At 35.8% G+C, this 144,179-nt stretch overlaps 1 protein-coding gene across 3 annotated transcripts; it reads left to right on the top strand.

Moving 5' to 3' along the window:
• The first annotated feature begins 56,032 nt into the window (after positions 1 to 56,032).
• Positions 56,033 to 136,310, top strand: TRIQK (triple QxxK/R motif containing). 3 transcript variants are annotated; one of them, XM_006209693.4, is made up of 5 exons: positions 56,033 to 56,135; positions 69,785 to 69,942; positions 100,393 to 100,471; positions 127,674 to 127,759; positions 133,176 to 136,310. In XM_006209693.4, the coding sequence occupies exons 3-5, from the start codon at positions 100,411 to 100,413 to the stop codon at positions 133,287 to 133,289; spliced, it is 261 nt and encodes an 86-aa protein (XP_006209755.1). In that variant the 5' UTR covers positions 56,033 to 56,135; positions 69,785 to 69,942; positions 100,393 to 100,410; the 3' UTR covers positions 133,290 to 136,310. The 3 variants fall into 3 exon arrangements, with proteins under 3 accessions (XP_006209755.1, XP_031547011.1, XP_015099461.1); XM_031691151.2 differs by having other exon boundaries at positions 100,390 to 100,471; XM_015243975.3 differs by lacking the exon at positions 56,033 to 56,135 and adding an exon at positions 56,296 to 56,338 and having other exon boundaries at positions 100,390 to 100,471.
• Positions 136,311 to 144,179: the final 7,869 nt, after the last annotated feature.

The raw sequence follows: 144,179 nt of genomic DNA, 5'->3' as shown, positions 1-144,179 counted from the left end.
TATAGCTTTCTATGGCTGACTGGAATTCAAACTTGTGACCTGCCATCAGTTGCAGAAGAGATATATAAGACCCTCTGATAAACAATCTTCTTAATTTAAGAGAGCATCTCCAAGTCAGATAAAGTGCTACTTTAATCAGCAACTGTAGCCATGCTTTCACTGGCTGAATACCTTTTCCTCTTTACCGTTGATTTTGTTTCAAAGAACAGATAAAGACACAAACACTGGAAAGCAAAAAAAATAAAATAAAAATAAAATAAAAAATACAAAACCAGCTGGGAAACAAAGAAAAGAGGATAAAGCACCTGGAGGAGATTAATGGACGGAAGTACTTTCTGTTTCCATTTTTAATAAGACAAACGCATTATGTAAAATTTAAAATGTGAGAACTGTACATAGATGTATGAAACACAACCTACAAGAGGTTCTTGTGGTTTCTGATGCTGCTGTTGGCACTGTTTCTTCTAACTACAGACGGGCACTTTGGTTTCTATAATGGTTACTCTCAGTGCAAACCTCTACGGTAATCCAATATCCAGGAGCGACGATGATGGAGTAACTGCTTCTGCCTCGGGGACATAACATTTTAGTATTGCGATTAAAACAAACAGAAAACTCTACCTCTTTTCTCTTTAGAGAAGAATTCGGTGTAAGGGTGGTCTGTATTTAGAAGGAGTTAGTAATTGAAGTTCTAAAAAATCAACATCGGAATCACTATTTCTCAAAGCCTTTCATTCGTCACCATCTCTATTGTCGCTAATGGCAATAGCTTCCTAACAAAGTTTAGCAAATACAAATATGGGACACAGAGTGAAATGTGATGTTCAGAGAAGAGGTAATTTTTAGTATAATCATATCCCATCCAATATTTGGCATATACTTACACTAAAAATTATTTGTTGTTTTTCCAAAATCCAAATTTAATAGCGTGCTCTGTATCTTTACTTGGTAATCCTGTTGCCAACAGACTTCCTTCCCCTTTCACCCCGACCTCCCTCATGGCATGTCAGCAAAATGGAAAATCAAAATGTACTGGAGAAGAAGTGAAATATTTAAATTAACAGGAGCCATTGAAGAGGGCAACACTTTAGTGTCTTCTTTGAAACATTCGAAAGTGGTCAATTACAGTGTCATCTACTCATACACACACCATCAATACTTAAAGCGATAATTTCAATAAATACCAAAAAGTCATTTTGCAAAATTGAACACACTCATTCTTGGCAAATACACTGAAACAATCAATACAAATGAAAGGCCAATACTCAACATAATAAATAACCTAAGGGTGGAGTATAGCTCAGTGGTAAAATGTGTGCTTAGCATGCTCGAAGTCCTGGGTTGAACCCCCAGTACCTCCATTAAAAAATAAAACTTTCTCAAAAAAAAAAAAGAAAAAGAAAAAGAAAGAAAGAAACTAATATTTAATAACAAATGTTCTTGATCTCTTTCTATGTGTCAGTATAGTAAGGGTATTATTTTATTTAAACCTCACAACAATGAAAAACAAAACCTTATGAGACGAAAATAATAATTATTATTCCTATTATAGTTATGGAGGTCAGGAAACTGATGAATAGAAAAGTTAAGCCATTTGCCTCAATTACTAGCACACAGCTAGTAATATATGGAGCCAGACAGTTCAACGTTAGAGCCCATATTTAACCACTACGGTATACCGTGATTCTTCATAGCAACAGCAATAAATGTGCATTGCTTAGAAACAAGGCAAATAAAAGATAGGACTTCTGCTATTAAAAGCAGTTGAATGGCTAGATATCTGTCTCATGTTTTGAATGAAAGGAAATGTTTGCAAGTTCTCAGTTCTTCCCAAATTATTATACAGCCAGAAAGAAGTATCAGTCAAGCCTGAAATCATGTTTTTGAGGAAGCTGGACAGATTATTCTAAAATTAATCTGAAAGAGTGCTCTAGAAAAAAAAATGTGGGTAAAGGAGAATAAGTAAAGAGAGGTTTGGTCTACAAAACAGATACGATAGGCAGAGTAAATATTGTAAAGATACTGATTTTTCCCAAATTAATATTTAAATTTGATGCATTTCCAGTAAAATCCAAACAGGTTTGTGAGCGTCACAGAGCTTTATAAGCTTTTTAAAAAATTATATGAGTGACATTAATGAAATTTTTTTTATTTCATTCAACAATTTTGCATATTTAAAAGGTAAGAGTTGCTCTTTTTTTTAAACTAACCACCCTTACATTGTCATATCTAAAAAGAAGCATTTTTTACCTACTATTTAATTATCCAGAGTATATATATATATGTGAAAATCAGTCATGTTATTGTATTCAGTGATAGATCATTTGTTCTTATATATAAGCATTTCTTCATCTACTATTTAATTATCCGGAGTACAGTTTGAATAGAAAAGGCAGGATCAATGCTGATTACTTTAGCTAATATAAATTTGATAAATAGTAACAAGACGGAAAACTCATTCTCTTGGGTATGAAGACTCATTTTAAAGTTTAGTGATAAACGCAGTCTGGTATTAGTGTAGACATATAGCGATGAAGCAATGGAATGACATAAGAAGCTCACAACAAATATTTATTAAAGCTCTGCAATTTTTTATTAAATTAATCGGCAGCTGCATGAAGAATGAGAACATTACAGCAACCCAGAAACCTCTCTCTTGTCTCTTTTGATTGCTACTCTTTCCCAAAGGTAACCACTATCTTGATGTCTAAGAGCATACATTAGTTTTGACTGTATTACACTTCATATAAATGGAACGACATGGTAAGTGCTCTTCAGTATTTGGCTTCTTTTATTCAATATTTGTGAAAATCAGTCACGTTGTTGCATTCAGTGATAGATCATTTGTTCTTATATTCTGTATAATACACCATTTTGGTAAACATTGTTCTCAATACTGAGCATAGAGCAGATAGAAAAGTGGGTCCCTGCCTTACTGGAAAAGCTACATACATGCTAGATTTGGGCTACTGCATACATGGGGCTGGGATCATTTATTTCCATTGGGAAAACATATAAAAGTAGGACTCTGTTTCATGTCATACACACAAAAATAATCTAAGAATTAAAGCCAAAACTTTAAAAAGAAGAAATATTAATTTATTGCTTATAAATATTTACTAAGTATCTACCTACACCAAGCACTCTTTCAGGTATTAGGGAGTTAGGTATGATCAGTAAAAACAACATACAAAAATCCCTGCTCTTATGAAGCATGCATTTAATGTGGCGAGAGACAATAAAGACGTAAACAAATAAATTATATATTAGAAAATTGTAAGTACTCTGGAGTAAAGTGATGACAGTGGCAGTAGGGGGTGGGGGCGGGTCAAGAGTACCTGCAGAGAAGGGGGTAGGGTTGCAATTCTCAATAGGCTGGCAGAGAATATAGGAGAAAATTCCTGGTGACATTAGTGTAGGAAGGATTTCTGAAATAAGGTTTAAAAAACACAAATCGTAAAAAAATAAAAAGTGCTTGGTTAATCTGACTACCTTAGAGCAGACACTTTCATGCATCAAAAGCACAAACCAAGCAAAAGGAAAGTGACAAGATATTTGCAACCCATATAATCACCCAAGGATTAGCTTCCAGAATAGTACCGACAGAAATTCTACAAAGTAAGAAGAAAAATACAAACAACTAATAGAATATAAACAAAGGGTATGAATGTGCAGTTCGCAGGAGCTGGCACCCAAGTTAGGACTAAACTTACGGGGGAAAAAAAAGCTGGCTATCAAGAAAAATGTGAATTCAGTCCACAGTGATTTTTAATTTAGTATTCATTCATTCATTCAAATTAATTCAGATTCAAAAGAAAGATTCCATTCAGATGGGTTCTGGGATCAGATAGGTAACACCACTCTGAATTTGACTGACAGCTTTTCAACTTGCCTTCAGAATCATGACGTGTGCTTTTGGGGTACAGTGGAAATGAGTCACGTCTCCATGGAGCAACTGAATCTTGCTCTATCTTCCCCTTGAGGATACATAATAACCACGACTCCTCTAACTTCTATAGTAAATATAAACCTTTTCCTCCAAATTTTGAAGTCCTTGAAGATAAAAACAAAAGGGGGAAAATGGTATTCATGAATGAGGGAACTTGAAATGTCACCCAGCCAAATTGTTGTCTAATTATTTAAGGAAAAGAAATTTAATTTTTGCATGACCCCGGACCCTTGTTTCTTATTTTCTTCCCTGATGCTCAATTAATGTCCATTTCAATTCAGTGCTTACTGAAATCCCATCAGAAATGATCCAATTCAAATTCAAATTCAAAAACTGTTGCTCATTAAAACTGATGTGAAGATGAACTATCCCGCGCATCATGCCAAAGGGAGCTTTCTAAAAGGCAAATCTGATCACTGTACTCCCCCACACACTCTGAGTTCCAGTTTTAATAAGTGATTTGCTCTTCTGCAAACAGAAGATGCCTTTGTAACTAATACAATCTGACCCCTTCTACTCTTACCCAACAAATATTTATTGAGCACCTATGATGTGCCAGATGCTGTTATAGGCACTAGAGTCTTATCTATGAATAAAAAATAAACTTTCTTTTTTCATGGCACTTAAATTTAAGCGTAGAAAGCACACAAGTTGAAAAAATAAATATATAATATGTTAACACGTCTAATGTTCCAAAAACAATTTTTTTAAAAAAGGATATGGGGACAGGGTGATAGAGAAGTGCTATTTTAGGTATTCTGACTTAAAAAATAAAAAAGGCTTTCAGATCAGAAGAAATGTGAGTAAAGACTCGAGAAAGATAAGGAAGCAAGCCATGTGGTTGTCAAAAAATGAGTGCTGGGTATCTGTCAGCGACGGACTCAGAGTAGAAGAGGAATGTTACCTTAGTTTAACATCTGAAATATGGGGGGAAGTTTCTCACAAGTAAATGAAAATAATGTTTTAAATACACTATATCAAAGAACATGTTTCTCTGAGGTTAGAGAAAATGATGCAGCTTTTTAAAATTCTGCACCCGCTCCTGCTAGCTGCATAATCTGTTCTGTAAGCCTTGAACCACAGGAGCATTTAAGTTCTGAGATTCAATACAGAGACAATTTATTCTTATTCTTATCAAAATTTTTCTAGAGAAAATGAAAGCGTCTGATATTTGATTTAAGGCATACATCTGATTCACCCATTTCTACTTAAGGTAATTCTTAGCATCCTCAGTGTGTGCAGAAGTTGGCCAACATTATCTTTCCCCACAATTCCTTCCTCAAGTCAAGACACTGAGAAAGAGGATTACCGAGAAGCACGTGGACACTCTTGTGAAACTCTTTAAAGAGTTTTCCAACTATGAATTGAGTAAGAAAAATGTGATAAATGTCTCTGTACTTTCCTGGGGACATTTAAAATACAAGTGGTAATTTGAGGATTTGCTGTCACAATTTTCCAGGTGGCCAACCAGCCTTTCCAATAACTGTGCTTTCCCAGGGGCTCAGCACAGGCTGACCCACGCCGCAAGCGTGAGCGTCACTCCACACTGACAGCTCTCTCTGCCCCCGACCCAGCCTCCTAAACACTCAGTCCACTCTGGAACCGCCCTGAGTTTCCAAAATACAGTGGATGTACTAAACCCAGCATGACTCAGCCCATCAGGTGTTTCCTGGTGGGACATGTGGGCAATTGAAAAAGAACTGATATCAAAGCAATCACTTCTGGTATGAAAATATGATTAAAAAAAGGAATTTTTAAAAACAGCTTGATCAGAAATCAACATATAAAAGAGCCACAGAGTCCTGCGGAAATAAAATGGCAAACTTAACCATCTGGAGATCTATTCCTTTTTTAAAAAATTCATTCATTCACCTATTTATTATTCATTCTACAAACATTTCTTAAACATTTACTGGACATCGACTTTATGATAGCGTCTGGGATTAAACTATTGTTTCAAATTGCTATCACTGCCCTTGAAGAGCTAGTAGGTCATAGAAACACATAAACTGTTACAATATAATTTGATGAGTGCTCTGTTAAAGGTTTTTGCAGTCAGATTGTGGAGACAGACGCCTCAAATCCACTGAGTTGGGGAGAAGAAAGTGTCAAAGAAAGCTGCCCGGGAAACATTTTTTCTTTGAATTTGAATAATAATTCTAATAATTTAGTGCATCAAAGCCCAGAACATTCTCTCACCATAAACAGCGCATAGATTAACAATTCCCCATCATTTGCACGTTTATGTTCCTTTAACTATGTCATCAGTTACACCAAAACAATGGAGGTCACCACCTTTTCAGGCCATTCCCAGAAATACTCACCTCCTCCTCTCCTCTCTTGGCCAGTGGTTTTTCCCGGAATAAATGACGACATGGTCTCAACTACTTAAACATATATGAGACCGCGGGGCCATTCCGGGAAATACTGCATTCAGGGATTGACATGCGCTCAGAAGTCCAAACAAGCAAAGACTTCACTTGTTCTGCTTGAACCCCTGAAAACTATCTTTCAGAGCAGAGACGTTAGTCTCTGGAGAGACCGTGCCCATATTTCCACAGTGGAGAAGTATTTCAGCTAGTTTCTAGAGTACAGTTGATTTCTGCAGTGATTTCCTCCTAAAGAATAGATGAGCGTCAATAAAAGCTCATTCACGCTGAACGGTCAGTAATCGGCTCGTCAGGAACTTTAATGTAGTTTGTTTTTACATAATGCAGGCTCATAAAATGCATCATTTTTCTTACTCAATTCATAGCTGGAAGATTCATCATTAAGAGGTTTTATTGAAGGCCAGACCCTTCAAAAAAAAAAAAAATCTGAACGTTTTTTTCTCATTCTAGCAAAATCCTCCCGTTAAAGAACTGAAGTGTTTCAAACATCCTCGTAATGGTACAGTAAATTACATTTTCTCATTTGGAACATTGTAATAGATTTCTCTACAGAGTGATTTATCATGCAACAATTAGGAACCCAAGGGAATTAGATGACCATTTTAAATTTTATCAGCTTGTTTCAATAAACTGTTAATGTGACCCTAATGTTTGGGAAGCACTTTAATATAATCAGATTTTGGTTGTTCAATCTACTGACATTAATGGCTACCTCATTAATCATAGCATTCTCGCTCAGACCTTGGAGGCTGAGCTAAGTTCAGTGGACCAATTCTTACAATAATAAAAACAGGCCATTTTTGACAGGGAAATATTCTCACTGTAACTACAAAATGCATTTTGTTATTTCTTTAGGAACATACAGGGGTAACTGGAAACTCTAAGAGCTTACAAAATAACAGTTAAAACCCTTCAGGCTTAATTCCTAAATTGGTCAATTAAATCAAGATCTCCTATAATCACTACCTGTAATGATTTTCTATTATTTTAAAAGTAACGGGCTGTGCAGCCAGACCTAAAAGAAGCCAGACGACAAATACATAATAAACGTCTGTCTCCCAAACCTGCGTAGCATCTGATGGTTCGCGCCAATCCAGCAGCGCTGAAACATTCCTTCAACTTTTAAAACCCTGTGGTTAACCCCGCAGTGGTCTTTCGGGGGGACAGGGAAAAAGGTACTACAGATGATTTATAAGATTTCAGGAAATTGTGTGTAAATGTAGAGGTCGGCATTAGTACTTTTTTTTTTTTATTGTGATAGTAGACACTCTCTCAGTCTCTTGAATATCTATACAACTGCAGGAAGCAAAAAAAAAAAAAAGTTTTAAACCACAACATCACTATAGTTTTCTGCTTGGATTATTATTATAGAACACCTTGTATTATATGTCATGACTGGAAAAAAGGGCACGGTACCATCTGTTTCTAAAGTTATGGCTTTGTTTTATTAATTTTTCTTGTTAAACTTAATAGAATATGACCTTATTGGAAACTGAGTTTATAAAGCCATATAGTTGGCTGGAAAGAGAAAACTCAGATGTGTTTAAGTCATCTTAAAATGCACTGTGCTTTAAAAAAATTGCATTTTTAGGTCTCAAGGAAATCTCATCATTAAGTGTGCGGTTTGTATTCTGGGTTTCATATTATCCTCTGTGATTAAACTACAGAAAACACAGGCTTAAAAAAGTCAAATAGAAAAATTCATAAAAATGAAACCAAACATATCTTCCTATAGCAGAAAATTTTTGGAAATGTAACGTAACTGAGTCACTATTCATAATTATTTTTAGCTCTCAAATTTTAAGTAGATAATACTTAAAACTACATTATTTTGAATAAAGATTCTTGGCTAGATAAGTTTAAGTTTATTATGCTGAAGAGAGGTACGCGCCCTCTAAAAATGTCATATGGTAACGCTTCTCAAGGTGACTGTGAATTTCACTGCAGTTTCAATCACTAAATACTTGCTGAGTACCTTATATTTTACAGGTGCTGTGTCTCCTCGACTCCAGATTCTGAAAATAGCTTGCTATGTTAAGTGCATATTCTGTGCATAATAATACTTCAAAGATTGGAAAGAAATGATATCTACCTTGCCTGGCATTCAGCAGGCACTTAATTACTTCATACTTGTTAAATGGATAAATATGTTGCTAGAATAATACATTTTAGAAACTGTGAACTATGTAATTCTCCATATAATCAGAATTCCTTCGTTGGAAGACTCCCCGTTTCAGGACAGATTACTTGAAGGGAAAGAGGATGCTGTGAAAACAAAGATAAAAGTGATTTGTTTTTCAGATCTATTCAACAGCCTTGGCAAATTTATCGTCTGCCAGGTTAAAATTTTTAGCAGTTCTTCAGAAATAGAGCTCCCTAGTCGGAAAATGTGGCGACCATGGAGACACACTGCTCAGATCACCCGCTGAGGGGGCAGAGTTGACTGACAGGCCCCCATCCCGCTGCTGCCCCTGGAGATCTATGACCAGTGCCGGTCCCAGGCCCCACTCCCCCAGGCTGCTCGCAGGGGGAGAAAGCACAGGCACTCACAGGAAGCAGGCAGCGCCCTCTGGAAGACGGCTTTGGCCCAGACTCCACTGGCCTGGCCAAACGTTCTCAGGGCTGTGCTGCAGGCTGAGCTTCCTTCTCCCCAAACCTCCTAGCTCCTCCCGTCTCCTTCCCCAGGGTTCGACTAAGCCTTCACACAAGTTTCCCTCAGTAAATCTCTTGTGCATCAAATCTCACCTTGTCCTCCACTTCTCAGAGGACCCAAGTACAGAAAATTTGTTTCCTAGTCCTTGCAAGCTGCTTTAACTTCTGTGGTGGGAACTTGGGGATGCATTTTGCCTAAAACTGCTATTGGGGGATTACAATCATAATTATTGCTCTCTCTTCCAACAGGTAGAATAGAAACATCTACCATTCAGCACACACTTTGGTACCCTATTTTTTATTGGTGTGAGACGGTTTTCACTAGAAGCTGTTAATGCTTTAGCCCAGCGTTGACAGCTGTCAGGTGAAAGAGGAATATGATTCTATGTCACGTTACAAGTCTGACGCTATTGCTCAGTATCAGGGTGTGGATGGGTGATACGCATGGGTGACAGGTTGCAAAACCAGGTACCCTTGCTCAGTCTAAGGCACACTACCTTGGACTAAATCACCTTGAAGAATACTGTGAACTGATAAAAATTGGTTCTCCATAAATATTCTCCTAACATTTCATACTATAGAATTGTACTTTTTTATTATTGAAATACAGTTGACATACACTATTATGTTAGTTTCAGGTATATGACAGTGATTTGACATTTGCATACATTATGAAATGATCAACACAGGAAGTCTCGTAGCCATCTGTCCCCATACAAAGTTATTTAAAAATTATAGACCATATTTCTTATGTTGTATATTACATCCCCATGGCTTATTTATTTTGTACCTGGAGGTCTGTACCTCTTAATTCTCTTCACACATTCTGTTCCCCCAACCCTCTTCCCTCTGGCAACCACCCACTAGTTCTCTGTATCTATGAATCTGTTTTGATTTTATTTTGTTTGTTTTGTTTTTAGATTTGCCCTACAAGTGGGATCTTACCCTATTTATCTTTCTCTGTCTGACTTATTTCACATGGCATGATACCCTCTGGTTCCATCCATTCTACTCATGTTGTCGCAGCTGGTAATATTTCATTTTTAAAATCATGACTGAGTAATACTTCTTTGTATTTACATCCGACTTCTTCTTCACCCATTCATCCATTGATGGACAGGTTGCTTCCATATCTTGGTTATTGTAAATAATGCTGCAGTGAACATTTGTGTGCATGTATCTTTTTGAATTAGTATTTTGGTTTCCTCAGGTAATATAATTGAAATTCCTGGATTGTATAACAGTTCTATTTTTAATTTTTTAAAGAAACTTCCAGGCTGTTTTCCACAGTGGCTGCACCACTTTGCATTCCCACCAACAGTACACAAGGGTTCCTTTTTCTCCACAGTCCTCACAATACTTGTTATTTGTTGTCTTTTTGGTAATAGCTATTCTGACAGCTGTGAGATGTACCTCACTGTGGCTTTGACCTGTGTTTCCCTGATGATTAGTGATGTTGAGCATCTTCTCATGGGATCTGTTGTCCATCTGTATGTCTTTGGAAAAATGTTTTCAAAATCCCTGCCCATTTTTAAATCGGGTTGTTTGCTTTTTTCATGCTGAGTTGTGTATTTTAAATATTAACCCCTTATGATATATATCATTTTCAAATATCTTCTCCCATTCAGTGGGCTGCCTTTTCATTTTGTTGATAGTTTCCTTTGCTGTGCAGAAGCATTTAGTCAGATGTAGTTCAAATCCTTTATTTATGCTTTTGTTTCCCTTACCCAAGGAGACAGATCCAAAAAAATATTGCCAAGACTAATGTTAAATAGCAAATTTCCTATCTTTTCTTGTAGGAGTTTTATGGTTTCAGGCCTTACATTTAATTCTTTAATTCATTTGAGTTGCTTTTTCTATTATGGTGTGAGAAAATAATGCAGTGTGATTCTTTTGCATGTAGCTGTCCAGTTTTCCCAACACTATTTATTGAAGAGGATTTCTTTTCTCCATTGTTTATTTTTTCATCCTTTGTCATATATAATTAACCATATGAGCATGGGTTTATTACTATGGTCTCTATTCTGTTCCATTGATCTACATGTATGTTTTAATGGAAGTTTGGTACTGTTTTGGTTACTGTAGCCTTGTAATACAGTTTGAAACCAGGGAGAGTGATAGGTATCGCCAGCTTTTTTTTTTCCCCTCAGTAGTGTTTTATCTATTTGGAGTCTTTATGTTTCCATACGCATTTTAGAATTATTTGTTTTAATACTGTGAAAAATGTCTTTGGTGTTTTGATAGAGATTTCACTGAATCTGTACATTGCTTTGAGTAGTACAATTATTTGAATATTTATTCTTCTTATTCATAAGCAGGGTATATCTTCTATTTTTTGTGTCATCCTCAATTTCTTTGATCAACATCTTATAGTTTTCAGAGTGCAAGTCCTTTACTTCTTCGGTTAGATTTATTTCTAAGTATTTTATTCCTTTTGATGCAACTATACATGGAATTATTTTCTTAATTTCTTCTTCAGATAGTCATTAGTGTATAGAAACACAACGAATTTCTGTATATTAATATTTCATCTGCAACTTTACTGGATTCATTTACTCGTTCTAATAGTTTTTGGTAGTGTTTTTAGGATTTGCTATTTATAGTGTCATGTCATCTACACACAGTCATAGTTTTACTTCTTCCTTTCCAATTTGAATTCCCTTCACTTCTTTTTCTTGTCTGATTGTTATGGCTAGGATAGTAAATATTGTGTTGAATAAAAGTGTTGAGAATAGGAGTTCTTGTCTTATTCCTGATCTTACAGAAAATGTTTTTAGCTTTTCACTGTTGCATATGATGTTAGCTGTGGGCTTATCCATTATAGCCTTTATTATATTGGGCTGTGTTCCCTCTATACCTCCTGTCTGTAGAGTTTTTATCATAAATGGATTTGAATTTTGTCAAAAGCTTTTTCTACATCTATTGAGATGATGATATTATTTTTATTCTTCAATTTGATAATGCAGTATAGCACACTGATTGATTTGTGGATAATAAGCCATCCTTGCTTGCATCCCTGGAATAGATCCCACTTTATCATGGTGTATAATCTTTTTAATGTATCATTGAATTTGGTTTGCTGATATTTTGTTGAGGACTTTTGTGTCTATATTTAGAAGAGATATTGGCCTGTAATTTTCTTTTTATGTTGGTAATTATATGTAAGTTGATAATTCTTAAAATTTGAATGCACTCTAATAACTCTACATTTTTACTCCCGAAAAGTTTAATGTTTTTGACTTCATTTTTTACATCTAATTTTTTGTGTGTATCCATTAACTACTCACTGAGGGTATTAATGATTTAACTACTTTTGTCTTTTAACCTTCCTATTAACTTTGTAAGTGGCTGATCTCCTTTTATGGTATGTTTGCCATTATCGGTTATATTTTCCCTTTCATTATTTTCATATTTCTAGTTGTAGGTTGTGTCCCCACTTAGTGAAGTCTCTTAAACTGTTCTTGTAAAGCCAGTTTAATGGTGCTGCACTTGTCTGTAAAGCTTTCTCTGCTTCACATATGAATGATAACCTTTCTGGGTAGTGTGTTCTTGGAATAGTGGGGGTTTTTTCCCCTACATCTTTAAATATATTGTCCCATTCCTTTCTGGCCCACAAAGTTGCTGCTGAAAAAACTGCTAAGTCTTATGTTAATTCCTGCGTACATAATGTAACTAGTTGCTTTTCTCTTGCAGCTTTTAAGATTGTCTCTTTACCTTTTTTGTTTTTTGCCATTTTAATTATAATGTGTCTTGTGTGGGCTTCTTTGGGTTCATCTTGTTTGGGACTCTCTATGCCCCTGGACTGGATGGATATGTGTTTCCCTCCATTATAAGGAATTTTTCACGTATTAATTTTTCAAATAATTTTTCTGACCCTTTTCCTCTCTCTTGTCTTTCTAGACCCTGTAATATAGCCGTTATTATGCTTGATGTCCCAGAAGTCTCTTAAATATCCTCACTTTTAAACATTTAAAAACTTTTTCCTGTTCAGCTGGGGTGATTTCCACTACTCTGTCTTCCAGATGCCTGACTGATCCTTCTGTATTTCCTTTTTCTTTTTAAATCCCAGTTGTTGTATTCTTCAGTTGTTCTACTTTCTAGCTCTTTGTTGAAACTCTCGCTGTGTTCATCCCTTCTTCTCCCGAGGCTGGAGAGCATCTTTATCATCATCACCTTAAACTCTGCATCAGGTTTATTTTTTAACTCCTCTTTGTTTTATTCTTTTCCTGAGGTTATTCCTTCTTCCTTCATTTGGAACACATTCCTCTATGTCCTCATTTTGCCCAGTTCTGTGTGTTTATTTCTGTATGTTAGGTAAGTCAGTTTCATTTTCTGACACTGGAGAAATGTCCTGATGTAGGAGATGTCCTGTGGGGCTCAGCAGTACGTGCACTTCTGGCCACCAGAGCTAAATGCCACAGGGTGCTTTCTATGTGGGTTGCGTATGCCCTTCTGCTGTAGTGGGGCCAGCTACTGTGGGTGCACTGGTAAGCTGGGCCGGCCTCCGGTCTGGTTGGTTGGGAGGCTGTGCCTAAGGTAGTGGCTGCCAGCCAGCTGGAGAGCCGGTGCGTCTTCCTGTGCAGTTGATTCCTCAGCTTGTGTAGGGGCTTGTGGCATCTTGCTGTAGAGCACACCTAGATCCTTATGCATATATTACAGAAGTCTTATTGGGCGATATTTTTTCTGATTATTCCTTCACGTTTCAAATCTGTTTTTTTTTTCTTTAAGCATAATTTTTTTCCAAACAAATATTTATCTATTAAGCCTATAAAGGCATTATATTTAAGGGCTCAGAGACTTCACATTCAGCCTCTCTTCTCTCAGAGACTCCTTAGAATTCTACCTTGCAGTTTGAAAACCACCCTTTAAGTTATTTCAATCTTTGGGATCACAAACTAAATTTATACCCCTACATGCTGTAGGAAGGTATTTACAGACCTTGTTCCATATGGTGTCTTTTTTCAACTGTGACAGAACTTTCTACGAATGACAGTGGAAATTACATATATGAAGTGGGTGAAAAATTAATCTCAGCTGACATCAAAATTTTTCTTGGGAGATAAATGTCTTTGTTGAGAAAAATACTTTGAAAAGTCTTCTAGAGTGGCATCTGAGACCTCAAGTCCTGGGCTTTGAAGACTGATTTTCAAATGATAGCAAAACTACTCTGTCAAACAAATGTTTAGGAAATAGAGGCCTGGAAATGAATGAAGAAGAAAGACTGGGCGAGAGAAGAGGCAGTGGAAGCCAGGCAAGACAGGGAGGGACAGAAGCTTGACTTGTATTGTAAGAGCCAAAGTGTGTACTGTACGCCATCAAAATTTCAATTACATATTGTGTTTCTATGGGGCTCCCACTTTAAGGAACGTCAGTTGTTGCTACAGGTGCTTAATAACTTTACCTTATTTATTTCTAATCCACATAAAAATCCCAAAATGTACACCTATATTCCCACTTGACTGATAAGGATAAGTAAGACCAAAGCTCTCCATTTACACTCTATTCTGTCAGGCAAACGCTTTTCGGCAGCTTACTAGTTGACACACACCATGTTAATACTGTGGGTGCAGCAGAGGACAAAGGGAGGGTGAAGTTCCTGGTCTCAGGGAGTTTACATGTGCCTGCTTTCCATGCTGGTGATGAAAGATGCAATTCTAAGTATGTAGTTTTTAAAGAAAACACAGTTCTAATAAGTCAAACTCTTTAAACAAGGCTCCTTCTTAAGAAGTTTGCAGCAATCTTGGCTTTCCTACTTTTTCACGTCTTATAATAGACCCAAGGTGGGTGGGTACCCGACTGCAAGTGCACACCTTACCATGTGTTATTGATTACTTCAGGCACCTTTCATAGCTACTCACAGGACTTGGAGCAGTGTTTTGAATTACAAATGTCTTCTTCTGTGCTTGATGTGCCTAATTATGTCAGCACCAGCTGGAAGGAGATATTGACAAGAGAGCACAACACGGCTATGTTCCCTACATAATTCAAATTCAGTGGCAGGCTTCCACCTCCGTCTCCCCTTCCACCTCCATCAGGAAAAAGGAGCACGAGCCTAGAGCCGCACGTTCAAATGCACAGAAGAAAGGGCGTGCAAAGACAGCTCTTGCTACGCTTTTAATACATCAGCATCAAAGGTCTCTAATATCAAAATTATCATTAATAGTTAAATCACTGAATAATCACAGGAAGTGCAAACTGTGTTACATTTCGAATGTTTAACATTTAGTAAATGTTTATTCATTTGTACTTCTGATGGTACATTTCCATCATTTTCCTGCCCCTTCCTGGGGTCAAGCAGTGACCTATCCCATCTGCTTTCATCATCCTTGGAACATATAGCTTTGTAAGTCGAACAGTAATTTCAGGAGTTACTGAATGTAAGTATTCAGTTTCTTCCATTTGCATTTAAGTGCTGCCGAGTCCAAACTTGTTCTGCTCACTGCACAACAGGCCAGTAAATAGGGAGATGAGGTACTGGGGCAAGAAATAGTGACTTTATTCGGAAAGCCGGCAGACCGAGAGGATGGCAGACTAATGTCTTGGAGAACCATACTCCCCTAGTCAGAATATAGGCTCCTTTTCTTAAAACAAAACAAAACAAAACAAAACAAAACAAAACAAAACAAAACAAGGGAGGGGGTGTGGTTGGTTGTTGCAAACTTCTTGCTGCAGGAATTCTTTGTTCTTGCCTCTGTCCCCGTGGGTCAGGCCATGGTGTCCTGTAAACCTCCAACAAAACAAAGGTTGCTCTCTATTTTGCAACTTGCCATCTCTAAATAAGTGCAGAAGTGCTGACATCCTTAAAGGTCAGAGCCCCCAGAACAAGCTCTCCTGTCTATTTCAGGCTAAAGGCAACATTGTTTCACAAAAGGTGCAGAGCTGGCAAGACTGAGCCTAGAAGACAGGGCACAGTGGTTAAAGCCACGGTAACAGATCCAATATGGAGTCAGATTTGTTCTCTATTACATAAGTAAATATATCTTTTACCATCCTTTAAAAGATGGCTTTATATGCTCTGTTTATTTTTCACTTGTGTAATTTTACAAATATTTATTGAATGCCTACTATGTTCCTGATGGTGTGGATATAAGATACAAAGAAACAGTTTTCTCTTCTAGAAGTTTATGAACTAGTGAGGGACATTGACAAGCAGGCAAATAAGTTAATTGACTAGATAGAAATTCACAGAATGCTTACAGTAAGTTTTTTGGCTATTCAAAAATAAAATGTTTACAAACACTTCATATAGGAAAACAAAAACATCAGCTATTCAAATAGACTGTTATCCAGAGAATAATTTTAAGTAAATGAAGAAAAACTCAAACTGCTACTGTCCAATAAAATTTGTCAAATATATATTTTATAATAGCTGAAAAAACTAATCACTTTTCTTCTATATAAGTTAAAGCACAATGGATTTTTTTTTTTTAGGAATTCTATATCCTTAAACTTCTATAATATGAACAATATAAATAAGAATATTATTTTAAAATTAGGCTATAATTATAATTGTAATATTGCTATAGGAAATTAGTATAAAATGCCTAATGCATTATATCCATACAAGTGCTTAAAATATGAACTTTTTATGGAAATATACTCAGACATCTCCCCCGACAGATTAGTCATGGAAAACAAACAAAAAATCTTGCTACAGAATGTAAAAGATTGTCCCCTATTAACATCCTATAAATGTAATTTTTTTTCATTATTGAACAGAGGTACACTAATAAACTGGATTAATATGGTGCATACTTGCAGTTCCAAAGTTACCCACTTTCTGTGTTATTTCATTTCTTATATGGGTTCTTTTGTTTGCAAAGAACAGAGATTCATTCAGGTCACTTCACACAGGGAATCTTATAAAAATACGGGAAGTAGGAATCTCAGCCAATCCTCAAGGAAAGCCAGCAGAAAAGCTGTTTTAAGCAAGAATAAGAAATGCTGAACAGCCAAGCTTTGTGACAACTGGAATGCAGCCTCTGCGCCAAAGCAAGTTATCTCATTGTTTTCTCAGCTGTCTGGGCCCCATCTCCCCCCAGCGCCCCCCGGCGCCCCCCCCCCCAGTCAGAATCCAGTTGCTACCTGTCTGGGCTTCCTTTGGTATGTTTTCACTTCCGTGTCCCCCACCAATGAACTTCCTCTCTACGTGTCTCCTGGCCCAATCCCACCCAGAGAGGTGGTCGGGTATCAGTGCCATGGTGAGCAAAGACTCTCCCATCATGCCATCTCAGAAGCCTCTGGACGCCCTGAGGTTGGGTGTCCACTCCAGTGAATCACTTTGGCCAAGACTGCGGGGTCGGGTGGTAGAGACCATGACCACCCATGACTTGGCTGCTGCCTGGAGTCCTCTCTGCAGGCCAGGTATTAAACTACTAACACGTCTAACACTTCCAGTGTGTGACATCGCTTCTCTGTGGTGTGCTGACACAAGCACTCTTTATGCAATAAAATAGTGGATTATTTTCCAGGGGCTTCCATTTTCTTAGGAAACGTGAACAGCCTGTAGACAAAATCGAAACCAGAAGCAAGTACATTATCTTTTGCATCAAACAACTAAAAAAAACAAAATTAGTAGTCAGTATCTGGCATTAAGTAAAATGGATGAAATCAAAATAGGATTTGAATCTCTAGGGATTTACCAGGTGACGTTTTATCAACACAAGATGAAATAATTAGTTGCCTCACTGAATTAACTAAAGGAGGGGGTCAAGAACCAAGCACTCAAGTGATTGTGTTAGGTATTCAGTGTTTTTCCACTGTTACCTGTGTGTTTTGGCATTGTAGCCCTGTCACTTAGACATGCGGCAAATGTGCAAAGTCATGTAAATTGTGATTAATAATTTAAAATGTCAATAACCCATTTGTCAACATGTATTGACTGCTTATTGTGTTATATACCCTGCTAAGTTATTTTGATATATTAACTTATTTACTATCCCAGCCTAGAGAGTTAGGAAATAGTAATCGGCCCTATTTACAGGTGAGGAAACTATGTTATAGAGAAGTTTAATTATTTGCCCAAGGTCTAGTCACAGCCAGAGGGTGTTGGGGCCAGGATTTTGTGACAGGCACCACTCTGGGTCCAGAAACCATTTTCTTCATCATCACTGCAGTAGCTCCTGAAAAGAAAGGTTTGAATGAATAGATTACCCTGACTTTGGAGGAAAGTTTTGCTTCCCTGTGCGACCCTGCTGAGAATACAGATTTTTTTCTTTCAACCTTTATATATCGAGGTGATCAAAAGTTCAAGAAGAAGAAGAAGATGAAGAAAACAAAGGAGGAAACACTTAAGGAAGTTGATGCTGAGGGTTAATTTTTAGAAAGAAGGGGTTGTTTTCTGCCAATATTAAGGCTCTCCTTAGTTTTCATATTCTGACTTCATCTATACATTATACTAACCAAAGTCCTTTCTCTCCACTTTTGTTACTACCCAAGGGTCCACTAATTTTAATTGCTAAAAACAATAATCATCTTTTGTCCATGTCAACGCCTCTGTCCTCTCTGATCTTCGTACAATGAGATTTTGTGTTCCCCAACTTGTGGAAGGGATGCTGACTGTGGTAAAACTCCTGCTAGGTCCATTTTGGGATGTCACAGTTGGAGAAAGCAGGAGTTGTATGTGTAATTGAGCTTTTGTGTGAGGAAAGGGGGATCTCTATGTAGTGTTGAGGCTCTAAAAACTGCCTGGTAAATATAATGCCAATGAGCCTTCACTCGAGCACCTTAAGCTTACTTGGAAGGCCAGGGGAAAGGACACTGTCAAAGCCATACATTTTATTCAACTCATTTTACCAGAAAACCCTGCGCTTATTTTTTCTTTCTTTGAGATAAAAGAACTATCTCTAATGGCCAAATTATTTCTCCTATCACTTCTGGAATTTTGGATATTAGAAGAAATTCTCCAGCAAACCTATATCACATACAAACTGAACTTTGGCCACATTAACAGTATTTTTGGTCCTATTACCCATCTAAAATCAGATGCTCTGAGGGGCAACATCTTTCTCCACTCATGGTTTCCATGACGAGAGATTTTCCACAAACAAATGCCAAGAATCAGAATTGGAAGGATACAAAAATAATATCATGGTTTATGCTAAATTTTTTCCTTCACCGGATTTCTTTTTTATCCTCCTCATTTCTGTCCCAAATGTTCTTTAACTCAGGTAATGGACTTCAGGCTCCTTAAGTTCAGAAGCTGTGGGGCTTCAGTAAAATTTTTGTCAGTTGTTCTTAGAGTTTAACCCATCTGTGAGGCATTCAAGTGTTTTTAAGATCTGTTCCCAGCCAAAAAAAAAAAAAAAAAAAATCTGTTCCCAGCCTAACTTTACTGCTAAGATTATGTCCAGCCTCATACTTTGTATATGGAAAAATTCCAAATTTAGGGGAGAATGAAGCAATGAGTGTGAGGGAGGGTATAGCTCAGTGGTAGAGTGTCTGCCTAGCATGCACAATGTCTTGGGTTCAATCCTCAGTACCTCCATTTAAATAAATAAATAAATAAATCTAATTAACCTCCCCCCAAAAAAATTAAAAAATAAATAAATGAGTGTTAACCTTCAGCGGTGTTTTCTTCAGGTATTTTTCTTTTTGCTTTTCTTTCTTTCTTCCTTTTTTTTTTTTTTAAAGAAAATAAGGGCTTCATTCAGTAAATATTTTTGAGCACTTACTGTGAGGCAGCAGTCCATCTTGGTTGAGGATATTTCAAGGCAAAACAGACCCCAGTAGCTGCTCATGGGAAGTTTGCATTCTTGGTAATTAACTTTTAAACCTTTTAGAGGAGAAAATCCTACCGCTCACCTGGTCTGTTTTCCTTCTATGTAGAGGTAATGTCATTAGTACAGCAACGCTGGCCTCTCCTAGGTCTTGCCTCTCTTCTGAGGAGGGGCCGTCTGTCTTGTTGGGGAGGCTCGGGGAAGAAACTGGTCTGGGCACTCATCTCCTCCTGCGCAGACAGTAAAACCACAGTATTGCTCTCCCACAACAAGATGGCAGTTTTACAGGGAGGCCCTAGAGGAATGATCGGAATCAGTCTAGAGCCGCTTTTGACAGTGTGGACAACTTTGTCTAAATCTACTTTCAGTGCTAAGAAGCCTACTGTTTGGCATTTCTACACCACATTCCTCAACTTAGACTTAATCGAAATAGAGGCAGTATTTTGCTCTCCTGCTGTAATTGAAAAGGACAAATCTGACTCGAGTTAGAACTGTTCCTTTCGTTTCAGCCCCGTGCTCTGTTTCCTGGGCATAGTCATGCTGGTTCTGCACCTTTTGTAAAAGAATGTTGCCTAGGGCCTGAAATATACAGGGTAGCCATTCTCAAGGCTCTGACCTTTAAGGGTGTAACACTGGTTCCATTCATATAAAGATAAAAAGTTGCAGAATAGAAAATAACATTTGTTTTGTTGAAGGTTCACAGGGACACCATGACCTGACCCATGGGGACAGCTGCAAGAACAAAGGATTCCAACAACCAACCACACCCTCTCCCCTTCTTAGTATAAAAGGAGCCTGAATTCTGACTTGGAGAAGATGGTTCTCTAGGATATTAGTCCCCCATGTTCTCAGTCTGCTGCCTCTTCAAATAAAGTTGTTATTTCTTGCCCCAACACCTTGTCTCCTGATTGATCAGCCTGTCCTGTGGCAAGCAGAATGTGCTTGGACTCGGTAGCACAGTTGTCAATTTTTTCGTTTATTTGTTAAGTAGTTCTGAGATTAGTAATTTAGGAGAGAGTCAATTATTGGGACCTCTCAAATGCCCCAAATTGTATTCCTCTTCCAATCTCCCTGGAGCAATAGCTTCCTACTATTTGTGCAAATTCCTCTGGTCTGTGTTTTGTTTGTTTGTTTTTTGTTTGTTTGTTTGTTTTTGGCTACACTTGAATATAACCATACAAAATTCAGTATTAGTTTATGTATTGTTATCAGTGTTCACATGATACATATTTTATAGTCTGTTTTTAATGAATTTTATTATTAAATTTGTTCATGTCAATCTGTGTCTGCTAGTTTGTCTATAATTATATTATATAATTACATCATTTGAACATTACATACTTTTTTCACCCATTCCCTCTGTGATGGAATCTTTGCTAGCCAGATGACTTTGTTCTAGCTGTACTTCAGGTCTCTGAAGGCACAGCATAGTCAGCCCTGGGCCTTTGCACCTGCTGCTGCTTCTGCCAGGACTACCTGCCTCTATTCAGCCCATGCCCTATCCCCACCTCCAATGCCCATGGCCTGACTAACTCCAGCATTTAGCACTCAGCTCAGACATCTCTTCTTTCATGAAGCCTTCCCTAATCTGCATCAGGCCTTGCTTTGCCCAGATTGTAGGGATCCACATTTCAAAAATAAAGCCTGAATTTGAAAGTGTTTTCTAAACTGGACTGAGTTCTATACATAAGTGAAATATTTGTGAGGTTCATTTCGTAAACTCTCTGCTTTAGATCTCAACAAAATTAAAATTAAAAGTACACTTTGTTGGGGGAGGGTATAGCTCAGTAGTAGAGTGTGTGCTTAGCATGCACGAGGTCCTTGGTTTAATACTCAGTACTTCTGTTGAAAAATGAATTAACAAATAAATTAAAAAACCTAATTACCTCCCCCACCCCTCCAAAAAAAGTACACTTTGCTCTGTTGTTGATAAGTCTGTTTCTACAATCCCAGCTTAGAAAAGCTGGTTGGTAATGAAGCCAAGTGTGCATCTTATATTCTCTTTTCTACACATCACACTGAATAATTCCTAATTACAATAGAAAAATGCCCCCTGATTTAAAATCTCTCAGTGAGATCAATGCCAGCGGTCACAGAGAAAAGCAAAAAATTAGTCTTTTGTGAATTAGCAAGTAGGCAACATTTTGTTTTAAATAAAGGGCATTGCTTTGCAAAATGTACTTTGTTCCTTTATTGTGATGGCTGTATTCTAGTTTAAATTATTTATAATGATACTTTATACTATATTTTATAGTCTGAGTAATGTGAGTCCTCGCTAAAGCTCTTTGCTATTAAATCATTGCTAAGAAGCATTCAAGATCACTAGTTTTCTGTGAGGATTTCCAGAATTAGTAAAAGAATTAGTACATTTTTAGAGTGTGCTACACATATTCAATTTAGTTCTGAGGAATATAAATCTGTACGCATAGCCCAGGGAAGTTTTGTTTTATTTTATTAATTTTTATTTGGGAAAAAAAGATGTTTTTGTTTCTGATGTACAAGGTGTTTTGTGGGTAACACTCATTAGGGATAATGGGAGTAAGATGCAAAAATCTCTCCTGCTTTGTGAGAAGTACAGGCCCCATAATGTTTCCAGGAGGAATACTCTGAAACCTTCATAAAACATTTATATCAGTTAGATAGGGAAAAAAAAAAAAAGAAAAATCTCCTTTAATAAAACATTTGCCCCCATTACACTATGCTGCCATTAGAATTTTATTTATTCAAGAATCATATGCAATAAATTTTCGTTACATGTACACTTTGCAAAGAATAAGAACGTACCAGCATCTTCATGTTAGAGACAGTCTTCTGCACAATGAAAGTGAAGATTTTGGTAAAAACTTGCATGGTCTCCACTGTCCTGGGTTTATATGTATGCCAGTCTTAGTTTGGGTTTCAAGATCTTTGTTCAAGCTTTAGGTCTCAAATTAGTATGAAAAAAGCACAGAAAGCTTAGCCTTATTTAACTTTCTGAGTGAGGGGTTAGTAAAACTATAAAACTAAAATTTATAAAGGGAAACAGTCAATTACAAAAAATATTTTTGCAGAATAACCACACACAATTTATTTTGTGGTATTATCTTTCTTTGACAATACATTAAATGTTATAATTTAGCTGGAATTTTAGAAATATGCTAGAATTTTTGAGAGAAATTGTAAAATAATATACCTTTTGAAAAGTCTCTAAATTTAAAAGATATATCAAAATATCACAAAAGAGAAAAAATCTCTATATATTACTACATGTACATATATATGCATAATTCCTTAAATTCTAACAAAATATTATTTCTGGTCAGTTCATGGTAGAGCAGTATACAGTTGGTGTTTATAAATCTTGAGTGAAATACCCATCCTTCTTGAGGAAATGTTAAAATGTCAAACATCTATGTTCTCCACAAGTAAATAACACATTATATGGCTACATTATGACCAGATTATATCTATTAGTTACTGCTGTGCACCATGTAAATCTCTGGAGTCCCCTGGGAAATGAGAAAATCATTTCAGACTTCAATAACTAACAATCAGTTATTGCTCTGGGCAATAATAAAGCTGAATGCAATTACCTAAAGTGAAGTTAGCAGTGTAACAAATGAAATACAGATTTTTCCCCCTCTCTTAAAATAAATGTAGCATCTCACACCACACTACTGAGTATTACAACAAATCTTCTAAACAGTGTATTCTCTGCATAGTCTATTTTGAGATTTGAAATATATGTGATTGTAAGTTATAAAGTTACCTTTTGTGGGATCACTTGGTTGTTGCTCAAATCAGCAACAGTAATTACAAACAACAAACAAACAAAAATCAAACAATAAGATCTACAAAATTGAAAAACATGAAACATTTATTTTATTTAAAAGATTTGCTAGTTTTGTGCCTTTAAAAGTACTGAATTTTTTCAATGACAATGTTAAGACTTTTTCCTACTATTTTATTCATTCAGCAAAATGACTAGAATGAAAAAAGATAATACAATTTTCAGAGTTAGCTATAGTGGGCTTACATATATATAATTTACTATTGAAATATATATTAAACAGAAAAAAGTGGTTCACAATAATAGCTAATTTACAATTTTTACTCTTAGAATTTCTTTTTTTCTGTAACATTATTTATTTATCCATAATTGATTTCTAATTCATTATTTGCATATATTTCCTATTTGTCACAACAGAGCGCAATTATACTGAAACAGATTTCCCAGTAGAAAGTTAATCCTGCTGTTCCACATTTTGTTTAACCATTTTTTATGTATAATTGTAGTCTGTGTTTTGGCATAGACCACTCCTGAAACAGTAGATTTTCTGGCAATTTGGCTGTTAGCATATATTTGATGGTGAATATAGCCTTTCATTAGCTCTGTATTCAAATAGCACTGCCAAAGTATTTTTCATGTTCTTTACTCATTTCTGTTTATAATAAATCCTTGGAAGCTTGAAGCTGACATCTGTTTTCGGAAGTAATCCTTTCTCTTTCCTCTGTATGGGCACATACTGACTTATTATTGTAGGGTTGTTTATTATAGTTGGGCTGCTAGCAATTATTATTATTTAAGAAAAATGGATTGTTTTGCGGGGGAAATCATACAGGAAAACTGCAAGAATAATGTTACAAAGGGATATGTAAAAATTGGCACCTACAAACACTGACAGCATCTGCTTAACCACATATTTATATTCTGTAGTTTTATTGTATGTTGAGTAATTTGAGGGATGCTTGTATTTCATGGACCACACACAGTTTTTGGAAAAAAAAGTAGATTTCATGCACCAGAGTAAAATCTTTATTGAACTTGTTAGTCTGAAAACCCTATTTTCACTCTTCTATCTCATTCAAGTTGGCTCCCCTTTCTCTCCCTCCCTCCGTGTCTCCTTTCTTACCGTTTTCATTCTTTCCAATGGCGCTTATTGACCACATACTGCTTTGTAGGCTCTGATGCTGACAATGCCAGTGCAAAAGTCAGTGAGCCGTGGTTCCTGAACAGAAGAAGCTCACCATCTAATAAGGAAGAGAGATACATAAATGGACAATGGCATTTTTTTTAAGTTGAGTGAGAGTCAAGCCAAACACTCAGAGTGCTACTAAATATATCCTTACTGAATAAGCATATATGCTTTTTCATTAGGGATTTTCTGCGTGTGGGGTATTGAGGACACTTCCTCTCTAACCATCATTAAGTGATCAGAAGTTTTTCTGTTAGTGTACCCTGGACAATTTTGAAGGGTTTCAGCAAAGCCTGTTTGGTTGATCCCTCTTGTGTATGATGTTACCTTTCTCAGATACTCCCTTCATATTCCACGAGCGCGCACACACACACACACACACGCACATCCACTGCAGCAGAGGTTTCCAAATCTAGCAGCAGCAGCAGAATCACCTCGAGGCCTTGGGAACATGCAGCCTTCTGAGCCCCAGCCTCCATTGCTTCTGGTTCAGTGGGTCCAGGGCCAAGCCTGGTTCTTAATAGCTCTCCGGTGATGTTCATGCTGCTGATCTGGGTGCCATACTTTCAGAGCTGCTGCACTATATCATTTAGGAAAATTTTCTATCCTCTGATTGAGAGGGTTTAGTAAAGAAACCAAACCCACCAGCAAAGTACTCCTGGAGTTCAAGATTGAAGCAAGTGCATCACCTTGTTAGCAGATGGCAGATTAATGCTGTTTTGCACTTGGCTCTGGTACCAATGTAGAAATAATGGCAAGCTTTGAAATGTCTCTGAATTTTGGGTTAACATTCAAGAATTAAAAACCAGAATTAGAGACCAGGAAATTTCTTTTCAATAATTTTTTTCCAGCTTTTCATTTTCCTTAACCATTTCTAAGGGTGAACAAATGGGGCATTGGATATTTACAACTGTAACCAAGTTTTCTCCCCTGAAACCAGTGTGTCTACCTGCAACTGCGACTTCTGCCTCCAGTTAACACATTTATGAAATTCTCACAGGTGCACAGAATCTAGGACACTCTGCGTTTCACCTTTCACCAACAAAGATTTTTGTAACTATGCCCTTGGCTGGATGTTTCTTGGTGCAAAGAAAAGCCGGAATGGTAATCATTTTAATGCAAAAGAAAAAGCTGAAAAAATGTTTGCCCTCTCAACAGAAATCTTGGCTCAAGACTTACAGAAGTGTGAGCCATCCAGTTTCAAGAGTCCAAAGTTAGCTCATATTTCCTCCCACCCATTTCTAATTCATGTCGCATTCCATTGACTTTTTTTCTTAATTTCTTCCCTTCACAGTCCTATACCAGACATTTGCTGTATAACCTCTCTAGATATTTCTCCAGTTTACAAATATTTTCTCTCTGTCCCATCAATTCTCCATCATCCATTTCTATTTTCTGCTCTCAGCATTTGCGTATATTTGCTTTTGATATATATGCAGTTTTGAATAGGATAGTGGGAAGAGAATGAGCGGTAGGTTTCGACTAATTTAGCCATACACACCACTCTTGAATGCTGGAGAGAAACGCCTACTGAGTGCTGTTAAGGCAATCATATTTATTTAGGCAACATTTCAGATGTCCTAGAAGAATGCAGTCTGGCTCATATCTGTCTCTCCTCTCTCTCTCTTTCACACACACACACACACACACACACACACACACAAAGTCTAAATTTTATTGTATTACCAAACTCTTTGTAATTCTATCTTGTAGCTCCCTAAGCTGGAGACTTGTCCTTCATTTTATATCCAGCACCTCGGATGCCTGGAACATAGTAGGCACTAAATAAATATTCTTTTTGTGCTTGGATGAACCATACTCATATCTTTATGATTTTGAATCTGATAGTCTTACAAGTCTACAGCCCTCTGCCAAAATTATATCCCCTTTCCCACCTGAGAGATGGATTTCCAATAGTCTCTAGAGACATTTTCATAAATCTTTTCCTAAACTCTGAAATGTTCTTTCTCCCTGCTCTCAGTGCTCCTTAGTCTTCACCTATGAAAGCATATTAGGCTCTCTGGGAAATGATGATTTGTTTGTCTGACTTTACCACTGAGGCATTAGTACCTTGAATTTGTCTTTTTGTTTTTGTAGCTTTATGCCTAAAATAGTAACAGAGTAGGGCCTCTGTAACTATCTTTTGAAATGAATAAAAACTAATAAAATTACTACTTTCTTGTCATTTCTTTTTATTTACCTGATTTATTTAAATGTTTAGAACATTAATACTATAACCAATTAATTTGTTGGGATTAATGAGTCTTATGACATTTCCAGACTTTAATTTATTTTTGTAAGTTTTGTCTTATTGTTGGAAATTTTTAAATACTCTTCCTTGGTCTGTTAGAGCTAGAAAGATGCTCAGAAGTCAAATTCAAATTCTCTACATTTATGGGTAAGAAGGCTGGTGCCTGCAGGGGTCAACAGGACTAAACCCAGTTCCTTGACTCCTCATTCATTCTTTCCTTTATTCATTCATTTTCTCACTTATTCATGTATTGATTGATTGATTGATTGATTGATTGATTCACTCATTCAACAAATATATATCAAAGTTCACAATGTGTAGATATTAAGGTGTCAGTGCCTTTTCTCCAGTGCCCTCATGTCTGCTTACATCATCAAGGAAATACTCAATATTTAACAATCTAAGAGTAAATCACAAACATCAATTTTCACTATTAGTGATTATAATTAATAAATTATGGCTTATTGATTAAGAATAGAAATTGAGCTGCATTTAAGATGACATAACAGTGTACACTTTAACCAATTTGTTACCGAGATACCTGGAGTCCGCTAGCCATCTGAGTTTGATAACATTGGAGCTGCCCTTCCCTTTAACAATCAAATAATGTCACTCAAAGCCCTGTCCTATGTACTGGGAAGTTCCAGCGAGATCCATGCTTTTGAGAATTTCCCAGAGAACTTATTTCTTTGTTTCCTTGCACAATCTGAATTCCTAGCACTGGTTAGTTTACTGTTCCTGGGTACTGTCTGTGGGCCTCCCCTCAGTTCCTCTAAGCTCAATCATTCTTTAATGCATTAGTACCAAAAAGGTAACTACTTGTAACATTTTACTGAAGGTTTGTAGGAAATGAAGGGAAATGATACCATAGCACTGAAAGAAAAACGATGTATAATTGATTATTGTTCTTCTTAAAATTATCAAATTACCTTCAACACAGGGAAGTTTCCAATGGACACCAATGTCCGTAGGCCCCATTCTGTATGCCTGATACCCTACCCCTACCTCTGTGGAGGTGACTCTCCCATTTCTCCATTTCTTCCACCAACACTCTTCCCATTGCTCACTAAAGATTTCTGTTAATTTATTTGGAAGATGAATTTAACTCTCAATATCCACTTCAGACTTAATTCTAGGTCTATCTGTGCAAATCCAAAAAGCCACCTTACTAAGCTTCAAAACAAAAAAATAAAGTCTATTCAAAGTCTGAATCCTTGTAAATTTAATAAGAGTAGAAATTTCCCATAATTTAGAAAAAGTCAGCATCCAACTTATTTCACTATTTAATATCTAACTACCATCTCAGGCTAATAAATAACCAGTATTGAGAGGATTCAGAATTAATCAATTTTTAAATTGAAGTATAGTTGATTTACAATGTTGTGACATTTTCAGGTGCACAGCAAAGTGATTTAGTTATATATATATATATATATATACATATATATATGTATAACTTTTCAGAATCTTTTCCATTAATGGTTATTACAAGATATTGAATATAGTTCCCTATACTGCACAGTAGGTCCTTGTTGTTTATCTATTTTATATATAGTAGTGTGTATATATTAATCCCTAGCTCCATAAATTTGTTTTCTGTATCTGCAAGTCCATTTCTGTTTTGTAAATAAGTTCACTTGTATCAATATTTTAGGGTCCACATATAAGTGGTATCATATATTTGTCTTCCTCTGTCTGACTGACTTCACTAAGTGTGACAATCTCTAGGTTTATCCATGTTGTTGCAGATGGCATTATTTCATTCTTTTTTATTGCTGAGTAATATTCTATTGTGTAAAATATATATACATATACCACAGTTTCTTTATCAATTCATCTGTTAATAGACATTTAGGTTGCTTCCATGTCTTGCCTATTATAAATAGTGCTGCTATGTACATTGGAGTGTATACGTCTTTTCAAATTAGAGCTTTTGCCTTCTCCATATATATGCCCAGGAGTGGGATTGCTGGATCATATGGCAACTTTATTTTTAGTTTTTTAAGGAATCACCATACCGTTTTCCACAGTGGCTGCACCAATTTACATTCCCATCAGTAGTGCAGAAGGGTTCCCTTTTCTCCACACCCTCTCTAGCATGTATCGTTTGTGGACTTTTGAATGATGGCCATTTTCACTGGTGTGAGGTGATACCTCATTGTAGTTTTGATTTGTATTTCTCTAATAATTGGCTATGTTGAGCATCTTTTCATTTGCCAGTTGGTCATTTCTTCTTTAGAGAAATATCTATTTTGGTCTTCTGCCCGTTTTTTGATTTTTTTTTTAATATTGAGCTGTATGCACTGTTTATATATTTTGAAAATTAATCCCCTGTCAGTTGCACTGTTTGCAAATATTTTATCCCATTCTGTAGGTTGTCTTTTCATTTTGTTTATGGTTTTTTTTTGCTGTGCAAAAGCTTTTAAGTTTAATTAGATTCCATTTGTTCATTTTTGCTTTTATTTCCATTACTCTAGGAGACAGAGCCAAAAAAATATTGCTGCAATTTATGTCAAAGAGTGTTCTGCCTGTGTTTTCCTCTAGGAGTTTTATAGTATCTGGTCTTAACATTTAGGTCTTATTCCATTTTGAGTTTATTTTTGTATATGGTATTAGAGAATGTTCTAATTTCATTCTAGTCACAGTTTTTGATGTCAAGGTGAAAACAGTCTGCAAGTTCATGTCACTTGCTTAGTGAACCACTTTCTTATAACCATTCATCCCATACACAAGTGGCTACTTGTACACGCCCAGCACTCTTCCTTTACATGTTTTTATTATAGCAGCTGTAGCACACAGCACAGGCCTGTCTTGATTTCTCATTCAAGGCAGTAGGCTCAACACATTAATTTACTTTCTCAAACTTATTGAAATAACAAAAAAAATATTAAAAATGCCATGAGAACATCAGAAAATAATAAAGTGTACAACCAATGGAGCAGAATTTAAAAGAAGTTGAGAATGGAAACCATAACAGGAGGACAAGGTCTAGTACGGTGCATGCTGAAGCTGGGAAGTAAACACCATGCAAGCCATGGAGACCGTAAGAGGCATTCAGATTTAGTTTCAAGTACAAGGGACAGTCATTGAAGAATTTTAATCAGGAAAGTGATGTGATCTGATTTACATCATTATGAACTCACTCAAGGAGGTTATGGGGAAATGGCATTCTGAACTCAAGCCCAGGATGCACACATTCCCAATTTCCTGTCTCTTCTGAAATGCATGAAACAGGGCAGGTAGTTTGACAGAGCTGGAACAGTGTGGACCTGTTCAAGGGCTCTGCCACAATATTTGGAGCAGAAAAAAAAAAAAGCAGAATATGTGGTGGGCTGGGGGAAAGGGCACTGAAATTCAGGATATTCCCAAACCCACAAGGACTGCAAGGGAAGCCATGCAGATGGCCTTGAATAATTTTTATGCCTGAGACCTGGGTATGCACTGAGAGGAAAAAAGATCAGAGAAGCCTCCTTTCAGTGCCTCAACAGAGACCTGAGTGTTAATAAGTTCCACATCACCTGCTCTCAGGAAGCCGATCTGAGTACCTTCTATTACTCAGATTTCTCGTCACATAAATAATCTCGGAAACTCAACCTAGGATTAAATAAAGACATGAGCAAGTGAATGAAAATATTGGTTCTCCAAAAGGAACCAAGAAGAACCTTTAGAATATATGACCCTTATGAAATAGAATTATAAGATACACACCAAACAATGTTCACCAACTTCAACCAAAAAAGAATAAGAAGTCCTTTTAAATAGAATAAATTGTAACTTAAAATGACTTCCTGCAACAAATGCAAATGATTTCCAAATTAAACAGATATTAGTAGATGAACTGAGGGGTGCAACAAAATAAAATAAATAGTAGAGATAACTTAACATGGAAAGAGTGAAAGTAACTATATTAGTTGTTTCTCTAAATATGAATGGGATGAATTCTTTCTCTTAAAGATAGCAGTTGTCAGCCTGGGAGAGAAACCTGTTTTGTGAGTAATTGTTATAAAACACAATTAAAACAAAGGGATTAATAGGGGGAGGGTATAGCTCAGGGGTAGAGTGTGTGCCTAGCATACACAAGATCCTGTGTTCAATCCCCTGTACCTCCATTAAAATAAATAAATAAGTAAGTAAATAAATAAATAAATAAATAAATATTTAATTACCTCCCCACAAAGTAAACAACAACAACAACAAAGGGATTAAAAAAAGATGAAAACAAAGGAGGGAGCAAATAGATACGAGGGATCTATACACAAAAGGAGCGCAGTCATGTCTGCAAGAGATTCACTTGAGATTCAAAGATACAAACAGGCTGAAAGTGAAAGAATTTTTAAAGCAATAAAGTTTTTTTTTGTATATGGTATTAGAGAAAAAAACTTTATTGCTTTAAAAATTCTTTAATATCAATTAAAAAAGATAAAGATAAAGAAACACAAGACTCGTCTTGGTAAATTAAAAGAAACTGGAAATGATATTGAGTATCAACCTTTAAAAAAAAGCATCACACTCAAATGAGCTTAGATATGCTACATCACCCCTCTTGCTTAGGCTTTCTCATGTGTAGAATGTGCATAATAACGTCTCCTTCATAGGGTTGCTGTGATGATTAACTAAGATCATACACATAAAGTGCTTAGAATTGTCTGTAATGTATCAAGCTTCTCATGAATGTTAGTTACTATTGTATTGGGGAAGATATAGTCCCAATGATATTTCAATAATTTGGGCCATAGAAAAAAGATGAAAAATTCTTCCTTGAAATAATTCCTAATTTTGATTATGATAAGCAAGATAGAAAACTATAGACAAAGCTGTAAAATTCTAAGTAGAATATTAGAAAATTGAATCTAGCGTATTAAAAATAGTCATTCATTATTTCAAAATATGGCTTATTTTAGGAAGGCCAGCATGAGCTTAAATCCATAACTGTAATTAATCTCATCAGTGAATTGATCTTTGTGAATATATCATCAATGCTAAGAGAATATGATCAATTTTTGCTGCCATTTTTAATTTTTAAAAACTGAAATTGAAAGAAACCGATTAAATATAAAAAGGGATGAGTTCACAACAACAAATAACATTTATTCTAAACAGTGAGAACCTACATTATAAAAGATAGTGATTCTTCCAGCTATCATTATTTTCGGCCTACCTGCAACATTGCCCATGCTCCTCCATGTTTTATTTTTATCATCAACACTTAAAACTGCATAACATACTGTCTATTTGTTTGGCTTATTTTTCTGATTTATTATGTGTCATATCAACCTTGAGAATACCCATGAGAACAGAGCTTTTTGTCTGTTCTGTTCTTTGCTGTATCCTCTGAGCCTTGAACAGTACCTAGCATAAGAATTAAGATAAAAGACAAGTTAAATAAATTAAGAATTAAGTAACTTATTCCATTTTGCTTTTGAGGTAGTAACTAATGCAATAAGATAAGGGAAATTGGGTGAAGAAAGACACAATTACTTCTTTGTTCTGATGATTACATACACAACGGAAACCTAAGGACACAAATTAAAAATTTTAAAACTACTAGAACCAATGAACTGTTTGATAGGAGCTGATTCTTTCTTCCAGGAATTTAAATTTGGACTGGAATGTAAATCTCTACAGTGACAGATACAACTGGAGTTCAGTCACTCTGCTAATAGTAACCTAAAAACAGTTCACGTGCCCTTTCTCCCGACATCTCTGGATCTCCTCGAATGCATGTTTCTCAATTCTATAACCCAGCAATAAACTTAATTTTTTTCCGGCTCAAGTTAATCAAAGCCAGTTTTTGTCACTTGATATTAATAATCCTACCTGGTTGCACCACTTGATACAAAAAGTAAAACCTACTGAAACATGCTGTACACCAGAAATTGACACACATTGTAAACTGACTCTACTTCAATTAAAAAAATTAAAAATTTATTTTTATGTTTTTCTTTCATTTAAGAACTAAAAATGTAAACATATTTCTGGCAAGTCTGATCAAAAAAAAAATACAGAGGAAGCACAAAGAGAAATCATAGAAAAAAAAAACAGGAAAACCATCACAGCAAAAATAGTTTCAATATTAGCACCAAACTGACTGGAATTCTTAGAGAAGTAGATGTTCTCGTTAGTTCTGCTTAGAGAAAATATGAAATGTATTTTCATTTTATTGTTTCATAAGCAATGTAAAGGGTATACTATATAATTTCTTTGGTGATTATAGTGTTATGTTTCAATCTTACCCCAAGCTGACCAATACTGAATGTTACTATATTAATATTTTAATCTGTTCTTACAACCTTAGTTATTGAGGTATTAATACTCTTAACAATATTTCAAGTTCTTTATTAAAGTCTCTAAAGCTGTGGCAATCTTCCCATTATTTACTGTTAACATTTTAATTCTGACTTTTTTAATAAACAGGAGGTTTCTTAAAAAAATACTTTTATGTAGTTGAATGTGTCTGTATATTCCCTGACGATTTGTTTACTTACCTTTATGCTTAAGCGGTTTTGATTATCTGAATACTATGCCATATTTTGTTCTATTCATAAGTGCTTCTATGTTTTAGTTTTAATTTTTGATAACCTGGTATTTATTTTTAGCTTTTGGATGAATTGTAGCTCTAAATGTATTATTTAAAAAATATAAACATATTTTACATACTAATCTTTTCTTTCCTGACATATAATATTACATTTATCACATATTAAATTAAATCCTCATGGCTAAAGTGTTTGTTTATGGATTGTCTGTTATTTTTTACTGATTTGTTTGTATATTTTTGCATCTATAATACATGAATTTTCTTACCTTTTTTTATTCATTACTTTTCCTAATAAAATTTAAGATAGCTTTTGCCTGTCCACTGCCAAAAGTGAATAAATCACTGCTATTAGAATGGAACTAAAATTACAAACTGGGAAAAGGGGGTAGATATTTTTATAATATTTACTTCAACTTGCATTCATCATATAATATTCCAAAGTATAAGAAGTTGAATAAAATATAATCTCTGATTTTGAGAAAATTATGGTCAATAAAATTTGCTACATGCTCAGAAAAGAGTCTTCTGGTGTAATGAGAACACAGAGAACTGATAAATGGACCAAGCAGGGGATCTTGGAAAGCTTTTGGGAACAGATGGTGTTTGAGATGACCAATTTATTAAGGGTAAATTTTACCCAAGTAAATGTTGGAGATTAAGTAGAACAATATCAAATAGAATAATTTTAGAGGAGTTAAAGTATTGAACAAATTATAGCACTTGAAAATAAAATGAACTTTATGTTTTCTGGTATGAAAGTAAAAATAAATGTACCCCATGAATCTAGTTTGTAATTTAAATGCTAGAAAAGGTGGCACGGAATTTAAACATCCATGTACTTAAACAAACACACATGCATTTATTTCTTTCTCCTTCCTTTTGTGACAATAAAGAGAATAAAGAAAGGAAAGAATATGAATTCACTTTGGGGGCTATAATAATTTGAGAAAACATACATAAGTGTGAGATAAAAATAAAAATCACCATAAGTGTATCATTCAAAGATAATACTGAGAACTGTGCAACATATATACATATCTGTCTGTGTATCTATCTAGCTACCTATCCATATCAATATTGAAATCATAGTAACTATACTGCTTATTAGCTTGATTTTTCACTTGAGAATTTATCTCCATATTTTAAAATATTCTTCAAAAATAATTTTAATAGGTACATAGCATCCTAGAATATTTAATTGCAAGGATCTTTGCATTAAAATTACTATTGATAATTTTCTAATCATTGTTTTCAGAAAATTGTGATTTTCATTTGTTTTGATAAATCATATATTTACCTGTTATAATTTGATTATTATTAGCCATGCCAAGCAATGACCTCTGGTAACAGCTCACAAATAAACTAAGCTTTTTCTTTAGAATACTAGTTTACCAGGACAGTAACGGTGCCCATTCAGTTTATGTTTATGCTAATTATGTAGGGCAAGTCCAAATGCTTATCATGTAAAACCAAATGACATATACACATATGTAAGCCAACATATTAAGTAATTCTTTGTAGTGTTCCCATTCTCTGGTAGATAACTAAATTCTTCTTTTCACTAGTTTTTAAGGAATTGAACAAATTCTTTGGAGAAGCTAAAAAGCTTCTGACATCTGTCTATAACTTTATATTTAACAGAGCTATCCCTTAAAAACACTGAGTCACTGTACTACAAAGTAGAGGTAGGAGTGAACTTTCTGGTAGAACATCATGGAAGTAAGCCAGTTGCCAATGCTTCGAGAGGCTTACATGATGGTATTATCTTCTTGATTTTGTAATATTTCATACTCTTGCAACTAAAAAGAAGAATTACTCTTTTTACAGTTCCAGATCTGATGAGACTCAGAAAGATTGATCTATATTATCTGAAACTGCAACAAATTGAAAATTCTGAAAGACAACTCACATTTCAAAATTACAATGAGAAACTCAACCTTTTAGCTGATCATTTCATTCTTGCTTGATGGACAGTTCTACTACTTGAGTAGCTTGTCATATGTCAAGTCCTGGCTTGTAATTAGAGCCATGAAACCATAGGAAACAAGATAATTATTCCAACTGATCCTTGGAAGAATAGTGTGGTGAATTTTCAGAACTTGCAAAAAAGGTTGCCCAGATAAGTTATACTATATAATGTGTAGTATCATTGAACATGTTGATTCTCTTTTCATGCTATTTTACATTCAAATCACTCAACTAGGGCTAGTTTCCTAGACTGCAGGCAACAAATGTCTTTTTTTGTAATTTGACTTCCCACATAACTCAGATATAAGGAGAAAATGTGCTAGTCAAATAGAAAAAAACCATCACTTACAATGACTTATTATAATTATTATTCTTTGCAAAGAATATTAGATTGTTACTAATTTTGGTAAACTGACAAATCAAGGTTCTTAGCCTGAAATATAGAGGGCTAAAACCTGGATTATGCTAATTGCCACCTTATACGGCCTCTGACTGGCCAGAGGAATGGAATGGAATATGTAATATAGTTTCTTAACAACAATAACAACAACCTCACTTTACAAACATTTTCCTCAGTTAACAAACATGGTTTTGGTTAAGTTTTTCTGACTTTTTGCGACAACTGGGTCCGGGGAAACCTTGGAGGGCTTTAAAGCATGTCAGTACATGCATGAGCTTAAATGTCAGCCCTTGACCTCCCACAGCAAATGGAAACTGAAAATAGAGTGAAGCCAGACCTCCTCTAATGCCTCTAAATTAAGCTATTCCCCCATTTTCTTGTACCAGGAATAGGTTCATTGACTTCACCTGCCACTTCTTCTATGAGGGGAGCTGTTGGGAAATCAAGAAGAAAAGTGGAAGAAGAAATAGGGGATGGAATCTACAAGCTATGGAGTGATCATGCGCAACATAGATTTCACAGTGCTTAGCAAAATTTAGAGTGAGCATTTACTATACAGACATTCCCTCTCTTTCTCTTTTGCACCCACAGAAACACACACACGTCAACTCACATTTAAGCAGAAAAAGCTATGTGTTTAAGAAATGGCCTCATACAAGTTTGGAAATCAATAATGGTCATTCAAAGTCAATCACAGTGTCAGTCAACTTAAAAAGAAAATTAAAGGGAAGAAATTAAAACAATGTGTTTATTACCCTTTAGACCCATGACAAGTTGAGAGAAATTTTTCATGATAATTGACAGAAGAAGTATTTTATTCTTACATGGAATTTAGTTCTGTTAGAGGTAACAAGTGCATTATACATAATAGTTGAATATCTTTTTCATGATCTCCAGATTTTATGGAATAAAAACATAAAATATACACAAAATCAAGAAAACTTCTGGGAAAGAAATGAAGAAAATATAGGAAAAATAGAGTAAAAGGCAAACTGGAAAGTAAGAAAGGAAAGAGAAAAGATATAATCACTTTTCAGTCTACAGAAAAATTATACTGTAGGCCTTCATAGAACTGGCACATCTTCTAATTTGCATGAAAAACTATTTGATCTTAAGTTTTGATTTAGATTATTAAGGACAGAGTTGTGAATGTTAAAGAAGCAATGATTTATTGCAAAGTAAATATGTTTTGAAAGGTAGACTAATGTCTATAACAGAATAACAGGGGGACTAAAGAATTAGGTTCCTCTTTTCAATTCTTTGATGAAGATTTAGCTTAAGATGAAAACTGAATTTTTGATCGTGAGCATGTTGCAGTGTATACAGAAGTAGAACTATAATGTTGTATGCATGAAACTTACATAATGTTATAAACCAATGCGACCTCAATAAAAAATAAACTAAAGCAAAATTAGGATAAAATTAGGAGGCTAAAAATTAGGAGGCTAAAAAAACAAGAGATAAACACACACATACACCCACACACACAAAACCACCCTTCTTAGGTTTCTTTAGTATTCCAATATCTAATATAATTTTAATGACCAACTGAATTCTCCACTTTTCAGACCTCTGGCCAACCTGACCTTTAAAAACTCCTTTCTTTCATTACTTCTGAATCTTTGTCTTCCAAGTCTTTGGCTCATATGTAACGATACCTCGTGTTCTCTGTGATGACTTCATTATTTTATATCATGGTTTACTCTTGTACTGACAGTATAAAAGAGTGAGAACTAAATATAGATTCTGCTATATAACACACGTGAAATTCAGATATACATCTGACATTTAAACAGCATGATTTGCTGCAAGGATGCTAATGGACTTGATGAAGACAGGGCAGAGTGGTAATGGAATGCTAAATCATCATTATAATTATTTTTCAGACATTTTTCATTAGTAAAAATAATGCTTCATGCTTCCTAATTGATAAACACATATTTTCATGTATCATCTCAATTTAACTTTTCATTCTGTGATTTAGGTAGACATTTTTCAGATATCTGAAGCTTGAAGAGGTCAAGTGACTTGAACTTTACAAAGAGCTAGGCGTAGGAATCCAGCAATGAAGACGATCTGCTGAGCTGAACTGAGTAGCAAAGCATAAACCATTCTTGTGTTTATTCTTCAGTTTAAGCAAAAACTGGATGTTTATTTTGAAGACTATTAAGAAAGGAGTATAAGAAAAAACTTAGGTGAGGAAATTAAAAAGAAAAATTCAATTCACTCCCTGCCCTTATTTTGGCATCTGACCAAATGACATCTCTGGCAGAAACAATTCTACATGTTTACCAAACTTCTCTTTCTTCCCTGGGACACAGATTTTATCTCTAAGCCTCCCCTCCCTAGTAGGTGGGACCATGAGACTTAAGTTCTGGCCAATACAATACGAAAAACTTGGAAATGATACATACTGCTTCTATGTGTGGTCCCTAAACATACACCCATGTGATTCTCTATTCTTATCTCTGTTACTTCTCCCACTTGCCAGACGCAGCAGGTTCACGTGTGATCTTCAAGACTCCAGGAACAGTAGAGTGTGTGGAGGGAGAAAGCATCATCCCCTGAATGACTTCATGGAGCAGAGGCCTCACTGCCTTCCTGTATCAACTGTAAGGTAGCAAGAAATAAACTATGTTAAACCACTGGAATTTGGCACTTGTTTCTTGTAACAGTAAATCCTTTTCTGTGCTTATAAAAAAAAATCACAAAACATTTTGTCTTGACTTGACCTGAAGTTAAGTTATTCCATTTCCTGTCTGCTTCTGCCTTGTGTCTGCCGGGGCACTACTTCCGAGGGAGCCGTCTGACGGGGCTAAGTAGTTGCCTGATGGGACAGACAGCAACCCTGCTCCTCTCCTTTGTCCAGCACGTCTATGGTACATAATAGTAATTTATTGCAAATTTAAATTTAGACAACCATATCATTCATACCATGGGCCTCATTGTACTGATAGCATTTAAAACATTATCTTATATAATTTTTAGAGCAGCACTGTGAACTGGATATTATTATACTAATTTTATGAATGAGAACTCTAGCACAGAGACATCAAATAACTTGCCCAACCTTGCCCACAAATAGATTGGACAAACCTAGCATTTAAATTCAATTCTGAAAGTTCCCAAAATGCTTCAAAATGAATTGCATCAAGGTCTATCCTTCTCTTAATACTCCCTTTAGCATAAAGGCACCACCACCCCTTACTTAGGAGGAGGAAGATCACATCACAACGTCGTCTTACTTCTGAGCTTCAGGAAGCATAACAGGAGACAGTTGGCTCTATGAAAAAGAACATTTAACAGCACTTATTCATATTTGGGGCATCTGAATTTACAGGAACACTTAAAAGGCCATCATAGCTTTAATCTACTCAACTGTTTAAGAAATAAAAATTATTTCCCTCTGATTTTTGCATCAATTCTGGCAGACATTACAGCATGAGAAAACTGCCTAGAAAGCAGTCAGTCATGGTCTATCCCTCACCTTGGACGTTCCCCACCAGTGAAAAATACATTGTTAACTCGGTGAATGTCAGATTGCTGAAGAATTTTTTCTGGTCCAGTATTCATGCATTTGGCTGACTCACACACACACAAAGTTATTAGATTTGAAGAGTACAGTTATATTTTAGTCTTTCATAACAGATATATCATCTATAAAGTCTTCATTTCCATTAACATTCAGGGAATATGCACCACTGAAATTAACAGTGGGCCAACTGTCTGTTTTCCTTCTTTAAGCTTAACTGAATCTCAAAATTATGTTTTATATTTTAAAAAATCCAGGTAAGGTAATATTGCAAACAACACAATTGCTAATTTAGCAGATTTCAAATAAAAAGAGGAGAAAGAGTGGCCAAATTTCCAAAACATAATAAGGTCTTTTTACGACGCATTGCTAATATTGAGTACTTCTATTTTGTCTCCATTTCTTTCTTTTTTTAAGATTCTTACAAAAATAGTAAACTATATTTACTTGTTTCAGGATATCTTGAAAATGAGGCTTTACTGTATGTTCTAAAATGTATAATGAATGTTATTGTTTTCATAAGGAAAAATAGGCTTAAGATGTCATGATAAGATGCAGAACTTAAAAATGCTATAATGCATCAAGGTCAAAATAGCACTCTGGGTAAATGGGGCATCTTCTTCCTCTATTTGTATTTATTGGAGTTATCAGTGAAAATATTTCAAAATATTTATGATTGCACTGGAAAACAAAAAGGATACCCAATTTTGGCCTAGAAACTACTGGGGAATTTAAGTTACTCAAAGCAGACTGAATCCAGTGGAAGTAGGAAACCTCACTTGAACAAAATGACATAGAAATATTGAAATAAAAACAGATAAGCCAGAAGATTGTTAAGAAAAAAAATGATGTCAATATTAATATTAGACCAAATAGAATTTAAGGTAAGCAGCATTAAAGGAAGTGAAAGGGGCATTTCATACTAATTAAATATAATGTAAGAAGTTTAGCAGTATAATATAGTAGTAATGATCCTTCATGTACTAATTAACACAGTTACAAGATATATAAAGTAAAACAGACAAATATACAAAAAAATTAATAAATCACAATAGTGCAAACTAGAAATGTTCAATGTGTTGAACTGAGAATATGAAAGTAAGTTAGAATATAAAATATTTGTATAACACAATTAACAAACTATGTAGTAGATACAGAATCTTATGTAAGTTTGAACTCAGCAGAGGATTTAAACACAAATGGCAAGCCAAAAGAAAAGAGAAGTCAATTGACCATTTACTAATCACAAAAGAAATCTCAAAAAAGCTATCCAAAAAATATTATCATAGAGGCTATATTCACTGAGAATGTTGTAAGAAAATACAAACTTAATTACCAAAAAATAGCTCTTCCTCAAGCTCCCTCCAAATATACAAACCTATCAATGAAAGAAAATGCTTCTAAATAACTCTTTATTAAGAGGAAAAAAGTTCTTAATTATGAACTTTTAAAAGATAAAAGGCACTATTTACCAAAATGTATACTCTGTGTCCATGAGGGAACACAGAGAAAGATTTATGGACCCAACTGCATTAGTAGAAAGTAATAGATGAAAAATAAATAAAAACATAGAACAAAAATAACAAATTCAGAAAAAAAACAGAAAGAAGTCAATACAATTAAAATATATATGAATAAGACTTAACAAAAACTCTAAACTTGATCACCATAAATCAAAGGCAAGATTTTTAAAGAGATTAATTTCAAAATCTGGAAAGCATTGTAATAGAGAACAAATCTGACTCCATATTGGATCTGGTCTATTAGATTTGACCACTGTGCCCTGTTTTCTAGGCTCAGTCTTGCCAGCTCTGCACCTTTTGTGAAACAGTGTTGCCTTTAGCCTGGAATATACAGGAGAGCCTATTCTTGGGGCTCTGACCTTTAAGGATGTTAGCACTTCTGCTCTTATGTAGAGATAGCAAGTTGCAAAATAGACAATAACCTTTGTTTTGTTGGAGGTTTACAGGGACACCATGGGCTGACCCACATGGATGGCTGCAAGAACAAAGAATTTCTACAGCAGGAAGTTTGCAACAACCAACCACAACCCCTCCTCTGTTTTTTTTTTTTTTTTTTTGTGTATAAAAGGAGCCTGCATTCTGACTAAAGCAGGATGGTTCTCCAAGACATTAGTCTGCCATCCTCTCGGTCTGCCGGCTTTCCGAATAAAGTCGCTGTTCCTTGCCCCAACACCTTGTCTACCGATTTACTGGCCTGTCGTTCGGTGAGCAGACGTGTTTGAACTCAGTAACACTCTGGTCATGAAAAAAGAAAACACATTAGGAACACAACAAAGTTATTGAGCAAAGCTTAAAATATTGTAAGAGAATGTACAATTTTAGGTTATAAATTTTTAAGCCTATATGAAACGTATATGCTTTTGGGAAGATGTGAATTTCAAGTGTGTTCAAGAGGAAGTAGAACAATTGAATTAAACCTAACCCTAGAATAAACTGAGGAAGTAGTAAGTCCAGATAATTTTTATTTAGATAGCAAGTTATGATAAGACTTTACAAAATAAACAATTTCCCATCTTCTGCAAAGATTCCCAGAAAAGAAAATAAGGTGAAGCACTAACACTCTTTCAATTAACCTGGTACACACAACAGTTACCAGAACTGGGCAATGATAGCAAAGACACAACAAACACACACACACACACACGCCCCACAATATGCCAATTACACTCACAAAATAGATACAAAAAACATAAAGTATTAACAAGTCAAATTAAGCAATGTATTTTTTAAGAAGGCATAACTAAGTAGTGTTTCTCTAGGAGAAAGTATAATACCACATTGGAATATTTCTTAATGTAATAACTATAAAATGCTGTTATTCATTTCAATGATTAACGATAAACATTTAAGAGAAGTTAATATTCATTCATAATAAAAAGAACTCAACAAAACTAATGCAGAATATACCATCCTTAACTTAGTAAAATACCGGAGATTTAAGTGAGCATCATATTACAATGGTGAAACATTAGAAATAGTTCAAATTAGAGTTGATACTATGACAAAGATTCTTTATTGTTGCTGTTCCTCAACAGCATATTGGAGGTCCTAGCTAATGGAATCATAAAAATAAAGTGGTGTATGCACTGAAAAGAGAGAAACAACTCTATCATTCATACATAATTCCAAATTCTAAGATGGTCTGTCATTATTTGTATGTGATTTTAAATTTCAAGACAATCAACAAACAAACTTCTGTTGCAGCTAAGAAATTAAACAAAGTTGAATATCTGTATATATGATCAGTTTGCAAAAATCAATAGCTTTCCCACAAACCAGGAGTAAGCAATTAGAAAACACAATGCATTTAGTAAATGCAGTTCATAAAACCACAAAACTACAATATTCCAGAAAACAAACCTAAAAATAAATGTGCATGACCTGAATGGAAAAAATTATGCAACTTCAGTTAATGAGATATAAAAAAGACATAATGCGCATGTTCAAGAATAAGAACACTCACCATTACAAAGGCATCTAAAAGTCCACGCAGGGATACCTTGTTTTATTGCACTGCATCGCACTTTGCGGATATCATGGTTTGCTTTATTTTGTTTTGTTTTTACAAATTTTAAGGTTTGTAGAAACCCTGCGCTGAGCAAGCCTATTAGCGCCTTTTTTCCAACAGCATTTGCTCATTTCGTGCCTCTGTGTCACATATTGGTAATCTTGCAACATTTCAAACTTTAATATTATTACTATTATTATTATATGTGTTATGGTGCTCTGTGATCAGTGATCTTTGATGTGACTATTGTAACTGCAGATGTGGTGGAAATAGCAAGAGAATTAGAATAAGAAGTGGGGCCTGAAGATTGACAGAATTACTGCAATTTCAGGATAAAACTTTAATAGGTGAGGAGTTGCTTTTTATGATGATGAGCAAGGAAAATGGTTTCTTGAGATGGAGTCTATTCTCAGTAAAGATATGAAGATTGCTGAAATAACAACAAAGGATTTAGAACATTACATAACCTTTAGTTGACAAGGCAGGGGCAGGATTTGAGAGGACTGATTTCCGTTTCAAAAGAAGCTCTACTCTGGATAAAATGCCATCAAATTGCATTGTACGCTGTAGAGAAATCATTCATGAAAGGAAAATTCAGTTGATGCAGCAAACTTCATTATTGTCTCATTAAAATAAAAAAAATTGCTAGAACCACCAAAGCCTTCATCAGCCACCGCCCTGATCAGTCAGCAGCTGCCAACATCAAGGCAAACCCTCCACCAGCAAAAGGATTATGACTTGCTGAAGGCTCAGATGATGGCTGGTATTTTTTTTATAATCAAGTATTTTTAAATTAAGGTAGGTACAATTTTTTTAGACATAATGGTATTATTATTGCACACGTAAGAGACCACAGTACACCATAAGCACAACTTTTTTATGCACTGAGAAACCAAAAAAATGTGTTTGACTCGCTTTATTGTGATACTTTATTGTGGTGGCCTGGAACCGAACCCACAATATCTCCAACACGTGCCTGTAATGAATATCAGTGAAATACCCAGTAAGATACCAATATTATTTTTGTGGAACTTGAAAAATTAATTCTCAAATACATATGAAGGTTGAGAATTTCATATCTATGTTCTATTGAAGATAAATATCCAGATTGATCTCTGGAATTCTTCATGCTGAAAACAAATAACAATGCTGAAAACATAGATACAGATGCAGATATAGACACAGATATTTCTCCAAAGGGCTAGCAGATAAAAGCATTTTTCAATCACAAGTATAAAAGAAGTTGTGGCAAACTGTATTTTCCAAAGATGGACACAATAATTTCTTCACTCATCTTCTGCAACCTGACCTTCCAGGCTATGAGAACTGCAAGTCCCCCTGAAAGACTGCGTACAGGTCCTCTTGTCAAAAGTCCAAGCTGAGTGCAATCCAGCTTTCAAGGCATCCTAAAGCAGGTGCCAGACATTTGTTTAGAGGAGCTTAAAAATCCATTTGAGTCATTCCCCAACTGTGCGGGCTTTCCAGCTGAGAGCCCAGACACTGTGGAACAGACAAGCACTTCCTGTTGATTCCTGTCCAAATTCCTGACCCGTAGGATTTTTGATCATAATAAAATTATTGTTGTTTTATACCACTAGAATTTGGGTAGTGTGTTCTGCAATAACAGTTAATCAGAGCAGCTGTATTTCAGCAAGAAGCAAGAATACTGAGCCTGCTTTTTGCCTTGCATAAGTGCGCCAAAGCTGGGAACTTCAGTGGTTTTCACAGTCTTCACGAGTCAGGGCTCACCCAAGGTAGGAAATCTAATAAGAAACTGTCAAACCCTTAGTTGGGAACCTCAATGTAAGGAGAAAGCAAAAATAAATATACCTATGCTTCTATCCTCAAAGGATCATGGTTGTCCTGACCTTGCACAGAGGAAAAAAAAAAAAAATCCCTGAGAAGTTGTACCCACAAGGTAGATTTTGCATATATTTGCAGTAAAAAAAAGTTGAGGCTCTTTTATGCTTCAATTAAGTTTTAAATGATTCTACATTCTTACTGCCCTGATGTGTTTGCAGTGGTAATACAGATCCTCTCTGGAAGATTACAGCTTCTTCCTCCACCCCCCAAAATTCTGATAATTAATTTTTAAATAAAAGTGAGGAGCTGAAAACTTGTATTCCTAGCTATGATTAAGTAATAAAGACCAAATCTAACTTTCATCTGAAACAATGGAAAAATCAGACATTTCAAATAATGGTCTTAAACATTGGACTTTAGGCAGCAGGACAGTAATCCCTGAGGGAGGAAAAAAAAAATTAAGTGAGGGCTTTGACTGCCCCTGCCTACACCCTGGGACAGAGTTTCCAGGCCAGCGTGAAGGGAGAGGAAACCTACGTGAAGCCTGGTGGTGTCCCCTGGTTGAGATGATAAAGTTGGAAACTGGTGAGGCCAAGGCTGCAACAGTTCACAGGGTCGAATACCAGATGGGAGAGTACCACACAGTGAGAGCCCTGCATAGATGCAGAGATAACTTCTTGAATTCCAACTGAATACTGATCAGTGAATGCATGGAAGGAAATAACCTGAATTTAAAAAAAAAAAAAAGTACGACCTGGAAGAAGCAGCGAGAACAATCCACAGGGCTGACCTGGGGTCAGGAAGAGTGCGTCTTTACCAGCTAAAGTGGAAATACATCATGATTCAAAGGGTTAGAATAAACAGAAGTGTACTGGATCAGTAGAGGTGAAAGATTAATAGACGAAAGGCTGCTCTGCTCCTGCCTACAAAGCTTAAAACAACCCTGACAAGGATTAAATTGTGTCTAGTAACAAATACATTCTACAACAAAGCTCAAGTGTGTTTTAGGAAAACAAAAATATCCAGCATCCAACAAGGTAAAGTTCGAAATGTCGTGTTCAATTAAAAAAATATTGCCAGGCATGCAAAGAGATCACTCACGTGATAAAGAAAAAACATTCAATCAACAGTAACAGACTCAGAAGTGACACAGATGATAGAATTAGTAGATAAGAACGATAAACTTGTTATTATAATTATTTTCCAAATGTTTAAGAAGGTAGAGAGAAGGATGAATATATTAAGAAAAGCCATGGATGACATAAAACAGTGTCAAATTCAACTTTTAGATATATAAAAAAGTCTGATATAAAATACATTGGATGGGATTAAGAGCAGAAAATATAAATGAACATGAAATATAAAGCAATAAATAATATCCAAAGTAAAAAAAAAAATCTATCCAAAATTATGCAGAGAGAGAGAAAAAATGTTAAAAAAACATGAAAAAGATCAAGCAGCCCAGTGTATGTCTCTGGAGTACTTGAAGGAGACGGAAGAGTTGGGGGCAGAAAAAAAATATTTGGAGCAACAGTGACTGACAATTTTACAAATCTGATGAAAATTATAAAACCATGGATCCAAGAAGCTCAACACACTCCAAACAGAAGAAACATGAAGAAGTCTCCATCATGACGTACAATCAAATTTCTTTAAGTAACTCAAAAAGGGAAATTTGTAAAAGCAGCCAAAGAAAAAAAGAAGAATCATTACTTTCAGAAGAACAAATATAAGATGATTGCAGATAGAAGACTTCTTGTTGGAATTAATGCAAGAGAGAAGAAAGTGAGGTAACCAGGTTAAAATACTGAAATGAAAACTGCCAACTTAGAATTCTATACCCAGAAGCAATCTTTTTCAAAAATGAAGGCAAAATAGAGACTTATTCAGCCATACAACAGGTCAGATAACTCACCACTAGCACAAGTGACTCACCGCGCACACCAGCAGCTCGCACCATAAGGCAGGAAGGAAAGTCCTTCATGCAGGAAGGAAATAATACCAGATAGAAACAAGCAACTACACGGAGGAATAAAGGTCATTGCAAATGATAAATACGAGGGTGAATATAAAAAAGTTTTCTGTATTTTAAAACTCTTCCTGAAGGAGAACTGAATTGTTAAAAGAAAAATAATAATGCGTGTGTAGAGGTCATACAAATGAAGAGACAGTACGTGATAACAACATCACAAAGGCTGAGGAAACGGAAGTATACTGTTTTAAGTTTCTTTTACTGTATGTGGAATGATACAATGTCACCTATTTCTTACCAGCGGAAATCGAGGAGCCGATGAGGGCAGGCCCGCCGGGCAGTACACCTTACACGCCAGGCGTCCTCCTTTGAGGGGGTTCCTTTCATGCTCACTGGTGCTGACGGTGGGGGGCAATGTATGGGTGGGGGGCATGCATGGAGGGTGGCTGTGTGTAGGAGCCACGCTTACCGGAAGTAGCCCAGTAATAGCTGAACCAAAGGAGGACAGAACTCCAAAACCAAAGTTTTCTTTCAGTTTCCCTCTCAGATTCCACAGGGAGACGAAACGCCTTCTGTCTGACTTCCCTCCCCTCTTTTTTTCCAAATTGATTTTCTGTCCCTGGAGACAAGGCAGTGAAGAAGGCACAAGGTTTAAACTGCTAAGGTGCCCACAGGCATCCTCACACCCCCATCTCTGTTTACACTGCCTTCTAGGGAAGACTGAGATAATGGCTAACTTCAGCTTCATTACAATGTGTCAGGTGGGTGAATGCACCAGGGGCCCTGGCCAGCATCAAAGGAGGGCCCATGAGGGACTGGGAGCCAAGCTGAAATCACTGCGACTGCTGGATCAGGAACTCCTTGAAGTTTTCTGTCTTATGATGCAAAATTTGAGATATGTATCTGGATATTCTCTGTCAACCAAGAACCTCTCCTGCAACGATCAAGCTGGAGTGACTTATGATCCTATCTGACCAAATGTTTTAAAACTTTTTTGATACTTTTTGACAACCTTCCCAAATTAAATTCAAATAGTTTCTTTCACCTCTACCTAACTTTGTGTGTGTGTGTGTGTATATATATATATACACACACACACACACAAACATACACATACACACACAATATACAGTAATAAACTTCTCCTAGGATTCAGTCAAAATACCTCTCCTTAAAGTTGAAGGTCGCAGTGAGTGTGGGAGAGGAGACAAAAATGGTGGAACCCTCCTCCCACAGATACATCAAAAATACATCAACATGTGAAACAATTCTCACAGAACACCTACTGAATGCTGGCAGATCTCATACAACCAAAGTTGCAAGAAAGAGCACCATGTAACTGTTAGAGCAGGCAGGCAGCTAGATATGAGCAGAGAAAGGGGGACAGAGACCACATGGCAGGAATTGGGCAGAAAGGAGGGGCACAAGCCAAATGCAGGAAACCACACATCATGTGAGCACCAGGGGTCCATGGCAGAGAAAGAAAAGCAGGAACCTCTGGGCTGGTAAGTGGTCACACCTTTTGGGGGGATGAGTGGCCTGAAGACCAACAAAGAAAGGTGAGAAAAGGCAAGAATTTCCTGTGTCCTGATATAACCTTTTGCTCATTATGCCCTCATTTCAATAAAATTAGCCTTGCAGATCAGAAGTACCCATCATGCACCGACGCCATGACACTTCTGATCCAGATTAAATATGGACAGAAATCCCTCCTCCCTTTGGGAAGGTGGAGTTAGGATGATAACCAGGGAATAAAACCCCAAACCCTTCCCTCCCCAGTGAATATTCCGCCCATTCATTTTTACACCCTGTGTAACTAACTTGCCAAAGAAACACAGGGCAGCCACTCGCCTGAGCCTGCCCGCTCTCCCCTTGAGTGTACTATCCATCCTTTAATAAATTCTCACTTTACTTTTTTTAACCACTACGTCTTGTCTCTGAATTCTTTCTGGGACGGGATGAGAACCTGGAACACCGGTTGCATCCACTGGCAATATAACCAGAAAGGATGAAAGGGGAAAAAAAGGGAATCAGGACAAGAGATTTGTGCCCCTGGGAGGGAGCTGTGAAAAAGGAAAGATTCCCGCACCCTGGGAATACCCTTCACCAGCTAAGAGGTCAGCCAGGACAGAAAGGTAGCTTCAGAGGCTCACAGGAGAGTGTGGCAACCAGCTTGTAGCAGGCAGAAGAGAGAGAGACCAGCACAGACAGTCCTGGTCCCCTCACTGCACTCCCCAGCCTGAGATGTGCATCTGCTGGTGTGAAACTAGGGCTTCAGTGGACAGACTCGGGGATAGGACTGGGGTTGGCTGCACAGAGGTGGCTGAAAGGGGCTGGAATGTGATCTGGGCCACAGCTAGAGGTGTACGGAGGATGTAACCCTGTCCACTGCTGCAGTTCCATTGCTAGCACGTACACAGAGAGGAAGGGCCCTGCCATAGCAGTCTCCTTCTCCCTGTGCTCACAGCAGGTGGGGCTCTGCCTCTGTGAGATCTGGGAGCACGCAGGCACCTGCAGGTCACTCACAAGTGGACGTGGGGTTGAAATCTGAGCCATGTCCCAGGGGCTGTGCATCCACCTGCTGATTTACACACTCCGGTCGGCTTTGTAAATTCAGTGCCTGGGGAACATCTGAGGTGATTACTTGGTTGGGGCGGGTCCAGCATTAACAGTTTTGCCAGTATGCACAGGTGGAGTCAGGGCCAGGGTCTGGGCTAATTCCATAGCTCCCACGGTGGTTCCAGGTGTGAACCTATGGCGGTCCTGGTGCCTGACTTCAACACATCTGTGTCAAAGGATCTGTGATGGTGGCTTTGGGAGCATAACACCTGAGGCCTAAGGGACACCCAGGCTGATTGCCTGCATTCCCATGGTTGAGGTGGAGCCAATGGCATTGCCAAGAACAGTGTAATTCTATGAGCCCACACAACAGGTAACAGGCAAAGCCCAGAGTGCACTTTCCAGTGGATGGCTCCTGCGGAGGGATACTGAGCAGCTCTTCTCCCAGTGGGAGCACTCCAGTACCACCTACCTCACACTGCAGCTCAGAAATGGATCTGGGGGCTTCTATTCCAATAAGTAGACCCTTATTGGGAAGGGCTGTGATGATAACAGAGCAAAGAGGAGATCCCATTCAACATCCAGTGCAGGCTCTGGTCACCAATTACACCCCCTATCGACAGAATAATAGCCAACACACATGGAGGAAAGATGCGGCAGGCATCCATACTAAAAACCACCCTGTAACAAAAGTATTAGATGCATGCAGGCTACACAGGAAAACTCCTACATAAAAACAGGGCTTCAAGACCACAGTAGATAACTGTTTTTCCTAAATTCATATAGTCAGCGAAATACAAGTAAAATGAAGAAGCAGAGGAACCACTCCCAACTAAAGATCAAGAGAATAACCCTGAAAGAAAAAACAATAAAATAGTCCTCGCCAGTCTGCTAGATCCCAAGTTCAAACAGGAGGTAATAAAAATACTAAAGGAATCGAGAAAGACTATGGATAGAGACGCAGAGCATTGTAAAAACAAAAAACAACAACTAGAAACTGTAAAGAAGAGCCAATTAAAATTAGAATACTCATTTGCTGAGATAAAAGCAGAGCTAAAAGTAATAAATAGAAAACTAAGTAATGCAGAAGAATGAATAAGTGATCTGGAAGACAGAATAATGGAAATCACCCAATCAGAACAGCAGGTAGAAAGAGAAGTGAAAAAAAAAAAAAAAAGCAAGTGACATACAAGACCTGTGGGATAATACAAAGCATGCCAATCTACGCATAATAGGGGTCCCAGAAGGAGAAGAAAGAGAAAAGGGGATTGAAAATGTATCTGAATAAATTATAGCTGAAAACTTCCCAAATTTAAAAAAGGAAACAAGTATCTAGGTACAGGAAGCACAGAGGGCCCCAAACAGACTGAACTGAAATGCAAGAGGGGAGACTACAACCAACACCACAGATATTCAAAAAACCATACAGAATATTATGAACAATTATATGCCAACAAATTGGACAACCTAGAAGAAATGGACAAGTTTCTAGAAACATACAGCCCACCAAAACTGAATTAAGAAACAGTAGATCATTTGAACAGACTGATCACTAAAAGTGAAATAGAATCAGCAATAAAAAAAAAACCTTCCCTGCAACCAAAGTCCAGGACTAGATGGCTTCACTGAGGAATTCTTCCAAATATACAGAGAAGAATTCATACCAATCCTTCTCAAACTCTTCCAAAAGATGGAAGAGAAGGAAATACTCCCAAACTCATTCTACAAAGCCACCATCACCCTCATACCAAAGCCAGACAAAGACCAAAAAAGAAAATTACAGGCCAATATCTTTGATGAATATAGATGCAGAAATTCTCGGTGAAATATTAGCAAACAGAATCCATAACACATAAAAAAAAATATACCACTATCAAATTAAATTCATCCCAGGGGCACAAGGATGGTTTAACGTATGCAAATCAATCAATGTGATACATCACACTAACAAAAGAAAAGACAAAAACCACATGTTCATCTCAATAGATGCAGAAAAAAGCGTTTGATAAAATTCAACAGCCATTATATGATAAAACTTATCAAATTGGGTATAGAGGGAACATTTCTCAACATAATAAGAGCTATCTATGACAAACCCACAGCCAACACGATACTCAACAGTGAAAAGTTGAAAGCCTTCCCACTAAAATCTGAAACAAGACCAGGATGACTACTGTCACCACTTCTATTCAACATAGATAGTATTGGAAGTCCTAGACACAGCAATCAGACAATTAAAAAAAAAGTATCTAAGTTGGAAGAGAAGAGGTAAAATTATCACTATATGCAGATGACATGGTACTATATATAGAAATACCCTAAAGATTCCACACAAAATGTCCTAGAGCTGATAAACAAATTCAGCAAGGTAGCAGGAAACAAGATTAACATACAGAAATCTGTTACATTTCTTTTCACTATCAATGAAATAACAGAAAAGGAAAAGCAAAAAAAAAAAAAAAAAACCAAAAAAACAAAAAGCTCTTTTAAAAATCACATCAATAAAAGAAGATACTTAGGAATAAACCTGATCAAGGAGGTGAAAGACATATGCAGAGAACTATAAAATCTTGATTAAGAAAATTAAAGATGATTTAAAGAAATGGAAAGCTATCCCATGCTTTTAGATTGAAAGAATTAATATTGTTAAATGGCTACTACCCAAAGCAATCTACAGATTTAATGCAATCCCTCTCAAATTATCCAGGACATTTTTCACAGAACTAGAATAAATAATCCTAAAATTTATATGAAATCACAAAAGACCCAGGATTGCTGAAGCAATGCTGAAGAAAAAGAAATGAAGCTGGAGGAATAACCCTTCAAGACTTCAGATAATATTACAAAGCTACAGTAATCAAAACAGGGTGGTACTGGCACAAAAACAGACATAGGGATCAATGGATCAGAATAGAGAGCCCAGAAATAAACCCATACACCTAAGGTCAATTAATCTTTGACAAAGGAGGCAAGAATACACAGTGCAGAAAATAAAGTCTCTTGGACAAGTGCTGCTGGGAAAGCTGGACAGCCATATGTGAATCAATGCAGTTAGAACACTCACCACACCATACACAAAAATAAACTCAAAATGGCTTAAAGATTTAAACATAAGACATGACACCATAAACCTCCTAGAAAAGAATATAGATAAAACATTCTCTGACATAAGTCATAGCAATGTTCTCCTACAGTAGTCTACTGAGGTAGTAGAAATAAAAGCAAAAACTAACAAATGGGATCTAATTAAACGTATAAGCCACGCACAGCAAAGGAAAGTATAAATAAAATGAAAAGACACTCTATGGAAGGGGACAAAATATTTGCAAATAATGCAACTGACAGGGGTTAATTTCCAGAATACAAAATAGCTCAAACAGCTTAATAACAAAAAACCAAACAACCCAATCCAAAAATGGGCAGAAGACCTCAACAAACATTTCTCCAGTGAAGACATACAAATGGCTGATAGGCACATGAAACAATATCACTAATTATCAAAGAAATGCAAATCAAAACTACAAGGAGGTATCATCTCATACCAGTCAGAATGTCCATCATTAAAAAGTCCACAAATGATAAATGCTTGGGAGGGTATGGAGAAAACAGAACTCTCCTACATTGTTGGTCGGTAGTGTAGTTTGGTGCAGCCATTATGGAAAACAGTATGGAGATTCCTTAAAAAATTAAAAGCAGACTTAGCATATGGTCCAGCAATCCTACTCCTGGGCACATATCTGGAGGGAACTCTAATTCTAAAAGATATATGCATCCTAATGTTCATAGCAGCACTATTTACAATAGCCAAGACATGGAATCAACATAAATGTCCATTGACAGATGACTGGATAAAGAAGTTGTGGTATATTATACAATGGAATACTACTCAGCCATAAAAAAGAACAAACTAATGCTATTTGCTGCAACATGGATGGACCTAGAGATTGTCATTCTAAGTGAAGTAAGCTAGAAAGAGAAAGAAAAATATCATATGATATAATTTATATGTGGAATCTAAAAAAAAACACAAATGAACTTATTTATGAAATAGAAACAGACTCAGAATTATAGAAAATAAACTTATGATTACCTGAGGGGTAGGGGGGTGGGGGTGGGAAGGGATAAATTGGGAGCTCGAAATTTGCAGATACTAACTACTATGTATAAAATAGACAAACAACAAGTTTCTTCTGTATAACACAGGAAATATATTCAATATCTTGTAACCTATAATGAAAAAACTATAAAAATGAATATATGTATGTACATGTATGACTGAACTATTATGCTGTACACCAGAAATTGATACAACATTGTAAACTGACTATTCTTCAATTAAAAAAAATTAAGGCAAAGATTGCTGAACAAGATTAAGTAAGTTGATATTTTATTTCTTATTTTTAATATATTCAATGAATTTCATGTATTTTGACAGGATTATAATTTCTGCAAATGATCCAAAATGATCCTCCCAAATTTCAATCTATATCCACATTCATCAGGATCAAAGACATTAGCACATATAAATATTAGATTCTACTATACTTTTCAACTCACCACAAATTTAACTAAATCATGTATCTGTCATTATGTAATAAAGAAATAAGCATATTCATAACATATATCTGGATGTTTTACTTTTATGTTAAGCCATTTATTTCTTGTTCAATGTCCCTAGATATATTTCATTTGAGATTTAGTATATTCATCATAATTTCTAATATGTATCTGTGCCTAAGAGGGAATTACAAATTTCACATGTTCCAAGTATTGGAGCAGAAACATGAGTTGCAAAATAAGTAACTGAGGTGTGGATAACATGAGACTCTCCTACACCAAAAGAGGAGAGGATTAAAAGTTAATTTTTGGTAGTTACTAATTATTTTGTAAGATGCTTATGAGAATACTTTGCAATAGTCATATTCATGCAGGGTAAGTTGGCTAGTGTGTACTTTATAGATGGGTAAGCTATATGCAATTTGCAAGGACAAGCAATCTCATAAGGACATGGTCATGAAGAAAATTCATTGGCAGAGACTCCTTACTGTTCTAACCTATTTCATCACTGTGGATACAGTTTGAAAATTTATTTCTATGTATATGAATGCAGCCCAGTATTTTCTACAGGATGTTTAAATAGATACCAAGGTGTAGAGTTCTAGAAACTTGAATATATGCTTCAGACATCTGGAGCTATACATATGGGGAATATACAGCTGTGTTTATTTCAATGATTACACATTTACATGCATACAATGCATTTATCCAAATGTGTAATCTCTTATATATATGAGAATATTCCAACAAATGCATTTGCTGTACTTATTTGAATAAGCAATTGGAAAAGGATTCAAATAAATAATTCACCACTTTTGTTTAAATCTTACAGTATGTATTTATATTATGTATTTATTAATATACAATCAGAGCACTTTTTAGTGTAGAACCAACTATTTTTAAAAGATTAAAGAAACATAATGCGGATCATGAGTCATACAAACCAAGACTTTTTTGTATTGAGGTTTAATAGCTAGCAAACTTTCAGAAGGAGGTGGAAGTCCAGCAGGACAGAGAATAAAATCACTTGTGATTGGAATGTGTTTCTTTTATTCCAACTAGTTTTTCACAGTATAGTGGCCATTTTAATTGAATCTCAAAGCACTTGTCCAGAGGCTTTGTTTTTTTTTTTTGTTTGTTTCTTTTCTTTCTTACTACCATATCTGACAAGATACACACTTCTGGATTATGCTATAATATAGAACGCAAAAGTATTTTATTATTTTAAAGCTACACACATGTAAATCTGGTTAAGAGTATTACGACAATCTCATTTAAGTCTACCTTTATTTCTGGAACAGAGACTGGAGACCAACAAAGGACTTAAAAGCACAAAAAAATAACATTACATTTTAGCTTCAGTTCCTGGAGATATTTTAGGAGATTAGGGAGAAGCTTCTAGTTAGTCTATTTATACTTGTCTCAGTTCTATTGTATGCTGTTTCCTTTCTCAAGGTTTTCATTTGTTTGTTTATTTAAGGATATGATGGGCTGGCCTAGAGGAAAGTAACTCATACTTACGTAAGAGAAAAATTAAATTGGAAATCGCATAAATTCTTAAAAGAAATTTAAATTCATTTTACCACAGTGTAAAAATAATAACTATAGGCACTTTTTCATTTGTGGAATGAGTGAATAAATGTCACTCTCAGCCTTAGTTTCATCGTTCATAGGCTGTGAATAATAACATCTCTCATTGAGTGTTGTGAGGATTATGTAAGGTATAAATCACTCAGTTGTCAAATGCTTTCCGAACAATGACTAGTAACAATATTGCGTTCCAATTTTCTAGATGTGAAAACTGGGTACCTGGACATACTGCCAAAACTTGGTTGTTGGTCAGGTTTCAGGAATCACCTTTCCCATTTTAATTGATTAATCTGTTTAAAGCTTGACTGCGCAGACAACATTGTTTTCACAGACAGTTCATCCTTCCACCCAGGGATGCTCCCCTGAGAGTCTGGATGGGGAGAGGAGTTCAATAAGCAAAAGAACTTACTTTTGTGTTTTATGTTTACAAAACAAGTCACAGTCCTTATTTCCAACTTCCACAGTCAGTTTGTGAGACAGGTATTAGAAGCTTGGCAATCACGTCGGAAGGAGGCAGAGGCCACTCACCGGGCCCGCGCGTTTCCGTCCTGGACCCGCGCAGAGCGGGAGAGAGATCGACCAATCGGCGCGCAGCTTGGGGGCTGGTCCCGCCCCTCTCGGCCGAGCCCCGCCCCTCTCCCGTACCGCCCTCAGGGAGTAGGGGTGTGCCGCAGGCTCGTCCCGCCCCCTCCTCTGAGTGACAGGACCGTGGACAGCAACAATTCCAGCCCGACACGTAGTTTGTGGGCCCTTGCGCTGGCTGAGCTGAGGTGTGTGTCCGGCGAGCGCGAGGGGGCTGGGGAGGCCCTGCCCGGGAAGCTCGGGGTCCGGGACTGAAAGCGGGTGCACCTCCGCAGAGGGCCCCCAGTGCGTTTAGGGGATCCTCGATCCGCCCCTGGGAGCGGCCTTGGGGGCGGGCTGGGCGGAGGGGGCTCTGGACGAGGAGGAACCCGGAGCCTGGGAAGCCCAGCAGGTTCGGTAACGGCCTAGGGACCCCTTCCCGGCGAGCAGGGAGCCCCTGTGGGGGAGGGGACGGCGGGAGCGGGATTCCGGCGGTGGGTGGGCGTGGCCGCCGCGGTTGCTAAGGAACGCGCGGTTCCCGCCCTGCCAGCGTGTCTGGCGCGGGCTGCAGGGCCTTGGAGACTTAGTCCCACCCGCCTCCCCAGGCCTTCCACGAGCCTAGGGATTGGCTTCCTTGCGCTGTCAGTCAATTCGCGTCTGTAATTGCACTGTCCTGCTCTTTGGGTCTGTAGCTGGCGCTCAGGCCTCCCTCTCTCCTGTTACTCCTCTCTACACTTTTCGCGCCTCCCCTTCTTAAACGTACAAGTATCTGCAGACCAAAACACTTGCGGGGAAGGGCTTCAGGCAGCATGAGGTGGCTGCGGGGGTTGGTTGGGGAGGATGCCTTTTCCTGGTGCTTGGTGAATCCTTGAACCCACACGGTGTCGGTGTCCACGTGAAAAACTAGGAAAAGGAGGATAGGAGATCTGATTTCTTCCACCCGGAGTTCTTTTTAATCGCTGCTGCCAGTTTGACTCAATGAACTTCTCCGGAAGTTGAGGCAGTTCATTATTGGACAGGCCCAAATACATGATCTTTTAAGTCCCTATTGTGGAGAGGGGTGGTACGAAGCGTATAAAGCCCTCTTTTGCTTCACTGGCCCATATTTAATGATTAACTATGAGGTGGTAGCCACAGATAACCATTTCGGATCTCTGCCCCAGTCAGCTGGCCCCAAGTGATTGAGCAGAAGCGACATTCCAGAGAGAAAACACAAAGGGAGCTGAAAGTCTGCTGTTACTTCCTTCTGCTAGGTTTACTGTGTAAATTCCCCAAGAAGGAAGCTTGTACTGCTTGCTAGCACTGGGAATATGGCCTAGAAGTCAGGAATCTGGCAGAGTTAGGAAATATTTGTCCCTGGGCAATAACCCTTATAACTGTTCTCTCATCTGTAAAGTGGAACATACTTAACGTGCCTTTTATTTATAAAAAGTAAGGAGTAATAATTGACTGTGAAAGTGTTATGAAAGTATGATCCACACAGTTGTAAATATGGACTACAATATTAATCTATCGTTTAGTCTTATATGATCTGTTGATTCTGTGTGTGTGCTGGTTAGGTAGTACCTGAAATGTCTTGCACAACATTTATTTTTCCCCATTGACATCACTAGGTTTTTTCAAGTATATACATAGCCTGAAAAAATTGGGAAGGATTACCTTCTAATTCAACGATGAATAACCTTTTTAGTGTCATATACCACTTTAAGAAGCCAAGGAAAGCTATAGACTCTCCTCTTAGAAAAAGACAGGGTTAGAAGCATATGTGGATAAAGAACACCTGTTTTCTTCCATCAACTTCTTGAGGGTTTAAGGAAATTACTCTCCCAACTTGCCTCATTCCAAAGAGTGACTGAGTAATTTATATCCAAAACTCCTTGGCTGGGAGCAGAGTTGTCTTTTTTCTTTCTTCCACAAGGCATCTTACCATAGTTTACCTTAGTTCAAGGTCTTCAATCAACCCTTCTTCTTTTTTTGGTTTTTAACAAACATGAACTAGCAATCCTCAATAAATTGCTACAGTCTTTCAAAACCATGTAAACCCTATTTTATTCCAAATGCCCTTTGATCGGTCTCTTAAAGAATACTCTGATATTTAAGCAAGTGAAAAGAGAAATTATTATAAAATGTTTTGGGAAAATGTTAAATCGTATTTTTGAGATAAATATTAAATATGTAAACTTTCTCTTCTATCAAAGTCCATTTTGGACCAAGAAAAATTGATTATTTGTAGTATGTGCCAGTAGAATATTAATTATTCCTAGAAATCTTTCCTTTAACTTAAGTGAATGATCTTTTATAACATTTTAATTTCCTGTGGCGAGAGAATATTGCGTTCAGTTCCACTTTGGCTCTTTTCCTGATTTCTGTATTAAAATGGAAGGCTGTAAATAGCATTCTTTTGTTTGCTAATGTACCTTTATCTAGCTTTATCAATAAAAGTGGGCATCAGTAGTAGATACTATCATTAGGTAGAGAAAACATTGAAAAAGGAAAAATATATTTCTTTTGTAATAAACATCCGAGTATCTAGGAACACCTGTGGTTTCTTTAGCACTTGTAATTTTATTCCAACTGTTTAGTGTTCGACTCACCCATTTTTTCCTCGACTCACTTCATTTCTAGTGGAGAAACTAGAATAAAGACAAATTGATTAGAGAGAGAATTCTAATGGAATTAGAGTTTTTAGGGGCTCAATAAATAATAGCTCTTTTCTTCTCTTGAGTTTGTAAAGAGGCAGATGGAGTCTGCAGTGTCAGCTTCATCACTAGAAAGCTGACTGGATACAGTGCCTTCAGTGAGAGACCAAAAACGAGTGCCCGTACTTCCTTCTCCCTTCTATCTCCACCCCCTTTCTCAGAACCTAGACTTCAGTCCAGTGAGAGAAAGTTTCAGTTTGCAGAACAGATGCACTTACTGAGAGCTGCTGGTCTGGATGATCCCCAGCAGAGAGGGAGGAAAAAGAAGACATACCTCTAGTGTTCACAGCTTTATAATAGGTTATCTCTACCCACTGGAATAATAGGGAGCAATGGAGTTCAGCCATGGACCACTCAACTCCTCTGCAGGGAAGCTGTGGATACAGAGTGGGATGTGAGGCCAGGGCTGTTAAACTAGGGCTCTTGTCTTTATCTGGTTGGTATCTTTGGGCCATTAGAAATGTGTAGGGTGTTCTTAAATTGTTATAATATCTTGAAGTGATTGGCTTTTAGGACGCTGAAGTTTAAGGATGCTAAATATTGTATATTGTAGAAGTCCACCAGCACAGTGAAAAATTTCCTTCCCCTATTCCAATGCCAAAATCATCTCCAAACTATCCTAGGGGAAGTTCCTCTGTCTGGAAACATGAGACCAGGCCAGATTTCCCCTAGTCTTTGTTCATATGTACCATATTTTTTCTTTTTTTCTTTCTTTCTTTTTGTATTTTTAAATTGAAGTACAGTTGATTTAAAATATTGTATTAATTTTAGGTATAGAACATAGTGATTCATAAATTTTATAAGTTATGCTCTAAAGTTACTGTAGAACATTGGGTATCTTCCCTGTACTGTACAATATATCCTTGTGGCTGATTTATTTTGTACATACTAGTTTGTACCACTTCCTCTCCGACTCATATCTCGCCCCTTCCCCTTTCTATCTCTCCCTTGGTAACTGCTAGTTTGTTCTCTGTGAGTCTGTTTCTGTTTTGTTATATTCATTCGTTTGTCTTATTTTTCAGATTCCACATATAAGTGACACTACACAGTGTTTGCCTTTCTCTGTCTGACTTATTTCACCAAGCCAAATACCCTTGAGGCCCATCCATATTGTTGCAGATGGCAGAATTTCATTCTTTATGGCTGAGTCATATTCTATTGTAAATACATACCCCATCTTCTTTATCGATTCATCTGTTGAATATGTACCATATTTTTGATATCAATAGATTTGGCTCTAAGTGTGGAGGTCTTAATAAAAATACTGCTTAGATGATAGTTATTTTTTGTTATTCTCTCAGAATGACTAAAATGATATTCATGGAAAATAGTGACACATAGTTTATCATATTTGATCGCCTTAAGATTGAACATATCCTTACTGAAGATATGAGGATCGTAAGGTCCTACAGCTAAATCTTTTCACATCTAGTGTATACATTTAGTCCTTTCTTATATGGCAGAAGTATTAAGGTATCTTTGCAACAACAGAGTGAGATAGGTATATGTTTTCATGAAAAAGAAAAGAATGACTTCTTAGCTTATGTTTTAGTTTTGAATTGTTAAACAACAAAAATAAAAAGATAAGTGCTCTCTACTCAGTGCTTTAACAAACTCTGTTTTGTTCAATCAGAAGGTGGAGAAAGTTCCATAAATGAGAGGGTCTTGTTAATTGCATGGTTTTCAAGCCATTGAACACGGAGAATGACAGCAGAAATAAAGCTGCTTGATTCTTCCATAGTAGTATCGTGCAAGTGACATAGCTGCAAAAATAGACCAATTAGATTGAGCAACTTAAAATTTTGGACCAAGGGAAGATAGTTTAGTCCAAAAAGCATTTTTTACATACTTTGAATTTAAAAATATTCAGTTATTGAGAGATGTAGACGAAGAAATTATGTGACTACCTGTGACAAAATCCTACTTTATAACCTACCCCAGGTAGCAGGTGCACTGCACTGAAAGTCTTAGACTTGGCTCTGGCAGTAGATGTACTGTGTGTTGGGTTTGCGAGAGTTCCCAAGCATCAGGTTCCTTATCTGTATGTAAATATAATGAGTTGAAGATTTGTGGTTTTCCACCTTTTTTTTTTCCCCTGGGGAATATTCTTGAGTATTATAAAAATTGACATTATTCACAGTGATTCATTATGGTGCTGAATCTTTCTGGGCAGGAGCATATTAAATTTTTTTTTGTCCCTGTGCTATACAATAGGTCTTGTTTATCTATTTTCTATATAGTAATTAGCATCTGCTAATCCCACCTCCTAATTTATCTCTCCCCCACCCCCTTTCCCGTTTGGTAATCGTAAGTTGGTTTTCTATGTCTGTGAGTCTGTTTCTGTTTCGTAAATCAGTTCTTTTCTTTTCTTTCTTTCTTTTTTTTTTTTTTTGGTCACATCCTTTCAATGACCCTGCTCAGTACAGGACAGTGCAGCAAGCAGCCGTGTGATGCCACATGCTGTCTGCAATCTGCTCAGCCAAACTGGCCATGCTATAATATAATAGTCTGTGAAGAGGCTGTCATAATCATATTTTAGATTCTACATATAAGTGATATCATAAATTTTCCTTTCTCCTTCTGACCTACTTCACTTAGTATGATAATCTCTAGGTCCATCCATGTTGCTGCAAATGGCATTATTTCATTATTTTTTATGGCTGAGTAGTATTCCATTGTGTATATATACCATATCTTCTTTATCCAGTCATCTGTCAGTGGACATTTAAGTTGCTTCCATGGCTTGCCTATTGCACATAGTGCTGCAGTGAACATTGGGGTGCATGTATCTTTTCAAATTAGAGCTTTTGTCCCAGATATATGTCCAGGAGTGGGATTGCTGGATCATGTGGCAACTCTATTGTTAGCTTTTTAAGGAACCTCCATACTGTTTTCAATAGTGACTGCACCAATATACATTCCCACCAACAGTGTAGGAGGGTTCCCTTTTCTCCACACCCTCTCCAGCATTCATTATTTGTAGACTTTTTGAAGATGGCCATTCTAACTGGTGTGAGGTGATACCTCATTGTAGTTTTGATTTGTCTTTCTCTAATAATTAGCAACGTTGAGCATTTTTTTGTGTGTCTGTTGGCCATCTATATGTCTTCTTTGGAGAAATATCTATTTAGCTTTTCTGCCCATTTTTTGATTGGATTATTTGTTTTTTGTTACTAAATATTTATTGACATTAATTTTGAATGCCTCTATAGAATTTGACTAAACCTATATCCCATTTTAGGTCTTGATTTAGTTATATAGTGAAAATAGTTTTCCAGATAATATTGTCTCACATTTATATCAAACTTTATATTGATACATTATTTTCATAAAAATGGTCTTGTTTCATCCTTACAATAATGTCTGTGATATGTGTATATGAAAGTGTTCTTTCTGCATTTTACAGATTTAAAGTCTGTATCTCAGATGAATGATCTGAACACGCTCGTCCCTATAGAGGAGAATGAGGGTGCTGTGTGATTATGTAGATTTGAGTTCAGATCTCTGCCCTTTTCCTAGTTAACTGTGCATGCTTGGAAAAATCACTTAATCGTTAGAAAACCCAGTTATCCCAGTGGGGTTAATTTTACTTATTCCACAGAAATGTCTGATCATATATGTGACATGCTTAACACAGCAAGTGGAAACTACTAATATTATTATTACTAATATTAACCACCATCGTTAGTAAGGATCCAACACCCTTATTTTCAAAATCCAAAAGTTTTGCAAAATTATTTTTCCCAAGTTTTTTAGCAACTCATTTGAGGCAAACCAGACTTGAAGAAAAGACAGGCAACTACTTATATAATATTTATTTTATAGTTAGTGTCAATATTGGTAAGATTTTGGTATGAAATATTGATATGCTACCCCCAAACTCTTTTAGGAGCGTTATGTAATTATGATAGATATGGGACATACTGCCTTTCTGTAATCTCCAAAACACATCTCCAAGACACATCTGCCCAAACTGTTTAGATAAGTGCTATAGATCTATATTATTATGATTCTTCTACTTTAATAACAGCTTCATTGAGATATCACTCAAAATAATAAAATTTGTAATTTTATCATTTTAAAGTGTGCAATTCAGTGATTTTAGCATATTCAGAGCTGTGCAACCATTGCCACTGTCTAATTTTAGAATATTTCCATCACCTCAAAAAGTATTAGTTAACGCCCCATCTCTTTTGCCCTTACCCCCAGCCTTAAGTAACTGCTAATCTATTTTCTGTCTCTATAGGTTTTCTCATTCTGAACATTTTCTATAAAGAGAACAATAGGAATGATGCATTAATTGCACTTTCGCGAATAGCTTCTTTCACTTAGGATAATGTTTTCAAAGTTCATCCATGTTTTCTTTGTATAAATATTTCATTCCTTTTTTTGTTGGAATAATATTCCATTGTATGGTTAGACCACATTGTGTTTATCTAATCATCATGGATTGTTTTCACTTTTTGGCTATAAGGATAATGCTGTTATTTATTTTTGTGTACATGTTTGTATGTGAACATATATATATTTTTTCTCTTGCACACTTAGGAGTGAAATTACTGGGTCGTATGGCCAGTCTATGTTTAATCTTTTGAGGAACTGCCAAACAGTTTTACAAAACGGTTGCACCTCAGTTTGCTTTCCTACCAGCAATGTATGCAGGTTCTAGTTTCTCCACATGCCCATCAACACTTCTTACTGTCTGTCTTTTGGTAGAGTGAGATGGTATCTCATTGTGGTTTTGATTTGAATTTCCCTAATGACTAATGATGTTAGGTATCTTTTCATGTGCATATTTACGATTTGTATTTCTTCTTTGAAGAAATATCTATTCAAATCCTTTGCCGATTTTAAAAATTGAGTTATTTGTATTTTTATTCTTGTAAGACTTCTTCATATATTCTGCGTATTTGACCCATATCACTTATATGATTTGCAAATGTTTTCTCCCATTTGGTGAGTTGTTTCTTTCACTTTCTTGATCGTGTATTTTGGAACACAGATGTTTTTAATTTTGATAAAGTCAAATTTACCTGTTTTTATTTTGCTGCTTATGCTTTTGACGTTGTAACTAAGAAACTGCTGCCTAACACAAGGTCATGAAGTTCTACAACTGTGTTTTCTTCTAAGCATTTTATAATTTCAGCCTTTGTATCTAGTTTATGATTCAGTTTGAGTTAATTTTTGTGTGGTATGAAGTTGGAGTTTAATTTTATTCTTTTGCAGCATCATTTTTTAAAAAAAAGGACTATGCTTTCATGTTGTGACTCTTGACCTGAATTGTCATTATTATTTTAAGATAGCTTAAAAATTTCAAGTTATCTTTTGTTGAAAATTGTTCACATATAATATTATATTAGTTTCAGATGTACTACATAGTGATTTGACATTTGCATACATTATGAAAATATCACCATAATAAGTCTAGTAACCATCTGTCCCCACACAGAAATATTGTTGGCTGTATTCCTTATGCTGTACATTACATTATTATGACTTATTTATTATATAACTGGCATTTGTATCTCTTAATCCTCTTCACCTGTTCCCCCCCTCCACCTACCTCCCATCTGGTAACCGCCCATTCATTCCCTGTGTCTGTTAAGTCTCTTTTCATTTTGTTTTGTTTGTTTGTTTTGTTTCCTGGATTCCACATATAAGTGAGATCATGCAGTAATTTCCTGGATTCCACATATAAGTGAGATCATGCAGTATTGCTCTTTGTTCATCTGATTTATTTAACTTAGTATATAATAACTTCTTGATCCATACATGTTGTTAAACTTGGCAAGATGTCATTTTTCTTAAAGGCTGAGTAGTATTTCATTGTGTACGTCCACAAAAACAACACACACACACACACATACACATATTTTTTATCCATTCATCTGTTGATGGATATTCAGGTTGCTTCCATATTTTTGCTATTGTTAATGATGCGTCAGTGAACTTTGGTGTCATGTATCTTTCTGAATTGATGTGCTTTCTTCAGGTAAATATCCAGAGGTGAAATTGCTGGGTCATAAAGAGTTCTATTTCACTTTTTATTGTTTTACTTTTTTTAAAGTATTTTTATTTTTTTAGACTCAAGCTTATTTTTCATTTTGGATTAACCACTCTGACAACATAAAAAGTTCCCTGTGATCTCACATACCTCAAAGAGATTAAGAAGATGTGATGAAATAGTGTATAATTGGCACTTACTTTTTTATTGAATTATAATCAACCTAGAACACTTTGTTAATTCCTGGTGACAGCATAGTGATTCTATATTTCTATACATGTCAAAATTTTCACCATGCGAAGTCTAGTTACCATCTGTCACCATACAAAGATATTGCAATATTATTGACTATATTCCCAAGGCTGTATATTTCATGCCTATGAATCATCTATTTTGTAATTAGAAGTTTAATCTCCATCACTTATTTTACTCATCCCCCACAACATGCTTCTCCTCTTGGCAACCACTTTTTTGTTCTCTGTATCTATAATGCTGTTTTCTGTTTTATTATGTTTATTCATTTGTTTCTTTTTTTAGATCTCACATATAAGTGAAAACTTACAGGATTCTTCTTTCTCTCTCTGACTAATTTCACTTAGCATAATACCTTCTTGGTCATCCATGTTGTTGCAAAAGGCAAGATTTCATTATTTTTGATGGCTTAGTAATATTTCATTGTATATATATCACATCTTCTTTATCCATTCATAGATTGCTTTCATACCTTTTGTAAATAATGCTGCAGTGAGCATAGGGGTGCATGTATCTTTTGGAATTAGTGTGTTTTCTTCAGAAAAATACCAAGCAGTGGAATTTATGGATCATATGGTAATTCTGTTTGTAATTTTTTGAGAAGACTTCTTATGTTTTGAGTTGGGTTGTTTTTTTTTTTTCTTTGATGTTGAGTTGTATGAGTTTTTGTTTATTTTGTATATTAATCTTTTATCAGATGTATCATTTGCAAATATCTTTTTTTGTTCAGTAGGTGGCCTTCTCATTTGTTGATAATTTCCTTACCTGTGCAAAAGCTTTTTAGTTTAATGTGGTTGTATGTGTTTATTTTTGCTTTTAATTTCCCTGCCTGCAGAGGCAGATCCAAAAAAATATTGCCAAAACTGATGTTAACAAGCATCCTATGTTTTCTTCTAGGAGTTTTATGGTTTCAGGTTTTACATGTAAGTCTTTAATCCGTTTGCAGTTTTTTTTTGTAGTGGTGTGAAAAGTAGTCCAGTGTGATTCTTTTGCATATAGCTGTTCAGTTTCCCCAACATCATTTATTGAAGAGGATTTCTCCATTGCATATTCTTGCCTCCTTTGTTGTAGATTAATTGACCAAGTAAGTGTAGGTTTCTTTCTGGACTCTCTGTTCTGTTCCATGGAGCTGTGTGTCTGTTTGTGTGCTGGTGTCATGCTGTTTTGATCGCTGTAGCTTTGCTGTTGTGTAGTTTGAGCTCAGAGAGGATGATATTTCCAGCTCTGTTCTTCTTTTGCAAGATTGCTTTGACTATTCAGGATCTTTTGTGTTTTCATACCAATTTTAGAATTATTTGTTCATTTGGTAAAGAATCCTTTGGTATTTCAACAGGAATTGCATTAACTCTGTTGATTGACTTGTGTTCTATGACCATTTAACAGTATCAATTATTTCCATGAGCAGGGTGTATTTTTCATTTGTTTGTGTTGCCTTCAATTTCTTTTATCCATGTCTTATAGTCTTCCTCTTCACCTTCTTGGTTAGATTTATTTCTAGATATTTTATACTTTTGGATGAAACTGTAAATGGGATTGTTTTCTTAATTTCTCTTTCTGATAGTTCTTGTTGGTATATAGAAATACAAAAGATGTCTGTATGTTAATTTGGTATCTGCAACTTTATTGAATCCACTGATGAGTTCTAGTGGTTTTGTGGTGGTGTCTTAGGATTTTCTATATATTCATATATATATTTCTCTCTATATAAAAATATATGGTATATTTTATATATGTGTATATATGTGTACTCATTTCATCTGTAAACAATGATAGTGTTACTTCTTTCTTTCCAATCTGGATTTCTTTTCATTTATTTTTTTCTTATGTGATTGCTGTGGCTATGACTTCCAATACTACGTTGAATAAAATTTGCGAGAGTAGGCATTCTTGTCTTGTTGCTGATGTTAGAGAAAACGCTTTCAGTTTTTCACCACTGAGTACACTTTAGCTGTAGATTTGTTATATATGGCCTTTATTTTGTTGAGGTACATTCCCTCTATAACCACTTTATTGAGAATTTTTATCATAATTGGATGTTGAATTTTGTCAAAAGTTTTTTCTACACCTATGGAGATGATCATAGCATTTTTATTTTCAATTTGATAATGTAGGTAGGGTGACACATTGATTAATCTGTGAATATTGAATCATCTTCCACCACTGGGATAAATCCCACTTGATCATGGTGTATGAGTATTGTTAGATTTGGTTTGCTAATATTTTGTTGAGGATTTTTACATCTATGTTTATCAATGGTGTTGGCCTGGAATTTTCTTTCTCTGTGTCTGGTTTTAGTATCAGAATGACGTTGGTCTTGTAGGAAAAGTTTGTAATTTTTCCTTCCCCTTCAATTTTTTAGAATAGTTTGAGAAGGATAGATGTTAACTCTTCTTAAATATTTGGTAGACTTCACCCGTGAAGCCATCTGGGCCTTGACTTTGTTGAGAGTATGTTTTTCTTATTATTAATTGAATTTCATTACTTGTAATTGGCCTGTTCATATTTTCAAATTCTTCCTAATCTAATCTTGGGAGATTGTAAATTTTATAAATTTATCCATTTCATCTAGGTTTTCCTTTTATTGATGTATAATTGTTGTAGTAATCTCTTACGAGCCTTTGTATTTCTGTGGTGTTGGTTGTAACTTCTTTTTTATTTTTTATTTTGTTTTTTTGGGCCCTCTTGTTTTTTCTTTTTTGATGAGTCTGGCTAAAGGTTCATGCATTTTGTTTGTCTTTTCAAAGAACTAGCTCTTAGTTTCATTGAGCCTGTTGAATTTCTCCCTGTATTCATCCATTCTTCTCCAGAGTTCGGTGAACATCTGTATGATCATTATCTTTAACTCTTTATTGGATAGATTAATTATCTCCACTTTGTTTGGGTCTTTTTTCTGAGGTTTGTCTTGTTCCTTTATTTGGAATGTATTTCACTGTTGCCTCATTTTGCCCAATTCACTGTGTTTACTTCTATGTGTTAGATTAGTCAGTTACATTTCCTGTTCTTGGAGAAGTGGTCTTATATAACAGACATCCTATGTAGCCCAGCAGCATGCTTCCCTCAGGTCAACAGAGCTGTATGTCCTACGGCTGCCTCCTACATGGGCTGCATGTGCCGTCTGTTGTGGTGGGGCCCACTATCATGACCAAGACGGTAGGTGAGGGTGGTCCCATCCTGGCTGGCTGCGAGGCAATGCATGGTGTGGTAGCTGTGGGTCTCCTAGAGGGTGGAATGCGTTTCCCATGCCATTGGTTTTACAGCCTAGGGGACATAGAACTGCTGCTGACCTTTTGGTGGGCAGGACTGGATCCTAGCATGGTTGTCCTCATGACTCAGGTGGGCACTGGGCTGATGCCAGCCTGCTAGAGACCAGGGGCAAGTCTCTGGGTGGCTGTCCAATGGCCCCTGGAGGCTTAGGTCTGTTGCTGTCCCACTAATGGGCGCTAATAGGCTTGAAGGAGGATTTGAAAATAGGGGTTGACAATGCCACAGTCATTGCTGTAGAATGAGCTTCCAGAAATGGTTGTTGCTAGCGTCTCCATCCCCAGGAGAAGTCCCACTTGCCCTTCTGCCTCTCTGGGAGGCTCTCTGAGATCAGCGAGTGGGTCTGACCCAGACTCATCTCTGACTACTGCCCCTCTTCTGGGACTCAGAACATGTGCTATTTCGTACATGCCCTTTGAGGGTGGAATGTCTATTTCCTATAGCTCCTTGGCTCTCCTGAACATAAACGCTGCTGATTTTCAGAGCCAGACATTTTAGGGGTTTGTCTTCCTGGTGCAGGACCCCCGAGGCTGAGGAGCTTGATGTGGGGCTCATTCCTTGGGGAGATCTCTATGATTCTGATATTCTTTTCATTTGTAGGTTGACAACCCAGGGAAGGGGGTTCTGACTGTACTGCATCTCTGCCTCTCCTGTTAATCTTGTTGTGGTTCCTTCTTTATGTGCTTAGTTGTGGAAAATCCTTTATGCTAGTCTTCATGTAGTTCTTGTAGAGAGTTGCTCTGTAAGTGGTTGTAATTTTGGTGTGTTTGTTGGGAAGAGGTGAGTTCAGGGTCTTTCTACTCCACCATCTTGGCCACCTCTGCAAGCTATTTTTAATGATGTGATTAAAATTAGTAAAACTTGCATTCTCAAATACTTGGAGTTAAATTTTGAGTTGACGTTCTTATTGTTAGAAAGCAGTTTGGGACCACTTAAATTTGATGCTCTTATTTATGTCAGAGCAATTGCAGCATAAAAGCAGAGATAAGTTCAGTGCCTGGCACATGATAAGTATTCAGTAAATATTTATTGAACAAAAATGAATAAATCATACATTATTTGATTTTTTTCCTTGTTGCTTTTTTAATGGCATTTGGTTTGGGGAGTAACATATACTTAACAATTTATGGTTGAATAAGTACAATTATGTTTATAGGTCAACTTGACAAATTGTAATAACAGGAAATAAATTCAAATAAGTCTCTACATTGATATTCAAGTGGTGCATTTCATTCCTATATCCCCATTAGGATCTCTTGCTACTTTTCAGATAATCACCACACAAAGAACCATTCTTAAAGTATGATCTGCAGAAATAATGTTACTATTTATTACAATTGAAGGGGATCTTTACTTAGATAAATTTGGGACACTTTGGGTCAAGTAAATGTAAGTAGGCTTTTCTATTATAGGACTTCTCAGAGCCTTTTTGTGAAACTGTACCTTGTGTAAAGGGGGCATAGTATGCAATGTTTTTCAAGTATGTTGGCTGTAGAAACTTAATTTGAATGAACGTGTAACAGAGTTAGCAAACCACAAAACAACATTTGGAAAACGCTGCCACGGCAATTTTATTTTGTGGACATTAGGGTACTGGAGATCATCCATTTAATATTTCCATATACTCTATTTTGAATTCCAGTAAGAAAAAGAAACCGAGTGTTATTATTGGTATCTGGAATTGAATTTGCCGGGAATGCGAGTGCAGCTTCCTCAGTAAAGATCTTGCCTTTGGAAGCATCCCACCCCTTGGCAGCTCTCCAGAGTTCAGACTTGGCAGCCTCAAGGACACAGCACAAGGTGCGTTTATCTGATTTAACATTTGGCAAAAGGTGTTTTGACTTGTGGTGTGTTTTCTTTCACTTTGTTTTTCTTGTTTTGGTTTGTTTCTGGCAATGAACTTGAGTTCGGAATGTGGTTCTTTCTTATGGGAGTCAGGATTACAATGGGAAAGTGTTTTTACTTGTATTTATTTTGTGATGTTTGGCTAAATCTGAGTAAATGAAGCAAGATCCATAGAACTACAAATCTATATCTGATTAATTTGTTAAATCATTTAGTAGCATTAATTATCTGTGAGAGTTTGTTGCTACAATAAATACTTGATCTCTCTTGATGTTTGATACACTATGATACTTTGGTACATTCCTGTATTTTGATAATTATATATTGGTTAAAATCAATGTTCCTGCATAGTAAGTAACAAACACATTAAGATCATCATAAAATATTCAACATTGTTTTAAATCTTTCTTGATTAATTGGTACATCCTCATTTGACATGTTTTATGGGGAGAGGAAATATGTCATGAAATGGAAGAAAATTAACCTTCATTATATCTGTGATCTTACCTTCTACTGTCGTCTTTCACCCCTCTTCTACTCAGAATTCTTCAATGGCTCCCTATTTCACTCAAGATAAAAGCTTAAGTTTTGAAACTGGCCTGTATGTCTCTGCAAGACATGGTGCCTTGTTACCTCTCTAGTGTCATCTCTAACCACCTTGCTCAGCCGTATTGTCTCCCTTGGTGTTCTTTGAACATGCCAGGCATGTGTCCATCTCAGGATTTTTGCGTTATCTTTTCTACTGAATTGCCTTTCTCCCAGATATCTGCATGGCCAATTTATTTACCTTCCTTTGGGTTTGTTATTAAAAGGTCACTTTCCAAATGAGATCTTATGCGCTCACTGTCCAGATGTCCCTGCTGTGTATTTTCTGCTTAGCGTTCATCTTATCTAAAAAACGATCTATTCTATATTTATTTGTCTTAACTTATTGTCATTATCCTTCACAAGCATAGTAGTTCCTTTTATGAGGGCAAGAGTTTTTGTTTGCTTTGATTTTACTCTAGAGTAGTCCCTGGCCCTCAATGAGTGAGTGAATGAATGAATGCTTAATTTAGCGAATATTTTTTAAGGACTTACTATGACCTGTGCTAGCTGATGGGGATACAGGAATGAAATGCACAGTTCCTGCCCTCGGAAGTACAGTTTGAAGGGGGTTGGATAGTAACAGCAGTATGAATAGAATGTTATCATCACTTGAGGAAGCAGCATTTGAGTCAGATTGTGTTGGGCTCATGAAAGTCTTCCTGAAAAAGGTAACCCTTTGTATCACTCAGAATAGCCCAGTGCTACAGACATATGCTGTAGGGACAAAAAAAGGCCAACTGTCATTGTCTTAACACAACAAATATTTATTTCTCACATAGACTACACACCCAAAATGGGTTGGTATAGACTCTCAGGGCCTGACGTTATTGAAGACTGCATCTGAACGTACTTCCACAGTCACTGCAGAGGTGGGGAGAGAGGTGGCTAATTATGCACTGGTGTGTTTAGAGTTTCATTGGTCAAAGCAAACAGCTTTATTTCAAATGGGAGATTGTGAAATATAACGTTGCCTTCTACCCGAAGGGAAAGGCAAGTTGGAAGATATGTGAATAGAATTAATGAGTTCCATACCTTTCTACTATTTTTTTTTTAATTTTATTTTTAATTTTTTTTACCTGTCGTTCTTTAAAAAAAAAAAACAAAGAACTTTGTTGTGGTATAATTCCTGTACAGTAAACGATACATATTTCAGATGTACAATTTGATGCATTTTGATAGATGTATATACCCTTCTACTCTCTTAAAGGAGTATAAAATATTTAAATGAAGAAGTATTTGAAAGCATTTTCAGAGAAAGGAAGAAAGTGGGCAAAACCAGTAAGCTGTTATGTCGTATGATCATTTCAGAAAACTGCATGGAATTAGAAGTAGTTGGAGTGCTGTGTGTATGAGGGATAAAGGCAGGTAAAGAGATTAGTGGGAAAAGAGGGTTAGATTATACCATACTATGGAATCAGAACCCTATCATAAAGGACTTAGGGGGACATTGAATGATATATTGAATTGAATTCAGGGGAGTTTCTTGATTGAGAAATTGTGAGGGATTATTCTGGAAGCAGTGTCAGGGATGGCTTTGAGGGGAGGAAAAACTGGAGACAGTTCAGACCAAGTATTGTTACTAACGCAGTCATGCTGGTGAGACCCCTGGGTGAAGGCAATGACAGAGGAGATGGCAAGGAGAGGGACAAAAGGTAAAAAGACAGGAAAAATATTTACGGGGTAGGCTCCAGGGCACAGAGGAAGCAGGACACTTCACATGCTGGCAGGACACAGAACATTTCTTACACTGAGACCAAAGTAAAGGTACGGACGTGATCAGTGTTCGTGCCTGAGCGTGTGTACATGGATTTATGTCTGTTTGGTGTTAGTGTGAGAGAGTGAGAGTGAATTCGCAGAGTGAGTGAGTCTTACCAAAGGATCTGTATTTGCCTTGTGATATGGGAAACAAATGTGCCCAGACTAAAATGAAGGTGAGTTTAAGGAGAGCCTGTAAGCTGGAGTAACTACTGAGTCAGGTGGGAGATGGGGTTGACTCGGGGCTCAGAGGTTGCTGGGCAGTGTTGGGTACTTGTATAAAATCAGATCAAAAATTTCTTGCGAAAATTGCTTTGGGAAGTTCAGTTGCTTTTTTCTTTAAATTGTTTACAGTTCAGCAATAATTTGAAAATGTACACTTGTAAAAGAATTTTGTGTATGCTGTTTCCATTAGAGGGACCCATGATACATAATCTATCCCCTGCCCCCAAATTTTGGTTACTGTGCTAATAAAGACCCAGTTGTTTTATATCAGAGGAAAATTTTCTAAAACTACTGAGGTAGTTATCCAGTGCTTTTATAAAGTTATTTTTTAAATTATAGACCAAAATGTAATAGTATAATATTATAGTGAAGTTTCATTTTCAAAAAGAAAAATAGAGAAATGATCGGAATACTAATGCTATTTTTCTTAAAGGTTTTTGGAAGACATTGGAATGCATTATAATTTAAAAGATATTCTAAAGTTGTATTTCTTGTTTGCCATTGTCTTTTAGACCCATGGTCATTTAAAATATTTGGGGTGGTAAGTTTATTACTGCAAATTCAAGTTTTGGCCATTGACAGAACCAGTTTTTCCTAATGTCAGACTACTACTCTTGTAGAAAGAACCATGCTGACCTGCCCAATGCATGTGGTGGGTATAAAAGTGGATACTGTATTTAATGTCTTATAATAACCTTTAATGAAAAAGAATATGAAAACGAATATGTGTGTGTGTGTGTGTATATACACAACTGGTACGTTACGCTGTACACCAGAAATTGATACATTATAACTGAGTATACTTTCATAATAATAATAAAAAAAAGAGCATTGTGACAGATAGACTTAGTAGAAATGACAATGAGAACTTTCAACTCCTGAACTCCTGGGGAGAGAATAACAAAGAATTGGTGGAAGTGTTGATCTGAGAACACTCTTTTCTTAGACTGGAGGATAATCAGACTTCTGACAAAGCTCAGAGATTCAGTTGTCGGTTTTAAGAATGGGGACTAGGGTTTAAGTTTTTGTTGTTTTAGAAAGTAAGTATTTTTGAATACTAATTACGCACATATACTGTAAGCATGTAAGTGATAATCTATTTATCCAGTATTTCCAACACTTATTAACAATAACACAGCATATGTAATTTGGCATTTTAAAGGTTATCCAAAGGTGCTTTTGTTGAAGCAACTTACCTGGTGAAAGAAGGTGGTTAGGAGACCAAATAGTAGCAGAAAGTACGCAATTTATATGTAATTAAGTTTTATGTAGGATACATATTATGAGACCATTCTTTTTTTTTTTTTCTTTTTGGATCTTAATTGACTTTTTAAATGAATGTGAGGTCATCAAATTCAGGGTTTTTTTTGTCTTAAAAAGAACCTATTTGGGCTGTGTGGTGCTTCAACAGTGAGTAACTAATTAAGCCAGCATGATGTAATGATATGACAACATTTATTGAGCACTTACTATGTGAGAAGTACCATATTAAGTACTTTAAATGAACTAGCTATTCAGTTTAATGCTTACAGCAGCCACAGGGGAGAGGAATTCTTACTGTACTGATTTTAAAAATGGTAAATGAGCTTAGCTTGGTGAACAACTAAAAAGTGATGGAACTAGAAAGGAAACGAGTTAAAGTAGGAGAAAGTTAACCCACACTTTATCAGGCTCATTGTCTTGTAAAAGATGGAAAATTTATAGTAATATTTTAAAATGCAAAGCATTTTAAATTAAGTTGATCATAATAAAGCATAAAGTGTGGCTGCTTTAAGTGAACATAACAGTCTTTAGGAAAATATGCACTCAAAAATGTACTGTCTGCTGTGTCCACGTTGTTCTAAGTGTTTGGGATTATTTAGTGTACAGACACTTGTGGTACTACGTTCCAGTGGAGGGAAGTCAGAAAATAAACAATAAAATAAATTTAATGTGAAAAAGGCTTGTTAGCATTTTTAAACTAATAGCTGACAGGCCTAAGGTAAAGTAATTTTTCTCTTGCATCACTGCTCATCTGATTGTTCATATTGTTTTGTAGTGTTTCATCCAGTCATGAAAAGGATGAAATATTTACTGCAATAATATGGTTATTTATCTTAAGTAGTTAATTTGAGATTAAATATCATTGACCATTCCTTTGAAGAAATCCTCCCCTCTCCTTTCTCCTTCCACACTGAAGATGCAGCATTCCAAGGAAGCAGTTAAGTGTGACTTGTGAAAAAACTGTTTTCTGTAGTGACAGAGCTACGTGGTCCAGGGCTGAAACAGAATGACAGTGAAGAGTCTTAGGACATATTTTTCCTATGAAGGACACACTGAACTGCAGTCTTACTACCAAAATAACTGCCAGTGCTCATGGTTAAAGATTCAGTCTTACTCTCTTTGCTTGCGATATATAGGTGCGTGTTTACATGCATATGAGAAAAAGAAAAGAGAGGATAAACATAAGAATGAGAACGAATTATGGCAAAGCTCCCTAAGTGCCTTTGTTTTAGTAGCGTTTCAGAATTCTACCACTGCAATTCAGGGAATTGGTTAAACATTTGCATTTATTGTTAAAATAGAGGATGCTGTTTTCACTCTTATGTCTCTTCTATTTTCCCTCAAGGGATCTCAGAATTACTGTGTTGGACAGTCCTCTATGTAGCTTTTTCTGGTATACCACTCTGAACGTCCCTCCTTGGTAGACCATCTTACATTTATTCTTTCTTGTGAATGCTTTAAGGAGTTAAAAAATGGAAACGTTTATGAACTTCATTACTGAAGTAGTAATAATGTGGTACAGTGAAAAATTAAAATGTTCAATCACAAGGTCATTAACAAAGAATGGAAAATAATTAAGGACGAAAGATGAAAGAAGATTTTTAGATAAAATCAAAACTCAAGTATGAAAAGACCACTGTGCTGAGAAAGGCATAGGGAAGGCTTTTGCAGAGGGTAGAATCTTTATTAAAAGAAAAGTCCATTTCTGTCAGTAACTAGACTTTTGCACTGAAAGAGATAACATGAAAGTCTTTGGAACAGGCTCTAGAAAAGTTTTGGAAAAAGTAAAGATAATGAAAGTGAAATGTAGCTTAGCAATAAACTGTGGGGATTATGATGCATTAAGGAAAATGTGGACCAATCAGAGATTGTGATTATGGCCAATAATGTGGAAAAGTTGGAAAACATTTTTCTTCTTTATTAATTGCTCCATGCAGTTTATTCATGGACTAAGAGTTGTTTACTTTCATAAAGTCCCCTTTTCTGATCTGAGTGAAACAGGCCAAGTTTAAAGGCAGGGACTCACAACAATTCAGTCTTTTTACTGCATTCATTTCTAAATGCCTTATTTGAAAGAGAATGTCCTGGTTTATGATTTTCATATTTTTTTCCCTTTTAGAAAGAGGCAGATGGTATGAAAACTGGACTCCCTCATTTAAAGGGAATGTTGATATTTATAACTAAGCTTATCTCCAGAAAGATTTGTTTTTTGCAGCTGTTCCAGGTTGGAAAAAAATATTATATTAAAGCCCTGGCTTGTTTTTCTTTCCATATTTAGGGGGGAAAATCTTCAGAATGTGAAAAAGTGATGTTTGGTTTTAAACATGAATGCAATGTAAACTGTGATTTTTTTGCTCCTATATGTGAATGTTCTGTTGGTGTGCCGTGATGTTACTCTTTTTGTTTCGCTGATCTATTTCGTAGATACATCACACTCAAGGCATAATTTGCTCATCATTTTCCCATCATCAAAGTATTCTAGGAGGAGTAGTAGATTTTCACTGAGTTACTCCTTTATTATTAACCAAACTACTTTCTAACTTTTCATTTTGATATTTTAGTTATTTTCTTTCTCCCAGAGTATACGTGTCACTGGGAAATTAACTTTTTCTATTCTTGTTCATAGTACATTATTTTCTATGAGATGTATTTTTCTTTCTTATTTTCTGTTCTTTGCTTCTATTTTCAATTATAAATGCTGCTGCTTTTCTCTGAACTTATTTCAGAAACTTACCTTTATAATTTAATTGAAAATTAATTGTATTTTAGGCTAAACTTAATACATGGAGCTGTATCTCTTTGGGCACATGATAACACTAGAATGAGTATCTAAGCTTGTACATGCATGTAATCTTTGTACATATGTGTTCTGATTATGTACCCACACATACACAATTTTCCATAAAGAAGAGGATTTTAGTAATAGGTATATTGATTTACTGTGAATAGATGTGATTATTGATTTAAGTGGAAATAACTTACACAGTTTCCTTGTCAAATTAAAGCAAGCCCCACTCTTTATGCAGAGATTACCTTCTTGAATATGAAATACTTTGCAAATTATGACTATGACAGACGTATATTTTTCCTTTCTAATAATTAAAACTGAAACTTTCATTTAAAAGTTTTTATTGTCTCTCCATCAGCACTCATAATTAAACGATTTAGCTTAATATTGTGAAGACCGGCATATTGCTTAACTTTGTGAAATCAACCGTTACTAGTAGCAAACGATTTAATTATTTCCAGAGAGTTTCTGGCTATTTTCTGAATAAACCCTTTGAATTTCAATCTTCAATTCATAAAATAATCACTCGCTCTCTCTTTAATCACATAGAACATGAGTAACTTTAGTATATTTGATCATTTCAGTTTATAACACGTCTTCTTTTATTCTTCCTTTATTCTTTATGATGATAGCCACAGTTACAAGTGTTGAGAGGAATATGTGAACTCTCTGTTGATTTATCACCTCTCTATCTTATTGTAAGGAATGCATTTCACGAATGAATATTAGTTCATTATACAAACGCCATTTTTTCCTTGCATGAGTATTTGCCTAATGTGGGTTTTAGTAAAAATTCAAGTGCAATTCTTAAATAAACAAATTGGCATGGGACACTGAAAGCTGCTTGCATTCTGTTACTCTGTACTCTTACCGTGTAGCAAAGCAAGTGATCCTACAAAAGGTATGACATTATGAAAACAAATGTCTTTTTTTTAACATTTTTTATTGATTTATAATAATTTGACAATGTTGTGTCAAATTCCAGTGTAGAGCACAATTTTTCAATTATACGTGAGCATATATATATTCATTGTCACATTTTTTTCTCTGTGAGCTACCATAAGATCTTGTGTATATTTCTGTGTGTGCAAACAAACGTCTTGCACCTCACTGCTCCTGGCTTTGTTGTTACTGCAGTGTGTTCCGGGTGGATACCTATAGGAGCCAGCATTTAAGGACCATGTGACTTGGGTTTGTCTGTATTCATTCTCTATTTCTTTAGCCAAGATATCCAAGGTATGTGTTTCTCAAATTCTTTGAAAATAATAAAGATGAAAGGATGTTCTTTCAATCAGTACCTAACACATTGGAATGACACATAAGTTCAAATACAGAGAGCTAGGGCAGAAATCAAATAAGCTTTTTTATTATATGTTATGGCTGAAGGAGATGCTGTGTTCAGTCATATAAATATAGAAGTAACAGTGTATAAAAGAAAGTAAAATAAAATATATTTATAAGCTATATTAAAATAGTTGAATTTTCAATTCAGAAAACATTTATGTATTTCCCAGGCTTGTAGCCTTTTGTTGTGAACATCAGTGGTCATTATTCTGTTGGTTCATGGGGAAAATAGCAAACTGCTTACAATAATCGCCCTCTTTTTGGGGGAGATGTCTTTGTAGAGGACCTGATTCAGAGGTAGAATGTTAACTTATCTGAAGGCGGATTTAGTTAACACTGTTGACAATTGTCCAATGGGAAAGAGAGAAAACTTGGCATAGTACTAATGCCATTTTATAGTGAATAAAAATTGATTACAAAATAGAAACCATTTAAATATATGTTAGTAAAATCTAATGACAATTTAATTTCCTAATAAGAGTATAGTTTAGGATGGACCTAACGAACCTGACACATTCTTTTGTCTTTAAAAGCAATGACTAATAATAACTAACATGGTTACCTGTAACTCACTGAATAAACTAGGTCACGGATAATGCATTTCCAGGTATGCATTAGTTTTCTATTGATGCGGAACAAATCACCATAAACTTTAATGTCTTACGACAACCATTTATTAGCTCATGATTTTGTAGGTCAGAAGTCCGGCATGGCCTGAATGGGTTTTCTGCTCAGGGGCTTACAAACCTGAAATCAAATGCCAATCAGGCTGTTCTAGGCTCTGTGGAAGAATCCACTTCGAAGCTCTTATGGGTTGTTGGCTGATCATAGTTTCTTGCAGTTGTAGGACTGAAGTCCTCATTTCCTCCTTGGCTGACTGACCTCCTTCAGGTCACCCTTATTTCTTGCCATGTGGTCCCACCCATCAACGGAGAATTTCTCTTACATAAAATCCCTTTCACTTCATTTTTCTCTGACTTCTCTGGCTTTGACTTTTAGACCAAGATTGAAAATACTCGAATGATTAGATAAGTCCCATTTGGATAATATCCCTATTTTAAAGTCAACTGATATGGAATGTTAATTAAATATGTGAAACCCCTTTGCTGTTAATGTAACATAATCACAGGAGTTATATTTTATCATATTCACAGATTCCATCCACACTCAAGGAGGGGAAGAAATTTGCAGAAAAGTATTGGAGGTCATCTCATAATTCTACCACCCACAGTTGACATAGGCATTACTTATCAATATGAGGGTATGGATAGCTTTTAATTGACTGGTGCTCCAGGACTGCCTCATTATTTTTGTAGCAATACCAGGTCATTCTTGCTTTACCCATTTAACTGTTTGTATTTACATCTGACATTCTGCTTCCTATGTCTCTGCTGCTATTATCGTGGTTTTCTTCTTATCTGGGTTTAGAACAGGTGAGAGAGAGGAACCCACACATTGGCATTTCTATTTTTAAAAAGCAGCTAATGAATTCCTCAGGAGAGTTATTCTGGGTCTCCATCGGACATTCAAAACTGTTTTGAGAAAACACAGAGTATCCCAGTTAATTGCAAAAAGCTGTAATATATTTAGGAATTGATGGGGCAGAAATGGAGTAATGAATTATATTATCACAGGTCCCCCAGACGACAGACCCCGAGGCACAGCTTAAGCTTGGGTGTGATCCTAGGGGTAGAAAAGAGAGTGAAAAAAATGGAAGAAAGAAAAACTTTAGATAAGGAGGAAAAACAAATATAAGGTGGTTACTAAGCCGGCTGCAGCTGCAGGAGAAAATGTAGATTTTTGTTTAGTCACGTGGGACATCTCCAGGCCACTCATTAGTTGGATTGAGGACGGGAAAGAAATTTATCTACCAGTGTCTTCCTATCTCTTGTTTTTCATTGTTCAAAGCTCACCTCACGGCATGTCACTAATCCTGCGCTTTGCAGATGGTGGTGAGGCTGTGGGACTTCACTGGGATTTGGAAGTGGCAGATGGGGCCAAGCTTCCTACATGTCTAGGTGAAGGTCTTGCTCTAGCCATGGTGGTGGTGTTGGAAGCTGTGCTTTGACCTTCACCCCCAGAGGAAGCCAAGTCAGCCAGCAGTGTTAGAAGATTTGCTGAGGGTGATGGCAGCTGCTGTTCATTAGCAAGTGACTGAGGATCCAGTAGGCAGTGAATCTGGGGAAGTACATAAATTGGGTCCAGCACAGTATGATGTGTAGTGCTTGTGTCTGGCCAATTCCTTTAAAGGTTCCTTATAATCTGTAAATGTGCCTTTGATAGTACCTAGGCTATAGGTAGAACTCATTAAATGTTTAAGTTTAATTTTTAGATAACACAGCCTCCTTGGTTCTTAGATAGTCTTTTCAAATTTTAGATAGGTTTTTTTTTTATAGGTAGGGAAATGAATCAAGCATAATTAATGTGATATCGCAGATATCGTTCCTTTGGCTGTCCTTTGTTAGTTGAGTCCTGGAGTTATTCTGAAAGACTTTAATCTTGTGAATATATTGCTTTTCAAATATAAGTACTCGACCAGGTCATTTTCTTTACTAGTGTAGACAAAAGCCAGTTCTCTAATTTTCACACAGTTACTATAACAGCAGAATTCAGTTTAATATTCATGTGGTCTTCTTAGACAAATATTTTGTTTTTATTATTTATTTTGCTGTCATTGTTAATAGAATCAGGGTAGGGCTGAACCCAGGTTCTTTGATACAGCTTGTTGGGCTGTCCCAGGTATGAAGGTTCAGGACAAATATACTCAATCTCGGACGTTTCTTCTGATTTTGTGATTCTGTCATATTAATAAACTACTGTGCAGACCAGTTGTACTCAGATCCTTCCTTTGATGTCTCTAAGGTAAGTTCCATGGCTTCAGCAGTACCATTCTTATTCACAAGTTTAGGTATATTCATGTATCTTTTAGTTAAGTTCCATGGTCTTAACTACCACCTAATGGTCCCAGATTTTTTTTTTTCTTTCAAACTAACGTCAAATGTTAATTTCTGGGACTATATTTTAACTGACTTTTGGGAAAGTCTAACTATAAAGAAAATAATAGCTATCTAAATTTTGTCATTGATTGAATGAATAAACTAAACTGTGTAATTCAAGTAAATTTTGATTGTCAACTGTACATGAAAAGCATATTGTCTGTTTTATAATGAAATATTTCATTACCAAATGAAGTGTGATAAAATAATGTTATAAACATCTGTGTCTCACACCCAAGATTAAGAAAGAAAGTTACAAATTGAAAACTTCCTCTTCTGGCCATCATGGGGTAATAAAGGCCGTGCTTTACCTAGTTTAAACGGCCAACAATAACAAACTGGTATATTTCAACAGTTTTAAACACTGGACAACAGACAGCATAGAACTGTGATTTGTTAGGGAAGGGAAACAAACAAGGTAAGCAGTAGCTTTCTTCCTGGAATTCATTTCCTGACTGTGGGTATAGAGGGAAGGAACCCAAACAGAACCCAGCAACCTCACTAAATTTAGCTGATAAGAGGTTGGAGTTTGAAGCTGAGTGGGCTCTATATTGTGGGGCTGAGTTCTGGAAGGAGCTATGCAGCCAGAGCATATCAAAACTTGCATCGGGGTTCCCTTGAGTCTTTACTGGGTACTAGGTCGTGCATATATAGTGTATAACTCTACATGGCAGGACATAGCATGGGAGGGGGTTTTAAATTGAACAATTCTGAGAGTTTATACAGAAGTTGGGGAGATTAGAGCCTTGGCAAATTAGAATGGGGTGACCTCATGATCAAGTAGGGCATTTAGTGGAGACCCCAGATGTTATAATGCCTGAGAAGTAGGACTGATCTATCTGAGTGAAGGCAATTCCAGACCCAACCTAGAAAAACTTAATAAAACCTGATCAAACTGATTTGTAACTTAACTGCCTTCCCAAACCCCAAAATGTTTCAAAGGAAGAAAATGATATCCAGACACTCAACAAGGTAACATTTATAACGTCCATCATCCAATAAATATCACAAGACATACCAAGGAGCAGGAAAATGTGATTCATAACCAGAAGAAAAAAAAAATCCGTCAATAGAAACAGAATCATAAATCACAGATTTGGTGGACCAGTGAGCAAGAAATTGAATCAGTTGTGATAAATATTTTTACATTTTTAAAGGAAAACTTGAACAGAGAAACAGAGATATTAGAAAGAATCCAAGGAAGTTCTAGTGATAGAAAATACAATTTCTGAATTAAAAATTGTGCTGTATGATATTAATGGCGTAATAGAAACTGTAGAAGACAAGATCAGTGAACTTTAACAAACTGTAATAAAATCAGCCCAAAATAAAAAACAGAGGAAATGATTAAAAAATGACAGAGCCTCAGTGACTTAGGAAACAATATGAAGTGGTATAATATATATGTGGCTGAAGTCCTAGAAAGAGTAGGATGGAAAAATATTTGAAGAAATTATGGAAGAAAATTTTCCAAATTTGATGAGAACTTTAAACTCACAGATCTAAGAACTCAAGGAACACTAACAGGATAAAAATAAATAGACAAACTAACAGATACCAAAACACATCAAAATTACATTTTTTAAGACAAGGATTAAAAAAAAAAATCTAAGATAGCCAGAGCAGGGGAGGAATATGAAACAGAGAAAAAAGATAAGTTTGAAGAGTGTTCATCAAAACTATGCCAGCTAGAAGACTGAAAGAAAATAGTTGTGACCCTAGAATTCGATACCCAGCAAAAATACTCTTCAAAAATGAAACACAAAATATATACTTTTGTACATCAATAAAAGCTCAGATAATTTGTTGCCCAAAGACTCGCATTACAAAGAAATTTAATGATAAGTTCTTTAGGAAAATGGAAAATGAAACATCAATCTATACAGGAATAAAGGGAACTGGAAATAATAAATATGTTGATAGATATAAAAGACCTTTTTCTTATCTTATAAATCTTATACAAGATGCTTGATTGTTTAAAGCAAGTGTATTAGCTATGGTTTATAATTAATATATGAAGACGTAAAATGTATGACAAAAATAGCCCAAATGAGAGAGAAGGGCGATTGCAGTTTACTGTTGCAAGTCTTTAGAATATGTAAAGTTGTAGAATATTGTTTGAAGATAGAGCGTGATTAGTTATATACGTGTGTTATAAATTCTTGAGTTACCACTGAAAATACGAAACAAAGAGGAAAACTAATAAATTAAAAGTGAAGACAGAATACTAAAAAACCTCACTCGATCCCAAAGAGGCAGGCTAAGAAGAATAAGGAAAAGAACAGATGGAACAAATGAAAAACAAATTGTGTGATAATAGGTATAAACATAAATATATCATAAGTCTGTTAAACAAAATTATCTTTGAAAAACTCCATTTAAAACAGGTATTTCCAGTCTGGGAAAAAAGGCAAGACCTGATTAACAAATCCAATTATTTACCTCTGTGCAAGCTGTCTCATCTTCCTCCCTCATTCCCCACAGATAACCAAAGGATTTGGTGTTCTGGTGTTTATTATTAGGAAGTATTCAAATATATATAATATATATTTACCCACATTAGCTTTGGATTTGAATGTTTTAAAATGGTATGTAAATATATGAGCACATACATTTTTGTCCACCCATTATAGCTGCTTTATGTTTTATTGATGAAAAATACTGATGTACGTGTAGGATATTTTTTTCCAAAATTTTTTTTGCTGTTATTAGAAGTGCTGCACTGAACATTCTTGCTAGTGATTTTGTGCATGTACTTTTCGAATTGTTTCTCTAATTCATAAAACTAGCAGTGGAATTGATGATTTTGGTGTATACATAGCTTAAACTGTGTTAGATACGGCTGCATCACTCCTCAAATACTCATTAGTTACTGTTCTTATTTTTTTGCAGTCATCTGTTCTCTTTAAAAAGTGCCGTAAGTGGTCTTGAATGTATTTTAGAGGTAGGCATAGTATTTATAGGGATTTTGTAGATTTTATTGTTATAGTAAATTATGATTTTTGTACCTAGACTTATATATAGTAACCTTGCGGAGCTCTTGTAAAGCATCTTGTACAGATTCTAATAATTTGCCTATAATTTGTTTTCTCCACCCCTCAGTCATATTATTTGTGAATAATAGCTTATTTTTTTTCTTCCCAATCCTATGTCCTTTCTCTCCTTGTCACACTGGATTTCTCAGTACAATGATTATATTTGTCTTGTTTCACTCTTATGGACAATCTTTATCTGTTTGCCTACTTATCAACAGTTAGAAAGTTCTTTTCTATTCCTGCTCCCTGCCTCCCTTCCTCCCTCCCTCCCCTTCTTTTTTTCTTTCTCTCTCTCCTTAAGAATCAGTTTATATATGCATGACGGGGACATTATGCTGTACACCAGAAACTGACACATTATAACTGACTATACTTCAATAAAAAAAAAAGAATCAATGGGTACTGAATATAACTGAATGTAATGAATTTTATTTCTGTATCCATTGATTGAGAACTTCCAATTTTTTCTCTCCTATAGATAGTTCACATGGAGAATATTATTAACGTGTTATCTGATATTAAACTCTCCTTCCAGTTTTGTTATTGGCCTAGCATCCTCATGGTGAATTTTGTTGTTATGAGTATACATACTAGATTTAGTTTCACAGTATTGTCTTGTTATAGATTATCAATATTTGCTGAATATTTGTCCATGTTCCCTTTTCCACGTCTAATACTGTTTGTTTGAACGTCTTTTCCTGAAAGTCTGTTCCGTGTTACTCTTTTTCAGAGTATCAGCTTTTGTCTATATGGATCACCTCACTTCCTTTCCATATTTGTTTTCTGTCTCATTATTTATTGCTCTTAGTTCATTGTATTCCTCCTTATGCTTTGGAGGACTTCACTCTTCTTTTCCTAGTATTTTCTTTTTAGTTCTTCCTTTCCAAGATTTCATCTATTTTAATTTCTTTCTTCTAAGAATTATGCTAGTTGAATACTGTATTTTCTGTAACTTTTCATTGAAGTATAATACACAGTAGCTTGCACATAACACAAGAGTGTAGATGATAACGTTTTCAGAAAATGAACACTCATGTAACCAGAGTCCTGATCATTTCTAGATATTTTTCAGCGAAGTTTTTTAATCTCTGTAGTCTCTGCCTTGATGGGAACTGAAGTCTTTGATTGCTTTCTGACTATTTTTTTTCCAATCTGTATTTTCCATATTTTTGTTTGATAGCCTTTCTTTAATTATTTCTTTTTTGTTACACTAAATACTCTTAAAAGATCAGCTATCAAGCAGTATTTTGACACTTTTTTAAATGAAATACTTTATAAAAGGCACTATACACTTGATAGATTATGAATTAGGGAATAGGAGGTGAGAGATAGAACCTATTACAAACTAGAACGTATGATTTTCTCATTTGCATTTTTGGTTCATATAGGATGTCTTTTTTCTATCAATCCATTGTTATAGAAATATTTAAATATACTTTTTAGTATTGTACTTTTTTCTATTTTTTAATTTATTTGTTTCTAAATGGTAGTGTCATATTAGTTAATAAGCCAGTACTTCTTCCCATTAAGCTTTTTCTACATTGTTTTATCAATTTTTTGAACTCAATGCTCTTTATTGCCTTTCTCTGGTAATATACTTTGGTAATTTTATAAATATGTAATTTGTATCACTGTATATAAATATAAGTTTTAATAACACATTCTGTTTGAAAACTACCAGTCTGAGAAATTCTTACATTAGTAAACTGATAATGATGTAATCACACAGGACTTCAGTATAATGAGTGCATTGAATGCAGCTTCTATGAAATTGGATGTGTACTAGTTGTTTTTATACTTATGACATTTATTTACTAATAAAGCTATTTTTTAGAAAGTCATATAGAAATAGGAAACTATGAGAAACAAAATAACCATAAAGGGCATTCTGATGGTCACCTTGAGCTGTTTGTTTCCCCTTATATACTCAGATTAAGCTCACCTCAATGAACATACCTTTCATTGGTTTTAAAAGAAATATTTAGGAAGTATATAGTATTATTATTGGGCCTATCCTAATGTACAAGGATATGTTTCTAGGCATGAAAATAATTTTCTTTAACCTGAGACATATGCACATGTGTACTAGGTTTTTAAATTTGAAGGAGATTTGGGAATCGTACAAGAAGGGAAACAGCATGACTTTGTCTGGGTCATTCAGTCTTTTATTGAAAAGACGTGGCCAAACTAAGGTTCTATGACTTCTGGTTTGGTATGCTTTCCTGTAATGATGCTATTTTGTCAGAAGACAAACATTGTGTGTTCTTGGAAACTATCCAGATGCCAAACTAGAATTTTATTTTTTAGTTTCCTCTTCCTGAAGTAGCTAGCCAGAGAGAGAAAGTGAATGAAAGCAAGACAAATCTAGGTTAGTTTTTGTTCTCTCTAGATGGACTTTAAGTGATTTTTTCCTAGGATGTTTTTATTGAATTTAGAGACCTGATTACCTGAGATAGATAACATACCTTGAAATGACTAATCATTAACACAAGTGATGCTTGCCGTTAAACTAGATTAAGGAAGTCCAGTGAGTTATCTGTACATTTTACTGTAGGAAAAAGAGTGAGAATGATTGTTTTTAGATCTTAAATTGTGATGAATCAGTAAGTATGCACGTCATTTCATAATATAGACCTTGAATGTCAGGAATTTGTTGTATGCAACCTGGATATTTCTTATGTATGAATACTTACATATACACACTGTGTGGCTGCACACTGAAATGCTTTAGTTGCCTGCTGAGAATCCACTGTTTATTCCTTATCTTCAGAGAACCTTGATTTTATTCTGTTATCTACCCCTCCCACATGCAGCCATATGCTTGGGGGAAGGAGGCCCCGCAGCCAGCTTTAGGGATAGGCCTAGCTGGTTTAGCAGTCTCATTTTCCTTGCTGTAGAGTGGAGCAGATGTCTGTAAGGTGTAAAATAATGTGATTAGCATCTGTGGGGTATTTAATAATTGATAGTGCTATTATCTTAAGTTGGTCTACCTCAGTGAAGTTTGGTTATTTGGTAGATTTAGTTGAAATGAGCTTTTGCTTATTTCATAGGTGATCTACAAATTTAAATAGATACTAACTTTTTATTATTAAATATAAAAAAATAAATATGACAGATTTACATTGATAACAATGTCTGACAGGTTTTTCCCTGTCAGAGAGGCAAGTTACAAATATAAATGTGGAAAGGGCAGACCTACAATGAACTGTGTGGCTTTGGGTTGGAAATTGGAAGTATTGACCTCACATGAATGCATATGTTCCCTGCCTCTGTCCACTGAGAAGGCTTGGAAACAGTATCACTCCATTAGCAATGAGTATATCTTGTCCCCAGAGCTTGACTTCTAGATACTGTCCCCCATTGAAAGGGAGCTTGACTCCTGCAAGAAATGGCAGGTTTCCAGGGCAGGAGCAGAGAAAGGATAAAGTGAACCTCGAATATTTTATCATGCCAGGAAATAAAGAGGTGCTTAAAAAATGATGGTAATATGTCAGAAGAACACAAACCACTTGAAGGACCTTCCACTGGCTAAATTCAGGGCAATTTGAACATCAGAATAAACAAGTGATATAAATGGAGTCTAACCCATTGAATAAAATGGGAATTTATGAGTATATACTGCTATAAGCACAAAAATGAATAAATAAACGAGGAGAAGAGAATACTTTTTGATACAGTAGAATACCAACTAATAAACATGGAAGGAATGATGGAATTAGAAAATCACCATTTGGCAACTGAGTATAATTAATTCAGCATAAAACATCAATAAATGCTAAACTAGTAGTTGCAAATTTGATGACGAACAGGATATTTGCATAGTTTCAGAGTCCCTCCACACCAAAAACGTATTAACTACAAAGGGGAAAATCCTAAATTCACAGTGAAGAAATCAGTCAGGTGTCACCTTAATCAGGTGATCAAAGTTAGCACCACCAGGCGAGGAAAGCGTGCAATGGGAAGAAGCAACAGTGCTTCTGGGATTTCTGGGATAGTCCTGTGAGTGTAGGTAGAAAATAAATGAGGTAGAAAATAGTAAAAGCAAGCCAGTCAGAGGGAGAAATGAGAGAGAAAGTAAGAGATTCAGGTGAGACATGCTCAGAATGAAGCTGGATGTGTGATGGAAGAGGTCAGGGCTAGGATGTAGGTGCCTAAGGCAGGTAAATCTGTATCTGAGGGAATGAGGCATCTAAGAAGAGCACACATGGAATGGATGAACTACGGGGAAAACCGAAGTTTAACAGACAGACTGAGGAAGAACGCGTAGGAAGGCAGTCGGGAAAAGACTGAGATGGAGAAGGAGGATAAACCGGAGAGGACTGACTTAGAAACTGATGACTTAGAGTTTACCAAGTGCAGTTGGCCTTCCTTATCTACAAGTTCCCCATTCTTGGATTTAACCAACCATGGATCAAAAATATTCAAAACAAAAAAAAGAAAAAAATTCCAGAAAGTTCCCAAAAGCAAAACTTGAAGTTGCCACACACTGGCAACTGTTTACATGCATTTTGCATTGTATTGGGTATTATAAGTAATCAAAAGGTGATTTAAAGTGTATGGGAGGATGTGCATAGGATCTATGCAAATACTATACCATTTGATATGTAGGACTTGAGCATCGTAAGATTTTGGATTCTTGGGGGTCCTGGGACCAATCCCCCAGGAATATCGAGGGACAACTGTACTCAGTAGTGTCTCATATCAGAGAGGTTTTGTAAATAAGAATAAGGTTGTCCCGTGGCACAACCTGATCTTGTGGTATTCTCATATCTGTAGCAAGTATTGTCTAAATACTCATCTGTTTCCTGAAATGTAAATATTCCAGAAGATCTGCCGTTCTTTCTTTGTGTTGCAGCACCGTATGAAAGACAAAATCAATTGAGCTCCCATGTGTTGTGAATTGTCCTTGTGTGCGTCGTAGTTGGGGCGAGAGCGTATCCCAGTGACCCAGGATGGTCCTGTTTGTGCTTGTTGTTCTCATGTCACAGGGTCCCATTTCATTCTCAGAAGTGTCCTGGTTTGGATGGTGATCCTACTTCTGGATCTCTGTGGACAGAACAGTCCTTTAATGTCTGAAGCTGGGGAACTGAGTGATAAACATGTCTCTTAGCCAGTTCTTGGCATCTTTTATTCATCAATCAGATGCTTATTCCCTTCCCTTCTAATCCTTCTAAATCAGCTTTCCAATAATCACTTTATTTCACCAAACTTTACATGAAACAAAGGTTTTATGGGATGATCATGTGCAAAATTTGAAAAGTTGGACAAGTAACTTTGGAAACATGACATATTCAAGTCCGCTCTTAGAGACGGGCAAGTTACATGTAGAGACTGGGTAAAGCTTTTCAGTAAACTTCCCAAACTTATGACTGTATTGTCCTAAACCTACCACACTCGGTTCATGTTTGCTTCAATGTAAAATACGTGTAAACTAACAAAAATAAAAATGTTAACTTTGAAATAAGCCAAACTTGGTCATAAGAAGTGATTTTGATAGATTTAGGGTACATGCCACCTACACAGATTTATTATTTAGAAATTCCCAGTCAAATCTGTTTAACATTTGGGCTAAACATACAAAATATACTTTTTGCTAGTAAACCTTTGTCTCAGGTAACTCATTGAAAGCTCTGAATAATACAAATTTGCTAGTATTACTTCAGAACCAAGAAAAGGGAATTCATATTGAGGAATTATGGTAAAATAGATACATACCTATTTACTTAGGAACGTCAAAGATAAGAATAGATACCATCTGAGATGTCTGCATCTCAAGGTATTGTTTTCCTTCATCTTTTAGCTGCCAGTTTTTGGTACCATCTGGACGGAATAACGTTTTTATTATCGATATAATTGAAACAACCTTGGGTTTCATAAAATTGCCTAAAGATGACCTAGTTTAAAGGGATTACAAGTATTGAAAAATCAAGGTTTGTGACCTTTAGAGCTAGAACTCTAATTTGAATTATTGTCTCATTTAGGAAAAACAGTCTGAAGGTGTGTTGGTTAAGGGTTAAAGTTATGAAGCTGCCTTTTCTCTATTTCAGATTCCTTGAAGCCAAACCGACCCCTGCTTCCTCTTACTCCTCTTGACTGTTGGTTAAACTCTTAGCAAGAGTTCAACCTGCCTTACTGGTTTTATACTGGAAGTGAAGATGTCTTTGCTCTTTTCACATGGTTGGATATGTGTCTCTTCTCATATCAGCACTTGTAACAGTAAAAACAGGGCCTGCAGTTTTATTTATTTGGTACCATATTAGTGTGACCCTATAGGAACTTTTTGGAAGTAGTTTACATTAAAAATAACCTGCAGGTAGGGAGGGCTCTGTGTGAACTCTGTATTTTCCGCTCAATTCTGTTGTGAACCTGAAATTGCTCTAAAAGAATAAAGTCTATTAAAAAAATAACCTTTATTTCAAAGGGAGTGTAATTTATGTCATTAATGACTTTTTACTATTAAAAGTTATATCATCGGCCAATCCTAGCTTAACTAACCTATCTTCTTTAGCTAATATAAAATGAGAAATTAACTGAAGTGCGTTTCCCATTTTGCTGAATTTTAAACCCTGTAAATCATAACGACCCTTTTCCTGCTTAGGATCACGGTTACTTATCAGAGAGCAATCCTCTCCCTCCCAGATCTGAAGTGCCCATTCCTTTGATAGTTGTGCAAAATTCAGAATTAAAAAAAAAAAAAAAAAACAATCCCATGGGACCCAGCTAATGCCGCGCTTCCCGCCCCAGGGATGAGCGTTGCTGATGGCGCCTGCGAGGCGGCTTTCTGTCTCTTCTGGGCAGTATAAACTTACTGTGTTGTTTCCAAGGATGTCGTGTGTCCAGATGCCACAACAATCTGTGCATTAAAAAGGCATTAAAGTAAAAGTAAGTAAAATATTTGTGGGTATCTTTTGATGGAGGCCAGAGAATTTGTGATACAATTATGTTCGGATCAACTAATTCTATTAGGTTTCAGGAAAAACAAGTGCATTGTTTACTTACAGCAATTTTAAACATTTTATAATGTGGATTTATAATACTACTCGACCCTCACCACCTACTCCATATCTACTTTTCCCCCTATATTACCTATTTTTGTTAATGACATTACCATCTCTCTGGCCCAGTATTCTGACAAGTATGGTCCAGGGGCTCCCTAAGTTTGAAGATCCTGGCAGGGTGTTGGTGCTTGTTTAATACGCGGCTCCCTTGGTCCTGCCCTAACTTTACTGACTGGGTATCTGCAGAGTGAGCCCTGGGACTTTGTATTTTAATTATGATTCTGATTTAAAAGCACAGGCACCTTCAATTTGTCCTCTGCTTCATGTGTCTGCCTAGAATGTCCCCAAATTCGAAAAAGTCAGACACCAAAATGTCACTTCCTTTCTCCTCCAATTCCTCCAATAAGGGGAATAGATTTTTTTTAAGCTTATTAATGATATTCAAACCTTCCAGTCTTTCCAATATCATTTAAAAAGTGTCTGATTTGGTTACTTCTCTGCACAATACCCTTTTATGGTTTCCTGTTGAATTCAGAAAAAGTCTGAAGTTCCAGCTGATCATTAAAAGCTTCCGCGATGCAGTCAGACTGCCTCACTCAGCCTGCACCGAGGAGGACGGAGGCCCTCCCCAGTCCCTGCGCAGGCCTCACGTCTCCTAGCAGTGTTTCTCAGATGCTAGCATACACGATTACCTAAGAGCTGGTTAAAAAGAAAAACAGTGGTTTTCAAATGTTAATGGCCAAAACAAAACAAAAAAACCCCTGAAAACTTGGAGATCTGTGGACCTTCGCCTTTGAGGTTCTGACTCAGTAGGACGGTGTTGGGGCCCGAGAATCTGCATTTTAAAGAGCCTCTGGGATAACTCTTGATGCTGGGGATGGGCAGACCCTGTGTTGGCAAAGGCTGACCTAGAGCCTCTGCTCACTCCTGCTGGATCGGGGTGCCTGGCTAGACTCTTGAGGACAGAGTCCTTTCCTCTGGAGCTGAGATGCTCCGTTCTGGCCAGCTGGCCCTTCCCACAGGGACTGGCACCTCCCAGGCCACAGCTGACTCCTGAGCGGCCTCAATACAGTTGTGAGATAAGCTGGTTCAAGATACTGCACGTCCCTGTTAACATCTTCATTCACTGTCCAAGATGACCTATTGGCCAATTGTCCTCCCCTTCACACTTAGGTGCCTCATTATTATTTTGTGGTTTTTTTTTTTTCATGGGCCAATCTTTTGCTATTCCCTTATCTCCCTGTATTTTTCTGTATATCCCTCTTAAACCCCATCCATTCTCAAGCAATTGATCATTACTTTTACCTCTTAACATTCATTGAAACCTTGTTCTTCTCATAGACACCATTTCCCTGATGCCTTCTTAAATGGACACTGTTCTTTAACCCTCCATCCACCCGTGGATCTGGAGTCTGTCTGGTTATTACCTTTTTCTGTCCTTATCACCACTTCCGGATCACTTGCTTTTCCACGCATATGGAATGACAAATGAATCAAAAACCCAGCTCCTCTGTGGCTCATTCATTAGACTTCAGTGTCCTCTCGCTCTCTCCTTTGCTATCATCTGTGGATATTCAGGCCACTCAATCTTCCTCACTTAGAGTCTTTCTTTCCATCCTAGCCCAGATTTTTTCCACCATCCTGGGTGCCTTCACTATTCATATGTATGAAGTAGGTGATACCCTGGTCTCTCATTTCCTTAACTTACCTGCCATATATTTTTCTATCATTTTAGTAACCCTCCATCATAACCTGGTTCATCTCAATAACAACATGAATCACCTCACACTTTTATTAATAATCTTTAGTTCTTCTTGAGTAAGAGAGTACTTCGGTTATTTGACTTTATCCGAATCTTCATGTCCAGAAATGGATCTACTTTCTGCTTACCTTTTAAACCCCTGCTGTCTCCATTTTATTCTACGTTTAGGCTTCTTGGTACATCGCTTCACCCACTTTTATAGTACCATAATCTTCTTTGCCCTGCTGCCCCTCTGTCGTGCCTGTCTGGGAAAACCTAAGCCTTGCTGAATCCAGCTGTCCCCTCCTTCCCTGGGCCAGCATTGGGCAGCTGGGCCCTAGAAATGTGTTATTTGCAGTCACGTGGTTTGCTGCAACCGTGGACTCTTGGTTACCAAATTAACTTGGTCTCTTAGTGTTTGTTATTAATCCAGTTTTCCCTGGACACCTCCTTCCCCTTCTCGACAGCAGAAATTCCAGCCTCTGTTACTCCCAAATTGCCAAACTTATCACCTTCCATTTCACTCTTAGGAGAAGATCGTACCTCCTAATTCACAGTGAAAGAAGAGGTACCACTGAGAACCCCCCTACTTTTGGCTACCAAACCACAAAACTCACAGAATATTTTTACCCATCCATTTTCCCTCTCTCCTGCTGAAGTGAAATAGGTAATCCTGTATGGTTATTCCCTCGAGGGTACACTGAATTCTCTCCCTGCCCATCTGCTTGGAAACCTCAGTCATTTTCTACTTTTTTTTCCCCTGTATCTTCATCCCTCACTTTGTACTGTCTCCTTCCACTTTTTAGACCAACTCAAATTTCCATCCGTATTCCAAGAAAAGGGACAAATTTCAAGAGTTTAAAAAAACGAGGCATAACAAAAAACCTCCCTCAACCTTACTCTCTCTCCTCTTGCTACCCTGTCTCTCTTCTTCCTTTACTCGTTTTGTAATAGATTTGTATAGACTTCCCATCCCCGCGTTCTCCCCTTGCACCTATCTCTTAGTCCACAGGAACTAAGCGTTTCAGTGCATGTGTCAGGAAGGAGCAGGATGACCATTGTTAAATCATGTTATAAGGCTGCCTAAAACTGCTGAATGCCCATTCAGTGTAGGTCCAAAGGAGCCACCGCTTCTTTCATTCAGCATAGTATTTTTGAGATTTGTTTCCATAGTTGCACAGTAGATTTTTGCTGGGTAATATTTCATTATATGAATAAACCACATTTTATTCGTTTTTCTGTTGATCAACATTGGAGCTTTCTCCTATTTTTGCCTACTATGAATAAAAATTCTACAGACATCCTTGTACGAAGTTGTTTTTTTCGGGGACAGGGCATTTGTATTTATTTCTCTTAGGTAGATACCTAGGAATGGAATTGCTGGTAGCACACTTTGTAAGAAATTGCTAACCAATTTTCGGAGGTGACTGTATGATTTTATACTCCCATCAGCAACGTGTGAGAGTTTCAGTTGCTTCGCATCCTCCCAACGTTTTGCAGAGTAAATCTTTATTTGAATCATTCTAGTGGGCATACGGTGACATCTCCATTCTTATTTTAATTTGCATTTTGCTAATTACTGATGGTGTTGAGACCTTTTGCATCTGCTTATTTGTCATGTGTATTTCTTCATGGGTCAAGTATCTGTTCAAGTCTTTTACCTGTTTTTTGTTGGGTGGAATGTCTTATTATTGAATAGTTCTCTATACATTCTGGATGTAAGCTCTTTTTGTCAGATTTTCAGGTATTATGAACATTTATTTCCTATATGTAATTCATCTACTTCTTTTCTTACTTGATGAAACCCCACTACATCATTTTTATTTGCCTCTTTGGCGCATACTATCTGTGTTCTCCCTAAGAAATATTTGCCTACCCTAAAGTAATAACCTTTTTTCCCCTAACAGCTTCATTGTTTTATTGTTTAACTCTGTGTTTAGATCTGTGGTCTGAGATAGGGGGTGCAGCTCTTTTTTTAATAAGGATGCACAGTTGTTTTGGCACTATTTGTTGATACTGTATTCATTTTAGTTCTATAGTATTGATGTAGGGGAGTCCCAACCACTAAGATTCCTTTCTTGGAACACCACTTTGTGGAGTCATATAGCTAACTGGCCTATAGTTACTTTTCTTATGAATTTTTTTTTAATCAATGTTGGCAAGTGATCAGGATTTTAGAAATCACCTTTTCCCATATTCAAGTTCTTACATACTCTTTCTGCAGCTACAGACGAAATTAATTTGGCAAAGTGAAGATGATGTGGTCACTTTGATCCCTGAAAACGTTAGGAAGATCACTGTTTAAGTCTCCAGTTTTATACAATAGAGATTTGTTCCTCCTTGTAATGACTTGTCTCAATGTTACATTTATGTCAAGGTATACACTGTCTACTTGGATGCTGTGGCATGCTCTGATAGTCTTTTAATTACCTTTTTTTTTCATTTCCTTAAGTGTGGAGGATTATCTCTAGAGATCTGAATTATTTACCCTTGCTTGAAATATTAAAATATAGATTCCATGAGTGAGGGGACATGGAAGTGACATTTAAAGTAAATGGCAGAGTGAATGACCTTGTCAAAATCATGGCACTAAAAGCTGAATTTAATAGTGCACTGGAGTATGAGCAGGGAACAGATGACAAGCTTGGACCACTAACGGTTCTTCATACTAGAGAATTTTGCTTTATGTAGGAAAAAGGCCAACATTTGGACGACTTAAGTGTGTTAATTACATGACCAGCTTTGAAGCTCTAAAGCACTGCTCTGGAATGTGAGATCAGGCACACGTTTCTTCTTTATGAACTACCTTCTTCATCGCAGCATCCAGCACAAGATTGTTTTTTCATGAATGGATGAATGGTTCTCAGGTCCGATCACAGAGCCAAACATCTTTTTTGCCTATGTATAACTTCATACTTAAGTAAGATTTTTTTTTTTCAATAAGGGTCCCTTAGCCTTAAAAATTGAGATGGTTTTTTTTTGTGGTCATGGGTTGAATTTTTTTTTAATAACCTGTGTTTTGATCTGTATTTAAATGTCACGGTCTGGCTTGAATGCTTTTTCTAGAAGCAGAGACTTATGTGAAGGCTTCAGGTTTCTTATTTTTGCACTCATACTTTCTGAGTTTCATAAAGAAGGTATAAATAAGCAATAAAATAAGTTGGTTGGAATGTGATTGAATGTAACACTGCCTTTGTATTTTTTAAAGGTCACATATTATGCTTAAAAATACAGATAGCATATTGCTGTGTGAAATTCAGGTTAAAAAAGGATATTAAAAACCAAAGAACTCTCTTTGATTTTAAAAGTCCTAAAGAGTGTGCAGTTTTAATTAAATAAAAATTAATTAGGAATTATTTTAATATGCAATTGAGGCATTAAATAAAATTAGCATTTTTTTCTTCCTTAAATATGTGTTATCAAGTTTCAAGAAGTTAAAAACTTCTCTGATGATTTAATCTGAAATCATTCCTACAGCAAAATTCATAAATAATAAATATTATCTTATTAATCCATATTTTAGTTTAGCTGGGTCTCAGAGCAAGTTAGCTCCTCAGGGAATGCAGTCTTCTTTACAAAAGAAGGTGATGAGATGTAATCTCCAAGGAATTAAATTGTGAAAACAATCTTGGTATTGTACATGCTAATATAAATCTGTTATTCCCTTTCCACGTCTATCACAACACATTTTAAATTGTGGCTGATCTTATATGCAAATAACTGTCTTATTAGAAATTGCGGCTGTGTGTGCTGATGTCTCCCTGGATTTCTTGGGAGCTTGCTATGTAACCATCAAAGCAATAGAAATGACTGATGATTACTGCAAGGCTTTGAAGAACAAAGAAAAGTCAGAGCATTTTAGAGGTTCTAGGTGTCTGAGGCATTGACGGTTTGCACCAGACACACAAATGGATTTCTCTTTTAGATCATTTAAAATCGCCTCAGTGTGATTATTGGGAAAATAAAATATTTCCACCTTCTTGAGTTTGTTGCGACAAGTAACATTTATGCAAGTGTGCGTTCTCTAGGCATCTTTTTTGGTTCATTTCAACATATTTGTTACAATGTAATTTTGCTTACAGAATAGAATATAATAATTTCCAAGAGGATACAAATAAAGTTTAAATTTGTGAAATTTTGACTAGGAATTACCCATTACCAAAATAATTAGGAACAAACATTTAAAACTAGTTCCTATTTAATGTATCTCCTAGGTTGAAATTCTCTTAAAGTTTATATATTTACAGGTTATACAGATAAAATGTATCATTTGTAGAGCATAGCCCCTTATAAAACTTTAGGTTCTTTAGCTTTTTTGGGAGGGTATAATTTTGTTTATTTAAAGTACATTTTAAAATAAATAAAATCCAATATGCTTTGGTGAGAAGATATTCTCTATGAGTCCCTGACTTTTTTATTTACTGCAGGAAATGAATGAATAAAATATTGGCCTTTAAAGTGTTACCTCTATTCTAATGTTTGTTTAAATGACCAGGAAAGAATTGGGGGAAGCCTAGTGAGTGACTATTTTGGTAGGTAGCCTTAGCAACTTGCTTTTTAAACATTTAAGCTATTCTACAAAGGCAAAAGCAAACAAACAAACAAACAAACAAACAAACAAACCCAAAACTAAATTGCAGAGGGAATAATATCTTGTGTATTTATTCACTTAAACTTCTCTCGTAAAATATAGTGATATCTTTTCTAGCGCCACACAATCAAGATTAGAATAACTTGACTCCTCTCTGTAATTAATAAATGCAAAACACTATGCAAATGTATTTGCTATATGAATAAATTATAATATATCTATTGACATGATTTATGGTGCTTGTATTATCAGAATTATTTTGAATGTTCTGCATTATAACAAGTGAGAAGATAGGGTTAGGTGATGTCTTGGTTTCAATTCTGAAATTTTAAGGATGTGTTATCTTAGATATAATAACTACATGTTTTATGAGAGATGATTTAATTTATTTGACTTTTTGTCTTACTTCGTACATTCCTAGATGTTACCATAATATTAAATCTGAAGATTATTATGAATATAGAAATAAATTTCAGCTGAATTTATAATTTTCTTATACATAGATAGAAATGACTTATTTGGGGATGCCTTTTACGGCATAAGGTGGGATCACTGTTAGCGTTGCTCTGTGTGACCATATATATATAAATAAACAATATGGTTTGGTCTGAACAAATTTCAGATGCATTTTTTAGCACTTGAGATTGTTAATAATGCTCGTTAGGAAGGTTACAGTTTGATAACTGCGTCAGTTTATGTGGAGACGTTTACACATGTTTGTTTTAAGTAGGGTAATACTGCCTCCTGCAACTGACAGATGCAAAATGTAAGAAGCTCAAGTTTATTTCTCATTGCAGTATGAGAGAGGAAACAAGTTAGTTGAGTAGCTACCCTCCGTGCAGTCATTCAGGATCCAGGACGTCATAGGTCCTGCCGTCTTTATCACATTATTTCCAGCATCACTCTGGAGCTCATCCCCAGTTCAGCCAGATTAATGAGTACCTATGGAAGGTTTTTATAGGTTGGTTCTAGAAGTAGCGAACATTAATTTACTTGTGTTCCATTAGCTGAAACTCAGTCACATGTCCACAGCTAGCAGCAAAGGAGGCTGGAAAATGTCATCAGGTGTAACCAGGAAATTTAGCAAGCAGCTTTTCCTATACTCCACCTTTCTGGTAATGGAATAACCATGCACATCCTTTTTGCTGCCTCCCCAGTATGGAGATCCTAAAGTTCCCCGCTTACTGCATCCAGCTCAAAGTCAAGGCTCTCATGCCAATTCAGTCCTCCCTCTCAATTTGGAATGTGGTTTCTTGGGGTTTACAGACTCTGAAATTTACCTGCTGTTCCCTAGCCTAACCAGTCCTCTGATAAATAATGGTGGAGCAAAGGATAACTGCTTTATACCTCCAGTGATCACTCTCATTTAGAAACAGAAGGGTGGGAGGAATGGGAACCACACAGGAGTCATCGATCCATTGTGATGTTGAAACCTGCTGCAAAGGACCATTATACTGACAGTGGAAGTTTCTTGCTTAGACCCTAATTGTGGTCTTTTTAAGAGAAATTCCCTTGTCATGGCTTTGCTTTCTGGATGGTTCTCCTTCCTGCTCACATAGGAAGTGAATGCTACCGATGTAAAGAGTTTGCCTTCCTTGGGAGCCGTACTCTGCTGATTTAAGTTTAGAAGCTCAGGAATTGGTTTTTATTCAGAGACTTTTTAAAACAAAGTTTCTGATTTCCCTGTAAATATGGTTCCCTCAGATTTTAGTAACCTTCTTACCATTTCTAGTTAGTTCCACGTGCCAGTAATCACACTGCGATTTCTTTGCTAGACACAGTTCTCACGTCTGCTTTCTATCTATACTTCACATATCCTGTGCTTCTCTCTTCATACCGTGGCTGCCTCTAGTGGGGCTGAAACTGGGGGTTGAGCTTAGAGAGAAACATATTTAATCTGCTCTTTGTCCCTCTCTCTCTCTCTCTTTTTTAACTGAGATATCTTAATGAGTATTTGTTCCTCAAAGTCCTTTTTTAACCTGCTATTTGGCTTTTAGAAGTTGGCTTTTCCCAAATTACTGGGCTCTCTATTCCTTCATAGTTTTGCTTGTGAACTGGCCAGTTCTTGTCCTCATCTTTATCTTGTAGCTCCTTCTTAGAAGCAATAAGGAACAACTTCCAGGCACCACTCTGGGGAATACTTAAGTCTGTAATAAATTGACCCCAACCAACATAAAATGATTCGATCAGAATAGAATTTCATTCCTTTTTCAGTAGAGTACTATGATGGTAAATAAGTTAGAGAGACTGCCCTCCTCTACCCCAGGCAGGCCAATGTTCTGGGTTTCTACAAATAGACCCTGAGGGTTTGTCTGGGGATTCTTTCTATTCTAGCCCATTGAAAATGGGAGAAGAACACGAGATTCAACAAGGGGGATTTTTAATGTTCAGGTCTGGAATTAGTGCATCTCTACCATTCATATTCTGTCGACAAGAATTCAGTGAAGTGTTTGATTTGAGTCTAGGACATACAGCGCCAGAAAGAAAAGGAGAAGATGGATTTTGGTTAGTAGATTGCAGTCTGCTATAATATTTAAATTCAATACTTGAAAAATAATAGGATTTGAAAGATGTATTGTGGATTAATTTGAACACTGGATATAATGTAGTATAGGGGAGGAAGAAATTTTCCTCCACCTTTATATGTTCTTCTGGGTGGTCTAAGAATTAAACTGACATGAGACAGATTAACAGAGAAAATCAAACAGAAGTTTAATTACATGTGTACGTGGGAGAGAGCCAGGAAAACCGAGTGACTCACCAAAATAGCTAAAACCCTCACCATAAATGCGGTCTTCAGCTCTGAAACAGTGTGGTTTAATTGAGCACTGATAGCACTTAATAAAATGAATGTTACCACGAACAAATAATTGGGAAATTTAATTACCAGCAATTGTATCCTTGATAATTTATCTGAAAGAATTTTGTGTTCTTTACTGATATCTACTGGGAATAACTCAAAGGCATTTTTACCCATTGCTTTAAAAATGGATTTTATGGAATAAATTATTCCTGAAGTTCACAGATAGTCCTTTTGATTTTTTAGGGCTTCATCATAATTATTTTCTTTCTTTGCAGCAGGCATTTTGGAGATCAAAGATGGGTAGAAAAGATGCCTCCACTATAAAACTTCCTGTTGATCAGTACAGAAAGCAAATTGGTAAGCAATGAATTCCCTCTGATACATTCTTGTGAATTAAGATGAAAAAAAAGCAATTATGTGTGATATTAAGAAAATAACTTTTCTCTAACACATTTGATATACAGAATATGAATAACAAAGGACTGCATAGTGTTTTTAAGGAGCAAAAATAAGTGCAGCCCTTTTCACCTGTAAAGAAATACACATTTTGTACTTGCGATTATTTTCAAAGCTCTTACAGTTTTTATTAACTTAGTAAAAGCAAAAATAACTTTTATTGTTATTCTTAAAGCTAGATGCGTGTATACTGTCAGTATTTTTAATATTATCTATTTAATTATTTCTTTATAACCCATGTTACATCTTTTAATTCTGTTGACACTTAATGACAATAATTTGATAACTTCAAAATTCTCTGTTAATATTTTATCTTAGTAAAATGGTGAACAAGAGAAATATTCACTAATCAGCACAGAAGGATCACAGGAAGCTATTTTAGGCTACACTCTACATGGGGGATTTCCCACTCAAGCTTTTCAAGGATGCATGAAGTCCAACACAAATTTACAAAAAAATCACCTACGTACTATGTCACAAACCCCTCAGTTTAAAGAATCAACATCCCACAAGCACAACTTTGAACAAAATGCAGTAAATTAGAAATCAGTTAGAAGCAAAAAAGGTAACTTCCCTTTTTCCATCCCCCTGCCCTTTGATTTTACATATTCCTTTCCAACCCTACCTGTTCCCACTCCTTTGGAAATTAAATAAAATAATAATTAGCTTAACCAACCTCTTCTAAATAACTGAAGGATGAACAAAGAAGTTACAAGTCAGAAAAGAAGCAGAAGTAATTGATACAAATAAAGTGTATACCTGTTCCTAAATATGATACATAAGGAGCACTCCATAAAGGAAAAGCTATTTCTGCAAAACAAAGGAGATGCAAAGTGAAAGATATTTCAAACATATAACCAATTAAAAATTTGCATGTGGGGAAAAAAAGCCCTACTATGAATAAATAAAATAGTCTGGACACCCAATAGTAAAAGGGGCAAAAAATAGGAGGAGGCAATTCATAAAAGAGGAAATCTAAATACCCAAATGAACAAAAACAAAGCAGAACAACTATTAGTATAAAAACGAAATCAAGAGTTTTATGAAAAGATCTGACTTACCTGACTGATAGGTAAGTGCAAATTAAAAAGCAGTATTTCTGACTGTATTAAATTCTTGTGAAAAAGCTTATGAAATTTTACTTCTTTCGTGTACCTTCCTTCCTTAACTTATAGGATGTCATATGAATGAATAGCGTGGGTTGTTAGATTATGTATGTTTTTAAACAGAAAGACTGACTTACCAGATTGAAGTCTGATCAAATGAGATGTGCTAACCACATAAATAAAGAGTAACCATATTGGGGATCAACCCACATCCAGCTCTTGAATAAACAATTCTTAGAATTTTGACAAGTGTATCTATCCATGTAACCACATATGCCAATCAAAATATAGAACATTTCCATCTTCTCAGATAGTTCTTCATATCTACTTCCAATAAGTCCCTGCCCACCCTCCATCTGCAACCACTGTTCTGATTTCTGTCATCACTGATGAATTTTTCCAACAAAAAAGTAAAGCATTTGCTAAGATTTTTATGAAAATGGAATTTTATCTCATAATCAATTTTGGAGAATAGACATACAAAAAATCTGAAATCTGTTCTGTAAACATTGCTTATCTTTCCTTTTATTTGTTCTGTTTCTATGTATTAGAGCCAAGGAAGAAAAAGACAAGAGAAAGTAATATAATTGTAAACTCTAAGCCCACTTCTTACACTAAATTGTCCTGAGGGCACTGTGTTATGCATCAAGCTCCCATACAAATTTATCTTTCCTGTTTTACTTCCTCTTGAAAATAGAAGCAGGCACAAGATCTGCCCGTCTCACAGGGCTCTTATGAGGTCTGTGGAAAGTGTTAGAGCAGTTGGTAAACTAGAGTGTTGCATGGCTGTGAGTTATCCTGGGTGTACTTTGCAGATACAGTAATCATGGTTCAATGAAGCATATTAAAAGTAAAATAATGAAGGTACACTTTTGTCTACTCGTTCTAAGGATAATGCATGTCAGTCTTTAGATTTTCATGTATATACTATAAAAAGTAGTAATATATGAGATTTTTATAAAGGTAGAGAAAAAATGAAATAGAAAAGATATTAATTAGTTAGTTAATTAATTAAAATATTGACCAATTCAAGGATTTTCTCAAGGAAGGATTTTTTTTTCTGATTTTCTGTGTCAAAGTTTGAGTCTGAACTCATACTAATGATGGTAGAGAGTCTACTGCCGACACTGTTTTCCTTAGATGGAGTTCTGTGTTCATGTTTCCCAGATATGATCCAAAATGTGAGGAAGGGATAATAAAGCAGCTAGAATGATCTTGAGAAGGTATTTTGGTATTGGTGGTAAAAAGAAAAAAGAAGTGCAGATAGCAAATAAACAGTATCAGTGTTTTTTCAGTGTTAAAGTTAGTAGTAGGCTAATTTAGATTGCTGGTAAACTTTCACAAAGAAGAATAGCATTGTACGTGCTCAGTGTGCCCATGTTACTAAACCTCATCTATGTAATTTCTGTACGGTCAGTCAGTAACAATATTTGCCAGAACCAGTGCCATTTTTGAATGATGATTTCAACATCACTGTTTAATATTTATCTTTCATCAGAAGTTTTGCCTTTTCAATTATGTAGTAAATGACAGTGATGAATGGCTTTCATAAAAGCCTTCTTCACAATAGGCTGCTCAGGTGGGAATCAATGGGCTGACACTATGTCTGGGAGCACCTTGTAGATACAGAATCTTCACATGAAATGGACACTGTGCACATTATTGTAGCATGATCTTGAAATGTGTAGTGAACTGAGATGAAATACCTTCTCACTTTGAAGGCAACAGACTAAGAAAAACTAAGTATTCTGACATTGCTGACTACAAGGGGAAATAAATTGGTTTGAGCCTTATCTTTTCTTCAGAAATAGTATTTTAAAATAGATGGAGTGAGGTTGGTTAATATTATATGTATTGTTCTAAAGATAAATTATTTCAAAACTGTAAAAGAGTTTTTAAAACTTAATGTAAGTAAGATAATTTATAAACAGATGTTATTAAATATACAGACCAAATAATGTTTACATGTGCTAGGTAAGTCATAAAAATTACAACTAATTTACTTGTAAATTCCTATTTTTTCATATAATAGAAGTAACAGAAACAGACTCACAGACATAGTAAACAATTTTATGGTTACTGGGGAAAGGTGATGGGAAGGGATACATTTGGGAGTTTGAGATTTACAAATGTTAGCCTCTATAAATAAAAATAGATTAAAAAAATTTCTTCTGTATAGCACAGGGGACTATGTTCAATATCTTGTAATAACCTTTAATGAAAAGAAAACAAAAACAAATATTTATATACATGCCTGGGACATTGTGCTGTACACTAGAAACTGACACATTGTAACTACTTCAATAAAAAAAAAGAAGTAGCTAAATATTATTAGGCATCTTCTTTTGAAGTATAGTCAGTTACAATGTGTCAATTTCTGGTATATAGCACAATGTCCCAGTCATATATCTATATATGCATATATTTGTTTTCATATTCTTTTTCATTAAAGGTTATCACAAGATATTGAACATAGTCCCCTGTGCTATACAAAATAAATTTGGTTTTTTAATCTATTTTTATACATAGTAGTTAATAGTTGCAAATCTCAAACTCCCAAATTTATCCCTTCCCACCCCTTTTTCCCCAATAACCATGATTGTTTACTGCATCTTGTGCCAGACACATCTTATTTAATCCTCCTAGCAGTCCTATGAAATAGGAACGATTGTTAGCTTTATTACAGATCAGGAAAACTCACCACAGATGGATTAAAAAATTTTCTCCAGGTTCTACATTTGGTAAGAGGTAGAACCAGGACTCCATTCTAAGAAATTGACCCCAGAATCCCTTCACTATACTGCTTCCCTGGGGCCAAAGACTTTATTAGGTACTGGCAGGTGCAAAGGTAATTAAATCACAAGATCTGAGTTCATAGAATTGACAGGAGAGTAGCACTATGGTTGTCAGGAGTGTCTGAAGATCCTCTGCCCCTAATTTAGAAATACAAAGACCAAACAAGATTCTCATATTTCTTAATTCTTTCTAATTTTTAAAAGTCCTAAAATATTATTATTATAGTTTATTCAGTAAATATCTATTTATAATTGTATATGTATTACTACTTCCTCCATGTCTAATTCTCTTTTACATCCCAGACCTATCTGAAATCATTTTCCTTGTGCCTGATGGACTTTTTAAAGAATTTCCTAGGAGATATGCCTGCTTGTGGCAAATTCTCTTTATTTTATGATCTGGCCCTACCATTATTTCTGAAATGTGTTTTCTTTGGTTATAGAATTCTCATTTGGCAGGTTTTATTTCATTGTGGATTCTTTCAACACATGAAAATATCACTCCATTGGATTTTGGCTATCATTTTTGCTCCTAGGAAGTCAATCTAAATGTTCCTTCTTTGAAAATAATCATTTCCTTCCCCGTTTTAAGACTTTCTCTGTCTTTGGATTTCTGCAGTTTCACTAAGATGAGTCCCGGCGTAAGAACACTATCCTCCTTTTGTGCTTCGTCGCTGCAAGACAGGTCCCACACTAATTTCCCTTTTCTTCTTCTTCTTCTTCTTTCTTTTTCTCCTACCAGATTTGTGAGGTATTTTTATCTTTTGAAGAAGGCGCTATTGTGTCACAGTTTAGCAGGTGTTCTGAGTGAATGGGTGGGTCTGTGGATGTCTCCGTGGGTGTACTCACGGGAGAGGGTGAGCTACGAGCAGCCTTCTACTCCGCCATCTTGGTCGCTCCCCTCATACGAATTTTAAAATTAACTTTTATGGTCCTGAACTAGGCCATTGGTCATCAAATTTGAATTCCACTGGATTTATATATTACTTTGGGGAGAATTTACATCTTTATATGTGAAAATTCATATTGATTTTATCTTTTGAAATGATCATATGGCTGGTATATTCAGTAAGTTTTTATTATTTTCTTTATAAAATTTTGAAAAGTTACCTGACTGCATTTTCTTATTAGTTGCAATAATTCGTAATTTCTCTTGATTTTCTAATAGATATAATTTTAAAAAATTTACTCTTTGTATTTTATCTTTTGTATCTTGTTACATTGTGTTTTTCAAGTAGTGGATATAAATTCCTGACTTCTAAGAAAATGCTTTGATTATTTTGCCATTATGTAAAGTGTAGCTCTAGGTTTTTGGTGCATACTTGTTGGACTAAGGAAATTCCCTTTTTTTCTTAGTTTGCTGAGATTGTTTTCCTTTTTTAAAATAATAAAATATATTGAATTTTATTGAATTTTTTCTGTATATATTGGAAGGATATTTTTGTTATTTTGGCAAATTGTATTTATAGACTTTCTAATGTTAAATTATCCTTATATTACTAATATAAATCCTACTTTGTCTTGATTTTTTTAAACACACAGCTGAAATCAGCTTACTAATAGTTTCTATAAGATTTTTTAACATCCTTCTTTATGCACAAAATTGGCATATATCTTTCCATTCTGTTACCATTTTTGTTCAGTTTTAGTTATGAATTGGAGAACTATCCTTTTTATATGCTCCAAGATAGGTTATCTAAATTTTGAAATATAACTTTCCAGAATGTTTATAAAAGTCCCTAGGAAAATCTCTGTCTGGAGCTTTTTAGGTGAGTAGACTTTTAACTACCTTTTTTTTCTTTTAATCTGTTAATAGGTCTATATTTTCTTGAGCCAATTTGGGTAACATATTCAGTGATAAAGTTGGATGGAAAAATATCCAATGTATTCATAAATAGTTGTGCATAAAATTCTCTTAATATTTTAAAATTATTTACTGTCATTTCTATTTTAATTGATAATATTACTTAATTTAGTTTTTATATCTCTTTAAATTTATCAATATTACTTGAGAATTGCCTAACTTTTTAGATATTTTAAAGGACCAGCTTTTGTTACTATAGGTTCTATTGTTTCCTTTCCATAATCCTACTCTTGTCTCTGTCATTGCCTTTACTGTAATTCTTTAACTTTTCTCATTTTATAATTATTTGAATTGAATGATTTGATATTTGCTTTTGAAACTTTTATAAATCCTACTTTGTCCTGATTTTTTTCCTAATGTATTCATTTAATGGACCAGTTTTCTTCATTATATTATTGGCCCTATTATTTTATTTAGTTTCCTTGAATTATACACGATTACCCCTTGGTATCTGCCAGGTGTTAGTTCTAGGACCTTGTGTGGATACCAAAATCCATGGATGCTCAAGGCCCATAGTTGACCTTTTGTATTCATGATTCTGCATTGATGGATTCAACCAACCATGGATCATGTAGTGCTGTATGTATTTATTGGAAAAAATGTGTGTATAAGTGGACTCACACAGTTCAAACCTGTGTGGTTCAAGGGTCAACTGTTTCCAAGTTGATTTTTAACCTTATTTTTCATTTCAAGTTGATTTTTACCCTTATTTTGTTGTGTGTGTTCAGAGAATGTTCTTCGAGTAATGTCAGTTTTTGATATTAAGCTTTTCTCTATTGCTTAGTATGTGGTCAGTTTTGTTAACAATCTGTCTGTGCTTGAAGGGAATATGTATTCTCTAACATTGGGATGCAGTACTGCTTATATTAATTGTGGTGTTCAAATCTAGCCTGTACTTAAAATGAATGTATGAGCTGTCATTCTGTGAGAAAGAATAATTAAAATATTCTCACTAAGACCATGAAACTGTCAATTCTCATAATTTTGTCGTTTTTTTGCTTTGTTTATTTTGAGGCTGTTTTTGTTGCATAGCATTTCTAAATTGGTTTATATTTCTGATAATTCCCTCTTTTCTATTAAGTCCTTGCCTTTTTATTTAAAAAGTGCTATTAAGTTTTTTCTTAGAGTCTTTTTTGTCTTACGTTAATATTGGTTCATAACTTTCTTTTGTTTAGTATTCTGACTGACATTTTTTGTTTCTATTCCTTTACTTTTATCTAGACTTTAACATTATATTTTATGATTTTGATATAGACTAAAAATGTTTGTTTCTGAGCAAGCAAATTTAATCTTATATCATTTACTGTGCATGAAAAATCTAGATATAGTTCCATAATTTTATTTTACATTTTTTATCTGTGGTGGTTTTTCTTTGCTAATCTTTACCCTAATCTTCTTTCCTAAAAAATTTGGATTAGGTATTTTTTAGTATTCTTCTGGTTTTTAAGTTTTGCTTTCCATTTCTTTCTCTATTTTCTTTTTTGTTTGTTTTTTGTTCAATTGTTTCTGTTTGATTTCTTCAGATTTTATCTAGTATATTTGATTTAGTGAAAGCTAAGGTGTATTAATACCTTCACTCATCCTAAACCACATAAAGATTTTTAGCTCTTTATATCTGATTAGTTTTTTCCTATTGTTCATGCTGTGTTTATTACTTTCCCTCTTGTTTTTAATAGCACAAACTCCATTATGATAGTTATTATTATTAAGTTTTTAATCACCAATAATTATTTAGATCTAACTTTATGTTTTATGTCCTTACTATCCACTACCTCTTGGATTTTACTTCTTCCTGCTGGTGATACTCCTTGTTTCTTTTGCCTTCATGCAAGTATCTGTTAGGGCAAAATGTCTCTGTTTCTGCTTACAAGACAACATGGTTACATTGTACTTGAGTTATAGTTTAGCTTTGTACATAATGCTAGGTTGATATTTACATCCATACAGAACTTTGAAAATATCGTGTCATTCATTTATTTTTCTCCGGTGTTTCTGTTGAGAACTCATCCATTAGTCTAACTGTCATTTCCTTTAGGTATTATTTTTCCTTCCTGTCATTAAGATTTTTCTTTTTATCTTAAATGTTTTTCAACTCTAATTTAATGCAAATATTTATTTTTATTAGTAAAAAGAAAAAAAAAGAGGGGAAGAATCTTGTGACTTGTGGTGATTCTTCATCCTAAGGAGTTTGTCTCTCTGTAGCTCTGGAAGGACTTCAGTTTCTGATTTTTTTTTTTTTTCTAATTCAGGCCCTTGGTGGCTCCATGCCCCTGTTCCCACTCCTGGTCCCACTGTACCTTCCTCCACGGTGCACTGGCTGCAGCGCTGTGCTCAGAGTGAAGTGATGGGATGATTTGCTTGTTTTTAATAATAATTTCCCTCTTTCTCTCTAATCTCTCCTCCCAGAATTCCTATTATTTACAAGGTGAATCATCACAATTTAATATCCATATCTCTTAAAATCACTTTTCTATTTTAGATCTCTGTCCTACTCTGGGTATGTCATTTCTCAGGTCTGTCTTCTGTTTGATTAGAGTTCACAAATTCTTTTTTTTCCCTCACTCTCATTTACTTACTGCTGCATCTAACTTGCACCCATGGATGTATCAGTTCTGTGATCTTTTTTGTCATACTCTCGTCTATTTAATCATTTTAAAAAAATCATCGGTTTTTGTTCTATTTCTTCATTTTTTTCCTTTTTAATCATTTTAAACACCTATTTTATGTTTTAAGTTTTTTTTTTCCTTTTTAATTATTTCTTCTTATGGTGCCAACGTTCACATTGGTTGTATTGGCTTATTCCACCTCATGCCATTTCTTCCTTTTTTTCTTTTTTTTCCCCAACCTCTTTGTGCTTTGTGGTTCTGGCTCTGTGTGTATGTGTGTCTGTGTGTGTGTGTGTATGTCTGTGTATGTGTGTCTGTGTGTGTGTGTCAGTGTGTGTGTGTGTCTGTGTGTATGTGTGTGTGTCTGTGTGTGTGTGTCTGTGTGTATGTGTGTCTGTGTCTGTGTGTATGTGTGTCTGTGCGTGTGTGTGTCTGTGTGTCTGTGTCTGTGTGTATGTGTGTGTGTGTCTGTGTGTATGTGTGTCTGTGTGTGTGTCTGTGCGTGTGTGTGTGCGTGTCTGTGTGTGTGTCTGTGTGTATGTGTGTCTGCGTGTGTCTGTCTGTGTGTGTGTGTCTGTGTGTATGTGCGTGTGTCTGTGTGTGTCTGTGTCTGTGTGTCTGTGTGTCTGTGCGTGTGTGTGTCTGTGTGTATGTGTGTGTGTCTGTGTGTGTGTGTCTGTGTCTGTGTGTGTGTCTGTGTGTATGTGTGTCTGTGCGTGTGTGTCTGTGTGTCTGTGTGTATGTGTGTCTGTGTCTGTGTGTATGTGTGTCTGTGTGTGTGTCTGTGTGTGTCTGTGTGTGTGTGTCTGTGTGTATGTGTGTCTGTGTGTGTGTCTGTGCGTGTGTGTGTGCGTGTCTGTGTGTGTGTCTGTGTGTATGTGTGTCTGCGTGTGTCTGTCTGTGTGTGTGTGTCTGTGTGTATGTGCGTGTGTCTGTGTGTGTCTGTGTCTGTGTGTCTGTGTGTCTGTGCGTGTGTGTGTCTGTGTGTATGTGTGTGTGTCTGTGTGTGTGTGTCTGTGTCTGTGTGTGTGTCTGTGTGTATGTGTGTCTGTGCGTGTGTGTCTGTGTGTGTGTGTCTGTGTGTATGTGTGTCTGTGTGTGTGTCTGTGTGTGTGTGTCTGTGTGTGTGTCTGTGTGTCTATGTGTCTGTGTCTGTGTGTGTGTGTGTGTCTGTGCGTGTGCGTGTCTGTGTGTGTGTGTCTGTGTGTCTGTATGTGTGTATGTGTCTGTGTGTGTGTGTCTGTGTGTGTGTCTGTGTGTATGTGTGTCTGTGCGTGTGTATGTCTGTGTGTGTGTCTGTGTGTCTGTGCGTGTGTGTGTTTGTGTGTGTTTGTGTGTGTGTATGTGTGTATGTGTGTCTGCGTGTGCGTGTCTGTGTGTGTGTCTGTATGTGTGTCTGTGCGTGTGTGTGTCTGTGTGTCTGTGTGTGTGTCTGTGTGTCTGTGCATGTGTGTGTCTGTGTGTATGTGTGTGTGTCTGTGTGTATGTGTGTCTGTGCGTGTGTGTGTCTGTGTGTGTGTCTGTGCGTATGTGTGTCCGTGTGTCTGTGTGTGTCTGTGTGTATGTGTGTCTGTGTGTATGTGTGTCTGTGCGTGTGTGTGTCTGTGTGTGTGTCTGTGTGTCTGTGCGTGTGTGTGTCTGTGCGTTGTGTGTTTGTGTGTGTGTGTCTGTGTGTATGTGTGTTTGTGTGTGTGTATGTGTGTATGTGTGTCTGTGCGTGTGCGTGTCTGTGTGTGTGTCTGTATGTGTGTCTGTGCGTGTGTGTGTCTGTGTGTCTGTGCGTGTGTGTGTCTGTGTGTATGTGTGTGTGTCTGTGTGTATGTGTGTCTGTGCGTGTGTGTGTCTGTGTGTGTGTCTGTGTGTGTGTATGTGTGTATGTGTGTCCGTGTGTCTTGTGTGTGTGTCTGTGTGTATGTGTGTCTGTGTGTATGTGTGTCTGTGCGTGTGTGTGTCTGTGTGTGTGTCTGTGTGTGTGTGCATGCATGTGTTTACTCAACTTGAGCAGAGGTTTGCTTGTTTCTGTCTTCTCCCTCTGTGAAAGTCCCAGAAGTCTGAATTGTGAAATATTCTTATAGAACAGTGTTCTATTTATTTATTGACAGTAGGGATTTTATAGATTTTGGACCATTATTTCTTGGCCTAGGAATCCTGCAGTTTGGACCTCACACCTTGTTTTGGGTCTGATGGGATTAAGATTTGTATTTCTCACAGGAGACACATCTGTCCTCCACACCCAGAATTTAGAGGAAGCAGAAAGATTCCTTGCTATTTCTCCAAACAAATGCAGATTATTTTTCTCCCTCGTTGTATGTTTTGTTCAGTCCTTTGAGGACCTCAGCTCTATCCGTGCATCTCAGTTTCGCCTCGTTTCTCACAGCGGCACTGTACTTGCCTGGGCCTTGAAATCTAATGTGCAAGCCTCTGACATCTGAACCGGGGGCTAGTCCACCACCCCATTACTAGGCGCAGGGCTGCCAGGGTATCAGCTGGAGCTAACTACTGTCTCGCTTTGAGATTTTCCCTTGTTTCTGGCGTTTGAACATTTCTTCTATTTCTTACATTTTATTAGAGAAATATATATACATGTATGCAAATATGTATACATGTATTCATACATCTATTTGTAGCTTGGTAGAATTGTTTTCCCTACTGTTTCTATGTGCTTGTGTCAGAGAAGGGCCCACTGCAGCCCAGTCTACTGTGTTTTCAGGACTAGAAGTCCTTCTAGCATTTAACTTTGCTGATTGCGCATGCCACTTCCTTTCTACCTTGTTTTAAATATTTATATTTTTATTTGTATCTACTGGGATTTGAACATTTTTGCTGGCAGAAGCTCTGTCTAATTTTTTTCATCCCTAATGATCATCCCTAATGATAGAAGGTAATTAATAATTATGTGTTAACATAATCAATAAAACAATCTCCCTAATTCTCGGATAATTAAAATTCTATATACCCCTTTTTTTAACCTACTATTTTTTTTGTTTGTTTGTTTGTAATTGAAGTACACTCAGTTACAATGTGTCAATCTCTGGTGTACAGCATCATGTCCCAGTCATGCACCTATATTCATTTTCATATTCTTTTTCACTAAAGGTTATTACAAGATATTGAATACAGTTACCTGTACTATACAGAATAAATTTGTTTTTTATCTATTTTTATATATAGTGGTTTTCATTTACAAATCTCAAACTCCCAGATTTATCCCTTCTGACCCCTTTTCCCCCAGTAACCATAAGACTGTTTACTATAACCTACTCTATTTATATTAAGCTTAAGTATTTTATAATTTCTCTTGAAATAAGAAGCAGTATCTTTAACTTATGAACTTACTGAAATATGCTGTTATTTAACTTTTCTGTCCTTTGAGTTTTATTTTCTGTCTGATATTTCTTGTTATTTCCCTCTGAGTTTACCTCTGTATCCCCAAGGGAACTTTTCTACTTAAAAAAAAAATGTTTGTTGATTTTTTGAGGTGGCAAGCTAAGTGCAAACTAAAGATTGATACACTTTACAATATCTTTTACTTAACTACATTTTCTTCTGTTGGGAAGAAGAAACTTTCTCTGCCCTTCTAGGTTCTTCTGGCTGGTCTAAGAATTAAATTGATATGAGACAGATGAACAGAAGAAAATCAAACAAAAGGTTAATAACTTCTATCCATGGGGAAAAAAATGAGTAACTCACTAAAATGGCTGAAGTCCTCCCTTTAAATACAATTTTCAGCTAAATATAAGGAGGATCTGGGGGACAGTGGTTTGGGATTTCAAAAGAGAGGAAGGCAAATCACATAAAGATGGGAAAGCGAATGTTTGGTAAACAAATGTTTGCTGGGGCCACGCAGAGACAAGGGGACACGGAGTTGTGGAGCTTCACTCTCTACACCCAGCCCAGCCGGTAATCTTTGCAGCTATCTCTGGTGATAGCTCTATTCTTGGAACAAGTTCTCTACCTAAAATTTATTTTTTAGGCAGGAGAAGGTCAGAGTTTCTTCCTGGGTCTTTTGAGCGTTGGTTGTTTTCAATTTGACATAATCTGCATGCCAAAGAGACATTTTAGGGTGGCAAATTTTGCTTCCCTATACCTCCATATGTAAGTTATTGCTTGGTTAGCATTTTTAATATAATTTTCTGGGAAATTAATTTATACCTTGTGAATGAAAATACTGCAAACCGTATCAGTAAACAAAGGATGCTGAAACCATCAAGTCATCCGTGGCTGCCATCCCCACCCTACCCAGTGAAGACAAGCCTGCAGCCCGGCCTCTGCAGCCACTCACAATGGTGCACCCTGAGGGTGGAAAGGACGGGATGCTGGCCCTGGATAGCTAGGTGCTTTTCAAAGGAATGAATTCGGAGAGCCCAAATGTTTGCTTCCTCCCATACATAGAAAAGCGCTAAATTCTTTAACTTGAATTGCCTGGTTTTCTTTAGTTAACAAGCAATCTTTTATTGTTCCAACTACCTGATCTCTGTTGTAAAGCTCCTGTGTATCCTAGCTCCTCCCCTACCTCTTCGGAGCAGCCCCTCTGAGCTGTCTGAGAGGCTGTCATCCTGTCTGGAGTCCTCCCGCCAAATAAAGCATAACTCTCAACTTTTAGGCTGCGCATTTATTTCAGTCGACAACCTCATGAGCAGCTTGTTGGGTTAACTTTGTGGCAAGCCAAAGTAAAGTACTTGTTTCTTGGTACTTAATGCGGTGTTAAATGATAGTGTGTCCTTTGCAACATGTGGTTAATATCAGGTTGTTCTGTTCAAGCATTGAAAAGTTATCATTGTTTGAGTTGCTTCTCTAATAGAATTTTAAAAGTTTGTGTGAGATTTTTGCTTTTGAGGGTTAATTTATCAGCTTCCTCTCTTTAACCCAGATGTCATTCAATACTTTGGAGAAAAACACTTTTTTCAAATTTTACTTTTATAGATAATACCTCCCTTTTCCTTTAAGTAAATATGTGGCATCATTTTGTATGACTTGGCTAAATATAAAAGTTTACTTTTGTATTTATTTGTATTTATAGATGTATTATCTATAAAAGCTGGTGAGAATCCATTAGATCTGTATTTTTTATTGTGTTTTGGGTTTTGTAGTAATTTTCTTTTTATCAGCTTGATTGATTAACATTTTAATTATATTTTGCCTGTGACCATGCCATGTGCGATTTTATTCATCTTGCAGCTATCAAAATGCAGGCTTTTTGTTTGCTAACATAGCCACCTGAGCTTGCTATAGACTGTTGACTCTTGTTTTGCAAAGAGTTTTCTACAGTTATTTGTAGTTTATAATATAGTAGCTAAAAATTGTGTTCCTATAAGTGTAGTTGGAACATTACTTTATATGCTAAATTAAATTATTCTTTTACATGTAATTTTGGTAATATGAGAAAAATCAGATTCCAAATAGTCTTTTGCTTTTTGAGGAAGGGAGCAGGGATTTGAAGCTCTTGATGAGAAATAATTCCAAAAAATTTTGAAGGAAATATAAAAGTCTTTATTGTTGATTGGCAAATTTTGTTATTTGTCAGTATTTTGGGCATGCTGTAAATAGCTCATCTTCAATAATTCATTTGAGTAATTAAATTTAGATTGCAAATTTTTCTTTTCAAATATTTTGACTCTTATCTCTTTGCTTTTCTATTGTATCTTAATTGATGTGGTCTATATAAATGGACAATAAATTATATATCTTTGTTATAGAGATCAGACAGTGAATAGAACTTGGTATTCATCCCAGACAGAATTATGATTGAATGTATTTGCAAGATTAAAGCACTGAATTTACTTTTTTCTAATTAAAGGCAATTAAAGATTTCCAGACACAAATAGAAGACAATGAATTGAGGAGTAAGTGTAGGAGCAGGTCCATTTGCAGGTGAAAGGATGTGCCTTTCAAGCAGAACCAGCTGTATTTTCATTGGGAGAATAACAGTTTAGGAAGCCTTTCTGCATGTGCTTGCTTGAGAGCATAATGTACTCATAAGCAGCTTATGCAGTATTCAAAAAATAACAGTGCATTAATTTTTAAAGCAGCAAAGGCAGAGGAAGAGCAGTTCTGACACATGATGATAATGAGTGTGGCTAGTGTAAAGTCGGCTGCTGAGAAAGAAAAAAAAAACGGTGAGCCTCTGAAAAAAATGAACATTTATAAAACAATAACCAGATATTCACATGATAATGAGCTTAGGCAACAATATCGACAAAGGGCAAAGATGCAGTCTTGTTTCCGGGCAAAGCTAAGGAATCGAAAAGCGAAAAGCCGAAAGCGGTTAAGGAATCTATTCTTTTATTAAACTAAGGAAGCTGTCAGTAAAACCGTGGCATAGTTAAAACTGACTGTTGCTTTAACTGTGAAATAATTCATGGCATAAATGTAGGTTTTAATGTTGAATTAAATGGAGCATATAAATTACTCTATTCTCTCCTAAATTAATGTAATATTAGGAATAGTAAATGCTAATACTGAGGTACCAAAATATTTATGATCTTTATTAAATATATTTTCTTATATCTACTCATGATTCTTTCTAGAAACATTGCTCATGCTACAGTTAAATATATTTTAATTCTGCTGAATAAGAAAGGAAACTTTGAACACATATAATATCTAGTGATTAGAAATTACAAATGAAAACGGCTCTTTCAAGTATTCTATTTGAAAAGCAGATACTGCACAGATTGTTTGCAAAGCATGTATAAATAAAAATTATGAAAATATATGATATCATCTTTGCTATCGAAAATTCAGACATAATTCAAAAATTCTTTTGCATCAGTGTTTTCCTTTTAGTTATGATTTTGTTTTAGTTGGTGCTCATAAGCCCTGTTTAAGACTTGCAGCAGCAAATTAATTTGTAAGTATATGTTTTCAATTTATATTTAACAGGAGAAATCAGAAACAGACGAGTTTGTTTTGTTAAAGCTGCTCGAATGGGGAACTAGATACGTAGTATTAGGTGAATCTTTCTGTCATTGTAAGAAACTTGATAGGGAATCTTCGGGGACATAGGAATGATTAAAATGACCCCAAGGAAAAGTGCCCATTCCACTTAGCTCTTAGCTTCATAAGAACGTGAGCCAGGGCTGGAAATAGACATGAATCCAGAGTGAAATAAGAAATAAACTCATTCTTGTCTTACCTCCTGGAATCAATCAATAATCAGTCTCTCTCCTCTCTCCTCTCTCCCTCTCTCTCATTTTCATGTTATCGCAGGTTAGATTTCTGTCATTATCATCAAAGTAACCCTGAAGAATATCTTAGATGGTCTTCAACAACTACCCCATTTTTTTCCAGCCACGCCCAGGACTGCTATTCACTAAGATCTTGAGTGATAGTCAGTCTTTTTTCTTGTCTTCTTTTTTCTATGGTGATCCGGCTGAAGGATGAGAAGGATGTATTTACATTTTTATAGTGCTGATTTCACAGAGAATTTGGTTGTGTAAAGAGACTGGTCATTACAGCCTAGAAGCAGGCGAAGAGTTCTAGGTCCAGGTTACTGTTGCCCTAGCTGGTCCCAGTGGTTATCGTTTATGACCGCTCTTCTCCAGTGCTCATTCCAGACCTTCTAATCGCTAGCAAGCATCTTAGTTTAGTGAGCCGTTTGCCTTCAATGGGTAGCCCAAATCTTCTAGGTGATTCTTCTTCTCATAAAGTCATTATAAAGGCCGTTGGCATCCACGAGATTGGTTCCAGGGCCCCCGTGGATACCAAAATCCTCAGATACTCGAGTCCTTTATGTAATATGGTGAAATACAGTTGATCCTTGAACAACATGGGTTTGAACTATTCAGGTCTGCATATACACAGATTATTTTTCAATAAATATGTACTACGCTACCATAAGATCCTGGGTTGGCTGAGTCTGTGGGTGTGGAACCAGGAATACAGAAGGCAGACTGTAAAGATATACAATGGATTTTCAGCTGTGCAGAGGGTCAGTGCCCCAATCTCTGCATTGTTCGAGTCAACTGTATTTGCACATAACCTACACCCATTCTCCCGTATTCTTCAAATCATCTCAGATTAGAGTTGACCCTTGGACAATCTGGGCTTTGGGGCGCTGGTCCTCTGCACAGTACAAAGCCTGCATATAACTTGGCCCTTTGTATATGCAGCCCCTCTGTATCTGTGGTTCCTCCATATCCGTGATTCTGCATCCACGGATTCAACCAACCACAGATCATGCAGGACTGCTGTATTTACTGTTGAACAAAATCCATATATATGTGTAAGCACACAGTTCAAACCCATGTTGTTCAAGGGTCAACTGTGCTCATAATACCTAATACAGTATAACAGCTATGTAAATACTCGTAAATACAATATAAATGCTGGGCAAATAGTTGCTGGAGTGTAACAAATTTAAGTTTAGCCTCTCGGAACTTTCTGGAATTAAAAAAAGTATTTCTGATGCACAGTTAGTTGAACCCAAGGACATGGAGGACTAGGATTGTATAGGAATTTCATTAAACGCTACCATTGGTCACGGTAGTACATGGGATGACCCCAGGAATTCCTTCACATCTTTCCACATTCCTTTTGGATTTCACTATGTATTAACAAACCACTTTATCCTTGATAATCAGCATCAGTTACACCAGCCAGCACTGTGAGTTCCCATTTTACCTGTTTACTCATAGGCGTGAAGAATCCAGAATGACTAGGTAACAGACTTAGCTTCTAATTCAGGAAGACTAATATGTGTTTTTCCTTAGGTTACCTCTCTTTCCGGCTGAAGTACACAATAAAATGTGCAACTTAAACTTTGGCCACTGGGAGGATTCCCCTTATAGGCTGTGTTTTAGGACCATCTCCAGAGATACCAGTTTACTTCCAGCTGGTACAGCATCTACAAGCATGTTTTTAACTACCAAAACGGAACACCCAGTTTTATGATTTGTTGAATTAGATAACCCCCAATTCATGACTGGTGGCTCAGGCCAGATGGTCCCTGCGTCTCGTGGCCAGGTAGTCGGTCTCCATCAGAGCTTGGTAGCAATCCAGGAGTAGTTTCTTAGCAGCTGTCACCTGTTGAAGGATGCATGGCACTGTTCCAAAACCCAGAGACTGCCACCTCTCTTTTGGGGACCTGCTAAAGGCTTGTTTCTGTGTCTCAGTTAGCTCACAGCACTTCAGGCCCCATTGACTGTGCCATGTCATAAGTTCTAAGAGGCAGGGTAGCTGGCACGGAAGTCTACGGAGAACCTTTAACTGTCCCGTGATCCAGCAGGTTTTCAGGTTTTCTGCATATATAAAACATGCATGTAGATTAAAAAGATAACAAAATATTAGCAACCATGTATCCATCATCTAAATATTAGACATGTATCACTACCTTAGACACTTCTTTATGCCCCTTCCCAATTGGAACACCCTCTATGCCTCTGTACCCCTGAGAGATAAACACTATCTTGATTTTACATTAATTTCATTCATAAATTTTCTATGCACATACGTGTTAAATGATATATTTTTTAGTTTTGGAACTTTATAGCAATGAATCCATGCTGTATATATCATTATGTAACTTGTTCTTACTGAACATGGTATTTTTGAGTTTTATTCTTATAGGTGAGTGTTGATATTGTTCACTCATTTTCTATGCTTTATAACATTCCATTGTATGAATATACCAATATTTTTCTATCTGTTCTCCTGGTTTTGACAATTGGGTGATTCTGTTTTTTTTTTTTTTCCTATGAATGCTATGATGAGAATTCTATAAATAGTTTTAGACATGTCTGTTCTTTGGTTTACATGTATAAGAGTTTCTCTACAATATACACCTAGTAGAAAAATACTGGCAGAGGTATGGATATGTGACATTATCAAATAAAGCCAATTTTTTATGAAGTTGTACCTTTGGTCCCTTCTTAATGGTAGATAGAGTGCAAAATGCAGCAGAAAGTTGACCTTTTCTTCTTGGAGACAATCTTGACATGCTCTAATTCAGTGGGCGTCCATGAATCAGATTTTAACAGTGTTCTTTCTTCTCCTTCTTGTACATGTATCTAAATGAGGCATCTCAGACAGTTGTCATGTCTTCTCCAAGGCCTGTGTCCTATCGTTGACTTTGTGATCTATTATGGGTTGGTTAGGCAGTTAAAGTCTCCCCAAATCAGACTACAGGACTAGGTGGAGAGCAGATTTAGTTTACAAGAGGTTCTGTAAGTATACTGCTGTCCTTTCCAGTAAAGGCAGATAGTCTCATGTGGTATCTGTTATCAGAACTTAGAAAACTGCCTTGGCGAGATTAATTAACTAGTCGTGACCATGTGCAAATGACATTTGTATTCTGCTACAGTAAGTACAGTAAGAAAATTCCACCGTAAGTTTAAATTGACTGTACTCAGTCTCCAAGACCAACTGGTCACAGGGAGGAAGTAGGTCTGTGGGAATAATCAGTGAAACTGCATATTTAATTTTTGATGATACAGCCAGCCTTTGAAACTTCTGCAGGAGTATGCATTCCCCTTGATCTGCCATTTTAGTAGCTAAAGGGAGTAATATTTCTATGTTACTCTTATTTTCAGAAGCTCTCACATCACAGATCAGAGAACCAAGCTGAAGACCCTGCCTATATCCAAGGCTGTCATTTGAGCCCACAGACTCAGAAACTGACACATGAATGTAGGGTCTGTTCTGAACCATTGAGCCTGGTATCAGAAGTTAAACTTTTCTTACTTTATTGCCTATTAAACTGTCTTTCTGACTTGAGAGACATCAGTGACATTTGGCCCCCTCCAGAGGTTACTGTCTTCTGGGTCTTTGCACTTTTATGCTCCCAGTATGTGGCATTGCTTCCACCAGGCATCCACGTGCCTCCTTCCCTAACTTCACTCAAGCATCTAGTTAAGTGACGTCAAATGGTAATGCCAAATGACATTATCAAGAAAGCCTTCCCTGACCACTCTATCTGAATCAATACATCTCTTCCCTTTGTTTTCGGCTCATTACCAACTATATTTTTCTTTTTAGTGCTTTTCATTATCTGGCAAATTGAACCATTTATTTTTGTTTGCTTATTAGCCATGTTTTCACGAGGTTCAAGATAATAGGCATTTGGTCTGTTTTGCTAAAGCTATTGTATTTCAGTGCCTTGAACACTGTTATAGCGTGTAAGTGCTCAATAAATAATTTTTAATGAGTGAATGAAAGCATTGTTTAAGAAAATAAGGATATAAGAATTCTTATGGCCATAAATGAACATTTTCAGTTATGTTTAGGCACAAAGTTAACTAAGAAAAATTATAATCAGTGATATGTTCTGATGTTACACTATTTATAGTGCTGTTCTCAGGGATTCTAGTAACTCTTATCTGCTAACCATAAAAATAATAATGGCTCATACAACATACATATATATATATATATATATATATATATATATATATATAAAACTTGTTTCCTGATGAATAATAATATTTTGTTATTTGCTAGCCAAAACAACATTACTTCAATTCTGCTCAATAATTATATGTATATACTTATAGCAATTTGATAATCAGTTGCTAATATTTGTTCAAAGAGCAATTTTATGATGTAAATTTCCTGTGTAAACATTTAAGGCTTTAATGTTTCTTAATTTTGAAATGCCTGGTTTTCAGCATTAAATGCAGATTGATTTTGACAAAAAATCACTAAATTCTATTATAGAATAAATAGCCAAGTTCACACATCTTAAGTGTATTTTTCCCTTATATAAGTTATTGTTAAGTCCAGGCATTAACATGAAAGTTAATTATGTTTCACTGTTCCAAGTACACTACTTAGCTATATCATCAGCATATTTGGGAAAAGCTTTTTAAATTTTCTTCCCAAGAATGATCTTGGATTTTACATGCAAAAGGAGATGTTTTATAATGAGTTATCCATAGTGACAGAAACACACACTCTCGATTAAGAATCTCAGATTGATTGAAGGAATTTAGACTCTCAGTATCATGATTTCAGAGAAATTTTCTATTTGTATTGGCAATATTAATAATGCAGTCATCTAAATATATATTTATTATTAAGAACTATATATAATGGATAATAAAATCTATATTCTTACTAAGCCATAAAAATAGTTTTTCATATCATGGAATTTTCTACTAGAGTATTAATTATGCAACTTTATTTTAAACATACAAAGGTGACACGTCATTAGTATAACTGTATCTCATAAGTTTAGATGATAATGTGTAGTTATTTTAAAGAAAGTCAAATAGAACATTATGGCTGTTTTGATGGAAGTAAATGAGATTGAGGATTAAGAATGACATTTGTCAGCATGTATCAACCTGAGCATTACATTTATCCCTGTACTTTGTTTTGGTTTTATAGTATCAAGAAAATTCTATTAATACAAATAAGTAGTTAAAATAATAATGTAACTTTTTAACAGTACAGATCTAGCAATTTAAGAATACTCTTCAACTAAGCTGAACACAAAACTCAAGAGAAGGGTAATAGAAAATTTTATTCCAGAACTAAAACACAGGTATTATCTAAGGACAACTTTCAGTTTTTATTATGACTATAAAATTTCAGTAACCAAAGTACAATAGTCCTTCTAACTATGCACGTACTTTTCACTTTTTATTACAAAACAGTTAAGCTCTAATAAGAACATGCATCAAACAGGGACACCAAGGTCTTGCCTAGGATTTTTAAGGAAAACACATCTGTGTACAGTAGTATATTCACTTGTGTAATTCTTTGTCTGCAGACATTTAAAGGCCTGAATTATTTAAAGTCAACTGTATAGAAACAACTTTCCTAATTCATGACGTGTATCCAAGAAGATCAAGTATTAGCTCAGCAATGTTAAAAGGTAGAAACAGCAAAATGTAAAACTAGCACTGCGAAGCAATAGGTGGCTTGTTCCGATTAAATTAGAATGTGAAAGGTATTGCGCTGTGCATGCTAAAATTATTTAATAATGTAGAATGCATTTAAAAATAGCAAATTGAATAAAATATTGATTTGAATTAGACTCTGAAAAGTTAAGTGTATATTCTGTAATCTCTCGGGGAACTATTAAAACATTCTAAGAGATATATCAAAATATAATAAATATGATTTGGATGAAATACTAAAAAATGTTCAAAAAAAAAAGCATGAAAAGAAAACCAGGAACAAATCAAAGGAAACAAAAAGAAACCAAAAAGAAATTGGTAGATCTGAATGAAAATGCATTAATAGTCTAACCATATCAATTAAAGGACAGAGGATTTTTCTAGTTGAAATTTTATAAACTGACCTAAATATAGGCTGTAGATAAGAAATTCACTTCAAATATAATGATCTTAAAAGTAACAAGAAGCACTTCTTGAATGGAAAGTCTGCTCTTCCATAAAAGGAAGAACAATGACAAAAAATTGTCAAAATCAACTTTTTCAGAATTTAGAAATTAACAAAAATGTTAAACAGTGCAAAGAGTGTTTACTTGAAGAAAACAGCTAAATCTGTTAGTCAGATTGATGAGGAAGAACATCAGTCTTTGTTTTGTTCAACTTGCCTTAATCCTGCCTTCCTCTCCTCAGCCTTGTAACAACAGTTGTGAAAAGCAGCAGCCGACACACGCTGCAGCGGCAGAGTGGGTTTGGAGCTACCCCACATCTCATCCTCAGAGAACTGTCACCATTTGGCCTGTCTGGGCGCTCACTGAAAACCGTTTTCAGAATCTGTCTTTATTTGATCTGACTTAGCACTCATTCTGTGTGAAGAGCCAGTGCCTAATCCTTTTGGCAAAAACAATTGGTGGCAAACATTTAACATCACAGCTACTTGAGGCAGGATTACTAGCAGCCAGCATGATTTTTTTTCTATTTTTTTTTAATTGTGTAATGAGATGTCTCTAGAATCTTTAAAAATCCCTGACATAGATTCCTAGGAATCTAGGAAATCATGAGCCTGTGCAGAGTTATGCCATGTTCAGTAAAGACCTGGAAAAGCTATAATCTTTCACTTCCTGCTGACCTTGTGGGAGCTGGCAGAAAGTGAAGGCTAAAGCAGAACTATCAAGTTCTGTCAAGGTGTGGAAAACGTATGTCAACACACACACACACACCCCTCTTCAACAAAGCTGGAAGAATTACTGATTCAAGATATTTTAAAACATGTCTGTCTAGTCTTTAGATGAACATTAAGCTAAGTGGCTGCATATGACAAAGAATACAAACTCTACAGAAGTAGACCTTAAAAGTCACTAAACAAACAAACACTGACACCAAGAAGAACAAAGAGCAGTAGCGACAAATCCTAGAGGAGATCTGTCTTTCAGGATTGCCACATTACTTTATTTAATATGTCCAGTTTTCTACAATAATTATGAAACACACAAAAAATCAGCCATATATGGTCCAAACACAGAAAAAGAACAGAAATTGTCTCTGAGGATGCTCAAACCTTGGACTTACTAGACAAAGACTTTAAATCAGCCATTTAAAAAATGGTCAAAAACTATAGAAAACCATGTCTAAAGAACTGAAGTATGAGAATGATGTCTCAACAAATAGAGAATATTATTATAGAAATGTAAATTATGCATATAAAAAGCAAGATAGAAATTCTGGAGTTGAAAAATACAGTAACCAAAGTAAAAATTTTACTAGAGGGGCTTCACAGTAGATTTGAACTGGCAGCCAAATCAGGAAACATGAAGTGAGGTTAATTGAGATTATCCAATCTAAGGAACATGAGGAAAAAATAATGAATGAGAAATGAACAGAGACCCAGAGACCTATAGGACTCAACTGAGCATACCAACCTATGCATAATAATAGTTCCAGAATGAGAAGCAGGAGAGAGAGGGTCAGAAAGAATTGGGAAAAAATAATGTGTAAAACCTTCCCTAATATGATGAAAAACTTTAATTTGTACATCCAGGAACCTCACAAAATTACAGTTGGATAAGTCAAAGAGATCCACACCCAGCCACATCGTAGTCAAACTGTTGAAAGTCAAACATAAAGAGTGAATCTTGAAAGTAGCAAGTGGAAAGTAACTCATCACATAGGACGTACTGAAAGCAAAACACTGTCAGCCAAGAATTCTATACCCAGCACAACTATCCTTCAAAAAAAGGGAGGAATTAAGATGTTCTTGGATAAACAAAATCAAATAATTTTTCAACAGTACATCTGCCCTACAAAAAACACTACAAGAAGTCCTGCAGGCTGCAATGAAAGTACACAGGCAGTAACTTGAATCTACAAACAAAAATAATAATTTAACACCAGTAAAAGTAACTGTACAGGTAAATATGAAGAAATGGAAATGTATGCCTGTTAATAACTATATTAATAAAGAAGAAAGACTTCATATCCATAACCTAACTACTATCAGCCTCACACATATAGAATGGATTATAGGGAATGCTGTAAACAATTGTACACTAAAAAGTTAGACAGCCTTGATAAAATAACACCAAGTGCTGGTGATGATGCAAGGCTACCAGAACGCTCATTCACTGCTGGTGGGAATGCAAAATGGTATAGCCACTCTGGAAAGTGGTTTGCCGATTTCTTACAAAGTTTAAATATACACTTACCATAGGACTCAGCAATCCTACCCTGAGAAGTGAAAACTTATGTTCACATAAAAACCTGTACACCTGTGTTTGTAGTAGCTCTTGTCAGACTTGCCAAACACTGGCCATAACGCAGATGTACTTCAATGAGTGAATGAATAAACTCTGATACCTTCATCTAATGGAATACTAATCAGCAGTAAAGAAGAGTGAACTGCTGATACAATACGGCTCAGGTGAAATAGGTGAGTTTAAATGCCTCATGCTGAATAAAAGAAGCTCTTGTCACATTATTGCCAAATTATTGAAAAGACAAAGCTATAGAAATGGACAAATAGATCAGTGGTTGCCAGGAATTATGGATGGGAGGGAGGTGGGTACAGAAGGATAGCACAAGGAATTTTGGGAATGACACAGCTTTTCTGTATCCTGGTTATAATAGTAGTTACATGAATCTGTACATAAGCACTATAGTTAAACTGTATGCTAAAAGAAAAAAATGTCAATTTCACTATAAGATAATTTTAAAATAAAATATAATAAAATAATATTATAGGACTTTATTGGAGGGAGGAAGCATGAATCAGTCCATCAAAAAGTGTGAAGAAGGGAGAGAAAGCTTTCATTGCCTAAACTGTGTCACAGGAAATGAAAATACAGAAATGTGGTGAATGGTGTAACTGAGAGGAGAGAAACTAGATGATGAAGGTTGGCTTCATAGGCTTGAATTATCCAGGAGAATTTCTCTCATATAAAACTTAATGAGCAGTTGCTAAACAGCTACCTTGGTTATTGCATTACTGATATAACCAAAATCAAATCCACTTGTAGTTAAGAAACTGTCTACAAATAAAATCTAGATTATATAAATGTATTTTTTTAGATGTAAGTACTCAGCCAGCAGGAGCTTCTTATTTTATACTTTTTTTACAATCATGTGGGCATAGGTATTTTTCTTGAAGTCATAAGAAATTAAAATGTTAAAAATGGCTTTGGGTATAATGGAAAGATCTGGTTTTAGTTATAAAGAACTTAACAGATGCGCCTGTAAACGTTTTCACTTAGTAGACTGAAACCACATTTTGCAATATATACTTGGATAGCATAGCCAGCAAGGAGAATGCTAAATTAATGACAGATGCATTATTTGCAGAAGTACCAGGTGTACAATAATTTTTAAAACCATCTATTTATTATAAATACAGCTTCAAATATTCACATCAATTTTAATATAAATCTAGAAGTATTATTCTTTAAAGAGATTATAGGAGTTGAAGTAGAACACTTTATTTAACCAATGGCAAGTGAAGGAGAGCGATAAAGTCTCACTTCAACATTGACTCTTTGAGGTGGATTTGAATCCTTTTTATGACAGCCACATCACCCAGAATATTGCACGTGTGTATGAAAAGCAGATGGGTTACCATAATCCTTTTTTGTTCATTTTGTTCCTGTTGCACCCGGAGTTTATTTTAGGGCATATATAAGATAACACAGGGCATGACTCCTTGGCCTGAAATCCATAATCTTGAAATATCTCTTTAGATTCTCATTAGAAACTTGCTTTGTAACCCTGAGTGGGGACATTTGATGTGTCACCAGTGTCATTGTTCAGAGCTGTTTATGTCTCAGCAGGAATAATGACGTGAATAGTTTGATGGTTGAGATGTGAAATCAGAGTGAACACTTCAGGTTTTTTTCCAACAAAATTAAATGTTGCTGATTTAAAATGGACTAGAGTATTTTTTCTGTATTTTTTTCATTCCATAATTTAAATTTAGATCGTTTGATATACTTTTTTTTTTTTACAATTGGCTCATTTCTGGATCATTAAACCCTAGCATCAAAAAATATTTATTAAGCTTCTGCAAGCTCATGGATCCTGAGTGACTGCTCTCCAGTTGCAGTTAAGGGAACAGTGTACACTCTCTCTTTCAAAAAAACTACATAGCTCTTCAGCCAAACACACACTTTTATGTGTCTAATGAACACAAATATCACATTTCTTCATTACTCCCATCCATTTATCTCACTTCTCCCTGCCATTTCTAATTCTAAAAATCTATACGGAATTTTAAAGGTACTTTTGAATCATTAGCAAACACATTAAGAAATATATCGCACATTAAATTTTGATGATTCTACTTTAGAAAAACTGCTTTCAGATTGACTTCAGTGGGAGGAAGATGTGGACGTTGGAGGTAGAAGTTGTATTAGTTAGACAAAGAAAATTTAGGGGCAAGTTTTGGAAAGGAACTGGTGATTGAAAAGAAAGGGAGTCAAGTTGGAAACAAGGCCAAATAAGAATATAAAATAGCTAACTAGAGTATGTAGTCAAGTGTTTACTCCCACTCAGAATGACATATTACATTTGAGACTCATTTGACCCAATTCTTAGCTAAGAGTTTGATTAGCAACAACAAGCAAGTGTATTATTCTAGTCAATATTTTTGTTGGTGGCGGTGGTGTTAAAGCTTTTCCTCACAGGCTGTGTAATAGCTCTTTTGTTAGTCATTAGTGGGGTCACCAGATGGTACACACAAAACAGCAAATTTGGTGACACTAACTCAGTTTTGTTCATTTGGGGTTGGGAAATGTGGTAGAGAAGACTGAAATAATATCTAACTGTAGCTATCATTTATCTAGCCATGTTTAGTCTCTCCTCTGTTGAGAGTAAACAAAAGTTAAACACATTTTTTTTCTAATGAATTCACCAACTGAAAGTTAATTATTTACAGATCCTTCTCTAGTTTCTCACTTAGAGAAAACCTGAGGATATTTCTCCAATTACTGACTGCTTAATATATCAGAATAAAATACATCTCTAATGTACTGTTTATTCTTCAATTGTGAAGACAAAGTTAACTTTACCTACATAATGGGATCTTACGTATACTCATTTATTTCCTCATTTTTCCCCAAATGCTTTTAAAAGGTTTACTCTCTTTACTTTAAACATCTTATTCTCTAGAATGATTTTTTTTAATCTTTTTTGATTTTAACCACACAGCAAATCAAGGATGTCTGTCAAATCTTCTTCCTGGAAAAGTAAGAAAGGAGGAAAAGTTGACCTTAGGGTGACAAGTTTATAGTTTCCATAACTGGGAATTACTTGGCAACTTTGTGTCCCAGTTTTACTCTATTTAAATGTTCTTTGACATTTCAGATGGCTGTTAAACTTGAATTATAGCTCATTGTCTGAAATTATTTCTTTCTAGGTAAACAGGATTATAAAAAAACCAAACCCATTTTACGAGCAACCAAATTAAAAGCAGAAGCCAAGAAAACAGCGCTAGGCATAAAGGTACCCGTGTTTGGTAACTTGACAATTTGATGTATGCGTGCCGTTTCATTTTCTAAAACTGAACTGCATAAATGTTGAATTCTAAATGTTTTATGACATTTCAAAATCTAAGTCAAATGCCAGAATTAAAGGTTTTTTTTTTAAATAAAGAATTTACTTAATGAGAAACATCCTTCCTAGCCTAAGATTTTATCAGTTCTAAGAATAGGACTCAGTGTCACATAAGGAGAACCAATTGCACTGAAAGTTTCAATTTATTTTTTCTCTAGCTACTGTATTTATCTTGCATACATTTTAGTGATATATGTGGCCTGGATCAAAAAACTTCTCTCACTTGCAATAAGTTTGATTTTTATGGTTGTTTAAATTTTAGTTATAATTATGTACACTTAGATCATCAATAGAGGTAATTTTACCTGTGTCTTATTATTGTTGTCAGTACCCTCTGTGATAAAATTCTAATGATGTTCCCAAACTTGTTCTTTTAGAAAACCAGTATTTCAACTGCTTAAGAGGGATAAAAGCAACTGAAATGGTGTTAGCAGATATTAATCCAATGTGCTGGAACAATGAAGTTCAACAGAATTACGTTGACATTATTACCCATGTCAACTCTTTGCCCTGTATTTAGAGTCAAATTGAACTATAAATAGAAAAATTAATTTAATGGCTCTACTGTCAAATGTGTAAAATTAAAGTGACTAGTCGATATGTTTTATTTTAAATATTAAAATGTTAAAAGGAGATTTTGGTTTTTTATCTGGCAGATGAAAAATCAATTTTTCTAAGTTATAGCTTACAGCAAATGCCAAGGTATTACTACCAAGCTGTAACAGCTGTTGAACTGCCAGATGATGTATTTGGTTGTCTTCCAGAATTTGCTATTATGATCACGAAACACTGCCTTCTTTTCACTTCTGATTGCTGATTTTGATCAAGCATTACTGGGTGATACAGTATGTTTTCACAACACCATCTCCTCACTTAGAGCTGTGTGTCAGTTTTTAATGGGAAAAAAAAAGTGAATTGCCTTTTTGTTTAAAAGAGAGATGATTAATCTTTTGAAGTCTTCTAATTTCATATGAAATTTCATTCATCTTTAAAATGATTTCCGTGGCATGAACTTTCTAAAACCAGTGCTTCGTTTTTTATTTTGCAATTAACTACCTGATGATTGTCTCTCGTAGTGAGAGCTTTGTCTGTCATTTTCCAGGAAAGCAATATGTCACTTACTTTTATCTTTCATGATACAGTACTTTGGTGTTGTTTTGTTTTTAGAAAAATATTGGGGTAGCACACTCCACTTTGTGGCATAGTATGAGCAGCTATACATCAGAATTTGAAAAACAGTGCAGCCATTCATTGACTGATACATACCACTTTCCTATATACATCCTGTTTTACTTTGATCTTATAATTTTTCCTATTGTTTTAATTGGAGGAAATAACTATATTCCTAGTATAAGTCTACTTTACAGTGCAGTTATCTAGTGTCTTTTTAAAAATAATGTAGAATTTGTGTATCTTTTATGAGAAAAAATTTATGATTTAAAGTATGTACAACAGTTTCTGACATCAAAACATAGCTTCTTTTTACTAAGCTAGCATATCATTTTGATTTGTAAACCTGTGAAGGACAAAAACCTTAACTTTATACACTGTTTACTTTGCTTGAAAATTTATGTGCAGAGCCCATTAAAATGATATGAAACTTTTAAAAATCAGAACCATGGAGCTGTTTTACATTTCAAATCTGGCATACTAATTAGTTTGCCCTGTCAGACTTTGATTGCCTTGTCATTTTCGCAGAGGATTTTAAATAACAAAGTTTCTTTCGGCAATTGCCATTTAATGCTATTTAATTTCCCCGGTGAGTGATTTTATCCGTATTGATAATGTCAGAGAAGCAACTAACGACTAATGAGCATCAAACATGTTTGACTCTTACCTGGTTAATACAAGATGACCACTATATTATACTACTTTATCACTAATTTTTTTCAAATGAATAATAGTTATAATCCTAAAATAATTTACAGAAAATATGAACAGCTGAGTGGAATAGAAAAATAACAGCAATGATCCAACAACATGAAATAAAGAGGCCTAGAGTCACACACCTCTTTCCTCTTCCTGTTACCATGATCCAGCTGAGTCTGAGCTGGTGCATTTGTGAAGTGGATTTTGTGCCATTAACTCGAGTCAGGCGAGTTTAATAATACTATGAGAACACTTAATGCTGAACCTAGGACATAGAAGTCCTTTACGGATGGTTAGCTCGTTGAGAAAACATTTCCTTGAATTAGCTATTATTGGTGTGCATGAATAAAATTTTCCTTGGATGTTTGTCATTGGCCTTAAGATCCAATCAAACTTCAATCTAAGTCTGCACTGTGTGACTCTATTACATATTGCACAATGTGCTTAGTTTTGCTGTGGCGTTAGTATTATGCGTGTTATTGCTGTAAAGTTTTGAAAACATTACATAGTTTTCATATACCTTGTATATAGATTTTAGAAATCTGACTCAGTCCTTCATTATTTATTTAGAAATTGCTGTGAGTATTACAATATTGTAGAACCTGTGAAAAGAAAGATGAATAAGACATAATAGTCTTGGAGGCATTTATACAAGAAATCACTTCCGTTGGGATTAACAGTTACACATTATTATATAAAAAATAGATAAACAACGAGGGCATACTGTATAACACAGGGAACTGTATTCAGTTTCTTGTAGCAACATATAATGGAAAACCATCTGAAAAGAAAATATACATACTTATGTATATGTGTAACTAAATTGCTTTGCTGTACACCTGAAAATAACATTGTAAATCAACTATACTTCAATAAAAAATAAAATAAAAAAATGAAAAAAAACCTCATATATTGAAAAAAAAAAAGAAATTACTTCCAGATTTCATTACCATATAAAATCTACAGTGTTGATTGAGAAATAATAGACTGGAGTTATAAAATGTATACAATACGGGCTTCTGGCCTTTTTTTTTTAATAAATGTATGTTTAGTGATAGAAAATGACTTCAGGGAACAGTAATGATTCAGAATAAGATATGGCTGCTTCAAAATGTAGAATTAATTTCTATTAGTTCCCGTCTCTTACCAATATAAACAAAATGTCATAATTTATGACCCCATAATGAAATGAGTACCACCTAAAAAAATATTTGCACACTAATATTTGCTGTTATTTTTCAAAATTGCAGAGTCACTAGACATTTTTTAGAATGCAATAGCTGTGTTTCCTAGCATTTAGAGGGAAAAAGATAATCTATTTTTTATTAGTTGATTACAAATTCATTAGTTTATTTAGGTTTATTTGAAAAGTATAATAAAAGAATAAGGATCAAAAATTTGAATTTTCTCTTACATAAATCAAATATTCAGATGTCAGCCAGATCCTGCTAACAACCCCTTGGGGTGAGCCAGCTAGAACCATTATTTTTGTTCTTTTTGTTATATCTGATCTAAAACTAAAAATGGCCGAGGGTGGGGCAATCCTAAATGCCTGTGGGTCTCTAAGTTATGGTTAGTGTGACCAGCATTCTGAAAGCAGTATTTTCAAATTTTACCATTTTTCAAACGCTCCAAACATGCGGTCCTCACAATGCTTATCCCCCTAACAGAATAGGGACATTTTGGGGAAAAAAAAAAGTTTCGCTGTACCTCCTCATCCAATACTTCTTAAGCCCCACCCCCACACCGTAGTATATTGAATAGACTTAACTGAATTAACGGATCCTCTGAAGTTGTATTCTGTGAATGTTCTCTGCTTTCTACCCCCAAACCCTTTTTTCCTGCCTCTGGATATTCTGAAAATACACAATGAAGATGATACAGAATTGTCTGAAAGGATAAGAAGGAGTGAAAAGCAGCAATTAGAGGTGATTATCCATGAGATGAGAATCACGGTCGCCAATCGAGAGCACAAACTTTATTCTTGCGTTAAGCTTATGTGAATGGTGACTGCTGCCGAGCATTCTGTTGTCCACTGTACAGAACAGATGGGGTTTGCAGTTGTGTGTCACTTGTTTATTACATCCTCTTAAAATTAGTAGCTGTCTAACCAGATGGGTCTGGGAGCACAGCTGTGGATACAAGAAAATAAATGAAACCTGTCTGATGCTGCCATGCCCTTTTGAGATGCCAAAGTATTCCAACTGCAACAGAGAAAAAGTCACTTTGATTTGACATTATATTGATATATTAGATTGAAAAATCACATCTTACAAAGATCGTTGACACCAAGCCTTTCAACCCCATAGCTTTTATTAATATTTATTTTCATAGTTTGGAAATCTGAAAAAAAAATGCCATTATGAAGCTAAAAATCTGTGTCCATTTGTAATTTCAACGTTCAGGTGAAAAAAAAAACGTGTTGATTATAAACCAAATCCATTTGAATGTTTTTAAAGTTTATTAAGTGGCATACATTGAATTATTAACTTTGCACTCTTATGAAATGTAAAATACATTTCTGTAATGCAAATAAATTGCTCCTCCATAAAGTAATGTCAGGAAAGGACGTGATACAGGAGTGAAAATTAGGAGGGACTATTTTGGCCTCGTATGATACTGTACTGGCATTATTTGTTCTGTTTTCTATTTAGCCAAATGATAGGTTAATATTGAGAAAGTTCCCTCATGGTATGTATATGTATAAAAAAGTTTATAGACTTTTTGAAACATAGTATGATTTTTGTCATTGTGTGTGTGGCAAACTTTTTGGCTGTTATTTCAATATAATTGCTTAGTACAATCCACATCGAATCACCAAACGAAGTAGCCGGGACCGTCCTTGACAGTTGTGGGCATTATCCTGGATCATGCTTCATGAGCTCAGAGTACTTACCCTGTTTTGTTCTGCCACATCATAAACTATAGAATTTAGAAGTTAAAAATAAGTTTCAATAAAAAATAATTTAACAAAGACGTTTTCAGAGACATAATCTAGAAGCTGGTTATAATAGCTTCTTCCTTATGGAAAAGGAATGATAATTGTTTGAAAAAGCTGAATCCGAATGCTATACTGATAATAGATGTTTTGAAGCAAGAAATAAAGTGAAACATACTCAAATAGAGAAAGATACACTGTGGAGGCACAAACGACATTGCTTGCACCCACCATTGTGATATCCAAACTATGAAGATATATGACAGTTGTAAGTGTTACATTTACTATTGGACGAACACAAACCATCACCCACTGATGTCCTTGCCATTTCATAGTGGGTATTGCAAGGTACAAAATAAGTTCCTTTACTCAATGACAGAAGTGTTCAAAAGAATGTAATTGTTCATTCTTTATTGGGTCATTTTGTCTCACGGAGCTGATAACGTTAAACAATCTCATTTCGTGAATTGCAAATCTACTTTTTTTTTCTTTCCTCAGGAAGTTGGTCTTGTCCTTGCAGCCATACTGGCCCTCCTACTGGCTTTCTATGCTTTCTTTTATCTCAGACTGTCCACAGATGTCAACCCCGATCTGGAACCAGATGAAGATTAGTTGAGCAGCAATCAATGAACGAGAAGGAAATAATTTTATAAAAGCACCTCTTGGGACCAGTACTTTCTGATGTACTGAAACAGAAACATCTTGAATTTTTTTCTGCTGGTCCTTTCAGTTTGCAGAAATATCTTCTTCAGTAGTTGCATAAGATATCAAGAAAAGAACCTTACCTAGCAGTGTAGTATAACGTATGCTACCGGATACTTCTGTAAATCTTTCTACTTTGACAGGCAACCTATTCATGGTGCATTTAGATAAAATGGAAAACAGATCCTAAATTCTTCGGATGTCTCAGCCAATTTATGTGTATAACTCCATCCCTTACAGATGACTAAATCTCTTTTTGCTCCATGTACAGCATAAGTAAAAGTATGTATCCTCATTTACAGAAGCATTCTCCAGCCACATTCAAAGCCTAAAAGGAATGAGAAGTCATGGGAAATTTTTCATCTTACAAAGAAGCCCTGCTTTCTTTCCAGACGTATTTTATATCATTAGAGTGACTATCTGCACATACATCTCCAGTAATCTTTTTCCTTCCCTGCCAACTGTTCAGTGCACATGTGCTCCATCAGAAATGGCACCTGGATGACAGAAGCTCAAAGAGTCACACATGTCTCTAAAACAGAGTTCCTTTCCTCTTGGGCTGTCTGAACTGGTTGTAAATAGAAAGTTCAGTTGATCTTGATTTTAATTAACTTATTACTCTATTAATATAAACTTGGAGTTCTATTTTAATTATGTCGTTCTGGCTGCTTGCAGAATCAGTTTGCCCCTCTTGTTCGGGAGATGTGTAACAATCTGTCATTTAATTGTGCAGTCTTTTTCACACAACAGTAACAGCAGAAGTCCTACCCAACTCGGCATCGTTTTATTGGGTTGTCTTACGTCTGAACAACACGAACTTGCTTTACAAAATCTTGTCTCTTGAGAGTTAAATCAGTCAGAACTCTTTCATGGAAAGTGAGTAATAGAAGAAAATATGTATCTGTATTACTTGCATATGTAGTTCTTGGTTTATAAAATTTTCCAGATATTTTACATTTGTTGGCGTGTAACAACCAGTGTATTCAATTGTTTTTTTACCGGTAATGGAATTTGAAACTATTTTTACGACACATGAATACATGATGCTTAGAAAATGGAAAAACACGTGTCCACAACAGAGTTGTTAGTTCCTGCCTTATAAAAAGATGTAGAGAAAATGAGTATTTTGAAACATGTGCATAAGGTATTTTACAGTAAATGAATTGTATTTAGAAAGAGTAAATAAAACATTACAATTGTTTCCATTCTCACCAAGAGAGGAAGTTTTTGAGACTTTTGCAGATAGCTGAACATGTCTGTGTAGCGTTATGTTCTGTAGAATTTTTTCAAGCAGCATAATTTATTTCATCAGTGTGAAAGCAGCCAAAAGTCCCAGTGTCCTCACAGATCCTTTATGCCAAACATCTGAGGACAAAAATTCAGCCAATGCTATTTACTGGATTCTCCCCCTTGAAATCACAAACTCAGGAGACAGACCAAGCGTTCCTATACACTTACCACAGCGGGCCCATCCAAGTGGCATTTTTAGGAAAGGTTGCAGCATTTAATGCCATGTGGTAAGGCTGTTCGTGAAGTGGGTGGCAAGGGAATATCCAAGCTGGCATTTTGGATATGATGGGTCTTTTACTTCCCTGAGTGACACGCCACATGTCAAGAAATACTGCTTTCCCCTACTCTGATCACATTGACGTGAACAATTTTCATTTAGCTATTTCCCCTCCCATATGGTGTTAAATACACTCATGTTAAATAAAGATTATTTCTAATTTCAGTGGTAATTTAAATGCGAGGAGATGTAATAATTGTTTATTAGATACCTACCCAAGTGAGATATAACAGGATTTACGGTATTTAAAATAGATGATTACACTCTTAGAAATATTTGAAAATTCATAACCCTGGGAAAAAAGCTCTACCATCCTATGCTATTCTTCAGATACTCTTTTGGGGAAAAAATGTTGTTTCTGATAGTAATGGATATTAGCCTAAACACTGTATAATTCGAGGCAATTCACCCCCTAGCTTTACTGACCCTCTGAGTCTGTGGCCAGTCCGTGTGTGTGACTGACTGACTTGTGGCAAGTCCCAAAGTCTAAACTCTGATTTTAATAAATAGGACGTCATTTGAAACAATATATGTTTACAAAACACTATTTTTGTGACATGCAAATTTTTCAAACTCACATTAACTGGGAATCAGCTAGTCCTCTGTAGAGAAACCCCAGGTTGAAATCTGGTTTCAATCTTTGAAGACAAAGAGGTGATATCCGGCCTTTGGTTTCAGGGGACTACACTTTTGGCTAGCGAGTGTAAATCTGAGACTGGCACCAGACACCAAGTTTAGGCGTGGGTTTTCCCCCTCCAATAATTTGCCACTGAAAATAATTCAGAAGACAAAACCAGAAACAATTATAATGACTTTTCAGAATGTTAGAATCTAGCTGTTAACATACTCTTCTCTGCAGAATAAATTTCTGCAGAGTAGAAATGCAGCTGACTTAACATACAGCCTACGGAACACTGTGAATGAAGCTTGGAGGGTTACTGGTTCTAATCTTGCATGCAAAATATATAAATTCATTGGAGAGGAGACGTTGCAAAAACAAGACCTCGTCTAGAATTTCTTTTAACACAAATGAACTAGAAGACTATCTTAGTATCGGTACGGGGTTTGTTGTTGTTTTAAGCTGGCAAAATACTTGAAGATTTTCTAATCTTTTCAATTTTTCATAAAGGTGGGAGTGTTCCCACCCCAACCGATGACTGTGAGATCCTGAGAATATGTTCTTGTTCATTTCTGTAATTCCAACAAGAGTGATCTGCACATATTTAATAAATGCATGTTATAATTTAAGTTAATCTTTTTTCGTCCTCTTGGAATCTGGCACAGTTTTTGCATGTAGTAGATGATCAAAAATTGTTTGCGTGTAATAAATAAAACTTAAATATCACAATATCGGTCAGCTCTTAGCCTTTAGCCTTCATGGTCTTTTGTTGCACTGGGACATTTACACGTTTCATCCTGGTTCTCCTCAGGACGACTAGCATTGAATTTGCGGTAGAACAGAAACGTTGCTCTTTGCTAGGAAGTCAGATATGCTGTTTTTATCTCAGTATTGTTAAAAACCATACTCATTGTTTTTAATTTAACTTAGTACAGATCTTCACCCCCATTGCAAATAAAACTAAATGTTCATGATAACATTTATATTTATGTGCGAGCTAAAGCGCTGTGTTTTCGAGATTCTAAAATTATATAGTCAGTGACAATTCAGTAGAGCGAGTTATGCTCTTGATAAGCTTCAGAAATACATCTCTAGAAATGTAAACTTGAATTTTAAGGTTTAATGCATTTCATCCATAACATAAGTTTGCTGAGCCAGACACCATCTACGGTAAGTCGTTACGCTCTCCTCACCAGCAGTTCGGGTTCCTCACACTTACCTGAGGCTTCTATGGGGAAGGTCTTACCTCTTCTCCCTTGGCAGCACTGCCTTCTTTTATTACAGTTTGATCCAGTGCAGCCTGGATAAAATGTTTGCTAGATTTTTGTTCCATTGACACTATTTCTAAAATCGGTGCAACCCTTAGTGAAAAACTCTGGCAGATGAATTCAGTACCTACAGAAATATTTTACCATTTTGTACAGGTTTTAGCTGCAAAGGTTAAGTATCGAGGGGACTGAGAAAGTCACTTAAAGAACTATAGCAGGGTGGAAGTATCCGTAGTGGATCAGTAAATGTATATAAAACAATTAAACTGCTGTCGTATTCAGCATTGTACCTCCTGGTTAAACGACTTTTTTTTTTATCCCTAGCAACAGACATGAGATCCTTATTTCAAGAAAAATAAGATACTTTGCATGCCAGAAGATTTTTTGATGACAGTTCCCCCTCCTATTCTTCATTTTTTTCAAACAACCAAATTGGTGGGGAGGCAGCCAAAATCTGAGGTACCAATGCCTCTCGAACAGATGTCGCACCATTATTTTTTAGCTCGTTTAGATGAATAAGCATGTTAAACTGTGAAGTATTACATTTTAGATTTTTTCATTAAAAAAAGAGACAATCTGTTTACTGTCCTAATTGAGACAACAATCCTTGTGGTTGCCAGTTTTGGCAGTCATAACAATGAACTATAAATATTTGGACCAACCAAGTAAGTGGTGGTTATAAAGGCTATAGCATGTGTAAAGTTCTGTTTTCACGGGCACCCATCTTAGTACGGCATTTTTTTTTTCCGACTTCTTCAAATACAATTGTTTGTGTAAATCTGAAGTTCCATGGTAAGCCTAAAAGAAATTGATTTCAATATCTAATTTTGTTCTAGTTTATCATCCTTTTCAGTGTTCAACTATCCATCTGCTTGTAACAAATTGCTTCTGCAGTTCCTCTATTGAATGTGACGAGACAGGTCTTCATTGGGTTGCCATCTCTGTACATCCTAGGATAATGTAAAATTCAGAGTGGGGTTTTTTTTTTCTGTTTTCATATTTATAAAGTGAGAGTAAAGATATCTTTGAAAAGTTTCTTAAATTGCAGCAGTCCTTTTTTTAAAAGAACAGTTTATAAATAAACACGGCCAAAGATAATGCAAATGGCCGTGAGATGGAGGTCAGAGTCTTTGTCCTTATCTGGAAATTTTACATAACACAACAGTGTAGGAGAAGTTGGTTCACCAAAGAGAAATAATCTAGACATAAAAAATTTATTTTTTGTGCTAGTTCTTGAACATGTGTGACCCAGATAGCAAGTGCCCTTGTAGGCGCCTTATTTCAGCATTCTCGCTCCCTTCGGCTCCTCCCCTTCTCCCCTCTCTGCTCAGTTCTAAATTCTCAGACATTCCCTGTCTCACTTTTTCTGAACCTGGCTTGTACTTTGTCATTCTTAGCTGTGTGCTTCCTATATTAACGGTCTCTGTCTGCTCTTACTCAGAATCATCATTGATCCTCACCTATTTTTTACTGCCTCTTACTTCTTACCTGCTTTCTTTTTTATCTGTCACTCACCACACGCACCACAAAATGAGAGAGACTAGTACCATGAACCTCAGTCTACCTCCTACCTAGTTCCAACAATTACCAATATGTTACCACTCTTTTATATGCTTCACTTTTTTTTGTAACCTGAGTTATTTTAAAGCAAAGCTCAACTATGCTGACATTTAACCCGTAAATATCTCAGTATGCCTCCCTGACAAGAACTTTGGTTGTTTGTTACTGGTTAGGTATTATTTTATTTTTTTTTGCTTTACTAAGATGCTATTATTACAGCTAATAGAATTAAAGTTATTTCTTAGTAGCATTTAATACCAAGTCAGTATTCGATGTCCTTAATTGTCTCCAAGATGTCTATTTATAATAGGCTTGGAATTGGGATCTGTACTGTGTTTGGTTGTATGTCTGTTAAATTTCTTTTACAGTTGAACCTTGAACAGAGCGGGTGCTAATCTGCCTACAACTCATAGTCAGCCTTCTCTGTCTGTGGTTCCTCCATGTCCGCAGATTCAACCAGCCATGGACCATGTAGTACTGTAATATTTACTACTGAACGATATCCATGGATTAGTGGACCTGCGTGGTTCAGCCTGTGTGGTTCAAGGGTCAGCTGTATTGTGTAACAGACCTCTTTTTCTTTCATGCCACTGATTGTTGAAGAAGCCAACTTATTTGTCCTTTTGGGCGCACAGCGTTCTAGGTTTGGCTTCTTCATTTTGTTATTTATTTTATTCCTCTATTTTTCCTATTTTCTGTAAACTGGGTGTTAGGTTTTAAGTTAGATTAGATTAGATCCAGACAGTTGTGGTGTTTGTTTGTTTGTTTGTTTTGGCTATCATCTGTTTGTTTTTAAGGCAAGAGTACTTAATGTGACACATGATATCTGGTTGTCTCCCTCACTGTGGTGCTGAAATTGATCAGTAGGTTCACGTCCTAGTAACTTGATTCCCTCCAAAATAAGATTTTATGTCAACATTTTACCTAAAAATTTTAGCATGCATTCATAATTGTTTCTTAGGTTCTTTATCTCATTGGGCATTGCAAAATGGTGATTTTCTATCATTCTTTGGCATATATTAAGTGGAATTATTAAAAACAATTTATATCAACCATTTGCTTAGGTTAAACAGCTCATGACAAGAAAGGAAGATAAATACTTGAAATGCACAGTTCAGAGTGGTGGGTTAGCATCTCTGTTGTGACCAGTGAAGATGCACCATTGCTGTTCCTATAGTTTCTCTGATTATCATTATAAAAGCTTGGATTTACATATGTGATGTGGTTCAGTCCACTGCAATCTTCGTTTGTATCAGCACTGAAATGACAATTCTATTATCATGCTTTAGATTCTTAAAATCATGAATGCTTTGTGATTTTATGTTATTTTAAATTCTTCTGAAAATGATGGCCAGTACAATCAGATTTTAAAAACAATAGGAATAAATAGTAAATGTGGGAGAAAAGCTACTATTCGCCTTTTATATGACTGACTAGAAGCTAAGAAAAGATTAAGATTTATAGAACATGTTCATTTAGAAAATAACCGTGAAAATCAATTTTATCTACCTATACAGTCATTACAATGATCAGCTAAATATCATAACATCAAAATACCTTTTACAATCACAATCAAAACTATAAATGATCTAGAAAAAAATCAGCAAGAAATATGAAGTCTTCATTGGAAAAAAAAAAGAACTTTACAGGGTAACATAATAAAACTTTAGTAAAAAGGGGACCAATTATTTCCCTGAATGAGATCATGATCATTCAGTGTTGTACAAATATAAATTTTCTTCCAATCTGGCAATAGAAGAGAACTTTAATCCACCAGATATCAAAGTGTAGTATAAAGTTATAATAAATAAAATAATTTCATTGTGAAGGAAAAGTAGACAAACCAATAGAAAAAGTGCAGTCTCCAGAAACAGATTGAAATATGAATATTCATTTAGTGTATCATGTAAGTCATAAAGATGAAAAAAGGTAGATTATTAAATGTATTGAAGCAACTGAGTATCCACTTGGAAATTAAAAGATGCTTACCCAATGACATAAAACAAGATTAATTTCTGAAGAAATTTGATTTCTATATGAAAAAAAAATGAAACCATAAAAAGTATTAGAAGAAATTGTAGACAGTTTTAGATTCTTTTAGCAGGGAAATTATTTCTAGACATTGATCCATGACTCAGAAACCATAAAGGAAATACTGTTGGATTATAACACATTAAATTAAGATCTTACACACAGCACAGTACCCAGTGTAAATTAAGGATGTGAAGAAGCAGCCTCTTTCCTGTACTGTTTGGGGGGATGGTACTCACTCACTTTCTGGAAGGGACATTTTCAGTGTACTTTAAAAAAGTCTTAAATTTGACGTATACAATAGAAACTTATTTCAAGTAATAATGTAGTATGTAAAAGTACACAAAATAATTTAATCACAGCATTCACATCAAAAAAATGAAAGCAATGTGAATGTCCAATGTAGGCATCTTTTTACATCCAGTCATGTTGTGTCCGTAAAATAAAAGGTGATGGATTCATTCAAATAATATATATTTATACTTAACTGACATGAAAAGCAGTTATAAAATTCCGCATGATACAATTCTGCTTTGAATATGCACGTCTGTGTGGTGTATATGTGTGTGTCTGTAGGAGTGTGTCAGAAGAATGTTTAGCAAGAAGTAAAAGAGTATTTTTCTTCAGGGCCTTGGTTATAAGTGATTTTTGCTTCTTTATATTGAGTAAGTTCGTCAGCTTCTGTTCTTCAGGGAAAACTGGAGGGGACGGTTTTACTGAGCTACATGGGTTCAGACACTTGTTAGGTCTGCCTGTTTTTTTCATCGTGTTCTTCCATTTTTCATTCACTAAATAAACATTAAGCACCTATCAGGTATAATACGTCACCTTTCACAATCTCCATCTGTATGCCATGTACAAAGTATGGATAAAGGTGGTTCTCTTTTTTCTAATAAGAAATTGAGAATTAAAGAATGCCACAGAAAGGAACTAAGATTTGAGTTTATTCATTTGTTCATTCAAAAAAAAAATACACTAATTGAACATTTGCTACATTCCAGAATGTTTTTGTGCTTGCAACAGATCTGTGAACATTAAAAACAAGAAAATAAACCTCTTGATCTCATGACACGTGATCTTGAGAGATGGTGATGGTTCATTAAACAGAAAAATTAATAGGTGAAAAGGATATTTTAAAGTGAGGGGAAACCAGTAAAAGAGCACAAAGATTTGTTAGTGCTTGGCTTGTTACAGCCAAGAGTAGCTGGAATACAGAGTGTCTGTGGTGTGATGCAGTGGGAAGGTCACTGTCACCTTCTTTCCTTCCTCTGCCCCCCCCAAATCATTTCCTTATATTTAATCTGGAAAATGCCTACATATCTATGGTATTTGCCACAGTAATTATTGAGCCAATAATTCTGCTGTGGGGCTCGGTCCTGTGCACTGGAGGATGCTTAGCAGCACTACTGGAAGTTAGTGTGCAGCCAGATGTCAGGGGCACCTCCTGCTGCCCTGGTTATTGGAGGAGCTCATCCTCCAATGAGATGCGACCAGAGGATGTGACCAACGGATGGACCATGAGTTGGATCAGGATTACTTTCTTAGACTAGTGAAGCCAGTTTTTTAATAAATGTTCTCCATGGTAGGGGAGATAGAAATGATGGGCAAGCCTTGGTTTTCTTTCATTTCTCAAGATCTTCAATTTCTCCCTTGCTTTCTTTCTCATGTCTGTTACACCCTCAGGAGCGTAATCTTTTCCCTACTTTTATGAGTCTCTCCAGGAAGCAGTACCTTTTGAAGCTGCTGACTTCTAATATCACTCATTTTCAAAACTTTTTCCTGTAGTTGGTACAGTGAAGCGCCAAATATTAGACCTCAGATTTTGCCGCTTAAGTGTTGTACCTCCTTTTTCTAGGGTCTACGCCTCGTTGATGTGCTCCACTTTTTAATGGTGTCTCTTAAGCTTCCCTTTCCTACTTTTGAGCCCACAGACTTACTGTAGTTTGGGGATGTCTGTTGGAATGTGGTGTTATATCTCTGTTTACAGATAACTTGATTTTGGTATTTTCTACTTCCTAGTAAGACTAAAGGCTTCAGCTATTTGTGATAATATTTGCACTCTTTTTTTGAGATCAGCATCGTGGGGGAGGATTTGAGGAGAGATTCAGTTTCAAGAGGACACCATTATCTCCAGTCCCACAATTTCCTTGGAAATAGAGTTTTGAAATTGATCTATTCTAGGTTAAATGTATCAAACCACTTTGTATTTGTTTTCTATAAATTTTGTTATATCTTGAATTTAAAAACGTTTTTGTGTCTTTCATTTGTATATCCCTAATTGGACTCCATACTTTGAGGGGAGGGATCTGGTAGTTTTCACATTCACCTTAGTACCTGCCATAACAGCACACATATAATAGCTTCTTAATATGTACTAACTACTTAGCTATTAAGACTATCACTTATTAATATAAGAAAACCTTTTTATATAAGAAATTATAAGTAAAATATTTGGATTCTTTATGTATCCTAAAAAAAAGATTTCTTACATAGATAAATATTGAGAAATATCTTCTAAAACAATTAAAATATAATCCAGTTTCTTAAAAAGACGTCATGTTTTAACAGAAACACCAATCGAAGAACATGTTCTCGTGAACAAATTGGAAATAATTGAGACTGAGTAGTGTCTCCAATTCATATTTTTCTTAATAATTTCTCTGTAGAAAACAAATGAAAACCCATAAATTTTGTTCTTTATTTTAGTATGTATAAAAATTAAAGCAGCAAACAATAAGAAAATATAACACAGTATTGTAATCTCTGCTATTTATTCATTTAATTTAAATGTAAATTATATGTTTTAATAATCATAAATTGCTTGGCATCAGGTTGTTCCTAGTAATGAGCAGTTAAAGAGATGGCACTTTTTTGAAATTCTAATAAAGCATTCCACGGAGCCCTCTTCCTTTGTGAGCATGGTTGCCCCTTGAAACATCCTGAAATACAGAGCTGAAATGATTTAAAACCTCAGAAGAAGGTTTTTAAGGTTGAAATAGGAAGCCACTCTTGGCTTCATGGCTAGATCTGAACACCGAAGTTAAGAGGTAATTTCAAATCAATCTGTAGAAAGATTTTACCTCTGATCATGAGCAAACAGAAAAGCCCTCTCTCCAGCAGGTGTCAGGAGTCATGTGATGGACACTAATGATGTCTGTTGCCTTTTATCATCTGTCAGGGATAAGTCACATTTATTTCCACACTGACGGTGAGAACATTTAATGAAACAAAACAGCATTATCGAGCTCCAGGTTTCCCAATCCTCTTTGGTCCTAGAAATGAAGCCCAGGTTCATTAAATTGTGGCTTGTGGAGGTATACCACAATTACAGTCTACTGAACCAAAAATTATAATCAGATCCCAAAGCAAGGCTTTAATATACACTGCCCTCCTCTCTCTGTTTCAAAAGTTCAAGTCAATAATTTTTTCCTCTCTCTCTCTCTCTCTCTTTCTCTCTCTCTCTCTCTTTCTCTCTCTCTCTCTTTCTCTCTCTCTCTCTTTCTCTCTCTCTCTCTCTCTATATATATACACACACATATACATATAAACACAAAAACTAAATTAATAAAAACCAATCAAATTCATATTATCTTGAAATATCACCTAATAATATTTATACTAAATTATTTTGCTCTTAGCCTTCTATAATTTATACTTTCATATTCTTTTAAAAATGTGCAATTTACTTGTTCCCAGGCCTCAATAGCCTGTGACTAGAGTAATACCCAAATTTTTGCTGTCTTTAATGAAAAGAT

This window comes from Vicugna pacos, chromosome 25 (assembly GCF_048564905.1).
Source record: "Vicugna pacos chromosome 25, VicPac4, whole genome shotgun sequence".
NCBI lineage: Eukaryota > Metazoa > Chordata > Mammalia > Artiodactyla > Camelidae > Vicugna > Vicugna pacos.
This window is presented reverse-complemented; position numbering and strand designations above follow the sequence as displayed.

What these genes read in the sequence shown, in the direction of transcription:
- TRIQK (XM_006209693.4), top strand. Translation starts at nt 100,411, where the DNA reads ATGGGTAGAAAAGATGCCTCCACTATAAAACTTCCTGTTGATCAGTAC. An exon ending in TCAGTACAGAAAGCAAATTG is followed by an intron (nt 100,472 to 127,673) that starts GTAAGCAATGAA and finishes ATTTCTTTCTAG; the next exon opens with GTAAACAGGATTATAAAAAA. An exon ending in AAACAGCGCTAGGCATAAAG is followed by an intron (nt 127,760 to 133,175) that starts GTACCCGTGTTT and finishes TTCTTTCCTCAG; the next exon opens with GAAGTTGGTCTTGTCCTTGC.